Source organism: Ictalurus furcatus, chromosome 9 (assembly GCF_023375685.1).
Source record: "Ictalurus furcatus strain D&B chromosome 9, Billie_1.0, whole genome shotgun sequence".
NCBI lineage: Eukaryota > Metazoa > Chordata > Actinopteri > Siluriformes > Ictaluridae > Ictalurus > Ictalurus furcatus.
In genome coordinates, this window is record NC_071263.1 from 12,371,121 (window position 1) to 12,515,299 (window position 144,179).

Sequence of the window (144,179 nt, forward strand, 5' to 3'; positions counted from 1 at the left end):
AATAGAGCAAGATTAATAACACGGCATTTCAAGCCTGAAATGAGTAAATATGTCTATGAATAGGATTAATAATCTTATATTTCTTTAAAAACAATATAAAAAAAGAGAAATATTAGTTAGAATTGCCTACATACATTTTCCTTGCTAATATATCTTTTATTGTTGTTGTTGCAGTAAACAACAAAGCACATGGAGGGAAATCAAAACAAGTCACAAGAACAGTACTCGTTGTGCTTTGAACCAATGTACTGAGAGGGGGAAAAGATAACAGGGAAGAACATGCAAAACTCTAACTTTAACCCAACCTCAGGACAGATTATTTTGGTTTCAGTAAATTGTACTAAATTGTACTAATGTGCTTATAAATTGTACTTCATACAAGATATAGTAATTTTGTGCATTTACTTAGACAGTGGAAAGAGAAGTGTATCGACACTATTTTATGGATACCCATATTTTGACAGTTTGAAAAGTCTAAAGCTAACAGGTGCAAGCACTCGTAGCCCTGGGCTAGATCAGTGTTTCCATCTTCCTTTAAAAAGGACCTTACATCTATTCTTTGTTTCCATTCCCCCTTTTTGTCAAAATAAATAGCATTGAAAACCTCAAAACCTGAGGCTCCTAACATCTTCCCAACCATGACTCTCTTTTTTCACTTTTCTGTAATGTGTTTTAGCTATCATGCCAGATATTATCTCTCCCTATCCTATCTCTCTCTCTCACAGAGTTCTCTCTCTCTCTCTCTCTCTCTCTCTCTCTCTCTCTCTCTCTCTCCCCCACACATACATACCCTCTCAGAGCTCTCTTCCTGGCTTCTTGCTACCTAAGCTGCCCACATTATCTTCACCCTGCAGGGAAGACTGTATGATTAACCAAACATGCTTGTGAACAGAGGAGCAGAGGGAGCAGCTGTTCTCATTAAAAAAAAATGCAGGCTAGCACGACCTTCCTCAGGCCAGCAGCCATCCTAGGCTTTAATACCTTCATTTCTGATCTGGAGAAACCTGCCCTCCAGCAACTTTGGCTAAGTCATTCCAACAAACTCACTCACACTGTTAAGCCTCTACTTTCCTGACAAACAAGGAAAATAAAAAACACAGATTTAGTGAGGAGGCAAAAAAAAAAATTACACTAATTATTCTACTGTTTACCTGTGAGCTTCATTCCATAGAAACGCAGACAGTCTAAGCTCTCTGTTTTTATTTCTTCAGGAAAAGGAACATGCTCTGTATACAGCAGAAAGTATTCAGGACAACAACATGCTGGCACTGAAACTAAAACAATGAAACAGAAGAGTGCACACTCTTTTAAGCAAAGAACTAGTGAACTACCATCAATCAGTATCTGTCCATCACCAACTAGCAGACTTCCAGAGCGACGTCACACTGATTAATTCACTGCTAAAACAGAAACATTGCCCTGAGATAAGCCCTGGAGTTACATAATGTCAACACAGGATGTAGTATCTCTCCTGTAACCCTAGGAGGGATTGCCGTGCGGGACAGGCAACCTCTGGTTTTCCTCAAACAGATGCTGGACCTGCCGGGTTACTGGGGAGGGGGGTGCAGATGGATTATAGTTTTCACCTTTTGAAACTGACCTCATTAGAACACCTCCTACACACACACACACACACACACACACACACACACACACACACACACACACACACACAAACACACTCAATCAGACACACACAAACAAAAACACATGCACTAAGACACACACACAAGTTGGACAGACACATGCACACACGCACACACAATCAGTCACACACAAAGAAAAACACATGCACAAAGACACACACACACACACACACACACACACTCTTACAGACAGACAGACAGACAGACAAACAGAAAGACACACACACAGACACACACACACACAGACACACACAGCATGTAGTAACAGTGTGTCTTCACTGGTGACCAAGCACTTTGGAGCCATAAGCTCATGTTTTAATATTTCCTAACATTTACTGACATAAAAATGAAACTCTATACTGCATATCCAGTCCCTTTATACAATCTCCATTCCATTTTTTAAAAAAGCACACAATGCTGTAGGTTATTGCTAGTAAAGGGCATGGAAGACATCAGTGACTGTTTGTGCAGGGCAATGTGCTTGCATATTTCACGTTTTCATTACCCCAGCATCACTGGCAATAAATAATATAAGACTATATTTACATTTGAGCACTCTCCTTTGGCAAACTGATAAAACAGATTACTGTGTTATATAAAGCAAGACTGCAGCCCAACCCTAATTATCAGGGAGAAAGTCTGTGTAGTCGTAGCTCCCCTAAATAGATTTACAGAGGACTCCTGACTCTTCATAAGGACCCGCTGTGATTTACTGCAGTAATATCAGGTGAAATGTTGCCAAAGATTTTACATAATTCACTGTACAGCCTCTTCAAATGATCACTGATGTGGCTCATTGGATTATTGGAGAGGGTAGTGTTAATAACCTTCACCGTGCTATCTGTTGCTCATGCCGGTATGAATATGAAACGTACAGAGTCCATTAAAAATGGCTGCTTGGAGAAACAGATTGCAGTGTTAAAGCAAATGTTGTTTGTGCAGCAAGATAGATTCTTGAATAAAAAAGAGCAATAATACGCACTCTATGAAGATTTATCTGCCTTTGGCTGCTTGTTTAACAAGTTGTGAATATTGGTTTGTGGTAAATAAAAACTGTCCCTTTTTTGATCTGTAAAATGCAAGTATGTACACACTCTGGCACTCACACCATAGGCCGATGTCATCATGCGAGATGTTTACTTAAACACCCATTCAGACTGTTTATGGTAGTGAAGATGTTAGAAAAGACCATGGAAGGTTAACCATGGAAGGTTATTGTAAAAATTCTCATAACAAAATTACTTATTATCACTAACATCACTCGTCTCTTGGTGAGAACAGTCTTGTAGACCAAAAGGGTAATATAATGCAACTGGTACTGTAATTCCTGTCATGAACATCTAATCAGTCACTGCAAATGGAAAACAAATTTCAAATGACAGCATGTTACAAACCTACAACTGATTAAGTGTACAATATGTGCTTTTAATTTGCCTTGTTCTCATGGTCAGGCCCGGAGTGGCCATTGGGAGAATCTGGAGAATTTCCGGTGGGCCACTCTGCCCGCTCATAAATTGGGCTGGCAGACTCATCTGCTTTCTCTTCGTTTTTTTCACACACACACAGAAAAACGTATATGTGTTAAGTTACTGTTTGACTGATAACTAAGCTATTTACACTATATTTGAATTTAAATCAGCCCATGACCAGACTGTGCATTGAAAAGTGCCATTTTCTGTTGTCAGAGCATGCATGCTTTCTGTCTCTTTCTCAAACACAAACACGTGTACCCAGGTCGTTGCCATGGAGATATAAACAAACCGAGACCATCATTTAATGCTGTGGTGTGAATTAGCGAGAGTGAGTTAATAGCGGGAAGGATAAAATGGATGGTAAAAATATGCCAGAATGAACGGAAAAAGAAATCCTCATGTCTATAGACAATGCGACAATGCACAGAAACCAGTGCACTGCTTAGGTGGTTGTTGATGATGTAGGGCTTTGCCATTTTCAGTTCTGAGTGTAAACCAAAACCTGAATGGTAGAAGGCCTTTCTTTCTTTCTTTCTTTCTTTCTTTCATATTGATTTTCCGTTTAGTTATTGATGACTGCTTTGCAGTTTTGTACGGAAGCCCTAAGCGGCCATGCATCATTAATTTTTTTCTTTGTTTTTTTCTTGTGATCACGACTTAATTTTCTCATGATCTCGACATAACAAAAGCTGTTTTCTCACAACGTAATTTTATTGTGAGAAAATCTTGCGTTTTGTGAATGGGACTGGTGTTACATGCATGTTGTCATCTTCGCCATCATAAATGTAATAATTGCCCGCTGTAGAGATGGACTTTATCTCTGCATTAAGAGAGAGGGGTGTTCCCTTCTCAATGTCAGACACTAATGTGGAAGTCGTCAATCCTGCAGGGATGATGTATTTTTGTAGGCTACCCCAGAAGTTAGCATCACCCTGGTTCCCTTGACAAAAAGCCAAGAGGATTTTTTTCCTTTAGCTTTTGGATTATTGCAGAAAATCAGCTCTGTGACCAACAGACCGGGATGGCTGTGGCTCAGGTGGTAGAGCGGGTTGTCCACTAATCGTAGGGTTGGCGGTTCGATTCCTGGCCCACATGACTCCATATGCCGAAGTGTCCTTGGGCAAGACACTGAACCCCAAGTTGCTCCCAATGGCAAGTTAGTGCCTTGCATGGCAGCTCTGCTACCATTGGGGTGTGTGTGTGTGTGTGTGTGAATGGGTGAATGAGACACAGTGTAAAGCGCTTTGAATAAAAGCGCTATATAAGTGTGCCATTTACCATTTTAACAAAAGTTTATGATTCTTCCATGTTCCATTCATTAAGATTCATAAGATTTTGAAGCCTAGATACACTCGACAGAAGTAAAAAGATAACGTTAAGCTATAAACAAACTACACCACGGTCGCATGACTTCAACGTCACCACCACTATGCTTCCGACAACTCGTTCAATCTTTATTTAGTAGAGACTTGTTAGTATCTACAGCCTTGGGCGTTAGACCCCCGGGCTGAAAATGGGTCCCACTCCGGCCCTGCTCATGGTTATCATGGTATTTCAGCAATTTCTTATTGGAGTTGCTGGTTGAATTCACAAAAGCATTTAGACTAAACATTGAGATGAATTTATTTTTTACTTATTTTTGTATCGGGTGCATGGTGGCTTAGTGGTTAGCACGTTCGCCTCACACCTCCGGGGTTCAATTCCCGCCGGGGCCATGTGTGCGGAGTTTGCATGTTCTCCCCCGTGCTGTGGGGGTTTCCTCCGGGTACTCCAGTTTCCTCCCACAGTCCAAAGACATGCATGGTAGGCTGATTGGCGTGTCTAAAGTGTCCGTAGTGTATGAATGGGTATGTGAGTATGCCCTGCGATGGACTGGCACCCTGTCCAGGGTGTACCCCGCCTTGTGCCCGATGCTCCCTGGGATTCCCAGGTTCCCCCGCGACCCTGAAGAAGGAGTAAGTGGTAGAAGATGGATGGATGGATGGATGGATTATTTTTGTATCCATTTAGCCTAAACATAACTATGGTAACATATATGGTTCCTTTAAAGCATTTGAGGGTCCTGAGTAAGTACCTTTTGAGAAAGTATTATTCCGTTTTTACTCTTTGAGAAAAATAACAAATCTTTTTTTGGTATATAATTATATTTATTATATTTTGGGGGTCACAGTGGCTTAGTGGTTAGCATGTTTGCCGCGTACCTCCAGGGTTGGGGTTTCGAATCCCACCTCTGCCCTTTGTGCATGGAGTTTGCATGTTCTCCCTGTGCTTCGAGGATTTCCTCTAGATACTCTGGTTTCCACCCCCAGTCCAAAGATATGCACTGTAGGCTGACTGGCATTTCCAAATTGTCCATCGTGTGTGAATGTGCGTGTGATTGTGCCCTGTGGTGGGTTGGCTCTCCGTCCCTGGGATAGGCTCCAGGCTTCCCCCGCGACCCTGTGTAGGAGAAATGGTATGGAAAATGGATGAATATACAAATTTTTGCCACCCAGGCGATGAAAATGTCAGGCCCTTTACTGTTATGTTATTATTGTTATATAAGTGAGATTCAATGTACAAGGTGTCTGGAAAGTCAGGACTCGATGGGAATATGTTGAGCTAATATGTCAGTCATATGTTGAGCAGAATCCACAAAAACATGCTGCAGAAGATTAAGTACCCTATATGTTTACTGACTTATTAGTTCCTGCCTTTTTAGACACCCTGTATTATTAAAAACTTGTTTGTGCCTCCTTTTATAAGTTTTGCTATTTACATGATTTCCTGGTTTTAGAATACATTAATGTACATTTTGAAATTTTATTAGTATGATATATAAAAATATTTTTAATAATGTATTCCGATTTAACATATTCATAAGTCAAAATTGTTGTCAACTTATTATACATACAGTATACAGTATATTACTGATGTAACTGAATATGAATACATTATTCAGATATAATGTATAATGTTCTAAACATGTACAAATACAGGTACAAATACTAATAGGAGACACACTATTATTTTTTTATTTGTTTGCTGAAGCTGAAGAACTGTCAGTATATTTAAATATTTTAATGTAATTATTTGGTAATGTATGTGAAGTTGGAATGATTAGTCATGCTATTGGACTTACATTTGCACCAGTAGTTCATCAGGTAGGCTGTGTTTTTCATGATGTAACTAAGTGTCATGTATCAAGAAACTCTGGACTCCACTTCCCATCAGCCACTGCACTGCACTAGCTGTCACATGACCACCTGCACCTGACTCACGTTTTGTTAATGAGCACTGGTGTGTGTGTGTGTGTGTGTGTGTGTGTGTGTGTGTGTGTATATATATATATAGTCCTTGTCTGCACTATTTGCTTGTCTTTCGTTGTTCTAGACTCTTGTCGTTCGTGTCTCTGTGTTTTGTGTCATGCCACAGTGTTATTCCAAGTTGTCTTAGTGTCTTTGTTTCATAGTATGTTTGTTTCAATAAATGTCATTATCTGCACTTGCTTCTGGCTTAACCTCGATACGTGACAGAACGAAAGACCCTTTATCAGAAGCAGCAGATCACCAAGATGGATGCCTGGTTTGCAGCATATGAGGAGTGGTATAGAGGACTACTGTAGCAGAGAAGAAGGACAGATGAACTACTCACTCAGAATAACCGCATGCTAGGCCTGCCGCAGCCGGACAGACCATGCACCAGGCCACACCCGGTGTTCATAAAGGACTATGCCATGCCACGCCGACAGGAGGGGGAATCTGTGGTCGGGGCTGAGACCAACTCCCACCCTCCCTCCCCTATTATGGCTCTCGTTCAACCTTCATGTTCAGTGGAGGACGTCACTCTGCCTTCATGTTCCGTGAGAGACGTCGCTCCATCTCCTACCGGACTCAAGAATTCCCCACTGTTCAGCTACCTCAAGGTCGCTCTGCCTTCCTGCTCGGCTGTGGACGTCGCTCTGCCTTCCTGCTCGGTTGAGGACGTCGCTCTGCCTTCCTGCTCGGCTGAGGTCGTCGCTCTGCCTTCCTGCTCGGCTGAGGTCGTCGCTCGGCCTTCCTGCTCGGCTGAGGTCGTCGCTCGGCCTTCCTGCTTCGCTAAAGACATCGCTCCTTTTCTTTGCTTCTCTAAGTATGTCACTCCCCCTTCCTGCTCCACGGAGGACATCGTTCCCCCCTCATGCTCCGCGGAGAGTATCGTTCCTCCCTGGGGCCTCGCGGAGAACCTCGCTCCCCCCTGGAGTCTCGCGGAGAACCTCGCTCCCCCCTGGAGCCTCGCGGAGAACCTCGCTCCCCTCTCCTGTCCCGTGGAGGACGTCGCCCCGCTTTCATGCTCTGCCGAGGACGTCGCCCCGCTTTCATGTTCTGGCAAGGACGTCGCCCCGCTTTCATGTTCTGCCGAGGAAGTATCTCTGCCTCCCTGTGCCGTTGTGGAAGCCGCTCGGCCTCCTGGTTTTGCTGGGGACATTTTGCCCAAGGGGCCAGGACCACCAGATGGAGGACGTATAATTTTGGGCGCTCCGGGAGTAGCGCCCTTGGGGGAGGGTTCTGTCATGTATCAAGAAACTCTGGACTCCACTTCCCATCAGCCACTGCACTGCACTAGCTGTCACATGACCACCTGCACCTGACTCACATTTTGTTAATGAGCACTCATGTGTGTGTGTGTGTGTGTGTATATATATATATATATATATATATATATATATATATATATATATATAGTCCTTGTCTGCACTGTTTGCTTGTCTTTCGTTGTCCTAGACTCTTGTCGTTCGTGTCTCGGTGTTTTGTGTCATGCCAGTGTTATTCCAAGTTGTCTTAGTGTCTTTGTTTCATAGTACGTTTGTTTCAATAAATGTCATTATCTGCACTTGCTTCTGGCTCAACATCGATACGTGACACTAAGCTAGCTTAAATGATCGTCACACTACCTTTATACTACGTTATGTTACTTGATCAATTCATGATGAATATTTTACATGGTATTTAAAATGGCATTTTACATGAAACTTATACTTCCTGATATAATACAGTGTGGGAAATAAATATTGGATGCGTCAACATTTGTTTCAGTAAATATCTTTCCAATGAGGCTGTTCACATGAAATTTTCACCAGGCATCAATATTAACGCAAAAAATCCGGAAATTTAAAGAATTCACAACATTGAAGTCCATAAATAAAGTTATGTGTAATAAAATGGAATGACACAGGAAAAAAGTGTTGAACACTCTAACTGAAATTTAGTTAATACTTAGTGGAAAAGCCTTTGTTTGTAATGACAGCTTCATGACACTTCCTGTGTGAAGAAATTAATCGGCTGCAGTATTCAGGTGTGATTTTTGGTCCATTCTTCTACACATATGTCTTTAAATCTTGTTCAATTGGATTCAAGTCAGGTGATTGACTGGGCCATTCTAACACCTTGATTTAATTTTCTTGATTTGCTTTGCTGTATGCTTTGGATCGTTGTCCTGCTGGAAGGTCCACCCACGTCTCATCTTCATCATCCTGGTGGATGGCAGCAGATTCTTCTCAAGAATCTCCTGGTAAAGGGCTCCATTCATTGTTTCTTCAATTATATGAAGTCTGCTAGTACCATGCGATGAAAAAGCAGCCCCACACCATGATGCTTCCACCTCCAAACTTGACTGTTGGTATAGTGTTTTTAGAGTAAAGTGTCATTTCTTCTCCAAACATGGTGTGTAGTACGACAGCCAAAAAGTTCAATTTTGCTCTCATCTGACCAGACTACACTCTCCCAGTATTTCATAGGCTTGTCCAGTTGAGTTGTAGCAAACTTTAAACAAGCTTTGACATGCCTTTTCTTTAGTAATGGAGTCTTGCGGGGTGAGCGTGAGCAGCGGAGTGCATTGCCTATTGTTTTCTCGGTGATGATGGTACCTGCTGCCTCCAAGTGTTTCTGGAGCTCTTTCTGAGTGGTCCTTGGCTCTTGGGCTACTCTTCTGACTATTCTTCTGACTCCCTGGTCAGAAATCTTGTGAGGAACTCCTGTGCGTGGCCGGTTGAATATGGAGTGATGTTGCTTGCACTTGCAGATAATGGCCCCAATGGTGCTTACTGGAGGATTCAGAAGTTTTGAAATACATCTGTATGCGATTCCATCAATATGTTTTGCAACAATAAGGTACCAAAGGTCTTGGAAGAGCTCTTTGCTTTTACTCATCATTAGATGTTTCTTGTATGACACCTTGGTAACGAAAAGCCTTTTTATAGACCATCAATTTACTAACCCAGCTAATATTAATTTGCACAGATAGGAGGTATAATTACTTTCTAACTACTTATGGATTTCACCTGGTTCCTTGTCTTATCTTGTCTTGGAGAACTGCTTTTTCTTAGCATGTTCAACACTTTTTTTTCCTGTGTCATTCCACATTATTGCACATAACTTTATTTATGGACTTTAATGTTGTGAATTCTTTATATTTCCTGATTTCTTGAATTAATACTGATGTCTTGTGAAAATTTCATGTGAATAACCTGATTTAAATATATTTACTGAAAAAAGGTGACGTCTCCATACATCCCACTGTATGTAGTTGTGTTATTGCTGATTCCTGTTACTGAATTTAAAAAATAAATAGTCTTATTTATTATTTTTAGGCTATATTTATTGTTACTGAGTCTTATATTAAGTCTTGGTAGATCTAAAATCATTGGCACGAAAACACTTTTTTAAAGACAAGCTGATCTTGATTTATGATCATTTGTGTCCCACTGTGCAGTTACATTAACCTACATCCCACAGTTTTGCTCAAGTTTCCAGAAGTCTATCTCAATCAAATTATGGTCAGTGCAGGTACATTTACACCTACATCACCTGCTATAAGCAGAAATCAGACTGCAAGCAATCCACAGACTCATGCCTCTCTTAATGTAGCAGGGGCACTGACGTATGAAAGTAGTTCACAACAGTGGCATCTGGCTTTCTTATATATATGGCAGGTACAACCTGTTGCCCTAAATTTCCATCTTCACCACTCTCATTCACACCTACAGTATGGTTGTCACATATACAGTAACCTGAGCTCTGGATCCAGTCTGAGACCCTAGAGCTATGAGGCAGCAATGCTGCCTGGTGAGCCACCGTGCTGTCCAAATTAATGTTTCAGTTGGAATTTTATTTTATACAGTATTGTCTATATTGGTATTCATTTTTCAAATGATTATATATTTATTATTTATCAATATCAATCTAATAACATATAAGTGTAGCTTCTTATGTTCTGCTTGAATGTTGGTTGTTGTATTTCAGCAGGTTATGCAGTAGTGTTTTAAACCTACCCTTCTATTTGTCTCTGCAGAGTGGTGATAGAGTTATGTTACTTTTTTCTTCATAGGTATGTCAGAATTGCCAGTTTATTACATCTCCCACCTTCACACAATTTGTTCATTCCAACAAGTCATACATCTCTTTTACTGCAGTGTGTGTGACATAAATCAGGCAGAACAGCTCTTCTAGCATCAGTTAGTGTTCAACTGAGCAGTGAAATGGGCAAAAATAAGTGGCCTTAGTCACTGACATGATGGTTGGTGCTAGGCTTACCAGTGCCAATATCTTCCTGCTGCCCTGAGCTTTTTATGTACAATTGTTTTAACCATTTCAATCTACCAGCCATTACCAGAGATCATGTGGTGGAGTAAAAGGAGAATATTTACATGCATAAAGGCACACAGACAGACCACAGCTGAACATATTCCATCTGAATTCAACCTTTGGTGTGCAGTATGTAATCTAAGAACCCAATGCTTAACTGATCTCAAATGTTCTTAGCAAGAAACAAGTGTGTGTCCAGTGGAACACTGTGAAGTGTAATAATTGGTCAGTTGAAACCAAGTGTGCCGCACAAGTCCTGAAAAGTGAAGCCAAAACGTCTTGATCACAAACCCCGCCCCTCTCCATGTAATCAAATGGGACATGAGACAAACTAAACAATCAAATTACACTTCAAATACATTTTTTCCAAAGATGGTTTCTGCCATTTTAGGCCATTTTTATAATGCTGATGTAAGTTCAAGTGTTCTTGTTTTAAATGAGTTTGATTTTAGTTAGTTATTTGATGCTATAAGAACAGGGGTGTGACATCATGATAGACAGCTGTGATTGACAGCTTCTTTGAGCAAAGTAGTCACTGAGGCACCAACTGAATATTTTCGGGATTTTCGGGAGGACATCGGAGCTTTAACTTTAATTTCTATATTTCTATATTTCCATAACGGTTTATTTCACACTGACATAATGAGTTGAAAAAGTTCAGGGGCGTGTGCTTGCGAATAATTATGCGTGACTGTGGGCGGGACCTTGATACCACTGCTCCACTTCACTCTCGTTACTGCGCAGACTTGGGCTCTGAGTTCACTACTGTGTAGACTCGGGCTCCAAGATGTCCGCGCCGTATTGGGACAGTGCCGGCTTCGCTTCTCTACAATGGAAGAGGTGAAGGTACATCGTCCATCTTTTTTTACAGTCTATGGTTGAAACCAAGTTCCTTTTGCATCATGCTGATGGAGGAGTGATCATGGAGCCATCCTGTTTGCTCTCAGCACAATGGTGGCAGTGTGATGATGTGGGGAAATTTTCCCCGGTGTACAGAAAAAACCCCACTGAAGAACATATAATGTCTACTCTGTTCCCTACACTATATTGCCAAAAATTTGTGGACACCTGACAAATCACAACCACATGTGCTTGTTGAAAATCCCATTCCAAATGTAATCCCTTCTTTGCTGTTTTAATAACCTCCACTCTTCTGGAAGGCTTTCTACTAGATTTTGGAACATGGCTGTGGGGATTCTTGCTCATTCAACCACAAGAGCATTAGTGAGATTGGTCACTGATGTCAGCATTCCAATTCATCCCAGAGGTGTTCAGTGGGGTTGAGGTCAGGGCTCTGATCTGTCATGCTGGAACAGGTTTGGGCCTCTTCATTCCAGTAAATGGAAATCTTAATGCAAAGATTCTAAACAATGATGTAACATTGTGGGAAAGGCCCACATACGGGTGCGCTTTTCAGGTTTCCACATACTTTTGGCCATGTAATGTAGATTTTGGAGGACATAGAACTGAGATTCGGAGACTGTGTAGGAATCTGAAGCACCTTGTTTTATGTTCCTGGTGCCTTGTGACATGGTGAATTATCATATAGGAAGTACCCAGGTGAAGCTAAACTTGAAGCGATGAAGTTATTAAACATTTATGGTCAGATTCCTGCACACTCCCTGGATCACAGCCATATCCTCCAAAATATAGGTAACAGTGTAGTCATTGTATGTTTATACCAGCAGTTACACATTATAAAACATTATAAATCAGATAGAACAGACAGAAATGCTCTCTGCAGCTGTGTTCCCTCCATGAACATGTCACGTCCTTGAATTCATGTCACTTATGGGAGCATCCATTATTATAAAGGCGATTGTTCATCAGGGCTGTCAGCAGTTATAGGGAAATACTTGTATTTAATCATTTGTTACACAACAATAATTCAAATGCTTTTATTGTTTGTAGTTTGGTTAAACGTGCACAGAACATGTGAACAAATGCTTGCTTAATATACATATATATTTCTTCTGTTTTTATGTATATATCATACTAAATAGTTTTAGATCTTCAAATGAAATACAACATAAAACAAAGGCAACATGAGTAAACACACAATACAGATTCATTTTAATTTTTTTTACTGAAGAAAAAAAAGTTATCCAACACCTATCACCAGTGTGAAAAAGGCACTAAAAACTAATTGCCCCGTTAAACATAAAATCTGGTTGTGCCACCTTTAGCAGCAATAACTGCAACCAAACACTTCTGATAACTGGAGATCAGTCTTTCACTTACTTCTAGGACTAGGACTTATTCCTATGCTGTGAATCATTGTCTTGCTGCATAATCCAGTTCTGCTTGAGTTTCAACTGAAGACTGGACACACCCCTTTAGGATTTTCTGGTAGAGAGCAGAATTCATGTTTCCCTCAATTATTGCAAGTTGCCCAGGCCCTGAAGCACCAAAGCATCCCCACACCATCACACTTCCAACACCATGCTTGACCATAGGTATGATGTTTTTTGTGAAATTCCATATTTGGTTTATGCCAGATGTATATATGATTTATGAATTTTAATCACCTTCTTCCTCATCATTTCTGGAATTTATTTCAATTTTGGTATAGTGTGTTACTGTGTAAGACCTTTTAACCAACTTCATGCTGTTGAAAAAGTTCTATTTAAGTGTTGATTTGATTGAACAGGGTTTGCAGTAATCAGGCCTGGTTGTGTCTAGTCCAGCCGAACCTTATTATGAATGCAGTTTCATAGATTTGGGTAATTAGTAACTACGGGGCAAATACATTTTCACACAGGCCCAGTTGGTACTGGATAACGTTTTTGCTTAAATAAATAACATTATCATTTAAAAACTATTTTGTGTTTACTCAGTTTGCCTTTGTTTTATCTTAGATTTTGTTTTAATTTCTGAAACAATTAAATATGAGATATACACAAAAATAGAACAAAATCAGTTCATACTTTTCATAGCACTGTAATATGTAATATGTAATATGTAATATGTGATGTTTGTGTTGATTTTTCAAAAAATTGTTGAAGGGGCTTAAAAGGCACCAGTTTCGGATTTGAACAGTACATTTGAGTAGTGTAGCATTATATTATAGACATAGAGTCAGTGTTTGACAGAGAAAGTGCTAGGGTGCAGGTTTGAGAGTGGAGCTGGCTCTGACACTACGAAGGCACTGCATCTTCTTTGACACATTAACAGAGCTTCTTTTCAACATCTATCAAAAGCAGGCATTGTGTAAGAGAATGCCATACTTTAGAGTGAGTTCACTTTACTTTTGTGGCTTTATACACATATTTGTGTTGAGCAAAGGCTGACATACACAGACATACCCACAGATATATACACATGCAGCATGAGCCTTACCACTCAGACAGCTGGCTGGTATTAAATTGGATCCCCTAGTCCCAGTGGCAGGGAGGTAAACCTATAATAAGAGTATCCCTGCTGGCTCCAGAACATAAGGAGAAGATGGCCTCTGGCCAAGCCAAGTAGCTCTCTGCCAATTGTACCCCTGAATCATGGCATCTGTTGTTTTTTTTCCCCAAGCCCCCACTAATCAACCATAACATACATCAGTTCTATGCATATATATGTTTGTGCAGACAGTGTACTGAAAATGGCTGGGTCTCACTAACATTACCATAAATGAAGCAAATCTCCCATTGCATGCAGCAGTGTTCTGCAATAGAGCGACCAGCTTAAGTTACAAGCCCACGCGAGTTAGTGTTTGCTTGGGGATTGGTCCAAATTAGAGATTTCCTCTCATCTTTGTCAATTTAAGTGGAATCTTACACCAGTACTGAGAGAATAAAGCATCTAGTGTGGCTGCTGAAATCCAGACCAAGGGCCCGTGTGTGTGTGTGTGTGTGTGTGTGTGTGTGTCTATGTGTGTGGGCAGCTGCCTTTTTATGTTCTGAGTTCATTTTATCACAGATTCCAGTTGTGCCTCCTCAAACTACTTTATAAGTCACATGACTAAAGTTTCACAGTTAGGAAGCATTTTACTTAAGCCAACCGACTTACTGTACAGTACTGTCATTACATGATTTTATTTTAGAAGAAAATTTAAATTTGCCATCATTTGCAGTCATTATAGACTGGGGATTCAAGCCCCAGCCACGCCAAGCTGCCACTGTTGGGCCCTTGGGCAAGGACCTTAACCCTCTCTGCTCCAGGGGTGCCATATGATGGCTGTGACCCCAGCTTCCTAACAAGCTGGGATATGGGATATAAGGGATATGGGATACAAGAAAAAAATTCACTGTGCTGTAATGTATATGTGACAAATAAAGGCTTTTTCTTCTTCTATAATACAGTATCTCTGAGATGAGAGGTGTGAAACTTCTCATCCAGACAGGGCTCTGTAGACCTTGCAGGATAATAAGAGAGCTTAAAAACTTTGCTTTGCTTGTTAGTCTGATTGTTTCCTCACAAAGCTAATTAACTAGCAGAGCCTGAGGGATCCTCTTCATTTACTCGCTCCCTATCTCCCCCTCCCTCGCTCCTTGTCATGTTCGTTTGCTCATTTACTCCCTCACTCTCTACGTTTCTCCTCCAGCACACGCTTCTGTCATCTGGAAATTGATGGAGTAGAGCAGATTGTCTGTTGCTGTCCCAAGGTGCCTTTCCACGGCATGCTAGAAGGCCATCCCAAATTCCTCTTTGCCCCCAGTTTATTACAATAAATCAATATGAGGGGTCAAATACGACCGTTGAGCCAAAGTTTTTCTCGACAGACTGGAGAGCAGCCAGTTTTGCAGGCTTCCTCTCAACCTCCTCAGGCCCCTTCACTTCCTTGCAGAAACCACTATTAATTGAGAAAGAATTGTGATTTGAAGATATTTGTAGCTGCTATTGACATCCCTAGTATTTGCAGAATCTAACAGCTATATGATGCATGATTTGAATCTTAATAATTTTATTTGTTTAGCACTGTATTTTATTTCATATGAAAGTGTGCTAGTTTACTTCACTGCTGACACTGTTTGTTTTAACCACCAGCTACATGCCACCAGCACTGGTACCAACATCATCCAGTGTGTTGTTGATATCCTATTTCTGTCATCAAAATGCCTAAAAAAACAAAAAAAAACCAACCAAATTTAGCAATTTATTTGCTAAAATTGATGATAATTTTGGTGTATATTCCTGAACCAAGTAATAATGACACCAGAGTTTTAACTTTGATTAGCCAGTGCTCAATTTCAAGGATTTTAAACTTCTTCTCATAACAAACCTTCTGAGTTTAGAGATTGTTGACAGTCCCACTCTCCTGGGACAATATGGGCTATAGGCAACATATGGAACAGAAAAGATCTTTCAGATTTGGAAAAGTGAAAGTGAAGATGTTCTAATGAACTGCTTTGAAACCAGTAGCAGCTGTTTCTGACTTGTGTATGGATCCACATGTAACAGATTGTACATTCTCACACATTTCTAAATAATATGACCAAAAAATTCTAAATGTTGCCTTGCTTAGTTACAGTGTTTGCTTTAAAGAAGCAACCCCCCACAAAAAAACTCTAAGATGTAACTTAAATAACAGAAAGCAAAAATTGAAAAACAATTTAGAGTACAAATTCAGCACTGGGAATATCAGGCAAGCATGAGAGAGACACTATGCAATAATGGGAAGGGAGCCAAAGAGTCTTAAAAGTAATATAACAGACACCCCATTCCTGGCCTTTGGGGAGGAATCCAATGCATCTGCATCATTCAGCTAAAAGGTTATTCCAAATCATTCAACTTTTACTTACCATTGATCTCATAATGTATATGGAAGACATCCAGTCATCCATGTTCCCAATAAGTTGGATCATAATGACCTCTGTCCAGTCACATTAACATTTGTACTAGCAGAATGGATGGAGAGGACTGTAAGTCACTATCTAACCTCATCCATATGAGACCAACTGGAACCCTTTACATTTTGTTTATATAACACTTGTGCATCCTTATGGACATTTTTGCCTTTTTAATAAAAAAAAAAAAATCAATAATTTTGTCTGTGTTAATGCAAACAGCATACATTTTGCAAAAGGAGTGTATTTTTATTGGAATTTTAATATTTCACCCTCATTTGCTTTCATAAATCTATTTTAAACTAGGTACACAAAATAGTTACACTCAGGACCTTAAGGACAAAAATGTCCCCACTGAAACCCATTCAAACTGTAATATTTAATCCCTGTGACGTTTAAGCATAAAATCATGCATTCTGTGTTAATAGACTTTTATTTTGCTGACAAGGTTTCAAAACATTGAATTTTTAATTCTTTTTTCTGAAATGTGTACTATTATCTCAGGTTTAGCCTCTGGGGAAAATATACATGGTTTCCATTTTTTTCGGATTCTCCTGTATTATAGAGTACTGCAGACCAACTGAATAAATGATGCAGATATAATTGTGTGGGTGTGTTTGTATGGATATCAGTTTTGTGGTTTGTATGTGTACTGAAAATCTTATGTGTGTATGAACAGTTTGAAAGAAAGAAATGATATTGTACTGGAAATCACAAATCCCACTCCATGTATATGAGTCAAAGAAGGTTACCGAGCTTTGAAGATTTTTGCATTATGTAAAAAAAAAAGAAAAAAGAAAAAGACTGTAATAATCAAAGAAAAAACATTCTGCTTAGCATTTAGTATATGGAAAATAATGACTATTTTTCTTTTTTTTTCTCATAAAAAAAACATCCATAGCATTATGTAAACAAACCAGCATTTAAAGGATTACAATTCTGAAAATGAATGAATGTTTGGTAATTATGATTAGAACTGATGCTGGTTAAAAAATTGGCATCAGTGAAAGTGAAGTATTGTAATATATGTAATATTTTTATGACAAATTTTGGGCATGGAAATTTTTAATAATGCTCATTGTAATAATTTTATACATATGGAATGATTGGAAAGACTTCACAATGACACAAAAGAATGCATGAGTTTATATATATTTTAACGAAGTAGCAAACTAGAAGTAAATCAGAGAACTAGATTACTACTCAGGAAACAAATACCCCTATTAGCAGGGAGGGGTGTCAGTTACCAGTGGAGACAGATGCAAGTGCAGGCATTTTATTTTATTACAGCGAAAAACAATTTGCATCGCCATGCTGTAAATACTATTAATCTTGCCAATTATCTTGCCAATTATTCATTACCAGTTTCCAAATTCAGAGAATGATTACTCAGAGGAGCATGTCACTGGTTGGCTAAAATATTTTAATATTTTGTGAGAAATAATTCAGGAGAGAAAAGCCATCAGAAAAACAAATGACATCTTTTGTTTTAGCTTAGAGCACTGGAATACATTTTAGGCCTTCCTCATATCATGAGGAAAGCAAAATGGTTCATGAACATGGCATGAAGCACACAACAGACATCAGAAGCTTAGAAATGAAACAAAGAATTATAGGCATGTAGTGGTGCTTGAAAGTTTGTGAAATCTTTAGAATTTTCTATATATACCTGAAGCAAGAAGTTCATGTGTGGAAACCCACCAACATCCCAGAGTTGAAGCTGTTGTGTACTGAGGAATGGGCTAACGCCGATGTGCTGGACTGATCAACAGTTACCAGAAATGTTTAATTGCAGTTATTGCTGAAAAGGGGGTCAAACCAGATACTGAAAGCAAAGGTTGACAGGTTCACAAAGGGTTTTGTCTCATTTGTTTAATAGGGTTCTCTTTATCTACTTTTAGGACTTTTGTGAAAATTTTATGATATTTTAAGTTATATTTATTCAGAAATATAGAAAATTCTAAAGGGTTCACAAACCTTCAAGCACCACTGTAAATAGGGACACTAACAACGTGAAACACAAAACAGGTGAGTGTAATCAGAAGACCAATAGCATGTGATATGGTTATGCGATCTGGCGGCAGTCTGTGAAGCTGATGGGAAATGAAGACCAAGGTGGCCATATTGTGAGGTTGAAAGGGGGTTTCACAGCTGAAACTCAGTGCTGACTTCTATTCTATTCTATTCTTTTTATAAATTCAAGATTTATTATTATGCTTCAAAATCTGCCAAACATAATACAAATGATTTAAACAGTGTAAACAACTAAAGAATAGCAATATAATCTGACCTTGTTTGCTTTCATAATTAGAATTACAATTAAAATCACACTTTTTATCAAATAAAGTGGACTAAGTAAAGAGTACCTATTGGAAAAGAAAAAGCCAGTCCATGCCAGTGTGATATATGGGATGGTTAATGAGTTGCTTTTGATGAGAGCAACAGTCAGTTGCAGTTAATCTGAGGCATAAATATAATTGATGTGCATAAAGTTTTAATATCATATGTAATATACTACAGTTATGTTGGAACATATAATATATGATATTTAAAAACCTTTAACATATACTTAGAGAAAAAAATAGGGAAAATAAATCCACCAAAGTAAACAAATGTCAGTAATGATTAGCATGACATAAGTAGCCAATCTGTTAACATGTATGCTAGCCAATACCTACCATTCCCTCATTTTTAGTAGTAGGGTAGACTGTAACCACCAGGCACAGCTGTGCATTGTAGTTAACAGGCTAATTTTCATGCTGGCCCTCAGCTAATAGCGGCAATCCACAGTGATCTGTTTAACAATGCAGCATGATTGCAAAATTAAATGCTGCTCTGTCACAATACCTAAGCTTGGTAGTTAATTATGGTAACAATACAATTTATTTAAAAACATTTATTTATTTATTTAAAATCAAAACAGCTTATTTATGCCTTATGTGTATTTTAGCCTGTTTATTGGAAGAATCTGTTCACGATAATTGACTCACTAAGACTCCAATGTACAGTAGATACAGTGAGGAAAGATTTCGCGGTTGGCTATGTAGCATTTTATAAGAAATACATTTTAGTCAATTGTGCTATTGCAACTGAATTTCTCAGATACAAACTAATTTAAAATACATTGCTATCCACTATCATGAAACTTAGAAAAGTGAGGGGACATGTTTGAATAGGCATGATGGAAGGACGATGTTAGCTGACATTTCCAGCTTACAGTGCTGTGAAAAAGCTTTCTTCTGTTTTTGTATATATCTCATACTAAAATGTTTCAGAAATTAAAACAAAATCTAAGATAAAACAAACAAACAAAAAAGTTATCCAAATACCAACTGGGCCTGTGTGAAAATGTATTTGCCCCTATAATTACTAATTCCCTAAATCTATGAAACTGCATTCATTGATAACATTTATAATGCAGCTCAACTGGACTAAATGCAGCCAGGCCTGATTACTGACAACCCTGTTCTATCAAATCAACACATAAATAGAGCATTTTCATCAACATGAAGTTGGTTAAGAGGTCATACCCAGTAACACACTGTGCCAAAGTTGAAAGAAATTCCAGAAATGATGAAGATGAAGGTGACTGCATGTTCTCCCCGTGCTGCGGGGGTTTACTCCAGGTACTCTAGTTTCCTCCCCCAGTCCAAAGACATGCACGGTAGGCTGATTGGCATGTCCAAAGTGTCCGTAGTGTATGAATGGGTGTGTGAATGTGTACATGAGTGTGCCCTGCTATGGATTGGCACCCCATGCAGGGTGTACCCCGCCTTGTGCCCCATGCTCCCTGGGACAGGCTCTAGGTTCCCCACAACCCAGTAGGATAAGAGGTATAGAAAATGGATGGATGTATGAGGAAGAAGGTGATTGAAATACATCAGTCTGGGAAGGTTTACAAAGCAATTTCAAAGGCTCTGCGACTCAAAAAAAAAAAAAAAAAAAAAAAAAAAACCCACTGTGAGGGCCATTATCTCCAAATGGAAAAACTCGGTACAGTATTCAACCTTCCCAGAAGTGGCTGACCTTCCAAAATTCCTCCAAGAGCACAGCAGCGACTCATCCAGTAAGTCACAAAAGAGCCAAGGACAACATCAAAGGAACTACAGGCCTCTCTTGCATCAATAAAGGTCAATTGCATCAATAAAGGTTCATGACTCCACCATCAGAAAGACACTGGGCAAAAATGGCACCCATGGAAGAGTGGTGAGGCAAAAACCCAGAAGAACATTAAGGCTTGTCTGAATTTTTCCAAAACACACCTTGATGATCCTCAAACCTTTTGGGAGAATGTTCTGTGGATTGATGAGTCGAAAGTGGAACTGTTTGAAAGACAGGGTTCCCATTACATCTCGCAAAATTCAAACACAGAATTCCACAAAAAGAACATCATAGCTACGGTCAGGCATGGTGGTGGCAGTATGATGGTTGGGGATGCTTTGTTGCTTCAGGGCCTGGGCAACTTGCAATAATTGAGGTAAACATGAATTCTGCTCTCTACCAGAAAATCCTAAAAGAGAATATCCGGTCTTCCGTCTGTACGTTGAAACTCAAGCGGAACTGGATTATGCAGCAAGAAAATTATCCAAATCATAGGAGTAAGTCCTAGTCCTAGAAGTAAGTGAAAGACTGATCTCCAGTTATCAGAAGTGTTTGGTTGCAGTTATTGCTACTAAAGGTGGCACAACTGGATTTTAAGTTTAAGGGGCAATTAGTTTTTAGTGCCTTTTTCACACTGGTGATAGGTGTTGGATAACTTTTTTTTGCTTCAATAAAAATGAAATAAATAAAAACTGTATAAAAACTGTGTTGTGTTTACTCATGTTGCCTTTGTTTTATGTTGTATTTCATTTGAAGATCTAAAACTATTTAGTATGAAATATACACAAAAACAGAAGAAATCATAGCACTGTAATTAATGTTTGGTAGTAGTAATGGTTTGAACCCAAATGCCTGTCCAACATGTAGTGTTTGTCAGGTGTTGTAATTAAGGCCCTGTTTGGGAATTAAATATTGGTGCAGAGATTGTCTCCATGCCACAGCAAAAGGATTTAAGCCTAAATGATTGTATCAGATAGAAATCGATGACCATCCATAGTTCCAGATAAGGACCTGATTCAGGAAATCTGATGGACATATTACAGCAAGCCAATCGATTGCACATTTTGGGATGGTTTAGCTAACGTTAGTCTGAATCATGGGGAATTTAAAGGCCTGTATCGCTTTGGTGGCTGACATGATACAGAGTAGTTTTTACACACACACACACACACACACACACACACACACACACACACACACACACACACACACACACACACAAAGAGAGAGAGAGAGAGAGAGAGAGAGAGAGAGAGAGAGAAGGAAGAACATAGCTTTATGGGCAACACATACAATTATTATTTGTTTATAAATAATATATACAATGTCACAGTTGTATAATCTGTATATATGATAATCCTACTATAGAAATGTAATATATCATATCACCTACCAACCAAATGAGTTCCTGAGTAAGAGAAAATGCCTCTAACAATGATGTCTTGCCAAACAGATCTCCCAGCACCAAACTATTCCACCGGAAGCACTTACTGTTATCATTGCCAAACTCTGTTAGCCCATTAGCTTCTCTCCCAACACTCACACACAGAGCCCTGTTCTAATTTCCCACCTCTGTCAAAGTCTTTTCAGCTCTCTCTGAGCTCGCTACATCCCTCTGAGGGTTTTGTCTTGATCTATGTAAAAACAAGTAATTAATTCTCAACATCAATATTCTGCTCATGAGTGCTGGCCAGAGCCAGTTTGTGTGTGTGTGTGTGTGTATGTGTGTGTGTGCGTGGTGCGGGTGTAAAAGCCACAAAGCTTTTATGCTCCTTTTTTTTTTTTTACAACTAAGCTGCAAGCTCTTGTTTATCTCTAGCCTACCACGCTTCAGAAGAAATTCCCTATTGGTAGAAGAACTTTCTCATAGCAATTAATAGGCACTGATGCACTGGGGTAATTATAACACCTAGTGCTGCTGTCACAAGAAAAAAGAGAAGCTGGTTGTTAAAAGAATCACGCTAAAAAACACTCAGATATAAACTATTCAAAATAATTGAATACTTTTCATTATTCCTGTGTGCAAAAACAATTTGCATTACCATGCTGTAAATACTATTAATCTTGCCAATTATAAAACTCGTTACCAGTTTCCAAATTCAGAGGATGATTACTCAGAGGAGCATGTGTCACTGTTTGGCTAAAATATTTAAATATTTTGTGAGAAATAATGCAAGAGGGAAAAAGCCATCAGGAAAACAAATGGTGTCTTTTGTTTTAGCTTAGAGCACTGGAATACATTTTAGGCCTTCCTCATATCATGAGGAAAACAAAATGGTTCTGAAAACACTTGTGGCAGGCATACAGATGTGCTCTCACACACAAACACACACACACACACACACACACACACACACACACACACACACACACGTCTTATTCAGTCCCTCCAGGATTGCGTGATTTTGCGATCACAGAAATGAAGGCAAAATCAAGCAAACTCAGCAAAATTCTGAAATAAAAAAGTCTCATTTACCAACAAACATCCATGTGAAAGACAGTGCAAAACTATTTAATGCAATTACATTTATGCCAATTCAAGTAGTTTTCCTCAAAAAAACACAAAAAACTCCGCAGACTGCATCACAATTGAAAAAAAATTTTAATCAAGCATTTTGGCCACAACAATTACAAAATAAATCCTGTACGGACTGCTTATTCTCCTTGCGAGGACTTCACCTTAACTTCATTAACCAAAATGAAACGTTTGAACTCTTTTAGTATTTTAAATAAAGATTTTCCTCATGGGGACCAGCCAAATGTCCCCACAAAGTCAAAACTGTCAGATATTTCTATCCTTGGGGAGACATTGGAATTGAAAGCTGTGTGGCCATTATTAATTCTTAGTTATCAGAAAAATCAATGATCTATTGTCCATTTCCTTATGTCTCTTAAATTTAAACATGGTTTTGGTGACTTTACATAATAAAAAGTAACCATTATGATTACAGCACACTCCAAATGACCAGCTGACACAATGTGGCTCAGCCCTCAATAGGGTAAATCTCATCAAGAAAACTCCTTCTTTAATTACTGAGACTGAGACAGGGCCACTGACAGGGCTGTAATAAAGAGGATTATAAGTATGCAGAGTCAGCAGCTGTTGCTGTGCACACAGAGACTGATCTATTATGGTAATCTAGGATCAAGTAGTTTATTTAGATCATGAGAGATGTAAAAAAACAAACAACAACAACAAAAAAAAAACAAAAACAAAAAACAGATCTGTTCTCAAATCATGTGTGAAAACAACCTTTACAAAATCATGCATGTATTCTGACTTACTACTAAAGACTGTTATCTTTCTTAATCATTAAACAGACATTAAAGTGTCAATAAGCATTTATTCAGTGGCTCAACACATACTGTATTATATAGCATTTAAAGAAAAGCATGCGAGTCCATAGACTTTTAAGCCTCATTAGTTTAGCAGCAATTTAACCTCTTAAAGCCTTATTATTCTTTTATTAATTTTAAAGAACATTATTTAGTAACTACTATAATGATCATTACATTGTAAACAGGGATAAAATGAACAGGGATATACAGTATTATAGCGTGGATATGAGAAAAAGAACGAAAAGGGTTTGATTTTGGTTTTGGTTTTATTTTGAAACTGAAACAAAAACTAAATTTCTGCTTTTGTGACCATACCTGAAGTGTTTTAATGTTTTCAGTAGTTGCATAAATACCTTCCTGCCCCCTCACCCTCCACTCCCTGGCTAAATTAATGATGAGTCTTTATTGGTCACATATACAGTAGAGTACAGTGAAATTGTTTTCTTCGCATACCCCAGCCTATCAGGAAGCTGGGGTCAGAGCACAGGGTCAGCCATGTTACGGCACCCCTAGAGCAGAGAGGGTTAAGGGCCTTGCTCAAGGGCCCAACAGTGGCAGCTTGGCAGTGCTGGGGCCCGACCTTCCGATCAGTAACCCAAAGCCTTAACCACTAAGCCACCAATTCACTATTTCACTGCCCCAATTAAGTGTATGACTGCTGCTGTGAATGGCTATCTCTCAATAATGGTCAAGTATGTGTAATCTTTCAAACACCATAAATAACGTAGGCCATCATCCGTCTTCTTGCCAGCTTGAGACATAAATATTTTGAAGTGTTACTCAGAAATGTTTTAACTAAGTCATGTCCACTTTAGGTAACAAGACCGCAGTTTTTTATGTAAATAAGTGCACATACCAAGCACAAACCACAGTGCCACAAAAGAACATAAAACAAACACAAAACAGTGGGCCCACATTTGATCTTTTCATTAGCTTTAGTGTAATTCTCACTAAAAATAACTTCATGTGGATCCAACTAGACATACAAAATCACCCCCAGTGTACAGTAAGGTCTTGCTTGCAAATTAGATTTCCTGCAAACCGAAAACTCTCTCTGCTTCACTTTGACAAGTTTATTTGTGCTAATCTCATAAACCTGCCTCTCTTTGCCCCCCCAGGATGCAGCCGTATGCAATGAAACCACCAGCATAAACTCATCTGCTGTGTGATAAAAACAGCTGACATATTAAAAGTTGCACTTCAGCCTGCATGGATGCGGCCCACTGATTTCCTCTAGGAATGTTTTATTGCTGTTCTTCATCACCATCCCTGTCCTGCTGTCTGAAGAGTGGCTTTAATGAGAGACATTGTCGAAAGGTCTAAATGCCTCGCTTAGCCTCCAGTGTTTACTGCCTGCACCAGACACTCCAGATAAAATATGAAAAACAGATGAAGCTTTACTGTACAGCTTTATGTCTCATGCCAAACTGTTGCCATACTAGTGCTCAGGCAGTTTGTTGCACATGAATATACAGGTACCTTTGAAGTTCTGATTCTACAGGAATCTTCATTTTTCATGACCAACATGAAGGCCTCTGTAAACAAATCAATGTAGCCCTTAGGGGCCTTAGGGTAAACACACAGAGTAGAGTAAATCATGCTGGTTTATTTTTTTTACATGTTTTCCAGGGTCTACCTCTACCAGAGAATGTACAGACATGAGAAATGAGGGGGAGGAAACTTGTGTGTGTGTGTGTGTGTGTGTGTGTGTGTGTGTGTGTGTGTGTGTGAATGAACAAACGATAAGGAAAAAGCTAAATCAGAGCAGACATAGAGAGAAGCAGAGATAGACAGGGAGACAGTGAAAGGGAAAGAGACTGTCGAGACTGTCTGGAGCAGCAGGCATTATGTATTCCTCTCCACACCTCCTCACACTCGCTTTATGAATGCTCTTATGATGTGGCATCATTCACATGTGCATGTCATTCCCCACTGGTGAATGGGATCATAATCAGCCCAGGTTTGCTTTTAATAGCGAAGGTGACAATATGCTAATACCTGGTGGGGTGCGCTTCTCAACTTGACACCTCTGTGATTCTGGTTTTTAGCATGGGCAGATGTGCCCAGTGGAGCAGAACTGACGGGGACCACATAACAGGCTTACTCATTAACGAGATGCTGACAAACCACAAGCTCAACAATTAATAGCACTGAATGAACCTTGTAAATGGCAAGATTATGAAGTGGTGAGCTCCAGTAATGGGTTGAAATGGTAAATATATAATAAATGGTCTCTGAATATCCAGGTCTCTGACAGTAATACATTCATACAGGTAGTTGACAGGCTCATCACTTTGATTTTAGTGGAAGGTAACACAGGTGGCTTAATACAACAAGGTGTCAGCATTTTGTAGGAATACACAGGTGGCTGGAAGGAATTTGTGGTGGCATGTCAACTGTGGGAATAAAAAAAAACCCAAAAGTTTTTATTTCCACAGTCAGATGCATATACAGGGCGCCAGGTAAATCAATACTAGAGATCATAAGATCTACCTGGTTTAGCTATTCCTTTACCCTTATTTGACATATATGTGTGGCAGTCTGGAAAATCCAGTCAGATATTGCTATGGCTGAATTCTGGAAAACAGAAAAAATTGACTAAAAAAGTCTTAGTTACATATTGTGTCAGTAGCTGGCACTATGGGAACAACCTCCAGGTGTGACGATGTCTGAAACCTGTATAGACAAATGGCAATTCATTGGAGTATGGTGCAACCCCCCCCCAAGCCTCGTGCCATCTGTGCCTTAAAAGGGACATGTCTGCGTCATCTTACTCAGATTTCTGAAACGGAAGTCACATGCAGTCACAAAGGAGCATGGCATGTCATGCACCATCTCGTTCACTATTCAGGGAACCATGGTTACATACGCAACCAAGACATTCCATTTTGTAGGTTCACTCGAAGCTGAGTCATTTGCTAAAGCTATGGGAACACTGTACCACAGCACCATACTACTGAGTGACTGCCAATTTGTCAGCCCCTGAATATGCATCAACTAAAAAAAGGTGGGGGGGCATGATCAACACCCACTCAAGCAGATAGAACCTGGTGTCATATCAATGTCCAGATTATAAAACCGGATAAAAGTATGCAGAGAGGCCCATCTTGCAGCAACACAAATCTCCTCCAGAGACACCCCTTTACACAGTGCCAGAGACAAAGCAATACCTCTTGTAGAGTGAGCTTGGATACTAAGAGGTGAAGATAACCCATGCACCTCATAAGCAAGAGAAATCACATCCTTAACCCAATGTGACATCCTCTGCTTCGTGGCAGCAAAACTCTACTGCGGCCACCAAAGCAAATGAACAAGTGTCTTACGCCACTGGCTCATGCAGTCAACATAAATCCGCAACTCTCTCACAGGACAAAGACCATGCAATTGCTCACTCTCCTACAAATCAAAAGGCAGAGGAAAGAATGACTGCAACATAATAACCTGAGAGAGAAATGAAGTAGGAGCAACTTTGGGTAGATAGCCTAGCCTCGGACACAACAACACTTTGACTAGGCCAGGAGCAATATCCATACAGGGTGTGCTCACTAACATAGCCTGTAGATCTCGTATCCTTTTAAGAGATATCAGGGCCAATAATAGAACCGTCTTAAGCATCAGAATTCTCTCTGAAGCTGACACAAGTGGCTCAAATGGAGGACCCGTCAAACCATCTAAGACTACTGATAAGTCCCAAGAGGGAACACGAGTAGGAAATACCTCAGCCATCTCATCCCACATACGAAACAGGAAACAAGAGAATGTCTTCCTAAAGAAATGCCATGAACAGGCGAATGTTCAGCAGCAATAGCTGTGACATACACCTTGATATATCAGTGATCAGCGTGTTCTGCAGTCAGGAGATGGTGACTTGGACTTAGTCCTAACACTATTATTAGACAAGATGCATGGGATAGTTCCAGGAATTGAGCAGTGAGTGTTCAATGATACTCTGGATGAGCGGTGTGTACATTGCGGATGATGAGTAATTCCAAGCATCTGACAGTTCTCATATGTTGCAGAATCAAGACGCGGACAGCACCTTAAAGCCCTGAGATGGGATGGTGAGTATCCAATCTCCATTTCAGTTTTATCAGTAAAATGATGCAGAATAAGAGCAGAAAGGAAGCAACTGTCGAAGGCATATTTATGCTGAGAGATATGATGCGAACCACCAGCGATACCACGTTAGCCAGACCCTGACTATCACATGACCAATATACAGCTCATCAAGAGGATGGCAACCCATCCAAACAGTAAGCAGTAAACAATCAACACAACTGATACAGAGAGCATTAACTCACTCACCAGCCGAGCCGGAAGTGGTGGACAGAATGGGGAGAGAGTTCACAGCAGGCTGACAGCCAAACAGGCATCAAACAGCAAGAAAAAACACAAAAGTATCCAATATAGTCCACAACTGAAATGTTGAAGGTGAGGGAATCAAAAATTGAAATAATCCACACAAGGCATGTGCAAAACAGACAAAACAAATAAAGTCCGGCTGCAAAGTGGCAGCTTCTCGCACCAGAAGTGTTGTGGCATCAATTGAGCACCAATATATACCTAACTGAACAAATGGAATTATAACAAATTATTATTTCATCCATCCATCCATTTTCTATACCACTTATCCTACTGGGTCGTGGGGAATCTGGAGCCTATCCCAGGGAACATGGGGCACAAGGCAGGGTACACCCTGTATGGGGTGCCAGTCCATCGCAGGGCACAATCACATACACATTCACATACCCATATACTACGGACACTTTGGCCATGCAAACATGTAAACTCCGCACACACAGAGCCGTGGCAGGAATCCAACCCCAACCCTGGAGGTGTGAGTTGAACATGCTAACCACTAACCACTGGGGTAATTGAATATGTGAATGTACACTTGATTATTTGGGTTGGTTTATAACTTGCCCATGAATGACCTGGAGGCTGTAGAGCATACTGTATATAGGAACATATTGGGGTGGTCAGTGCACCAAGTGGTCTAACATGTGCTCTGGGCAAACTGCATTGATCACGCTTCTCTCTCTATTCCCTGGAGGATTGCACAACAGATCCAAAGCAAAACACAAGTAATTGATCCTGCAGAAACCCATGTGTGCTTCTTTGCACTGCTGACAATGCTGTGGGGTTCTTTTAGAGATAACATGTACCTCTGCTACCCATCTGTCTAACATATAGCTGCACTAAAGCCTGACTCCAAGGCAGACCTTCCCCTGGAGAATCAAGCCTTCAGAAGCTGCAGTATCTGGGGCCTCTTTCTGTTCTTTTCCTCCTCTGTTATTGATCGCATTCCTACTGAGATCCAGATTTTAAGTCATTGCCTTTCAGGAGGCTATGATCAAATGCAGCTACAACCTCCATGCAGATAGAGCTCAATCACCTCACTTTCCAATTTGTTCCATTGTCCTGCTGCAATCAATATGTCAGGAAAAAAGTTATTTCACATTCTAAATACAGCTGTTTCATCTTTGGACAAAATCGAAAAAATGGCTGTCTGAATAACTTTAGCTGAGATAAGTCATTGGTTTAAATGGCAGAACATTTCTTAAGCCATTGCATTTCAGACCACTCAGAACATTTGCATTCTTATGTCATATTTCTGCAACTCACAGTGACTGGAAGGCTGCACATGCAAAATTACAAGCTTCATTGGCCAAGTTATTAATGATTTATAGCACTATCTTGGATGTATTACTGCTGAAACACCCAACCAAATCAAATGGGGAAGCCACACAGCCTCAACAATAGTGTTACATGGCTTTCGAACTTTAAGAAAAAAAAAAATTTATTATACACACTCTGTTTGTAAGCTTTTCCCAAATGTTTTGTTGTACTGTCTTTGACACCAGGGTCAGAGTTAGTGATTTGGGGGCCCTAGGCAAAATATAGAAATGGGGCCCTATTCAAATGCACACATTTACCTTGAATATCTATTCACCACCACTATCCTCAAGTATAGATAATTTGCATTTTTAGGGGGCCCTTGGCTTTTGGGGGTCCAAGCCAGTTGTCTACCTTTGCCTAGTGCTAAGTCTACCCCTGTCTGGCATGGCATGGGCTTCCAGTTGTTCCAGTAACAACAATCCTCACAATGGTCTAAATGTTTCATGTGCATCCTCACAGTGATAGAAAAAAGAGATTTTAATCCAGTGGTGTTCTCTTGTTTATAGCCTGAGGGATTCAAAGGAATTATGGGGACTCCCAGCAGACTCCCAGCATTTCAGTTATAAATGCTTTAAACCTTACTGTATTTGTGCATTTAAGTTCAGCAAGTCAGGAAGCTTTATATCATGTAAAATTTATAATAATAAAAACAAAACAATGATGTTGATGTTGCTTATTGAAAAGCACTAAATGCTCCAATGCTATGCCACTGGGGAAAAAAAAGGTTTTTTGAAAGATACCTTTGGGGACAACAGCAGTTCAAACACACTAGACTATGTACCAAAGTGTCTTCAGTGTCTGAAATGTCTTCAGTGTTTGAGTTGTGTTTGTGCACAGCTTTCATCAATCACCACTCTGGGTCTAACACAAGGAAAAGAGTGTGAAAAGGTTAAAATGGGTCTTGCACATAGGAAAAAAAAGAGCTGTCATTGCATAGTGCTTTAAGCTGTCATCAGCAATCAACTGCTCATCTGTGGGGAAAGCGATGTCTGCCAACTGCCTCATAAAGAGAGAGGAGTCTGCCCGGCAACCAGTCAGATGGAGGTTCCAACCCAACGAGCACCAATTGCAGCAGCATCGGCACCTTGTCCCTGATGCTTTGCCTGATGTGGTCGAGGTATTGCAAGATGTCAGTGGTGGACAACTCTCACTCTCTCTCACTCAATGGATGTCACATCCTTGCATCAAGAGATGTGGATGGAGTACACTGTCTTGCTCATAGGTGAATGTCTGTGTATGGCCTCTAAAGTCTGAGTCCACAAAGAGAGAGAGGTAATTGAGTATTAGCAGTCAGTCCCATCCAAGTTTATCTAAAGGGGCAGGGGGTGGAAAGAGGTGGCCTCCACATACCTTTAGGCACAGTTGAATCTGGAGCACATTAATCTTTTGACATCCAACTGTTAAAGCAGCAGGACATGAGATATTGACATTGATTGTAGTGTTCTGGTATCTCATTTAGATACTCAGATACCAGAGGAAATGTTGGTCATGTGCTAAATCTGGCATACACATGAACAACATACTCTTAATTTCTAACAAACATAGTGGTGAAAAGTCTTCAATTCCTTTGATAATAGTGTTATACAGTGTGCCCTATACACATATACACTCTTAACATATACTCTTAACAAGAGTTTTAGAAACATTTGATTGGGACTAACATATACAATACAATACAACGTTATTACACTTTTGAATGGAATCATCGAAAAAGAGTGGAACTACACTAGTATGAACTAACATCAAAATTACTGTACTGATTACTGTACTGTCTCTGTGATTGTCTTTAACAATTCATTTCTAAAAGTACCAAGAACTGGTTAATTATTCCATGACTTCACAACAGCACTTCTTTCTGCAAAGGCAAAGTGTCATTTCAGAGTTTAACAGGCCACCTTGAAATTTGACACCACAGTCAGAAATAGGATTTGAAGAGTGCTGGCAAAGTATTATACAACACTGTTGCTGAGTTACACCATATTGAAGAGCCTCCAGCTTATAGCATTACCTTTGCAAAAAGATAGAAAGAAATAAGGGAAAAGATCTTTTTTTTTTTATCTCCATGCCTTCTGTGCACAAAAAAAATCTCCTGGGGCTCATTTTTTCTTCTTGCGAGTAACAGTGTATCAATCAAAGCACACTGTAAATGAGACACAGAGGGATGCAAAAGGAAGCTTTTTCGAATTGATCATTGGCTTGTTCAAGGAATTAAGAGCCTGACTAGCTTCATTAACTAAAGCTTCTTGACACAGGCTTCTCTCTTGGAGAACACTGCCAGAGGGCATGATACTTTCCCCCAAAATAAACCCACAAAACCATAACAGGTTTTTTTTTTTTGGTGAATTTATTTGGAGATGTCATGCCTTTCTAAATGCTAGGGGGGAGGAATCTGACCTTTTTTATTGCTGTGGGCGAACTGTCTTCAAAGCATAGGGCTCTCTTTTCCTCTGTCAGTAGTATGCCATACTATTGTATGACTTAAATATGAGAAGACATAAAAATACACATTCCTCAGAGTGTGTCCATTAGTATACTGAGTACTGGACCATGTAAAACTTGTCCAAAGACTTCAAAACCATCGGCACCGGCCTCTCTGAAATCCACTTGCACAGATTGGGAACTAAATCAACTAAATTGATTGTGTACTAAAATATCTTGAGGCGCTGATGTACAACACTGAGTTCTAAAAGGAGGCCCTTACGTGCAGGCAATGCATAATTCAGTTAGTTCCCATCAAACAGGTAAGAATACTGGCAGTAGTGAGGCTTTTCTGAGCCCACGTCTTTGCTTGTTGTGGTTAAGATTTTGCTTCAAAAGTGACATGGCTGGACGAATGAGGTGTTTTGTAGCCAAAGGCAAGATACGGTTCTCTAGAAGTCAAGGAGTTTTTATGTTTTATGTTTCAACCTATTTCTTTTTCTAGCATTTTGGGGGTGTTTTAATATGTCCATGCTTCCACCTTGTGTAATATATAATAATAATAATAATAATAATAATAATAATAATAATAATATATATATATATATATATATATATATATATATATATATATATATATATATATATATATATATATATACAGATATTGCATTTAACTGAAACTTCAGTTTTTAGCAAATTAGTTCCTTACATTGTCTTTTTATCTGAGGTGCACACGTTTGAATTGAAGGTTGCAGCTACAGTGCCCTCCACTAATATTGGCAGCCTTGGTAAATTTGAGGAAAGAAGGCTGTGAAAAAATGTCTTTTTTGTTAAAACTTTTGATCTCTTGTTAAAAGAAATTCACAAAAATACTCTGCTCTCATGAATATCAAACAATTGCAAACAAAACACAGGTTTATCACAAAAATAACTTTGTTAAATATAGGTGTGCAGCAGTTATTGGCACCCTTTTAGTCAATATTTTGTGCTACCTCCCTTTGCCAAGATAACAGCTCTGAGTCTTCTCCTATAATGCCTGATGAGGTTGGAGAATACATGGCAAGGGATCTGAGACCATTCCTCCATACAGAATCTCTCCAGATCCTTCAAACGCTGATGGACTCTACTCTTCAATTCACCCCACAGGTTTTCTATGGGTTTCAAGTCAGGGGACTGGGATGGCTATGGCAGGACCTTAATTTTGTGGTCAGTAAACCATTTTTATGTTGAATTTGATGTATGTTTTGGATCATTGTCCTGCTGGAAGATCCAACCACGACCCATTTTATGCTTTCTGGCAGAGGCAGTCAGGTTTTCATTTAATATCTGTTGATATTTGATAGAGTCCATGATGCTATGTAACCGAACAAAATGTCCAGGTCCTCTGGCAGAAAACAGCCCCAAAACATTAAAGAGCCACCACCATATTTAACCATGGGCATGAGGTACTTCCCATTTGAAGTTCCAGTAGTGTCTAGCAAACTGAAGACACTTGAGTTTGCTTTTGGATGAGAGTAGAGGCTTTTTCTTGCATCCCTGTCCAAATCACTTGTGGTGATGTAGGTGACTTCGGATTGTAGTTTTGGATACTTTCTGAGTCCAAGATGCAACAAACTTCTGCAATTCTCCAACTGTGAACCTTGGAGATTTTTTGGCCACTCGAACCATCCTCTTCACAGTGCACTGAGACAATATGGACACATGTCCAATTCCAGGTTGATTCACAACATTTCCAGTTGACTGGAACGTCTTAATTATTGTTCTGATGGTGGACATGGACATTTTCAATGCTTTTGCTATATTCTTATAGCCACTTACCATTTTGTGAAGCTCAACAACCTTTTGCGGCACATCACAGCTATGTTCCTTGGTATGTCCCATTGTTATGAATGACTAAGGGACCCATTGATATGAATGACTAAGGCCTAGGTGTTACCACATATTTATACCCCTGTGAAACAGGATGTCATGGTTGAACAATTTCCTGTTCCTATTCACCCAGGTATACTACAAGAATTTAAAATATCAATTGTAATATACTTCAAATGTATTTTTCACATATGAATTCATAGGGGTGCCAATAATTGTTGCACACCTATATAATTTTTTTTGATAAACCTGTGTTTTGTTTGCAATTGTTTGATATCCATGAGAGCAGAGTATGTTTGTGAATTTTTTTAACAAGCGATCAAAAGGTTAAACAAAAGGATAATTTTTCACAGCCTTCTTTGCTCATATTTACCAAGGGTGCCAATATTAGTGGAGGGCACTGCAGATGCGAGCAAAGCCAATGAAGTGAAAGGCTCTATAAATATGCTATGTACACATGTCTCCCAGATGCCCACTGGCTAGTAGCCTGTTGTATCCAAGTTTTTTAAAATTTATTTTTACTTACATACTCACCCAGACACTTTCAGCAACTGCTTTATCTGGATCAGGGTATCTGGAGCCCATCCTGAGAAAAGTGGTTGTGAGGTTTGAATACACCCTTGATGGGATGCCAGTCAATTGCACAGTACCATGCACACATACATTCACACACTCATTCACAATCAGGGGCAATTTATTTACAATAAATTCAATTTCCAGCATGTTTTTGGACGTGGGGAAACCAGAGAACCTGGAGGAAATGCACATGAACACAAGGACAACATGTGAAAACCCACATTGACAGTAATCCGAGCTCAGGATCGAAATGTGGACCTGGAGGTGTGAAGCAGCAACATACTAACATTTATTATTTTGAACATTATAGTACATTTTAGGTGCTAGCCATAAAGTAAACATTCATGTTTTGTGTCTTTTTAAATGCAACTAAAAATATTAAAAATAAGCAAAAACAAATAAATGCATGAAACAACACTATGGTCCATGCATCAATATAGATTAATAAGTGTCCTTCTAGAAGCCTGCATATTGTAAAACTTGCTCACATGCTTTGGTGATTAATAAAAGACATAGAAAGACAGGGGCTGCAAATGGGAGAGGTCAGGGGTCAGATTGTAAGTGCAGTTGTAATTTGTACTCTCAGTACTCTCAGACATTTTCTTCCCCAGGCTGCCAATGTGAAAACATTAATTTGTTTAGCAATTCAAGTATTGATCTGTCTGCTCCCACTAGTTGCCTCGTGCTATAAATGGTACACCAAATGCAATTTTTCACTAATACTAATAAATGAATAATAACCCATAAACACAGAAATGTTTATTGCACCACATGTTTAATAAACCACACAATCTTCACAAAAGTAAACACAGCCAACGTAGGACAAGGTGAAAGAAACTTAATTAGGCATCTCTCAGAAACATGAAATTCTTTTATGAGTAGCCTCATACAATATCAAACTCATAAGATCTGTGCAGCGCTACTGTCACTGATGTCACTGGATGTGTTTGTGTGTGTGTGTGTGTGTGTGTGATGTGTGCGTACTGCATTGATATGCAGGATGACAGCGCCTGCCCTCATTACCAGCGGTCCATCACCCTGGGGGATGAGATGCATCCTGACGCCAGGGCTTGATTTTCACCCCATTATCGCCAACAGGGGGTCATTGCCGCTACATTACTGAGAAGGAGGACGAGTGCAGACAGGGTGGGAAGGGTGGCTCACTCTAGGGGACTACAGCGCTCAAAACTGAGGCTTAATGATCTGCATGCTGCTGTAGCACTACTCAGTTCAGCCTGTGTGGCCAGGCTTAATCAATACCACCTGATGAGGTGTCAGGCTGCCAGTGGTGTGCATCAAAATGGAGTATGTTTTTTTCCATCTCTTTTCCTATAATCGATGGAAAGTGTGTGTGTGAAACTAATTGGGCAAAATTACAGGGCATTTATTGATTAATCAAGTAGAAAAATGGTGTGAAGGCATTGAAAGTGAGCCTTGCATAGTTTTTTCATTGGCAAAATAATTCAATACTGTGAGATTACAGAGCAACAAATGAAATCAGGTCTGGAACCCTTGAGATGGTTTTCTGAATAGAGATTAAAATGATTTCTCCTGTAGAAAAGTAGCCAGGATAAACCTCATTGTCAGTTCAATTAAGTAAAAAATTAGGCTTAATCCAAGTCTGGAACACAAGCCCATAATAAGGTGAGTAATACAGATCTTTGTACTTCTCTGCTAAGCAACATTCAGAAGTGATCTTTTAAATCAGTTATTAGTTTGACCAAACCCTTAATGTCTGCTATTATTTTTATATTTATAAAACAAGAGTTGACAACAGTAATGTATAAGTCCTAGTGCAAAATGCCCTATATTTTCAGCTGAGGTGTCTTGACCATACTAAAATACATAACAAGAACTTTGCATGCAAAGCACTATAACTTAAGATATAGAGTGGGGTCCAAAAGTCTGAGAACACTAGTGAAAATTATGGAAGTATAATAATGCCAAATATCCTCAAGGCAAAATGGCATGTTGAATTACTTAAATTGAATAAAAACATATCGCAATAACAAAACTTGAATTTTTCTGCTCTGCAATTTGACACAAATTGAAAAAGAAAAAAAAAAACAAAAAAACAAAATGCAACAATGTCAATGTTTGAATTAGTTTCCTCTGCAATTCATTGGGTTTGTATATTTTGATTGAAAACAAAATTCCAGCATTAAAAATTCAATGCACACATATTCACCTTCCTAAAATATGGTTCCAAAATATTCAGTTGTTAAAAAAAAACTTCTTCTTTATTCGTCAGGTAATATTTCAACACATTATTTTTCATCCTCATGAATTCAGGCTGCAAAAATTCAGGTCTTAAAATTCGGGTCTTAAAATTCGGGTCTTAAAATTCAAGTCTTCACATCTGGGTCTCACAGGAAGAGCAATGTATTGCCGTTACTACTGTAATGTTACTCTGGGCCGGCCGCTAGTGATGGGATTGTGCTGACAAGCCACAAGAGAAGATCAACCTAGCGGACTGGCATAAAGTTGGCTTGCCTTTGGACGTTTGGTATTCGCAAATTAAGGGCCCGTCTCTAAAGTTACATATTGGTATACATGTTTCTAATTTCAGTAGCATTTGAAGGAAATGACTTGGTCATAAAACCAACTGTAAAGTGTTCATCTAGGTGTCATTCTGAAACTAAGAGACAATACCTCTGTGCATAATTTGAGGTCATGAAGATATGGTTTGCCAAGGTTGGAGTGGAATAACTTGACTTGTCTGACGTTAACCCCAAAGAACACCTTTTAGATGAACTGGAAGGCCAAATATGTGCCAGACCTCCTTGCCTGACATCAGTGCTTGACTTCACTAACACTTTTGTGGCTGAATGAGCATATCCACACAGCTACGTTTAAAAATCTAGTGGAAAACCTCCAAAGAAGTGTGTAGATTATTATAACACTCCAGGGGGACTAAATATGGAATAGATGTTCAAAAAACACATAAAGGTGTCATGGTAACGTGTCCACCAAACTTTTGACCATAAAGGGTATGATAAATTTTTATAAATTAAGAAGAATGGTTGAAAGGAGTTCTATGCAAAAATACGGTACAAGAACTGGTATTTTCTAAAAGAAGTGCAATACATATACAGTAAATGGGCCTTTAGCTAATAGCATGCTTTGTAGTGTTCTCACCTTTTTTATTTTAAGTGTAATGGCTGCAAATAGGACAAATAATTCTTAAATTTTTGTATCATGTGCATATCTTTAATTGAAAGGTTTTGGAAATATGGTAGAATAATTTGTTTCAATATTTATGGAGACCATGATATATAGCTTGCACTTTAGTAAGCGCCCACAGCTTTAACCGAGCAGAACACTATCCCCTCTATTCCTTCTTTGCAAAATTGATGTGGCCTGCTGCATTGCCTTGACCAGTCTGGAATAACTCCTTCAGACAGTATGAATGGTGTTAAACAGGACGGCAGTTAAGACGAAGAATAGTGAGACCAAAATCTACAGTCTGGTTCAAGACCGCTCTCATGGGAGGGTTGTGTAATGCCACTTAGAATTTATTTCTACTGCCCCAGTGTGCATTTCCACATGTGGCACTCCCAAGAGCCATGCACAATCCCGGTGTGTAGCCCAAATAGCTGGTAACGGCAGTTGGGAAAACGATTGCACATCCATAAGCTCCTGCTCCACATCAGGAAGCATTCACATTTTCCTGCCCTTAAAGCACATTTCAAGTTGTTATGTAAAAAATAACAAGATTAATGAGATGTGAATCAACCCTCCTGCCTTCTCACACCATAGTCCTTTTTAATGGCTTGGTTATCCTCAAAAACCCTCTGTGACAGGATGAGAGCCATTATAGAGCCCTTCAAGTCTTTTCATTGGTTACTAAAGCCCACATAAGAAATGCCCAAATATAAAGGGAAACGTTTTTCCAGCATGCATCAAGCTAGTGGGCAGCAGATTAATTCTAATCTATAGTAGGATTAATAGCATCCAGACATTTCTGGAAATTTGAAGATCATTAAAGCTGCCCAGGTGATTAGAGATGAGAACCTCATGAGAGGCCTATAACTTTCTTAACGTAATTTGCTTAAGTAGGTTGCTTTAACGGGGCAACAGCATGTTAACTGCAAGATCATATAATAGCTTTAAGAGGGTTGTCCTGATTGCTTGAAAGGGCTCATCAGGGACTCTTGCTTTCAGAAGTAGTGCCAGTTAAACAAGTGACACATCCTTCCTGCCTTTCCATTTGTCTTTTATAGTACTGCACAGATGAACAGTTCCAAAGAGAATGGCATTTTAAATGTAGAGTCAATTTATAAACAAGATAATCTTACATGCTGGCTGGGTTCCTATCTGTTATGAGATGAGTAGTAATGTGACCTGGATAGATGAGCCAGTGTTTAGTTAATCCAGATTATACTGCAACATTATTGAATTCTCGAATCTGATTGGTTGTAAGGTGCTGATTAATTTTCAATTACAGCACAGCTCTGACAGTAGTTCTGCCTATAATTCAAATTATGCTTAGGTATATATTAATGTGCTAAATCTAATACATTGTCCTTTCTGTAGTAAGAACTCATTCACAGGGATATACACAATGCAAAATCTAGATAAAAGTTGCTATTTAACAAAGAAAAACATGTAATTGTTATGATATGGTGAAGGTTTCCATAAAGAGATGCTTGTTTTTTTTGCTTTCTGGTTTCTTTGTAACACAACAAGCTGTGCTTTCTGTCTTGGTAAGTTCAAGAGAAAGAAAAAACAAATAAGAGTTATAATGTAACTGATGACAAGAACTAACTTTTCTTGTAGCCACTACCACAATATTAAATGTAACTAACAGATAAAGCTCATGATATTCCGTTAATTAATAAATTAAAAATGGTTATAATTGGCAAATTGCTGTGGTATTAGAGGAATAAAATACCCCCATTATGAATAATTTTTCTATGACAGCGTGTCTCATTGTCCTTTATTCCTTACTATGGTATGCAACTATTTAGCATATCCAGTGTAATTGATAAGGTGGCACAGTGGGTGGCATTGGTATGTCATAGCATTGGGGTCCCAGGTTTGATCCTGAGCTCAGGTTAACTTATGTGTAGAAATTTGCATGTTTTTCATGTGGGGTTTCTCAGGGTTCTTTGGTTTCTTCCCACCTCCTAAACACCTCATTCACAGATTGGAGTCCCATCTTTGTTCCTGGGAACCACCACAACCATGACCGGGATAAGTAGTTACTGAGTCTGTGAGTCAGTCCATACAGGATTTTGATAAGTATTCATTTTTGATTGTTACGGCCAAAAATGCTTGATTTTTCTGCGGCTTTTCTCAAAATTTGCAATTCAACTTGCAGAATGTTTTGTGCTTTTTTCAGAAATCTACTTGAATTGACAAATCTACAATTTCATGAAATTGTTTTGTCTTTTGCAGTGATGTTTTTGGTAAATGAGACCTTTTAGCTGTACTCATGTTTGCCATACATGTATCGAAGAGGGCACTGGCTGAATGTGCATTGAGATGACATCATATGATGAATCTTGGTCCAAAACTGCAGAAAATCGGCTCCTACAAATATTGCGAAGTTTGCTTGATTTTGCATTCATTTCTGTGATCGCAGAATTGTGAAATCCTGGAGGTGAGTGATTGAGTTTGGGTGTTTAGAAGTGTTTTGTAAAAGGTAAAAGCTTCTCTTGAAAATCTATCACTCCTCTGCAGAGAGGTTGTAGAAGTGAAGGATTCCTGTAAAAGCACCAACTTTTATGGTGTATTTCATTCCCCTGAAGATGAATTATTTTACAGGGTCTCTCCCATTGTCTTGAGTTTATTAAGCTGGTTTATATCTTCTTAGTCAATACATAATGATGCATTGGCCCTTGAAGAAATTCGTTCACACTTTGGAGGGCACCCAGGAATTCCAGGTTTTTAAAAGGCCTTAATAAATCTGGTTTGCTTGACATTGTACAGTTCAGGCATGATTGGCTAACCTCTTAGTAATGTTTGTGAGAACAGAGCAAAGCACAAACAATCTGACTGATGCTATTACTAATTTTGCTTGATGTCAGTGAGATGGATTAATTGGTGAAAGTCAACAGGGATAAGCATTAATAAGTATCATGACATTTCCCTTAAAACATGTTGTTTTTTTCCACATGCAGGAGTAGTGCTACGTACAAGACTGGCCTGGCTTATCAGTAGTACCATGTCTGCTGTAGCAGTGCTGAATCCCTGATCAGGGCTTTTTTTTTATGTGACTAACTCTGTTAGGTAGCCTGTAGCAATGCATGCTCTGCAAATTTATATATGCTATGTGAAAGTAGGGCATTTTGCGAGACAGAGACACAAGTGGCAGACCTGGTTTTACAACCTGTTTGGGATTTAGCTAGTACACCATGACTAACACCCCTGCTGGATCACATATGCTGCTGAATTTTAAACTCTGCCATTATCTGAGAGGCACTAGTTCCGCAAGACCTGTGGACAAATGCCATCTGTTACAAACAAAAAAAAAAGAAGAGAGAAAATGGGTTCAGCATTCAGAATGTAGGTATGACATATAGCATCTGCCTCCAGACGACCAATTATATTTTATTCGGGTACTTAAAGTTTGTGGGCAAGAGCAGGATATTGGCTGTAATGCATGCACATACAGCCAGGAGCAGTGGGGGCCGGTCTGAGCTCAACTCATCCCAGGAGGCCTACAGGAAAAGGGGGGGGGGGGGGGGGGTTAAGAAGGCAACTTGGTATAGAGACGTACCCACATGCATTCATCTTTTCTAATTCATGCCAATTATTCACTCAGACAGACGGAGGTTCTGACAGTTCGTTTCTCATTCGGCAGATGCCTGGCACATATGCAAAGCTTTAATATTCTGTATTATCACAGGAGTGGACCTGTCCATCAGACAGCATTAGCCTGTATATATCTACATACAAACGGATGACAAATTAAAGGAAAAAGCAACACAGTGTTATAGTATGGTCTTAAGCCACATTACTGTTCTTGCAGTTGAGCAGTCTTTGTTACTGAAGCTTCTGCCATTCAGCCCCAATAATGATTCTCTTTCAAAGACACTTAGATCTTTTCCTCTTGCTATCTTCATCCAAAATCAAGATCAGTTGAGCCTTTTCAGCATTTTTGTACATGCCAAAGAGTATGGTAGAATGCTAAGTGTGCTGTACAGTACATCTGTCTGGAAGTCTTTGCACTCATTATGTTTCTCAACTCATTTATTCAGGTACAGATGATGAACAAAATAAGTGAAATAAGTAACAATACTGTATATTAATATCAAGGATGTAAAAAGAAGCAGGATCACCATTTGTCTTTAATCCTTCTTGGACTGCTGTCATGGAAATCCTGATTTGCTTCTGTTGGGCTACTGGACCATACATCAAGAAGAAAATCTTGCAGTTCTTTGAGGGATGAACTAAGTCAATATCTGCTTTGCATTCTGAGCTCAAGAACTTCCCATAAAGGATCAATGATGTTTAGATCTGGTGACTGGGGAGGCAATGGAAGGCACTTGACTTAATTCTGGTGTTTATCAAACCACTTGTGTAATTTTAACAGTCTGTATGGAGGTATTATGATCTTGGAATATGGGAATATGGGAGTGTTTGAAGCATAGGGTGCACCTGGTCATGTAAAATTACCTCAGATTTTTTTTGGCTGTTATACAACCATGCATAATGCATCACTGGACCACTGTACTTAACAGTTGGCAGTAGACATTGTGGGCAAAAAGCATCCTTGGTTTCCTCTTGAACATAAATCCATCCAGATGCTTTGAATTGATGCTTTGATGTTGCTTTGAAATCTCACATATCGAAGTGCTAATTGTCAGACCTCTTTCATAGCTGATACTTTTAATGTGGTGTTTTCATTATTTTGTCCAACCATTGTACACAGGCGAGTATCTGCACACATACATGTAGTCACACATCAAGCATAACCGAGGCCTAAGAGGGAACTCACATTTGTATTGAAAAAACTAACAAGTCTTTGCCTTTTCCCCAACCGACCTGTGTTGAAAACGTAGCTTTCTAAACAGAAGCCTGAAAAGAAGAAGAAAGCAAGATCCGTTCCTATGCAATATAACATATTATGTTCTCGTCGTAGGCATATTTGAAGCTAAATTAATATTACAGGTCTAGAAACACTTCTGCAAACTGTACATTTAAGAAAATGCTCATTTGAGTTACACTTGTATAATTTAGATGTATAATTTGTAGCTCATGAATCCAAAAGACATGTTCATAGTCTGCACATGAAAATCTCCTTTAGCAGTAACAGTTTTGCACCCATTACAACAGTGTCAAATAGGCATAATTTCTGATGGAAGAATGCATACTGTAATCCAAAAGCATGGTCATGTGAGGTTGATTTGCTCACAGGGTGATTAATTTCAAATTTCATTGCTCAATTAATTTAATGAGTCTGCGTGTTATGTTTTATAGTTCACAGGCAATGAAGTTGGAAAAAAATATATACATCAGTAAGAAAACAAGGCATTGTTGCTTGTGCACTAGAAAACTGACAGTCAGTGAGGTTCTTGTGAAAAATAGAGTAATACTGACTTTGCACGCTTGATGTCTGGTGGATGGTAAAGTTAAGGATACATGCAGTTAGGCGGATTAGATAAGCTAAATTGTCCCTAGGTGTGAATGAGTGTGTGAATGTGTTGGCCCATGTTGCCTTGCAATGAACTGGCATCCCATCCACATTCCAGGGTATTACAGGGTTCCCCAAGTAGGCACTGGATCCACCATGACCAGGATGGAGCAGCTACTGAAGGTGAAAAAATTAATGAATGAGCAATAAATTTTCAATCAACTTCAGCATTTATTTTATTATTATGATCTCATAAAAAGTAATTTCAATATCGTATTTTAAATGACCATTGATGTGAAACTCAGTGGAATGTAATACATCCTAAAAAAGGGCGGAAAGGAAAACTATTTAGAAGGATTGTAAGAAAGAAGCCTTTCTTGAGGTAAGCCCACAAAACATTCACAAATTTCATAAAGGATCAGTGAAACTACAAGAAGAAAGAAGTCTTCTTTAACAAAGAAAGCCTTTATTTGTTACATTACAGCACTTCACATATCCCAGCTTGTTAGGAAGCTGGGGTCAGAGCATAGGGTCAGCCATGACATGGCAGCTCTGGAGGAGATGGGGTTAAGGGCCTTACTCAAGTTGTAGCTTGGCAGTGCTGGAGCTTGGACTCCTGACCTTCTGGTCAGTAACCCAAAGTCTTTAACTACTGAACCACAAGCCATAGGCATGTTTGGTTAAAAAAAATGGAAACTGCAAACAAGGAAAGGCACCTGATACCCACTGTAAAATGGTGGTGGATCAATAGTGCTTTGGGGACCAAATCTAGGGGCGTCATAAATTTTAGCCCACTAAGATATTTTTGCCCTAAACCTTGTTGTTGCCTCTGTTAGAGGTCGAGACTTGGTTGTAGACAATTTTTCTACAAGACAATGATCACAAACATCAACATCAACGAAGAAATGGTTATGGGACACAAATCTACATGTTTTGCAATGTTGAAAACATGTGGTCTGCAGAAGAAGACTGAGGATGGTCATCCACATAAGTGTGTAAAGATGTGTGAAATTTTCTTCATAGCAGAATAGCCCAACATCCAGCCTTACTAGATGCTCAATGCTGTTAGTACGGTCTAGGTGTTCCATTTTAAAACCACTGCTTTACAGACAAAACACTGTACTACTTAAGAAAACTTAAAAACTTTCAAGCTCTAAAGGTTAACAATAATTTTGGATTTTGTACACCTCACTGTTTAGCATTTTGTTAAGGCTGCATTTATTATATATAGGAAACATCCCATGACTTTTTTTACTGACCTACTTTTAGAGGTTTTGTGCAAGGAATTCAGATACAATACAGTTGGTATATTTTTATTATTATAATTGTTTATTTACAATTCAACTGTGTCATTTTCATAGTTATAGGCACATGTAAAAAACAATGCTGTACATAATAAAAAATAAAGAAATCATACATTACTATGTTAAAAGTTAACAAAATCAAAATTTGGTGTGACAACCCTTTGTTTTTAAAATTTATTTATTTATTTTATTTTAAACCTATCAGTAGTCTCACATACACTTTGGTCAGTTTTATAAGGAAATTGGCTGGTAAGTTTGCCTAATCATCTTGGAGTATGAAATGTATCCTATTAATATGTTACTCCCCCCCCGGACAAACTATTGCTGTAGTTTGATGGACATAGATTGGAAAAATAAGTTGTCTAGTTAAATACTTACACACAGGTTACTGTCACTTTACATTTCATGCTGGGCCTGAAATACAATAAAACAACATGAGCTTCATTTACAGCCACAATCTGAATTCATAATAGCTGGAATCATAAGAATAGTGCCAATTTTATTCATAGTGATCCTGTGTGTGTTGTGTGTTTTAATGTATATCCCATTAGAATAAAAGATTCATGATGTGATTCCTGATCAATAAGGTGTCACTATCACACATTCCTTTATTTCCCTCTTTAAATTCATAAACAGCTCAAACATTCTGAGTCAGTAACAAAAGCAGAGTTCATAAAGCTTGCAATGAGTTGTTTATTCGTAGCGAAACAGTAAACAGTGGAATCGGTCTCAATCCGATTCATGAAGCAGTATGATAATTGTGTTTTCCAATGAGGCACTTAATACCCTGTACACACTTGTACCCATGTTCAACAAGCATTTTCCATGTTTGGAGTTAACATGATGGCTTGTCTAAACAGCCTCCCTCCACAAATCTCTCACTGAACTAAGAAACAGCTTTATAAAAAGGTTTGTTCACCTCAGTGTTATATAACAAAGATTAAAGATTTCTGAAAGATTTATGACATTCTATGGACACTAAGACAGATGTAAAATAATTAAACATTGTGTTCCATAAATAGTATAAATAAACATTTTAACAAGTGATACAGTTGGAATTTCCTTTCACTGCTTACCACTGTTTACCACCTTTGTACATAACCAAGCACCATAAGAAGTCCATTTAACCAAATCATATCACTTAATGAGACATTATTACTGCAATCTATATATGCAAATTAAGGAAACCAAACACACAATTATAGATAACTGGAAATAATAACTTTCTTCTAGTAAATATTGCTGATGATTCAACTCAGTGCTCATACAAATTTCATTTCATTTCATTGCAAACTAAAAATTATCCACTACCCACTGCTTAGAAGGTGGATTAGCCTACGCCATATTACAGTTATCTCCATATGCAAATGAGAAAGATAAGCAATCACTCGTTCCACTGATAACTACAAAGAAAAATAAAGAAAGTTACTGAGCTTGAACAAAGACATTAGTGACTGAAATACAGGAAAGCAAAGGAAAACTGTATAGGTACGTAATGTGATGGTGTGTATGACATTCTAGTCTCATGCATATTAATACATATGGAAGTGAAGACATCCTAATTAAAAACAAGTGAATTTAATTATATATAAAATACAGCGAACTGCATATAAAGTATATTTTCAAATGCATGTACTCAATTAAATCATGCTAAAAATACTCAAATTCATCTCAAATTCTAGCAAGTATACTTTGATTGCACTGTCAATAAAATTGCATTATAGTACACTTTTAAAAAAATTCATTATGTGAAATGTACATTTAGTTTAATTTAAAAAATACATTTGTTATTTACATAGACTTTATGTACATATATGCAAAGTGTATAACAATATAGTAATGTATTTAAGTACATTTTCAGAACACCTTTAGGTGCTGATCCTTGACCTAAACCTTTATGATTTTAATTTGAACCTATACTCTGGAAAAAACAGCACTGATTTAAAATCTTACTCAACAAATTTTGCATAAATATAAGAATAAGGAATTAATTATTAATTTATCTGAGGCAGATCTTTGATTAACCTACACTGGATAATTCATATTGTAAATCAGGGAACTGTATAGAGCATTGTAGATTTAAATGAATTTTAATGAAGGTGAAACATTGTGATTTAAATGCAGAAATTAATTACAACAATAAATGACTTACTAAATAAGCAATTTGAGTAATTTCAATAATTGTAACTCTAATGATTGTAATGTCAATTTTGTTTTGAATTATAATTGCAGTCAACAACATAAATAGTGAGGAAATCATTTGAAGTGGTATTGGCAGTTGCAGGAGTCGAACTGAAAGGTGAGTTAGATAGAGCTGAGAATGTGCGGATGAGAGAGAGGTGAAGGTGGTAGGTAGCAGACCCCATTCATTTTTGATATTTCTAATATCTGTCATACTCTATCTATTGATTATATACATCATACCTGACATAATTATAAAACTATACATTAATCAAACTAAGACATGCCCCAAAACCTTCGGTTTCCTGATCCCTACCCATGCACAACACTGCTTCATGTACTGTATTGAATCAGACATACAGTATATTACTAGTACTGAAAAATACCCCAGGACAATAAAACATACTGTTTTCTTTAGATTGTCATATGTACACTGACAATATATGAACACCTCACAAGATCAGTCCAATCAAAACAGCCACAGTAAACACATAGTTGTGTGTAGGCATCCAAACAGTAGTATCTAGTTGTAGCCACAACAATGTAATTGCCCAGGCTGGATGGAAGAAGCCGTGCTTCAACAAAGACTGTGAATGTTAAAGCAAGAGTATTTCCCTGTATACTAATGGAATATTTTAGGCAAAAACCCCTTCTTCGTTCAAACCAGATGTCAATAATAATATTTTATACCACAGCCCTGGTTGATTCTTGAATCTGAAGGTGTGGATTCAATTTCTATGACAGCACGGCTCTGGCAATATTTCTTGGCTGTAACATAAATTATAGTTTTGTATTAATGTGCTTCTTCTTATATGTTATAATTTCGATAATAACAGATAATTCACAGTGACTCGTATGGTGGGTCTGCAACAAATTCTAAGTCTAAAAATGAATAGATTCTTGAATCTGAATTGATTCTTGAATCTGAAGGTGTGGATTCAATTTCTATGACAGCACGGCTCTGGCAATATTTCTCGGCTGTAACATAAATTATAGTTTTGTATTAATGTGCTTCTTCTTATATGTTATAATTTCGATAATAACAGATAATTCACAGTGACTCGTATGGTGGGTCTGCAACAAATTCTAAGTCTAAAAATGAATAGATTAAGTATTCTGGAAGTGCTTTGTAAAAGTCAGTAAATGTTCCATATCAGGAGTTTTCAGAACAGAGGAGTTTGTGGTTTCTGGTTTCTCTGTAACACTGAGAAGCTTCTGGTGTTTAACAGAGCAAAACATATTATAGTTTGCTTTTTCACCACACTGCTTAAATGATAACATCCTAATCTTTATGCCAATGTTTGCTGAATTTCATTGTCTGCATGTCATCGTAAAAAAAGATTTTTCTTTTCAGATGTTTTAAAATCCTTATGAAGCCTTCAACCATTTGTAGAAGAGCTCTTCTTTCATCCTGTACCCAGCAATGTAATCCTTTAGTACCATATATTAGTATTCTGCTCACATTTTCTCATTACTATCTGAGCCTGTCTGTCCACACTTATTCACCATCACAAGCTTCAGTTTATATTGGCTAGGTCTGCCTACTGTGCTGAGCTTAGCTAGCCTGATCCTGATCTTGCTTTTTGGCACCCATCACTGTTATCCTCCGCTTTAACCTAACAATCATTCTCTCTTGGTGAGTGGTCTCAGAGGGCTCAATTTAGTCTATGGACGCATACCCCATGTTGACTGCTAGCACTGAGTGGCCACATTCAGAGGGATTGTGAAGGCTCATTCAATAGCATCACTTAAAAGGACAGGAAACAAATTGATTACCATAACAGATATAATACTGAATCTATTAGCACGAGTAACAGTGAAACATGGGAATGTGAGCTGTGAGCGCCAGCACCTGTTATCAGCACAAGCAAAAAAGGACTTCCTGCCTGTACTTAAACAGATTCACTGTACATTCACAGTGAAACGATTCACTGTACATGTGAAACTTTGAAAGGAAGTCATATTTGCACCTTATGGATTCCCTGGTTGTTTGCATCCAATATGTATTCATGGAATGTCTATAGATAACCCGAGGCTTGTGGGTGGATTAGCATAAATTAAGCTGGTTGTGAAGCTTTGTAGGCCATCCTTACAGTTCAGGTCTTTCAGATAAGGCAATCATGGTAATAAGACAACATTAATGAGAAGGACTGTCAGCTTAGTGTAGCAGCGCTCTAATGAGCTCAGTTCTGGTGTCAGTCAAATGTATGAGATTGAAGATGAACAAGTATGCCTACAGATGGATAAACAGTACATGCTATATTAGGAAGACATATGAAAGGTCATTTAATCAAGTTTAACCAAACTTCCCACCAAAAGCTTTAGAGCAATCTGCAGAAATGTATCCCAACTTTGTTGCTAATGCCCTCTCTGGCTTCTCCATACACCATATAATCAGTCAGTCTTTTACCACTAATTATTGTCTTTACCCTTTCCCCCGATTAATGCACTACGTGATCTGAGCAAGGCTTTTAATTGGAGGAAAATTAAATCAGCGAAAGATCAGGCACACTGAAAAAGTCCAGTTTCATGTAATTCAGATTAGATATAACTTCTCAAGAGAAGATAGGTTCATTTTGTAACTTCCAAAATTATTTTCAAGGAGTTATCCTTAGTGTGTAGTCGTAGCCATGGGAAAATGTTGCAGCAAGAAAGCAGACCTTATGCCACAGAGCAGAGTCTGAATTCACCTTGCATGGCATCTGCATTGAAGTTTTTGAGCCAATCAACAGACTCATTAGACTTTTCTGAGTTGACCTTAGGCAAAAAGAAACATGTGCCCCTCATCAACCAGAGGTTCAAAATCATTGGCTGCTTTATTGTGACTTGTGAACATGAGCCTTTGGAAGCAGGATTAGCACTGAGACAGGCTGCTTTGTTCCTCTCCACTGTTAGAGCCAAGCTTGGCTGTAAGGCAAAGCAAGCTGCTGTTACTGAAGCCTTAAACAGAAAATCAGCGCCGCTCCCTTGAACAGCAGGAAGTGCCAGATCAAACTCTGACTGAGGTGCTTTCAGCACAAAACCGTGCCAAAACTCAAAACAATTAAGAACAGTGTACTTCTGTCATTATTTGAAATGGTTGTTTCATTCACAGAGTGTTAAGGAAGAACAGATAATGAATGGCTTTTCATTTAAATATAATTGTTGCTTAATAAGTAAAAGTTCAAATGTACATACTACCATTAATTATTGGTAATATATCAAACATATCTGTCATTCTATGTGTCATGGATCCCCTCTTTGCGTTATGGTTCCCATGGCAACATACTCCATGTGCTATGGTAACTATGTGCAGCAGACCTTCCCCTCTGTTCAGAGATGGTTATGGTCCAATTTGATATAGGATTCCTTTCCTAAATGTGTAAATCATTGTTCTCAAAGGAGTATCCCTTGTAGGTAGATGGTTAGGTCATGACCAGAGGAAACATTGTTAACATTTGGTGGTGTCAGTTTAGTGAGCTTGTGTTTTACAGTGTGTTGCATAAATTTTCACCCCACTTTTCCACATTTTGTAGTGTTATAACCAAGGGAACGTCCATAGATCAGATGGGACAAGCTGTTCACAGGACAACCATAGCCCAGACACTTCAAAAATGGAAACACTATGGAAGGGGCAAGCCAAATGAAATCCTATTTGGAGTTTGGCAAAAAAAAGTTTCTCTGGTGCAGTGAAGCATGGTGGTGGTAGCATTATGTTGAGATTTATCATTGCATATGCAAAATAGCATATGTTTATTGGGATCTTAGTAAATCAGGAGCTAAAGACTCTCCATACTTTGACCCAATCCTAGTCTTTAAAGACCTTGTTTTCTCTTTTCTAGACTATTGTGTACTCATCCCCATGCTTTTGAGACTCTTTCTGTACTGCAGAAAGGCTGATGATGCTGAAGATCTGACTGAAAACTGAACTCTGTCATCCTCTTTCTCTTCCAGCCCTACAATTTTAATACTACCTATTTTCATGTCACTAGTAACAGCAATAACTTTCCTTTACATCCACCATACTCCACCAATACCACCTACTCTACTGACTGGTGATGATCAAGTCTCAACATAACACACATATACCCACCCACATCGAGTACTATCCTCATTAGTTGACTGCTTTGAGTCCTGTCAATGGAATGACACCCACCTACATAGTGTCACCCATTCAACCTCACACTCCTACATACTGTGGTCTGTGAATAAAGAGATGGTGGAGCTTAAATTCATCTTGAAGAATCTCTTTAAGAATCTCAGACTCTTCCTTGAACACTTGGTCCTCTGTTAATAATACACTATTATGCTCCTTATGCTCTCTTTTGTTTGATGTCTTAATTGAACTTAAACATTATGATACATTTGTTTCTCCCCTTCATTGTAATTTCATACATTCATCTTCAGTAACCGCTTCATCCTGGTCATATCAACAAATCTGGCACCTAACCTGTAAACGCTTGGTATCAGGTGGAAATACACCCTGGGTTGGACATCAGTCCAAGTCATTTACACCTAGGGACAATTGAGGTGTACCTACAGCAAGTTTTTGGGAGGTGGGAAGAAACCAAAGAACCCAGAGGAAACTCACACAGACACAGGGAAAACATGTGAATTCCAAGGCAGACAGAAATCTGAGCTCAGGATTGAACCATAAATCCTGGATCTGTAAACAGCTGCACCACTATGCTTACATCATTTGATATCTGCATTCTCACCTTCTCATTATATAAAATGGACTTTACTTTGATCCTTTTAATTGGTACGTGTTGCACTTTGTAGCTCTTGGCATTGCACTGGAGTCTCCTATTTTACTTCCTAGTTAGTCACCTTTGATTTAAAGATGGCCCTTATCATAGCTGTGGACTTGTGCTGTATATAGTTAGTCACTTTGGATTAAAAAAATTAAACAAATGCCAAATAAATAAGTAAATGTAAATAGTTTCATGCCGAAGTAAAAACTGTACATGCTCCTAGTTCAGATTCCAAGTAAGTTACCATAAGAGACTCCAGTAATCCTCCTATGTTCTGGGCACGGACGCTCACTGCCATATGAGGTTGGCTGATTGTCTTCACAACCCCATCTGTCATTGGCTTATTATTCTAAAGCTCTCATATACAGTAAATCTAAGCCAACCAAAATGATCCTGCAGCAGGAAAACCTCATTCCATAAAATCCTCTTTCTAGTGTCTTTACTCAGGGACAAAATATGCTTTCCACTAAGAAATGGATAATCTCTCTCTCTCTCTCTCTCTCTCTCACACTCTCTCTCACACACACACACACACACACACACACACCCACACACACTAGCGCTATTGATTTTTAGGGCAGCAGGTGATGGCTAGCAAAGGCAATGGTCTTAAAGCAGATGTCTAATAGAGTTTCATGAGTCTCTCTACTTTATCAAGCCAAGCCAAAGCTGACAGTTCAATGCTGGAGGGCAATTAAAATTAAAGCATGCCTGATTAGAATATCATATTCATCTGGATGGTAATTATGGTGTCTGGTGTGGCATAAATAATTAATTATGCAAAACCAAGGCAGCTGCCACTGGCTAAAGTTAGCTGACTTTCTGTCAGCATCTCACAGGTCTGGAGAGGATAAAGAGATTTGGGGAAATAAGCTCTTTAACTGCTATCTGTGTGCTCTGACAGTGCACTGAGCCATCTAAAAAAACAAAAAAAACAAAAAACCAAAAACAAAACAAAAACAATGGCTGTCTGCCCTTACACAATTTCAGTTGGCATAGTGAGGGCAAGTCTTCCTACAACTGGAATTACATTGGCTATTCAGGCATGAAATATGTAATCTCAATTAACTCTGAGTTTAGTGTTAGAAATATCAAATAAATCTTTAAAAAGGTAAGCAGTAAATATTTTTATTTAAATGTCTCAGCCTGTGTTGCCAAAGTTTAGGGTATTTAGGGTATAAAAATGAACAACAGTTTATTTTCTTGGCACTCAATTTGCTAAAAAATGTCAGAGACAATGATGTTTTCTAGAGCAGTGTGGAGGTAAACTCCTTTCCCTCTCCACCCATCTCTGGATACACCATTAGCCTGATTTATGATGGCACTGAAGCTGAAACACTCAGGGCTAGTGAAATGTCAGAGAGGCACTACAAGCACAGAGATAAGGCAGAGACACTCACCTACCCTGAAAGTCTATTAGGGATTTAGAAGTGCATTAAGAGGGCATGCAAATAGTTCACCTTTGATAATTTGTATATTTTATATACATCTGCTTAAACTACTGTACTACTACTACTACTACTACTACTACTACTACAGTTGCATGTGGGAGCTGAAAGAAGGAGAAAATCAGTAAGCTAATTTGTTAAATTAAAATTTGAATAGACAGATTCTTTCAAAGCTCATATTAAAATCTATCATGCATATAAATGATATACTATTCTCCATGTTGTTATTAACAAGTCCTTGTCAAAAACACTCTCAGCCACACATATTAGCATCATGCTGTTACACACTTGCACAGCCCCAGGCTGAATCCCATATCGGCCCCTATTAGACATAACATATGGAGTAGGAATCATTATTTCATGCCCTATGTAAGGCACTTATATAAGAAGCAGAGAACCATTTGAGAATCAGTTTCAGCTTATGTGTGGTAATGAAATGCAGACACTTATGTAACGAAAGGAAGGCTACTCTATTTCACTGGGGAATTATATGGGAGCAGAAAAAATTAGAACAGGAACATAGGGACCTCAATATAATTTAGCATGTTTATCAGACCCTAGAATACTTTTTTAAAAAGCCTCATCATGGCTTGAGCTTTGGTAAGCTGTACCCTTATTTATGTATGTAAAAACTGTGTTACAATAAATCTACTAATAAACACCAGCTAATTTTGGTTGACCTTGATTATGTTGGGTAAACATTTCTGACTGCAGGGTTCACTGGGGTCGGTTAAGTCTCCTTGGGCTTATAGCACAAACATGGTTGTGACTGGACTTGACAGTGTCTGCTTTCTTGAAGCTTTTGGAACAGCCCAGTTAGACTGGACTAAAATCTTTTGCTTGATCTTTTGCTAATCAAAATTTGGAGGAATGCCATACAGTCAAGTCACTTTCAGCCTTTCAGCTTTTCGTGCAAGTCTAGGACGAAAACTCCATAAAAATACAGACATCATTAAATATATGTAAAAGGTAGGTTAGGGTTGAGTGGAGTAAACATGCCCATCATACACTGCAGAAAGGAAGCAGAGTTATTAGTTATAAGAGTTATTGATGGAGGGGGTCATGGTGTATTAGTGGTTAGCACGTTTGCCTTTCACCTCCATGGTTGGGGGGTTCGATTGCCACCTCCACCCTGTGTGCATGGAGTTTGCATGTTGTCCACATGCTTCGGGAGTTTCCTCCGGGTACTCCAGTTTCCTCTCCCAGTCCAAAAACATGCACTGTAGGCTGATTGGCATTTCCAAATTGTTTATAGTGTGTGAATGGGTGTGTGAGTGTGTGTGTAATTGTGCCCTGCTATGGGTTGGCACCCCATCCAGGTTGTCCCCTGCCTTGTGCCCCAAGTCCCCTGGGATAGGCTCCAGGCTCCTCGCAACCCTTTGTAGGATAAGCGGTACAGAAAATGGATAGATGGATAGGTGGATGGAGTTATTGATGGGTGTATGGTTTTGAAACATTTAGTAATTTGCATCAGGTCTGGCAGAAACTTCAAATTGTTCTGTTGTCAGGAACAATAGTGTCTTGGATTTTAAGACTTTGGAACTGAACCAAAGATTCTGAATTCAAATCCCAGCTACCTCTGTTTGATCCTTGCATAAAGTCCTTGCTTAACTCTATTGTCAGTCAATTGTGTAAATGTAAATAATGATCATCATGCTCAATAACAAACTGTTTCCTATAGACTGAACAATGTCATCCAGGCCAATTTGTCTGCAAATGTTAACATCCATCAGCTTAACTGAGTTGCATTGACTTTTAGTTGTCACATGATAAAGTTTCATGAATGCAGTGAAAATGTCATGCTGTAACCTAAGTGCATTTCAGTAGTATGGGATTATATCAGATACTTAATTATTACTAAGGAGCATTGGTCTTGAAAAACAGATAGAAAAGTTTAGCATATTTGTTATTATAATTATGCAGCAAAGTTCAAATGAACCAGCGGGACTAGAAACTTGTGGTCTACTGTCAGGAGGCATATATGGACACAGATGCAGGTAAACAAAAGCTTTATTAAGCAAGCTGGCAAACAGATCCAAAAAGTGACACAAAAAAGATCAGTGAACACGCAAATGTCAGGGGATGTACAAACAACATATACTGGGCTAGGCAAAGAGCACAGATCAAACGAGAAGTGACTATGACTAACTGGTAATGACAGGCACAAAAACACTGACTGTTACTTCGCAATGAACATAGAAACATGAGGGCTTATATACAAAGACAAATCAAGGGGCAAACTGAAAACATGTGAAACTAATTATGATAAACTAGGAAGACAACCAGTGACAAGACATGGGCAGAGACAAGACATGAACCAAAACAAAATGCACATGGCAAAGTAAACAAACACTAGACAACACAGATGTATTCGCCATAACACTGAGAACTGTGATGTCTGCTGAGAAGCCCCTTCCCCCCCAAAACAAGGTGGTCCTACACCCCTGGGTAAAATAAGATGTCCACAAGATTCCCAGCATTCTGAGGCAGGCATTGTCCAGAATGCCCACTTTTTCCAGAGGAGTTGGGGAGCAGGCATATGACAGATTTGCAGATGTCCTCTCCAAGGTTTGATGGCAATGCAGGGGTGGACATGGAAGGCCAACTTGTCGGCAGCTGACGTAAGCTTGGCTTGGAAGGCCATGCCATCAGCCTCTAACTTGAGCTTGGTGTGGGAGACAGTCCCGTCGGCCACTAACCATGTTCGGCCAAATGGGTTCGGCCAACATGCAGGCTTTTACCCCCACCCCTAAAAATTATTAGGGGAGGCTGGGCAGTCAGAACACCCATTTCAGGAGGCTAACAAACTTGGGTGTGTTTTCCAGGCTTGGGTGTCTTTGGGTGACCAGGTTCTTAGCCCATTGGCATGCTCAGCCACTGAGCCGGGACAACATCAACCTCAGCCATTCACTCTCCTTGGGCTTAGAGTCCACCAGGCTTTCAAAATAAAATTGGCACCATAGGAGGAATCCATCTGGAGGGAATTCAGTACCCTTGTAGGAACTCAGTGTGTCCATGAGCATCACAATATTAATATTTGTGATATTTGGTAACTCTAGCTAAACTTTCTTCTACTGACCACCGTAGGTCCTGGGGCAGAGCTTTGGGAACAAATGTGGGAATTGGGACTAGTTCAAGAAGTTAAATTAAAATGTTGAACCCATCTACTTGCCCAAAGCTTGTTGCAGTAACAATGAACTTACAAAAGCAAACCAGATGATACTCATGATACAGATAAAATGGTTGACTGATTTCAAAATATTGCAATAAATCTTCTTGTTATATTGTGTGTTTGTGCACCTCAGATTTAACTGGATTTTTCCTAGATTTGGTATGGTATACAGGTACATCTATTATGTAATGAGAATTATTGTAACTGAAATATGAAACATTTTGGAATTTTATTGAAGCCGGAGTATGGGATTTTGGATATCCAAAAATGTATGGATTTGTTCATATGCCTGGAATTTGTATTACTGTTAATTATAATACTGCATTAATGCACCAAAAGTCTTGTTGTTTACTTGTGCGTATTCTCTGTACACTGCTTTGTGATTATGCTCCAACAAGCTTTGCTGGCTTTTACTCTGACTGATGCTATGCCCGAGGAACTGCCCTGACATGTAGTGAATATAAACGAAGGATGTTGTGGTTGTTGTTATGGCACATTGCACCTCTTGAATGCATAATGATAAGCTTAGGTAATCGTCTCAATGTATGCATGCTATTCTGAGCCTCAAGGTTTTTTTTTTGTTTATACAGGGAGAGATGAATTGGTACACACCATTTTTGATAATCTCTCGCTGTGGGAGGTTTGTGAATACATACCTCTGGAGGCTGTAGCAGTGGGATACTTGCTCATCCAAGATTCATTTCATCAGCAGCATTAGTCAAGCAAAGGAATTTGGAAAAAATGAGAGAAGAAGAAAGATATTACATGAATCGAGATACAACCTGAGTAAAAACTTCAGCAAGTTTCAGAAAATTATATTATGTTAAAGCATAAAGAGAAATGAAACAATCTTTAAAAAAAATCCATAAATAAACAGATGGGCACTAATAAAGAGACTTAGTTGCACCATTTATTATAAGATTATTATAAGATTATTATAAGCCATGTAAGTCCATTTTCAGGATGAAAATGATCTGCAGCATAAGTAGTCTATCATTAAACATAATGGTGAAATAATTTGGATATAATTTGATCAGAACTGGGTCTGTTCAGAGTATTGGGTTAAAACAGTGCCCTAATGTGACATGGGAGGGGACAGCACTATGAAATTCCATCCCTTATGAGATGAAATTGTCCTTGTAAACAGCCATAGACATTAAACATTCACAGTTATGTGTTACACACTTACAAAACAAGACTGGAGAAAAAGCAACTTTGGCTTGATTTTTTTTCTAGCAACTTCAGAAAGCAAAGCAAAAAAACCCACAAGAAAAACCCAACTATGCTTCCATCAAAAAGAACTGGCAGTTGTGGTAGAACGTCTGGGTTGCACATGTAACCCTGTTCCCTGAGAAGGGAACGAGATGTTGCGTGAACTTCACGTTGTGGAGAGTGGCCTCGCACATAGGCGGTATCTAAAGCTTGTGTAACATCAAGCCTAATTATAGGCCTGCCGTGATGTGGCAATTAAATGTGTCGGGTGATATAAAAACAGCACCTGTGAACTGCGCTGTCAGCCTCTATTATCTGAAGAGAAGATGTAATTCACAGGCATGCCACAGTTTGACAAAGCTATGCAATGTCTCATTCCCTTCTCAGGGAACAGGGTAGCATGCATAACCCAGACGTTCATTTCAAAGGGAACTCAACGTTGCATGAGCTTCATGGAGTGATAATGAGAATACCCACTCTGTTATATTGAGCACATGGCCTGTTCAAAATATCCGAGCCCAAGGCTCACTGCAAGACACTCGAGCCCAGGGTGAAATGTATATCCAGGCTATAATATTGAATGAATGTGTGTAGCGTAAACCACCCCACTGCAGCACACACATCCTGTAAGGATACCCCTTTGGACAAAGCCTTCAAGGAGGCGACCCCCCTAGTGGAATGTAACCCTTATGCCCAGAGGCATAACGAGAATGGGTGCCTCATAAGCGATAAAAATTGTTTCCACTATCCAATTAGAGATGCGCTGCTTCGACACAGCATCACCTCCACTGTTGCCACCAAAGCAGACCAGCAGCTGCTCTGACTTACACCACTGGCCATAGTGGTGGACGTAAATACAGAGAGCCCTTACGGGACACAGTACAAGTTCTTTTGTTCCGGTGTGAGGAACAGAGGAGGGGAGACAGCCTGCAACACTACCAGCTAGGCAGCAGATGTAGGCACTTTAGGAATGTAATCTGGCCTAGGCTATAGGAAGGCCTTGGCTAATCCAGGGGCAAAATCAGGAAGGGGTAACAGAGAGAGCTTGTAGTTCTCCTACTCTTGAGAGATGTCAGGGCCAGTAGAAGAGCTACCTTTAGAGTCAGAAGCTTCTCTGATTATGACTCTAAAGGCTCAAATGGGACACCTGACAGACCTTCCAGGACCACAGAAAGGTCCCAGGAAGGTATGCATGGTCTGCAGATGGGCCTCAGTCGCCTGACACCATGCATATACCTGTTATTAGGTTAGAAGATGTTGCCCCACAAAGGCTCCATCAATATAGAAGTGGCTGGCCAAAATATTGCCCATGGAGACCCTTATTGTATAAGGAGCCAACCCTGCTGAGAAACATCCTTGTAAGGACTTCAGGACTGTAGCTATTGTGCAGCTTACTGGGTCTAGCTAACATTCCTCACAGCACAAGACAAAAAGTCACCACTTGAGTGCATACAGTTTTCTTGTAGATGGTGCTCTAGCATTCAACACGGTCTCTACAACCTCAGTTGCGAACCCAGAATCTATGAGCTGGTGCCCCTCGGTGCCCCTCGGGGCATTCAGTTTCCATAGTTCCATCCGAGGGTGATAAATCAGCCTTCCGGCTTGACACAGTAGATCCCTGTGGCTGGGAATCTCCCAAGGAATGGCATCTAGCAGGGATATTATTTCTGAGAACCATATTTGAGCTGGCCAATAAGATGCTACTAGCAACAGACTTAGACGGTCTTGGCAAACTCTCGCTAGAACTTGTGGGGGCAGAGTGATCGGGGGAAAAGCATACAGATGTGACCTCGGCCACGTGTGCACCATGGCGTCCAGCCCCAATAGTGCAGGAGGAGTGAGGGTGAACCACAGCAGGCAGTGTGTTGTCTCCTCAGAGGAAAACACATCCACTTGGCTGAACCTCTGCCATATGGACTCCCCAGTTCTGGATGAAGCCTCCAATTCCCAAGCCTCAGCCCCTGCCTCGAAAGGATGTCTGCCCCCACATTCTGGTTGCCTGGAATGTACATTGCACTCACTGACAAAAACTTTCACTCTGTCCAGAGAAGAATTAGTTGTGCCTGCCTGAACAGGAGGTACGAATGTAACCCTCCTTGGTGGTTGATATATGAGACCACTCCTGTGTTGTTTATTACAGCTAACACATGGTGAACTCTGAAGTGTGGAAGAAAGAATTTCAGTGCTAGAAAAAAGGCCCACATCTCTAGGCGATTTATATGCCACTCCAGAGATCGTGAGCTGGACAGCTGTCTAAGACCGCGTCCAAGCCCATGAGGGAGGGATCTATCATTGCCGTCTTGTGATAAGGATATGCCCCTAGAGGGTGACTTGAGACTAGAAACCAGGGACTCCTCCAAATTCCCAGAGCACATAGGCATCACTGCATGACACTGATTACTCTCAGATGTTTCGTCCTCGGACAAAACCCTCGACTTTTCAGCCAACGCTGATATGGTCACATGTGCAATAGGCCCAATGGTATGACATTGGCAGCTGCTGCCATAAGCCCCAACAGTCTCTCATAGAGACTGGAGGGGATGCCCAGATCCAGCTTTATCTTGCTCAGTTTTGATAGAATTGACCCTACGCATGTTCGGGATAGAAACGCCATTATCGTAGTAGAATCCCATATAACCCCTAGAAATGTTGTCCTCTGCACTGGGAAAGCATACTTTTCTTGAGGTTCAACCTGAGCCCCAATCTCTTCATGTGGGTCAGAACAATATCTCAATGTTGAATGGCCAGTTCCCTGGATTGTGCTAGAATTAACCAGTCATCCTGGTAGTTTAGTACACGGATGCCCTGGAGTCACAAGGGAGACAGAATGGTATCCATGCACTTTGTGAAGTTGCGAGCAGATAAAGCTAACCCAAAGGGAAGAACCCAATATTGGTACATGTTGCCTCCAAACACGAATCTCAGGAACTTCCTGTGATGTGGTGATATTTCTATGTGGAAATATGCATCTTTTAGATCTATCCTCATAAACCAGTCCTCAAACTGAATCTGTGGAACAATAAGTCTGAGCGTCAGCATCTTCGACCTGTATGTCTGAAGAGTGCAGTTCAGTTGATGCAGCTCTAAAATTGGCCGCATACTCACATCTTTTTTGTGGACCAGGAAATAATGGCTGTAAAAACCTCCCTCCCTCAGGGAATGGGGTACATTCTCTATGGCCCCTTTGTCCAAAAGGGATCTTACTTCCTCACTCGCCTTCTGTGCCTCGCAAGCACTAGTGCTGGGCAAATTCGACATTATGTGGAAGGAACTGACTGAACGCCAGCGTATGTTGGGCTCACTCAGCAGGTCTACTTGGTAGCTACAGCACTGCCATTGTGTACCTTGCCCACCAATGCTGAGGTGCCCTTACATGGCTTGGATGGCAAAGCTGGCCCCCATAAATTACCTGCCATCAATGTAAAGAGGTAGCTCGCAAATGCCTCCTCCACCTTTAGCATAGCTAAATAGCCATACTGTTCATTCCCCATGATGGCCAAATAATCTGACATCGTGGTATTTTCTGCGGTGTGAGGGAGATTTATTTTCACTTGGGAGAAAGCGCTCGTTTGTTACGTTACGGTACCTGAGATGGAAGCAAGTGCAGGTAAGAATGGCTCTGAATTGCGAGAATCAGGCAGGAAGCGTAGTCACAAGACAGGCTGTGGTTGGATGATCAGACGAAATGGCAATACTAGGCTTGGGCAGAGAATCGTAGTCAGTAAAGAAAGCACAAAATCCAAAACCGGGCTAACGAACACGAAAACTAAGGCTTGGTCAATGACAGACATAAGGCTGCTGAGCGTTTACTTCGCAAGTTAATACTGCTCTAATTGTTACCTAAATACCTTGTGTGTGTGTGTGTGTGTGTGTGCGCATGTGTTTGGATGCAGGTGTCCATGATCAGAACCCGGGAGAATGCGAGCGTGTGCGTTTATGGGAAGTGTAGTCCTCGTCGGCCATGTTTGTGGTTTGTGTTGCATTCTGGGAGTTGTAGCCACTGGTTCGCGGCGACGTGACATCGTCCAGCCTGCTACGAGCCACTTACTCTTCCAGGGCCAGTCTAGATTTAGTTTAGTAGTTAAATGCCTTAGTAATCACTTCAAGCAGCTCTTTATATGCATAAGAGCTGCTCTCCATTTTTGGTGCAATGGCTCCCCCTTCTGGCTCCTCAGAGTTTTTTTGGCTTTCTATAGCGGATGGAGGAGTTGCGATGCAAGCTCCAATATCCGGCAGAGAGCTAGACCTGGAAGACAGAGCAAGCAATAGAGCAGTGCCCATCTCTGGCTCCTCTTCCAGATCCATACGAGATCCGCAGCCGACCCAGATCCGCAAGGCTCTGAAACCCAACTCCCTGAAGATAATAAGGCTGACGGCATGGTTCAAAGGTGCCATTTTTATGTCATGTGACTTAATTGCCATGTCAGCTGATCACGGCAGAATTATAAATAGGCATGATGTTACACAAGCTTCAGATACCAGTCACACATGAGGGCACTTCCCAGAGCGTGAAGCTCACGCAACGTTGAGATCCCTTTGAAAGGGAACAATATATTTGCAAATATTAATCCTCATGTCTTTATCATGGAGGTACTTGTACAACAGCACCAAATTACATTTCTTGAACCAAATATTTAACATGTTGCTGTAAATAAAACATAAATATGATCACAGACCTACACCACATTCAAGGCATTTCAAGGGCACTTTATGGGAGCACCTGTCAGTACTGACAACCAGGCCCTTCCTTTGGATGTGGTGCCAGTTGAGGCTGCTCACAGCGTTGAAGCTTATGAATGGGCTTCATAACAGATACCTTGTTGGTGGCTTGCATGATCTGGCAGAGAACTGCATGGGTTTTTTCTTCCAGTAGCTCCCTGCAGGGGGCAAAACCTGTCCCCCAGCCACCTCTGCCAAAAACAAGCTGCCCGCACATAGTCAAACCTGAATTGGGGACTGCCAGATCACTAGAGGAGAAGTGGTATGAAGAGGTGGCTGGATGTACTGCAGTGTCATCGAGAGCACGGCAGACATGGTCAAGCATACAGCTTAGATCTGGCCAACTGTGCACCGGTGCATCTGATCCCACCCTGTTTGTGAGCCACATTAGACATTGAGTTGTGAACATCCATGCTGCTGTAGGTGCCAGTCCCTGGGTACAAGGTAGCTCATCCTCTATCTGGGTTACAACAGCTTGATAGGTAGGTGGCTCTTAAGCATATAAGTTGTGCATCTGCCCACTTCCAGAGCTTATTTGCCCCATTGGCAGTTGATGTAAAATATCACCATGGTGTTGTCAGTTCACATCAATAAATGTGACCCCTTTAGAGATAGATCTTCCTTTCATTCTCAGGTTTTTCCACATACCCTCCTCAGCCTTTCTGGGAGTCATCCATTGTAATAACTTCCCTCTTCACAGGGGGAACACAAATGGCTATGTCTTGTTAAAGAAAACGTACACTGAACCAATGCCTCAATGTGTGGGAATCTTTCTGATTTATGGACTCAAAACAATTGTGTTTGTTCACTGTTCACATTACATTTGTTACATGTAGTATACAAAACAGCACATGTAAGTTTCTTAGATCCAGAACAGGGAAGACAAAAAAAAAAAAAAGAAAAAAAAAACCTGGCCAAACAATGAGGATCATGTAATATCTTTTTTACTGTTTTTTTCTGGTAGTGACTGCACATCTGCAGGCAGTATAGCCAGTATTCTGACCCCTGTCTTTGATGGTCTTTGATGTTTTTATAGGGCTGTCACTAAATTCGAGGCAGCTGTAGCTGTACTAATCTCATGCAAGTTCTGCATTTCATTCTACTGTTGCATTGCTGTTAACCTGCATTTGGCTTCTGCATGCTGTGAGGGTCTCAACTCTTCTTTCCAATACAGAAAATTCACTCACTCTTCCTCTTCCAGGGGGGATGAGCAGCCAAGCCTTTTGCCCATCTTTGTCCCTGCTGCAAAAATGCATGAAGGAGCTTACCACTTTCTTCCTTGAAGGCTTAGCAGCCATGTTTACTGTTCACTTCACTCCTTGCTGTGACAACTCATTGTTTGAGGAAGGTAATGAATATTCAGCAGTATTTCTTTCTTGTTGATAGTGAAACATGCTATGTATTGCACTATCAACATTATGCTATAGAAAGGACATGGCTCTGTGATTGCTTGTTTTAGATCCTCCAGGTCTAAAAATGTGGGTACTGGTTATGTCGATCATCCAACACAATTGGGAACCAGCAGAACAAACAGTTCAACATCTTGCCTTGAAATATAAGAAGCTGGGAAAGATGAAAATATAAGTTCAACAATTTACAACAGGATAGTCTGTAGCTACAGCACCAACACTGCAACCTTCCAGCAAGAAAAGGCCATGTGTCTAACAACAGTTAAATGTGGTGCATATAGTAAAGAAATTAGAATTTCAAGAAATGCTTCTCTTGGAAGGTGTGGGGCAATACACAATCATAATTAAAGCTTATAGCAAGAACATAGTATGCACTATCTGACATTTTGAAGCCACTTCCTCGACTTCTTGCCAATCAAGAACGGAAAAATTATAAAAAAGATAAATGTGACATAGCAGTCATGGTCACAGGGTGATGACTATGAAAGTTGTTCTTGGCAAAGAACCAGCTCATTGAAAGACTCCACTAGTTCTGAAGGAAACCAGCCTGGCAGTTCAGAGCATAAGGAAGTACCCCTTATTCTGTTTTATTTCATAGTTTCATACACTTTTGCATACATGATGCTTTTGGACAGTTATTGTATAAAAGACACCAAGTATAAGATCTCTTTTTACACAGCTTCCTTCTTCTTGTATGCAGAAAGTATATATTCAGAGCCATGCATAGATCTATCATATCTGGGGATGTAAGGAGGACATAAATCAAGACTGGTTCATGTGAAAAAGGAGATTTGCTTTGAGCCTTTCAAATGAAAGCCTTTATGCAGACAAATGACTGACAGTTATAATAGCAGAGCTCTTGCAGAACGAGCCGAATGGAAGCAGGCAGCAAGCCAGCTCAGATTGAAGCACCCCCCTGCTCACCTCCAAAAAAAAACAAACAAAGAAAAAAACCACAAGACCCCCACCTAAAAAAAGCCTGGCTCCTTCTATTTTGCGACACTAGAAAAAAAAATAGAATCCCTTTCTGTTTGCTCTTGCTAATTGTTGGGTGTCTAACATTTAATCGTTTTGGTAGCTTTAAAGTTACAAAAAAGGGGGGCGGAGAATCTGTCTGCTATCAAGATTACACATTTTTGAGATGACTACAAATTCTCTCAAGGTAAGCTGGGGTGGAGTTAAACAGAGAAGTAAAATAAGCTTCTTTTAATTCTGTCTAGTATATAGTACTGCTGAAAATAATGATTGCTGGGAAATGTGGCCATAATTTTTGTAATTGCAAAAGCTACTAATAATCAATTGATTGCTTTTTGCTTTGTTCTGCTGGATCTAAAGAGGAATTAGAATGAATTGTTTTTAACATTGAACTCCAATAGTTTCAATGGAGAACCCCACAACAGCGAGTTTCATTTACAGAAAATGTTCTGAGGAGTTTGTAATGTATGTACCAGAAGCAGAAAGGGACAATGTGTTGCCAAGACAAAATCTGTTACATATTACTGGTGTTATTGTGGAGTCTCTGGCTTTTGTGTTAATTTTATATAATATTATACAAAATTAAATATGATGCTATTATCTATGGTTCTGTACAATCCAGATTCCACTGGCATGACATCTTCACTTGAAAATGCACTGTTGCACTGTATTTCATCAAAATAATATGTATACACACTGATTAAAAAGTGGATCCATCATTGTGAATCTAGGTCCTGAACTTAACATGTGACTTGCCAAGACTGTGAGTATACCAAGGGCAAGTCCCATCAACCTTTCCCATGGAGATGTTTGGTAGTTCATCAACAACAGTCTAATGCTTCCATTGCTAATAGCTCAGATGTCCCTTTGGAACAGAAGAGATCCCACCCAAGAATACTTCCATCTGCTGCCTAATGGGGGACATCAGACCTTTTTCAAGGGTTCTTGGGTAGGATAATGGAAAGTGGTTATCTTTATAGTAACTGTTATAGTAACTGTTACAGTGTTACAGTAAAATCCCTTGTGCTGTTATGGGTTCCCTTGTAAAAGTTGGAGTTTATTATTTATTCATAGATGTTCAATAACTTAAAGTAAAAGTAAAATAATAAAAAAGTAAACGTAAATATAAACAGATAAATAGTGTCACATTCTTTCATAAATAAAAATGTTAGTGTTGGCAATTTGCTGATATAAGAGGAATAAAACACACTGGGACATGCTGTTATTGGAAAAGAGTCAATTTTGTTGATTTAATGTCCTCTCATTGTGTTTCTTGGGCCTTAGTGATACATTCTTTTGCATTTTAGCTGAAATCTGGAACATCCACACCGGCAGATCTGCCAACTAACCACCATTCCTGTCACTACAGCTGACAGTATCAGACAGCCTACTGGACTTGTGCCACATTGTCCTCTCTCTCTCTCTCTCTCTCTCTCTCTCTCTGTGAGTGAGTGAGTGAGTGAGTGAGTGTGTGTGTGTGTGTGTGCATACAGAGTTAGAAGGGCCACTGTAACCACTGAATTGAACTGATATTGGAGCAGATCCACTCAGTAAGCCTGAAGCCCAGATGGCCCTGGTTCTACCTTCCTGCTGTATGCATCTGCTAGGTTACTAAGTACACACACACACACATACACACACAAATGAACCATAGGGAGAGAAAACTACGGTGATTCATTATAAACAAAACAGTAGAGATAATTGGACACATGTGAAAGCAATTGATATTGGTATCTTGTATGTTTTTCTCTTCATGCTGAGACTCATCTAGTGAAGTGGATTCCCTGAGTGGGATGTTGTTGCAGGAGCAGGATGAGAAGGATTAGGCATGGTGTGATACTTAACAAATCAATAATTTGGCTATTAAGCTTAGTGTTTAGATGTTTACCTGTGTGCTTAACAAAGAAGAACTATCATACCTATCTATAGAACAGAAGCTGAAATAAAGATGATAAAGTTCCATTAAATAATTGAGGGTACTAATGTTTTAATGCATACTGTACTCTGCACAGGTGGCTTAGTGGTTAGCACGTCCACCTCACACCTCCAGGGCTGGGGATTCGATTCCCGCCGCGGCCCTGTGTGTGCAGAGTTTAGCATTTAAGCATTAGAGTTTGTTAGAGCGTTAGAGTTTGTGCACCATGCTCCCTGGGATAGGCTCCAGGTTCCCCACGACCCAGTAGGATAAGCAGTGTAAAAAAATGGATGGATGGATGTACATCAGTGCACAACCTCTTGCTCATTTGTGGCTGAAGGGGCACAAATCCTCACAGACACATTCCAAAATCTAGTGGAAAGTCTGTTTTAGAAGCAAAGGGGAACAACTCACTGCACTGTGTCCCAAACATCCTCCATACATAGGGGACTATGTTTGCCACACCATGTCGGTCGTGTTTTCGTCAGTAGATGTTCGTGGATGTCCACTTCTCGGTTGGGCTGCAACACTTCCAATCTTATTGAATTTGTTAATAAGTTTGGCAACAGTGTTGTGTGTGATGTGCTCGCCATGTTTCTTGTTAAAGTCCATCACAACCTTGCGACAGCTTCCTGAGCCAGCCATGAGAATGATTTCAATACACTCTTCTTTTGGCAAAGGCATTCTTAAAGGCTATCTGTCATAATGGCCATGGTTTTGGAATGGGATGTTCAATACTAGGCTTCCACATATTTGCATTTTCAAACTGTTTACGTTGGATATTAGGATTCAGGCAGAAGTACTGAGAAATTATGCTGAAGTGAAAGTATAGATAATGTGCTAAATGCTTGTTAAACACAATTAAAAGTGGAATATCTATCCAAAAAAAATTACTTAAATATTAAAAATTAAAATTAAATGTATTTGTATTAAATGTATTTTCAAATTAGACTGAGTTCATGCCTTCTAGGAAGGCAGTTTTTATCTGCCTTAGAATTTATACTCTTAAAAATATAGGTTCTTTAATGGTTCTTTACAGCATCATAGGTTCTGCAAATAACCTTTTTCTTGTCAAGAACCATTTTTCATTGTATAAGGTTCTTGAGTTGAGCTATGTGGTTCTTTGGAGATTAAAAAAAAAAAAAGTTATTTATGGTTCATTATAGGTTCTTCATAGCAGTGTATTGATTCTTGAAGGTATCATCCCTTAAAAGTTTAAAGTGAACCCTATAAGGTTTTTTGTGGGAAAGGAAAAGGTTCTCCTGGCATCACTCATGAACACCTTACTTTGGTTCCTTAAAACACTAACTAAGGGTTTGTTTTAGTTTTTTATTTATTAATTTATTTATTTTTGAGAATTTTTAATAACATGGTTCCTTGTGGCACTGCTGTGAAGAACCATTTCTGGGCTCTTTAAAGTACCAGTTAATAGATTATTCTCTATAGGACTCAAGAGTAAAATATTCTTTGTGCAGCTTAAAAGGGTTTTCCTTTGGTGTCACGTTGAAAAACCCTGCTAATCGGAACCTTTATTTTTAAGTGTAACATACTGAAAAATCCTCAAGTTCAACAATGCAGTCTGTTGGCTTATACTGTACATATTCAAACACACGGATACAGATGGCTATAGTATAGATTCATTGTGTAGCATAAGATTATTGCAGATGACAAATTGGCATGATTTTTAAGTTGTTTATATTGATGAACTGGATTTGATGTTAAACTGAGCCTATTAGATTGATGCATAATGTACAGACATTGGCTAAGAGAAGAGACTATTGTGGGTTGTAACTAGTAATTTGAAGGTTTAAATATTACTTTGAAATCTTTTTTCAAGAAAAGAATAAATATGTAAAATAATACAACGTTCTATAAGTATAGTAACAAAGTACTATTCAACTGTTGTCCACCCATGAAAAGAAATAACTAAAGATTACACCCTCTTTCTTCAGACCTCACTCCAATACCCTTCAAAGATCTTAATTCTCATAATCACTGGCAAAACAGGACATATTGCTTTGCCATCTGCCATTTTATTATGCCACCCTGCATTCGTATTAGCCTACTGCTGTTTTCTCCTTGTAAGCTTGCACTTCTCTTCAAAATGATTGACAGGCATGCAAAGATAGCTCCGTGTGCTCATGGTTGCATAATGCAATTTTTGTTGTTGATGTTGTTGTTGATAATTATAGAGCTTAATACAAGTTTCTCAGAGCATCTACTTTACTCGTAAAAAAAAGTCAAACTAAGTGTTTAAATATATGCATAACAGCTTAATACTGCTTAAATGTGCTAATCATATCCACAAATCCATGAAAAAAGAAAAATTGTAACAAATGGTGTCAACATTACATCATCCTTAGCTGTCTCGTCAATGTCGTGTGTTCTAGTGTGTATGTGGATGACATGGGTCTGGATGGGCTCTGATCTCCAGTTCTTTAATGAGCCAGTGGCCCTCTGTCACACTGCTGCTGGGAGGGAGAAGATAAGCTCAGCCACTGTTCTCTGCTCTTGCTGAAACACTAGTGGGCCGCTAAGCCTTGGCACAGCTGGGGGCCACGCTGTACCCCTCAACAAAGCACTCTTCCCTCTGCTGGGGAAGTGTCTTATTACGTGGAGGAAGGCAGCCAGGAATGGGAGGTGTTAAAGAATAACAAGCAAGATGCCAGTAGTGGCTGGTGCCATTTATGAACATTGGAGAGAGAGAGAGAGAGAGAGTGAGAGAGAGAGAGAGAGAGAGAGAGAGAGAGAGAGAGAGAGAGAGAGAGGAATGGATAAATAGGTTTCAGCTACTCTCATCTCCATAAATCACTTCTCCAGCTCCACCAAAATAAACCCATATTAGAGACTGTTCTCTTTTTCCTCTTTATTCTTCCATAGAATTTGCAGTTTGGATTGGAGAAGAAAAACAGTTTGGATGCAGAAGGCACAACAGGATTTGCATAGCAGATCTGTTGTGCAGAAGAAGTGGGGAGGCCACTTCTTTTCTTTAACAGGTTAACCCTATGAATCTGCACCTTTGCTTCTTTTGCAATAAATCATCTGGCTGCTGCTTGTCCAGATGAGTACATTGTTGCCAATCAAGGAAACAAGTATTTGGCACTTCAGCCTTTTAATCAGTTACTTGTTCTGTTATTATGAAATTAGATTCATATCAGAAGATGAGTTAAGTGGGAACTGTACAGTAGGGGCCATATTCAAAGTATTCAGAACAATTCAAATTAAACAGTTTTTTTTTTTACCCAAATGCTGGGTTGAACCTTTTGGGTCATTTAATTGGGTTATTTTCTCAGTCTTGGGCAGTTTTGTGTAACCCAACCACTGGGTTAGCTGCTAGGTCATTTTTACTGACAGTTGAATCAATGCAACCCTCCCCCATCCCAGCCCAGCTCCTTGGGTCAAATCAATTCAACGCGGACTGTTTGAATTTGCCTCAGGTGAGCAAACCTAATGAACACAGATAAGTTAGCGTTCATTACTATTTAGCGTTAATGCTGCTGAAAATGCCTGGCCGAGTTTGTGATATTTAGGCAGGGAGCTCTTGAGAATGTATTCATTGGAAAACAGTAACTGATTGAGTGATAATTAACTTTACCTATCGCAATGGCTTAAAAAGTTAGCATCATGTACTGCTTCCTCACTGTTGGGGTTACACTACTAGTGTCATGTGTTTATGTTGGCTGTGAAATATGGACTGAGGTTATTCTATAACTCTCTGGGTCTGTATCTTATCTGAGGCTCTGAGTTAGGGTTAGCTAGCTGGATGCTGTCACCAATCACAGTAGGGATGAGTGATGCTAACCTAAATGCTCAGCTGACTTGATAACATTACTTTAGGATACAGCTTGCGATAATGTTACCTTTTTGAAACTAAAAGATAATGTAGCATTACAGCTGTTCACCATGGTATAAATACAAAGAGTGGGTTAACTTTAACTACATTTAGCAAGTGTTTTGGACAAGGCAAGCTGTAGTAATTAGCATTAGGAGGGTGGGTTAGCATCATGTTTCTTCATGTATTCGGTGCAGACAGTCAGTAGATAATGGAACTTAGCCAGCTCAGTAATATCGAGGCCAAAAAGAAATCTAAAATGTTTTTGTACTGACCTGATAATGTAGAAGTCATACAATAAAAAAAATCTATAACAAAGTTTGTACAAAAAATATAGGGTGCCTAAAACTTTTGCACAGTACTGTATATGTTTCCTTATCTCCTTATGCACTAAGGATTAGTGCATGTATTCATTTATCATTATGAAAACATTAGTTAAGTATCAATATAAAGTGTTTTAACTGTAAATAATTAGTATCCCATATAAAGCTAATTATAATTCCTTATTTCATGCCATATTTATATACTTAATATCTTCCATTAATAGCTTTCCATATCTTTGTTGTATTTACATTGCAAAAGAAAAGGTGATGTGGTAAACAGTCGACTGTCCCAACTTTTTTGGAGTGTGACAATTGACTGTTTACCACTGTGTAACATCACCTTTCTTTTAATAACACTTATTAAGTGTCTGGGACACCAGTTGGTTAGGGTTAGGTTTAGGATTAGTCTAGCAAGTGGAATTTTGCCCCATTCATCCATTATGCATTTCTCCAGCTGCACAACTGTACGGGGCCTTCGTTGCTTTATTTTGCGCTTCATAATGCACCACACATTCTGAACTGGAGACAGGTCAGGACTGCAGGCAGGCCATGGTAGCACCTGCATTCTCTACATACGCAACCATGTGCTTGTAATCCGGGCAGAATATGGTTTGGTGTTGTCCTGCTATGAATGGCAGCATATGTTGCTCCAAAATGTGTACATATCTTTCTGCATTAATGGTGCCCTCACAGATGTGCAAGTTACCCTGACACACCCCCATACCATGACAGATGCTGGCTTTTGGACCTGACGCTGATAACAGCTTGGATGGTCCTTTTCCTCTTTGGCCCGGAGAACACAACGGCTGTTTTGTCCAAAAACTATTTGAACTGTTGACTCGTCGGACCACAAAACACGATTCCACTGTGCTACTGTCCATCTCAGCTGAGACCGAGCCCAGAGAAGTCGGCGGCGCTTCTGGACAGTGTTGATGTATGGCTTCTGCTTTGTATAGTAAAGCCTTATCTTCCATCTGTGGATGCAGCAGCGAATGGCATTTACTTTCAAGGGTTTACCAAAGAATTCCCGAGCCCATGTCAGGATATCCATTACAGACTCATTGAGGTTTTTAAGACAGTGGGGTTTGACGGATTGTAGATCACGTACATTCAGAAGTGGTTTTCAGCCTTGCTCTTTACGCACAGAGATTTGACCAGATTCCTTGAATCTTTAAATTATATTGTGCACTGTAGAAGGTGAAATGCCCAAAATCCTACCAATTTGTCTTTGGGGAATGTTGTTCTCAAAGTGTTGGATTATTCCCTGACGCATCTGTTGGCAGATTGGCGAGCCTTGACTCATCCTTGCTCTTGAAGGACTAGGGATTTTTTGGAGGCTCCTTATATACTATGATTAGACGATTGCCTCACCTGTTTCACATCAACTTATTTCAACTTGTCACATCTCTATTAGTCCTAAATTGTACCTGTACCAACTTTTTTGGAATGTGTTGCATGTATCACTTTGAAAATAAATGTTTATCTTCAAAAAACTATGCAGTTGATTAGGTAAAACATCAAATACCTTGTCTTTATATGTTTTTGTTTAAATACAAGTTAAAGTACACTTACAAATCACTCCTCTTTGTTTTTATTAGCGTTTTCCATATTGTCCCATCATTTTCAGAATTGGGATTGTAGATCATAATTCATTAGATAGTTCCTCTTAAAACCTATTTACAGATGGTGCTATATACACAGACATTTTTATTCTAATTTTGCCCTAAATATCTTCAACTTATTTTTATTTTTTATCATCTTGCTGCAGGTGAATGAAGATCAAGGATCAGGGTAGAAGTTGAAATCCTGTGTTGTAGCACCAAAAGGCTATGGGTATAAACATTATCAATGCTCACTGGCTTCACCTCAGGAAATGTCTCACTAGTAAATAAAGGATGACCCAGTGGAGGGAGTGCTGCATTCGTTAGACAGCACACTGTTGCCTATTACCCAACGCTGGCTGTGTTTGACAGTCCATTGCATCATGTGATATTGCCTTTGATTGGCATATCTTTAGAAGTTTATCGTCCGATTTCCACAACATTCTAAGATATTTTGTGCGCAGTTTAGCACATGGCAAAATCCTCTGTTATGATCATAGAGACTCGGAGCATATTGCCTTTTAATTTCCTGTCATTAGAGTGTTATTTCTGAAAATCTCCTCTGAAAATGAGGTCTCCTCCCATCTGGAACCATTAGTCAAGTGACATGAGATGTTCTAGCAATGCATAATTTGCACAAGATGCTCTGGCAAAACCCCGTTGCAAGAGTGGGGCAATGGATAAACTCAGGCACAACTTAACAGCTTGCTATCGGTTATGTGAACTGTAGAAAAGAAATGGAGGAAACATCTTTAGTTGATAGATAGTTGTAGCAACCTTGGAACAACACTCCTTCATGTTCCTATAAAAATATTTATTGATTAATCTGGTCAGTTTTAATTCCCCCATTGCTAACAAACACTGAATTAGAAATGTTGGTATTGTTATAGTGTGACCCTATTGTGAATGGCTTTTTGAATATTTTGGATCACATTGATCAGTTTCATTTAATAATGTTCAGGAAATTCTTCATCACTGTTGTGGTAAAGGCAATTCTGGGAGCAAGGCAGGGACACAGCTTGGATGGGATGAAAGAGCTATAAGGCACCAACACTACCTGCTGAGCCAATGTGCTGCTCACATCTGTTAGTTGCACTACTTAATTGCTACTTTATTTCAGCATATGGTCTGCTGATGTTCACATGACTGGCCACAACATCAGGAAAAAGAAACAAATTCAAGCATTTCATGCCTCTATCTAGGCCCTTGGATGTGCTAGATCAGATTGAGATCTGGGAATTTGGAGGCCAAATCAACATCTTGAACTTTGTCATGTTCCTAAAACAATTCATGAACAACTTTTGCAGTATGGCAAGGCATTATAGGAAATACCATTAGGAAATACCACTACCATGAAAGGGTTTAATTGGTCTGCAACAATGTTTAGGTAGGTGGTACGTATCAAAGTAACATCCACATGCCTGGACCCAAGGTTTCCCAGCAGAATATTTCACAGTAAATCAGACTGCCCCTGTTGGCTTCCCATAGTGCATCTTGGTGCCATCTCTTTCCCAGCTGTCCATATGATGTAAAAAAAAAAAAAGTAATTCATCAGACCAGACCACCATCTTCCATTGCTCTATGGTTCAGTTCACTCATGTGCCCATTGTAGGAGCTTTCGGCAGTGGCCAGGGGTCAGCATGGGCACTCTGACCAGTCTGCAGCTACACAGCCCCAGACACAGCAAGCTGCTATGCACTGTGTGTTCTGACACCTTTCTATCATAGCCAGCAGTAACCTTTACAGCAATTTGTGCTACAGTAGCTGTTCTGTGGGATCGGACCAGACGGTTTAGCCTTCACTCCCCACGTGCATCACTAAGCCTTGGGTGCTCATGACCCTGTCGTTGGTTCAGCAGTTGTCCTTCCTGGACTACTTTTGGTAGGTACTAACCAGTGCATACCGGGAACACCCCACAAGACCTGCCGTTTTGGAGTTGCTCTGACCCAGTCGTCTAGCCACCACAATTTGGCCCTTGTCAAGGTTGCTCAGATGCTTATGCTTGCCCATTTTTCCTGCTTACAACACATCATTTGAGAACTGACTGTTCACATGCTGCCTAATATATCCCACCCTTTGACAGGTACCATTGTAATGAGATAATCAATGTTAATCCCTTCACCTGTCCGTGCTTTTAATGCTACGGCTCATTGCTGTATTTGAGTGAATGATACTGAACAAAAGAGCAAAGTCCAAGTGAATGATGTTCTAGTAATTTTAACAGGAAATCCAATATATAATAATTAAAACTAGGTTCTTAGAACAGCAACGCCTGACCTGAGAAGTGTTGCATGCTGGTCGGAGTCTTGTACCTGGCACAAAATTTAAATGTCCCCTTTCATATTGTAGCTCTCTCTCACTCACACACACACACATTATTTATATATATATATATATATATATATATATATATATATATATATATATATATATATATATATACACACATACATACACACACACACACACACATATATACATACAACTGAAAAAACCCAGCAATATCATGTCATGATTTTCCAGTGCTGCAATATACAATAAATCCCATCTCTGGTCTATTCACCTATTGCCTTCTCCTGCTCAATTTAGCTCCCTTCTCTTGCAATGCATATTGATGCTTTATGAAAGAAAGAAAGAGAGAGAGAAAAGGGAAGGAAAGGGGAGGATTGGACTGTGCACTGAGGCCTGCACAACAAATGGAATCAAAGTTGCATGCTTACTGCTCCAGTGAACTGGGATCAATAGATTCACAACACAATCCTCCTGCTAGGGATGGGGGTGGTGGGCTGGTTGGGGGGTAAATAAGTGTCTGTGTGCAGGAACCTTGCTTCTCCCCTTTCCACTGATGGTCTGTTTTGAATACCCATTGTGAGGACAGCGCAGGGGAGTGAGGTGAAGAGCTTGTACTGCCTGAGCGGTGCAAAAGTTCCTCTCTGCTCCAGTGGCTTTCGGCAATGCCAGCAGGGGAGCTGCAAATTTAGTAGCCAGACATCTATCTATCTATCTGTCTGCTTGCCTGTATGTCTGTCTGTCTTTGGAAAAATTACAACTTTCAATCAAGAACAAAACCATGCAATATGAAATAATGCTGTTCAGTTATGAGAGCGGTGATGCACCACAGTGAGATCAGTGAGAAGAGAAATGAACAACAGGGCCCTTTCATGCTCTGACAGTTATTATTTCAAATAACAGCACTGAATTCATACTGATCCTAATCCTCTCTCCATTTGTGTGTGTACACTTCTTGTGGGTGAAATGCTGTATATGGGCAGATGGTGGCACTCTAGTAATTGCAATCCTGTCCTCTGAATGGGACCACAGGGCAACTCAGAACCCATTCAGTGGCTGGCAATAAGCACTGTCCACCCATAGCTTTCTAAGAAAGTACAATTGAATAAATAAATAGCAAATACATAAAGAGAATACATATACCATAGACTACATACATACAATATAAAGCTTTAAAGACTACTGTTCTAGACCTGAATTCATTTGGTTAATATGTGATCAGAATCCCAAACAATATTATAGATGATACAACACATCACGCACATGGACAAGTGACTAAATCATAAGAGTCATAATGTCTGGAGTTCAGCAGAGGCAGTGAGCATTACTAACCCTCAGTAATACCACCAGTCACGCAATTAAGCCTTTATTTATATGCAGTGTAAACACACAGATTGTAATTTCTTCAATCAAGCACTCTATTAGCCTTCAGGAAGGACTATGAATATTGATCACAATCCAAAATCACATGTTTATTATTTGAGTTCTTTTAGCAAAATGGTGAAATATAGCTTTAACGCACATACAATTCAATAACTGCTTTATCCTGGTCAGGGTCACAGTGGATACAGAATCTTGTTTATCAGTATTCCGACCTTAAAATAATACTTACAAAAAATAGATTAAGGGCCATCACTTGCCCCTAGAAGCATTTCATTCATCAGTAGCAGCATTAGGATTCCTTAGTATTCCTTTAAGGACTCTTGTGCTTAATGCTAATATGAGGAGAGAGTCTGATATTAAAGGGTAAAGTGCTTGGCATGCAGTGCTCTTTCAGGCTCCTCAAAGGACAGAAGTGGGATTTGCCTTGTCAGTGACAGGTGCACTTATCTGTTTTAGCACCAGAGCCTCAGCCACAGAGGGAGCTAATGAACCCCTTCGATCTATTAGCTTAGCTTCGACTGAAACGCATGCATTATTTACACAGGCAAAGCTGCACTTCACTGACACTGACATACTCCTATGACAGCTCTACACACGTGCATGAACTCTCTTTCACTCTCTCTCTCTCTCTCTCTCTCTCTCTCTCTCACACACACACCAGAAAATATAATGGCAGCATGACAGGCTGAAAGGAGAGGTTGATTTAATGTAATTTGAATACATTTTTCTAAGACAATGTCTGAGATTTTAAAAGGCTTCACCCACTCATTAGTGCTGAAAAGTTGAGAAGATTTTGTTGTTCTTTCAGGGCCTTGTTTGTGCTGTCAGAAGGCAGTAGATTTATTCACGCTGTCCTCTCGCTTGTTTGTTTGAGACAGTGAAGTTCTGCAGCCGACGGCAGCCACATCTGTCTGTTTATGCTACTCCTGGTGATTGTCCTTCCCTATGGAGGAAAAAACAGTTGGACATATGCTTGTCTAATGTTATCTGCTTAATCCGACAGGACCTCATATAGAATTAATCCTAAAAATGTAAGGTTTAAGGTTATGTCAAGTTAATGGTTCTTTGGTTAGAATTTGGGCTTTAATGGTTGCAGTGAAACTATTGGAATGATTTGTCTGCTCTTTGACACATCTGTCATTAATGCCCATATACACAAAACGTTCAATCAATTTATTCTAATTGGCCTGTTAAGACAGAGTTAGCTATAAATATGCAACATTCTGTCATGGCAAATAACCTGATGATTGTTTGATACAAGTATATTACAGAAAGCCATCATACAGTAGAGTGGTTAAACAGGCCTGTTGTACATGTCATTGGATCCTCTGTAGCTACCCCTGCTTTCCCATTTATCCCTGCAAAGCAGTCCATACAAGATTTCACTGAGGTTTTTGTGATTGTTGTGACCAAAAATGCTTGATTTTGCTGCAGCTTTCTTCAAAATTTGCGATGCATTTGGCATAGTATTTTGTGTGTTTTTTTTTCAGAAAACTACTTGAATTGGCAAAATTACAATTATACTGAATTGTTTTGCACTGTCTTTCACAGTGATAATTGTTTGTAAATGAAACCTTTTAGCTGTACTTATGTTTGACACATGTGAATCAAAGAAGGCTTTGGCTGAATACACACTGTGATGTCACATGACATATCTTGGCCCGAAGCTGCAGAAAATCTGCAGTAATTTTGAAAAATTGAATACTGCAGAGTTTGCTTGAATTTGTGTTAATTTCTGCAATCACAAAATCATTAAATCCTGGAAAGACTGGTAAAGGTGAGACTACAGAACCTCCTCTGTTAGCAAATACTGTATGGTAAGTACAGTTATGGCAAAGTTAGCTATAAATGCAAAATGCTAATGCACCAAATGACACGGATTTGTTGCTGTAGATCAAATAGTTTGTCAATATATGGCCTTACCCTAATGTTCACAATACTTGTCCAGGAGAAACACAGCTAGTAGTGCTACCATGCAAGATTTATAATTGAGTTCTAGAGAAGTAAACTGCAAAGAGTAGCAAACCATAAGCCTTCTTAGCATGATATAGATACACACCTGAGTGCTCCAGAACACCAACCTGTCAACAGTTCAGCTTTTATAGAGGTAGGCACACTTCTCGATGATTATCTAATCTTGTGCATTCATTAGTAACACCTGGCTACTAATTACTCTAATTACTAATTACTTCTAATGATTTGGGAAGTAGGAAGGGTGTACTTATTTTCTCCCACCTGATTTCTGAATGATGGTTTACTTTTTTTGGGAAAAAAAAAAATACTATCATATTGAAATCTGTTGTGGGTTTTTTAAAATTTTTTTTTTTAACCCATGACTGTACTTGCTTCATCATGTATCATTGTGTTTCCCAGATATTTTCAAGTTGTTTGTATTAACAATAAAGAAATTATCCAAAGCACCTTTAATAACTGATTTCAGGTTGATTATATACAGTATATATGATGGTTAATTTGCTTGCAGATTAAAACAATAATCTATTACAAGTGTACCATAATCATTATCCATAGTTATAACCACTTGTCAGGCTTATGGCTTATTTTGTGTTCATGAATACTGTAATACTGTGAGAGCAACTTTTACCAACAGATTTGTTTTTACTGACATTTACCTCTTCTGCTTTGGGTTTGACAGCACTGACGTGAACCCGTGGACAACCTGAACCTCATGCTAACCCTCTCAGCTCAGCTGCAGAAAGCCTTTTCATCATCCCCGTATTGAGTAAAGATCATCTTCTGCTTGTGTTTGCCTTTCATTAACTTTCATTCCCTTTCAGGTTTATTGAACACTGGCTCACTTTAAATAAAACACTCGGCTCAACACAAACCCATATTTACACCACCACATATCTTGCCCCAAAACAAACATCAGCTAAGCTCCATGGTGATGACTACAAGACCATCATATAATTAGTGATGAGCGTACAAATGCTTACTTCTGTGACCCATTGAGAAGAGGGAAATTCTCAATGTCCTGTAGCATTGCAGGCCTGTTCATCACCATTTAGAGAATTAGAGATTAGACAATTCTAACAAATCATTGTTGATTTGGTTTAATGGTTCTGTATATTACCATATATTATATAACTCTATAATATTCAGAGGATGCATTGTAGAAAATTCTGCTACCATCATGTGATTTGATTGGCTGGCCAAATCTTAACACCTGTGGCTTCTTACTAATTAAGCCATAGTCTCAGTGTTTGGATATAAGAAGCCATCTCTCCTTGATTAAAATATGGCTTGTGTAGAATTATTGAGTGGTTGATAATGTAAGTTTCTTTTGCTCGTGTTTAAGTAGCCTATGATGTGTTTGATATTTTGTATGCTTTGAATTCTAGCTATGTTTAGTTTTCTTTGATCCTACTTATTTATTGAATTTGTTAAAGCTCACTTCAGATATAAGATTTAAGGCATGCTAACATGTTTGTATTACTGTTTCTATTTGTTTATAGTTTAATTAGAAACCAACTACCAGCACTTGTCATCAGTGGGAAATGTCTATTCCTACATGTTGAAATAAACTGAGGAAAAAAGACAGGTGACAGATTTTATTTACTTATTTTTATTTTTAAATGGACCCACCTATCTGGTAGCAACAATCAAATCAGCTTAATTCTTTTTTTTTTTTTTTTTTTTTACATGCATCATGTGACCTCATCACAATATGCATTCAATCAAGCCCTCTTCAATTCACATGCGCTTTAACATGAGTAGAGCTAAAAGGTCTCATTTACCAAACATCTCATGTGATTGCAACTTCACAAATTCAAGTAATTTTCTGGGGGGGAGCAAAAGCTTTGTGTTTGAACTTTTGTCATCACATGGGTATATTTAACTTATTCAGGTATGAGTTAAGTGTGTGGTGTGGGTACATGCAGTATGTTCTTGTATATGAACATATCTAACAGGGAATGAGATGCTAACAAATGCATATTTAGAATGTTTTGTAATGTCTATAGCTGGATACCAGCTGGATTTCAAGAACCTTCAAATTAACTGTTCCTCAGTGGTGGAATGAACTTCCAACCTCAATCCGGACCACAGAATCTGTCACAGTCTTCAGGAAACACCTAAAGCCCCACCCTTCTGTGAACACCTAACCAACCCATTTAAAAAAACAAAAACCGAACAACAACAACAAAAAACTTTGGTACTTACACCTCTAGTCTGCACACTTTGCTTCTTCTGGAACTCAGTTAATGGATCTTGTATGGTAGCACTACTTGTATTGTTCTCTACTTGATATTGCTTTGCTTGTATTTTTTTTCATTTGTAAGTCACTTTGGATAAAAGCATTTGCTAAATGAATAAATATAAATGTAAAAAAAAACAATGGTTTCAATTATTGGTCAACCATACTGCTATATCATCAAAGCCAATATTTGGCATGGTTTTTATTTTATTTTTTTTTAATTATCAGCATCCACCAGTAAATCTTCCTTTTTGGCTGATATCTGACAAAAGCATTCTTCCCTATTCTGACTAAAAAAATGACTACTTGGACATATGCATGCTGTGAATGTCACATGACATGTACTATATTGGCCCAAATCTTGAACAATTGCAAGCTCCTCCGAATACTGTGGAGTTTGCTTGATTTTGTGTTAATTTCTGCGATCACAAAATTTAAATCCTGGAGGGACTGGTAAAGGTGAGACTACAGAACCTTCTGTTATGGCAAAGCTAGTTATAAATGCAAAATACTACCACACCAAATGACTTGATTTGTTGCTGCAGATCCAAATAATTGATCAATTTATGGCCTTATCCTAATGTTCACTTGTTAATTTCCTCCTCTGTAAGTTGCTTTGGATGAAAGCGTCTGCTAAATGAATAAATGTAAATATAAATGTTTACAATACTTGTCCAGGAGAAACATTGCCAATTTACACCAGATTTTTTTTCATTTATTTTGTTTTTTCCTCACAACCGTTGTTTTTTTCTGGATAAAGGTGTTTCATTTTAAATAGAAAAAATACAGATAACTACTAACAGGGATTCCAGATTATTTTTTCGCTTTTACATATCCACAATATTTGCAAACAAAAATAGGAAAAATATATGGTTGATGCAATTTCATTTATTTCTATTTGCTATATCTATTTTTAGTATGTGATACTTTAATAGCTTGCTTGCTAGTGTTGTAATGTCATTATTTTAATTTGACAGTCATTTTACTCTCTACAGTAATTGTTATTGGGTTATTCAGTACTCTTACTTCTGAAGATTTGTTGAATTAGAGAGCAAATAGCAGTTTTATTACATAATAGACAAACCATATTAATACATAAAAATAAAAACAATACAAGGAGCAGTTCTGTAGAGACACACCACCATAGTCCTGCATGTTCCATAAACCTGCTCTAAAGAGATAATTGTTCAAATCAGCAAAAAAGCAGAACAGTAAAATACTGTTTTTTTTTTTTTTTTGAAGCTTAGAAAGGAGTTTGTACAGTTTTCTCATCACAACAAGGGGTCTTTTTAAACATTTCAGCAGGGAAGCTACATTATCTTTGAATTATTTATCTGACTGATCCTCAAATGGCTCTGAATTTAGATTTGTTTAAGACTTCAGGCTAGTCTTGGGCAAGGTGCACTTTGCAGCTGGATTAAGAAGCAACAATCAGCCATGCCAAAAAACACAATAACAAAGTTGATTGTTTGTTTGTGCCTTCAATTATACAACAATAAGGTCTTCCTGGATAAATTTAAAATACAGATAGTGTGAAAGGAAAGTGTTATTTGTGGCTTTATATACAAACATACTCATTTCCACTAGACACAGATGCACAATGAATGTTAAATTAATAACATACCATGTTGCAGACTTCCTGTTGAAATTGCTCAACTCCCTAGACCATACGCCAGACCATCAGTCGAGATTAGTCTTTCGTACTTTAAAACATTCCACAACATTACAGCAAGATTAAATAAAGATCTTTGCTGTATACTGAGATGAAAGCAGTGGGAGGAAGATCAAAGCTAAAGACCTAGGGCATTTGTATTAAATGTTGTACTAGAATGAACAATCATAATTATTGCACCACAAAGTATTCTTCAAAAGGTATTGTGTAAGGGGATGTGTGCATTCCAGAAGAAGTTCATACTGTGACAGTATGCATGTCTGGTGAGATTATCATGTTTAAGAGAGCTGTCTTAAAAAGATTTGTTTGTATGTGAGTGTGTGTGGGAGGGCATTTAAGACACTGCTGAATAAGAGGTCAGTGTTAGATATATTTGTAAAAAAGCTGGCTTAAAATGTAGCTCTAAGTCTTTGCGCAGGGAGAATACTGTAGGCTAAAAGCTACATTAGTCAAAGTCAGTAGGGCCAAATTATTCATTACCTTATATAAACAAACAATTGCTGTGTGTGGGCCAGTTCATTTCTCCACCTCCATAACTCTCTTCTTATCTCTATAACTTCTCCTCTCTTTCTTACTCCCTAGCATATGTGGATGCATGCATATAAAGACACACACACATTATCTCATGTTGAATAGTTAAGAAGAGGAACAGAGACGGTAACTACATCAGTGCATGTGATGACTGGTCTCTGGGAAGCCTTCTTCTATGGCGCTCTCATATCTCTGGGCTTATGGGTTTCAATCAATACTCAGTCCCTATGGTCGCCTCTGGCAAACTGTTTGAAAAGTCAGCAATGCATGAAATGGCCATTATTAAATTACTGAGGCATACACATTTAGAACACTATTGCATTAAGGAAATCAAACTCACCAATCAGCGGAGGGAGGCATTAATATCTTTAGATCATTCTGGGTCCTGATTATAGATCAGGTGAGATGAGATCCATTGAGTAATTCCTGTTGTTTGGTGTAACATTTCACGACAGGATGCTCCAGCACGAAAGGTTTGACCCCAGTGCATTACTGATAAGAGGACTGTCTAAGCATGAGATGTATAATAATCTTCCCAAAATGTATCAATTTCACTTGCATTCTACCAAACTAAATTTAGAGAATACTAACAGAGTGGTTTGGTGAGTGCCACAAAGCCACAAAATCTGCTTGACGTAGCTTTGGAATAATTCATTAGCATTTGATACAGTATTAGATCAGCTTAGCCTGTTCCCTGTATGGGTTACCACTTCCAACTCTGAATCAAACAAAGATGCCAGTAGAAATGATTCACTGCACTGGCCCATTTATAGAGTTTTTAGTTTTTTTTCCCCCTTTTGGATATATTTGCGAAAAGATTTCTAACAAACGTTTAGAAGCTTGTGTTCTTGATGCATGCTTCTTTCAAATCTCAGTTGACATACAGTTGTTCTTAGGTGCCCTTGGTGTATACTGAGTGTTTTGTGAGGATTGCTTTTTTTTTTTTTTTTCCAAAATAAAAACACTACTTGGAATAACAGACATTCTCTGTTTCATTTGAAATGAGCACCTCACTTCAACTCCTAATTTTGCATCTGGCCAGGCAGAGCACAGCAGCTAACCCCTGGGTTAGAGTTCAGAGTGTGGAAAACCCATAACCTCCATTTCCACAATAAAATGACTAAATTGGGGAATATTGTACAAACAACAACATAAGGCATCAGAAGTTGGAATGATAAAAGTAACCCCATATTAACCACCCTTCCCTTTTAGAGTCATGACTGAATCAAAAGGAAATTCTGCAGTGCATGGACTGTGTCTGTTTCATTTTGAATGGATCTGAGGTGCAGCAAGCTACTATGAAGCACAAAACAATAGCAACAACAACAACTTAAAAAACAAAACAAAAAAAAACAATTGGTTAATACACCATTAAAGGAATAGTTTTAACATTTTGCCTTTTTTTTTTTATTTACAACACTTTTACAGCAGATAAATTTAGGGATCCTAAACAACAAACATGTTGTTTAACATTGTTTAAACCTTGTTCATCATTTTCACCATCCTGTCTTTTATTGTTTATCATTCATACCACAAATGGTAGTCATGTATGTAAAAATTATTCTATAGAAATGGATAACTGCCTGCCTTGGTGAGAATCCCAATACTAGCAGCACAGACTTCCTGGAGTGACATACTGTGCAGAGGGGTCAAGCGTCAGCTGTGGATGGGTGGGAGGTGGGTTGAACCAGCAGGGAACACGTGATGATTCTCACTTGTGTTTGATTACCACCAATTACTTATGTGTGTTTCTTTGTGCTTTTAGTGAATGCCATAACAGAGACGGCAGAGTTTACACACAACACATACAGAGTCTGAGTTGAGTTTGAACTTGAACGAGATGAAAGCTGAATGAGATTAAAGCTGTGAGATGTTGAGCCAGCATTTTGTTTCTGTTGAGTTATAAAACGCATGCTGAAAAGCACTGACGAAGAATCAATGGAGCCCTGAAAGGGCATCAGAAATCCTCTTGTCTCCCGAGTCCACCTTCTCGACTACACATGCCAGAGTTCTATACATCCTTTAACTAATCCCCATGAGGAGGAGACACTTCACATACTGTAGAGTGGCATGTAATGGTAGGGGCTGGGCCTCCAACCTATCTATGTATAAGCCACAGTAATGATGTCCCACACCCAGCATCTCCTGAGTAAGGGATCACTCTGTGTCTTTCCTATGTGGCAGGTGAACACTTGATCTAAGGATAGAAAGGCTGCCGTCCAGCCTAAAAAGCACCATATGACACATGCTGGGCACAGCAACAATGCTCTGCATTGGTGATATGGTAACATAACCTTACACAGAAATCCCAGGGTCAACCACAAGGTCATTCCAAGGTGGGATAAAAGGTGTTGATGGTGTTGATTGGAAATGTCACTGCATTCAGGAGTTTCCTGGACTGTGTGACCTAACTGTGGATGCCAAATCTCCCAGTTTTTTTGGGATAGCAGATGTACTTGAAGAGGAGGTCACCAGTGTGTTCTGACCACTAGAGAAAGCAAAAATATAATTCTCAGAGACACTAATTTCAGTTTGGCATCTTGCATAGGCTCATAAGGAGGGGCCTGGAGGGTAACCAGCACAAGGGGAAAATCCCATGCCAGGTTCTTTATGAATGTTGGTGGATGGGAGTACTGCACCCCTTTCAGAAATGCCATCATATGTTTATGAGGGTTTAATAATTGTGGGGTGAATAACAGTTGTTTGATGTGTTCTGATGTCATACTGGGGGGAAGGGGGATTTGTTCCCCTTTGTGCTCCATGGAAACACTGCTCTCCAGCTAGTAAGGGAAGCATCCATGGCTCTCTCTCTCTCTCATATGGGGCACTCATACCAAGTGTACCTCTTTTGTTAAAAAACAGTTTTGCATCTCCAGAAAGCTAGAGCCTGTACCAGCCATAGGATGAAACCCACTTCTAAAAAAACTTGTAATTTCAGCAAGCCTAGGGAGTGCCATGATGTGACTGCCCTCAGTAATCCTAGCATCCTCAACAGGAGCCAGTACTATACATAGCAACCTGTATGAATCTGATTGCCAAACATAATAATGTCTGCCACACGTTAGTTCACAGAGAAGAGGGTGGATGTATCCCAATTGGCATGCAGCTTGGTGGGGGAACATAAAAGACAGTCTTTCAAGTATTATCTTGATACCACTGGCCATGAGGAGAGAAAGGCCACTCACATAACTCTTGAAAATACCAGTGGCACTATCTATAGATCAAAGGGTAGAACTTTGAATTGAAATGTCTCTCCTTGGAAGGCAAACATCTGTGTTTTAGGGAAATGGGGACATGAAAATGGGTGTTGTGCAGGTCCATGGCCATGAAATAATCTTGGAGTTGGCATAGATTACATAGGATAACCTTAGCATACAGAAAGGGAAGGCCTTTAGGAACTAATTCAGCTTTGATGTGAAATGCCATGTGGAGGTTCCACTTGGCCATGTTGGATTTGTGAGCCTGAAATCTGGACTTCCTCTTCAAAAAGAACCACAACACTTGAAGCTAGTTGACACTACAGTGATTACAATGTATAAACTACATTGCATAAAATAAAACAAATACATAAAACACCCACCAAAGCAGATGTTTAACACAAACACAAAACTTGCACAGCAATGTAAAGAAATGCATTAAAAAATGTATGCCTGGAGGGGGATTGATTTCCAAAATGGAGATGCTCTCAATTTTATGTGGCTTTCACAACATGTGAGATGGTATTGATAGATCTTATCTTTCAGTAGCGGCTGCACAGTGGAGACACAGGGAACCCTGTAAGTGAAAATCTGGTTTCCATCTCTTAAGATGAATGGAAAAAATATATAAATATGTACCAAGTGCTATAGTTTCTACATGATCCTGACTGAAATTATTTCTGTATACAAAATAGTTGGGTGCATGCTGTGGTTACAGTCTTGAAAAAATTTTCAGATGTGATGGGGGTAAATGATCTACTATAGGCATGCCCTGTATTCACCTGTTTCTTAGAGACGGAGCAGACTGTCTACTGGATCGAATTAGTAAACCTGGCTTACACATAGTAATTTGCAATCTGCAAATTAACCTATTTCTGTGTCTAAGGAGCATTGCAACAGATGTATTTTCTTCGTGATAAAGATTCTGTGTTTGGATTAGGCTTCGAAATGATGAGTGACGTGAACTTGGCCTCAATCCAAGTCTTCTTCGGAGAGTAGACAGAAAATGTATGCTGTGAGTGACCTCTTATTCAGTGTAAACCAGTCCTATTTAATAAATAAATTAATAAAATAAATAAATAAATAAATAAATAAATAAATAAATAAATACTGAAAGTCTCTTGTCAGGTCTGACTCTTGATGTCCTCCAAACTGCACCACAGATAGTTAGCTCTTAGAAAATGATTAATTGACAGTGCCTAAAGAAATTTTGCCAGGCATCTGTCTTGCCAAAATGCTTCAGCTGTATTATACACAGTGTGACTTGTTAGAGCTTAAAAGTAAGGAAAGTCTTGCAGAATATTTCTAGAGGATGTACAGAAGCCCAATAAACAGCAATAAAGGTACAATATCAATGCCTACACATGTAGCACTGCATTTGTGTTAAACATGACCACTAACTACTAAGAAGAAGTAGGTGCAAGAGCTGCCATCTTGGTGTCTCTATGATACAATGCTATGTACTGCATCTCCAAAAAATGGTTCCTGTATATAGATGAGTGAAGCCCCAGGGTACAGTAGAGATCAACAACCCCTGCTGGCACATATGGACCGATCCAAATTTATTGAGTCTCTAGAAATCATCTCAGCTGAAAAATGCCAGCTTGGGATTCAGCTGAGGAGGGGAACGGCTGGCGTCCATCCAGTCTGAGAGAGTGTTGAGTAGAGGAGGCAATGGCATGCAGTGTGCATGATGGATGTGCCTTGGCTCCCCTGCGGAGCGGCCAGCATGGTAGACAGATGCGCGATTGTCTCAGGACGAGTAGGCAGAGAAGAAAAGACTGGCAGCACCATCAGAGGGTTCTTCTGCCTGCACTGGTTCACCTCCTCCAATCCTCAACTCCCTGCCCTACTGCTGTTTTGTCCATAGGAATCAGGCATGCAAACACACATGTGCTGCTGCAATCAGATAAAATAATAAAGCTCCTCCAGTGTGTGACTAGGAGCAGGAAAATAGAGTTGGGGAGTTGATGGCTTCTAGAAAGTCCCAGAATGATCTCATTGTAGAGATGCTGGCTAAGCTTTATACTTCATTCTTCACGGTAATGCCATGGAAAGCAAAGTGAGCAGAGGAGTAATCTCATTGAGAAGCGAGACAAGGATTTCCTCACACAAACATAGGCAGTTAAGCCCTGTGTCTAGTAGACATGCTGGGGATTGCAATGGCAATGAAATGAATCTCAAATTTTGTTTGTAGGCCACACCACAGACACTGTGTAATGATTAAGCCCAGGAATAATGATATAATGACAGCACTGGTACCAGCAAGTAACATATGCTTTCTAAAAGAAATAACATATGGAAGGTACACAAGCTTGTGCATTATTAATGAAAAAGACTTTTAACTGCCTCACTCAATAATTCATCTTCATGAAGACTTGTGTCAACTTGTGCAGTTGGACAACTCATGAATTCCAAATAAATCAGGCAAGAAAACCAATGTTTGAAACAAACAAAAACAAAAACAAACAGACATATCAAAGACAATCATTCTGAATACCACATATTTCTTACCGTACTGATAGTACACTTTACGTTTCATCTTCACACTCTGTAGCTTGCTTAATTGTGGTTAAAATTGACCTCATTAGTATTAATTAGGATGTTTACAGAAGTCAAATAACTATGACAAGAATCTGATTTAATGATTTAGTCCTGTCTTGGTTTAATCAAATATAAAGCTAATCAATTTTATATTGTTCATCATGTTCATCAATTACATAACACATGCAGGACTGTGTAAAAAACTCATTAATTTGTCAAAATGGTCAAAAACACAGCAATGTTACAATGTAAACAAAACAAGTGCAGCAACATGTTTGGGATTTTAAAACGTAGTGTGCACTTGACACACACTACACTACCAGTAAAAAAGACAAATCTGAATAATTTTATTAATTTCTACTACACTGTAAAAATGTCCTGAAGGGTAGAAAAAAAATTAACATTAAAATTGTAAATATTTTTTTATATAAACAAGTAAATTCTGCATAAATGTAAAAGTACAGGTTTCGCATAATTGTTTATTGGCTGCCTCAACAACTGCCCTAACAGGAGTTTTCAAAATTTTTGCATTCAAGGACCCTTTTACTGTAAAAAAAAAACAAAAACCAAAAACACAGATTTCCTCAGTTCAAATTTATTTAAAAAACATAATGGCACATATAGATTAAGTTGAGAAGTAATTCTTCAGGATTATGACTTTATTACAAACAAGCTCAGAGCAGAATGCCAGAGTAACCTGTGGTTTCAGAACCCATATGCAAATTGTAAAATGTGACGGTATTCGCAATATATCTCGTGGTAATCTTGAAGTAACAGGATTTTGTTCCAAAATTGTTACGCAGTTGTATCCAATCCTTAAAAACATTAAATAAATAGCATCAAAAACATACCCAGCAAATAACCAACAGTAAAACTACTTAGATCTTAGTTTTTCCTACATCAACAATCAGCTTTATCCTGGCTCATTCAGAAAATTTACCAACAGTATTATAATGTTAAAGGCTAAGAAAAGGAGTCTGGACTCATTCATGGTAAAGCTTGGTAAAGGAAGACAAGAGAACAATTTGGAATACCAATTCTTCAAAGAGCTTGAGTGTGGTAGCATTGCAACTCATTGTATGAGGGGCCAGATATGTAGGCTGGTAACATTATATTAATTAATGTGGGCAAGTCAGTATTTGAATTATGGCTTGTTCAGACATAAACATTTAATTTCACTCTTCAATTTTCACATGAACCGTCCTCCTATGTTATCCTCCTCCTGATGGATTTTAGACAAGCGTTGTAGCAACGCTTGCGCTCTGAATTTTCATTCAGAATTTTCTCACACTACCATTTTTGGTAACTCAGTTACTGATGAGCTTTCCGTTCTCAACTCTTGACCAAATACTTTTACAAATACGTTTACAATGTGCTATTTTTGTCTGCACCAAAATTGGGCCAAAAATGCATTTACTGTGTATGCCAGTGAGATGAAATGACTCTATAAACATTTTTGTGGGTCTGAAAAGGCACTGAAGCTCAGGAGAAAACTAAAGTATGCCTTATGTCATCGTATAGACTGGGCTTCTATAGCTTAGGCTATATAGATGAAATTTAACACAAAATATAGGTTTGCCCCTATTTCCTAAAGTGGGTCTAACCCCAAAGCTGTTCAACCCTGAGCTAGCAATGCTTGCATGGTCAGGTCCATTTAATCTCCCCATGGAAATGTGGAGAGAGGCCTGCTGTAGCGGTTACTTCAGAGCTAATCAGACCAATCCCATTTACTGTGTGCTAAGAGAAGCAGCGAGAGTGTACTACCATACAGAGGCTTCCTGCATTCACTGTGTTCACTTACAATGCACAATTTTGTAAATGAGACCCTCATTGTATTATACACATTTATCCAGATCAATGCTGTGCATGTTCCACAGTCAAGCCTAATGTGATGAAGAGACAGATTAAGGCATTTAACCCCCACCTGTCCTCATGCACAGACCAGCAGTTAAAAGTCTAGTATCTGTTCTGTTCATATTGACCCAGCCTCCAGGGCTTAAATATCAGCTCAAATATCTTCACACACATTAGATTTAATACTCTGTTCTTGTGTGGAAGGTTTAAACTAATATTTAAGATTAATTGCCTGTCATTAATGCTGACTTTATTGTCAAATATGAATCTATACAGGACTGGATATCTGAACAGACTTAATAAAGGAAATAGCATGACTGTAGCTGTATCAAAATGACTTACTTCAATTGCATTATTACTGCTGCAGACACATATTTAAAATAGGAAAACAGGCTGTACAAACAGGATCATTGATATGGGTAAAAAAAATGAAAATCTTTTTTTCTTGAATTTATTACAACCACCAGCTATATGGCAGAAAAGTGCATGGTAATAACGTTAATTTGTTTTCAGATAACATTTGCCAGCTGCATGCTGGGCTGAACAGCTAATGACTTGAACACATAAACTGGCAAACAAACCAACAGAGTGTAAAACAACATGGATGACTTACAAGCATGCTATTCTTCCCAGGGAGCTGAGGCTACTGTGGCTAATTTCATTATGACAGGCTACACAGATCAAGTTAGTTGTATAAAAAGTGCATTTTGTGTATGTTTATGATGAAATAACTTAAAAGTAGACTTCTATGTTAGAAGACAAAGAAAGACATGCAAAATTTTATTACCTATTAAATCAACAATCACCATCCATGAACCATATAGACTGAACCTACCAGTTTTTTCTAGCAGTAGATACAGTTCTATATACTTCTGTATCTAAAACATCAAAGTTAGACACAAAACCTCTGATCATGACATGACCTCCTCAATGTAAATCATCCCTTGACTGACCATCTGACAGAAATCTGACCATCTGAAAGAAGTCCATTCTGAATACTTTCAGGCTGTGTGCTTCTTTTATTATCTCATTCTTCCAGTTTTTATTTTCAGTGAGGGTCCACAGAATCCCTGATAATTTGATTGTGGGAGCCACTGCAGACACGTCTCTGGTCAGCGAACTGGTCACTCCAAACAAGCTCCTATTTCACCGTTGCAGAGCAATTTCATCATCCTGAGAGAAACTTGACAGATGCTTTCCTTCATATTTCATCGACAACTTCTTTTTGGAGTGTCTGGTATAAATAATAAGCACTAGTTTTAGTTCAAGGTGAGTTGGAGAAAAAATGTTATGATTTCTGCTCACCACAGCTACTAGTTTTCCATTTCTTAGGTAGCTTTGACAAGACAACACACCTGAGGCACTTCTTATTCAAACAAAAAATATTACAGAGCACTGTATCATCAAATAGAACCTGGGCATATTGGCTTATTGAATTGTGGTGAAATTTCTTCATGACACATGATCTAATATGCCCATGGGAATAAATGGATCATGGATATCCATCAGAAAAAGACTGACCGAGAATGACAGAGAATGAGTGCTGAGTACATGATCATCATCAGTGTCCAGTAAGTGCTCTTTATATTGAAAACCACTTGATGCTTCTAGACTCTGCACAATTTTATTGGAAACTCAATTCATTGAGGTTGTGTGAAACCTAATTGTATCTAAAAGTAAACTAAATTTTGAATTCTGCTTGAGATTATATTGTTGACTACGAACAAATTGCTGTAGTTCATCTAAATTTGTATGAAGTTGACAACTTGAAAAGCTTGTACCTCCAAGAAGCCCAGGGAAATCAACAGAAGCTGACACTGCACATGTTCACCAGGCTGAATCTGACTGTCAAGCATAATAATGTCTGGCACAGACTGAGGCTACATTTCTCTATTTAGCCTCATTCTCAAACTAGCCTCATGCTGATGAATTGTGTGGCCTGCTTTGGTGTTAGGGAGCTGTTTTCTGAGTACCATTATGCTTGCAAGAATGGTGGACGTGTTCCGAATGACCTGGTCCTTGGTAGGGGTACATAGGAGCCAGTTTGTCCAAGGATGGTAGTATCTCCTTGCCACTGGTTATCAGGGATGACAAGGCTGCTTGCATACATCTTGAAACCTAGAGAGAGGCCAAATCATATCACTTTGAATTGGAATGCTTTTTGTAGAACACAAACCTTAGCAGCATCTGTGTTCTGGGGCATTGGGGACATGGAGGCATCACACAGCTCTAACAGTCAGAATCAGTCTTGATTTTTGCATGGCTTGAACTACATCTGACAACTTTTGAATACAAAAAAGAGGGCCTTAAGAACCAGTACAACCCTGCTACATATACAGGGTGTCCCAAAAGTCTCCATACATAGGACACATTAACACTTTTTTCCACTTTGTCGTCCAAATTTTTTCATGTTTAGTTTATATATATATATATATATATATATATATATATATATATATATATATATATATATATATATATATATACACACAGTATCTCACAGAAGTGAGTACACCCCTCACATTTTTGTAAATATTTGATTATATCTTTTAATGTGACAAGACTGAAGAAATGACACTTTGCTACAATGTAAAGTAGTGAGTGTACAGCTTGTGTAACAGTGTAAAGTTGCTGTCCCCTCAAAATAACTCAACACACAGCCAGTATTGTCTAAACCGCTGGCAACAAAAGTGAGTACACCCCTAAGTGAAAATGTCCAAATTGGGCCCGAAGTGTCAATATTTTGTGTGGCCACTATTATTTTCCAGCACTGCCTTAACCCTCTTGGGCAAGGAGTTCTCTAGAGCTTCACAGGTTGCCACTGGAGTCCTATTCCACTCCTCCATGATGACATCACAGAGCTGGTGGATGTTAGAGACCTTGTGCTCCTCCACCTTCCGTTTGAGGATGCCCCACAGATGCTCAATAGGGTTTAGGTCTGGAGACATGCTTGGCCAGTCCATCACCTTCACCGTCAGCTTCTTCAGCAAGGTAGTGGTCGTCTTGGAGGTGTGTTTGGGGTCATTATCATGTTGGAATACATGCTGGGATCATGCTCTGCTTCAGTATGTCACAGTACATGTTGGCATTCATGGTTCCCTCAATGAAATGTAGCTCCCCAGTGCCGGCAGCATTCATGCAGCTCCAGACCATGACACTCCCACCACCATGCTTGACTGTAGGCAAGACACACTTGTCTTTGTACTCCTCACCTGGTTGCCGCCACACACACTTGACACCATCTGAACCAAATAAGTTTATCTTGGTCTCATCAGACCAAAGGACATGATTCCAGTAATCCATGTCCTTAGTCTGCTTGTCTTCAGCAAACTGTTTGCGGGCTTTCTTGTGCATCATCTTTAGAAGAGGCTTCCTTCTGGGACGACAGCCATGCAGACCAATTTGATGCAGTGTGCGACGTATGGTCTGAGCACTGACAGGCTGACCCCCCACCCCTTCAACCTCTGCAGCAATGTTGGCAGCACTCATATGTCTATTTCCCAAAGACAACCTCTGGATATGACGCTGAGCATGTGCACCCAACTTCTTTGGTCGACCATGGCGAGGCCTGTTCTGAGTGGAACCTGTCCTGTTAAACTGCTGTATGGTCTTGGCCACTGTGCTGCAGCTCAGTGTCAGGGTCTTGGCAGTCTTCTTATAGCCTAGGACATCTTTATATAGAGCAACAATTCTTTTTTTCAGATCCTCAGAGAGTTCTGTGCTATGAGGTGCCACATTGAACTTCCAGTGACCAGTATGAGGGAGTGTGAGAGCGATGACACCAAGTTTAACACACCTGCTCTCCATTCACACCTGAGACCTTGTAACACTAACAAGTCACATGACACTGGGGAGGGAAAATGGCTAATTGGGACCAAATTGGACATTTTCACTTAGGGGTGTACTCACTTTTGTTGCCAGCGGTTTAGACATCAATGGCTGTGTGTTGAGTTATTTTGAGGGGACAGCAAATTTACACTGTTACACAAGCTGTATACTCACTACTTTACATTGTAGCAAAGTGTCATTTCTTCAGTGTTGTCACATGAAAAGATATAATCAAATATTTACAAAAATTTGAGGGGTGTACTCACTTTTGTAAGATACTGTGTGTGTGTGTGTGTGTGTGTGTGTGTGTGTATATATATATATATATATATATATATATATATATATATATATATATATATATATATATATATATATATATATATATATATATATATATATATATATATATTTAGTTTTTTCAGATAGCCTTTAAGAATGCCTTTGACAAAAGATGAATGCATTGAAATCATTCTCATGGCTGGATCAGGAAGCTGTCATAAGGTTGTGATTGACATGCAATTACATGCATCACACCAGATGAGTTAACACGAGTTCATCATGAGTGGGAGAAATGACTCTGTGCGAGTTTACAAAGAAATGGCGTAGTGGAATTTTTTTGTAGATAAATTTGCAATAAATAAATAAATTACATTTAGCTAAAGTGTTAATTTTGCTAAAAAGTATTAATGTATGGAGACTTTTGGGAAACCCTATAGAATTGGATGTAACCACCATCTTCTTCCTTCCAAGGTAGTAAATTGGAAGTAAAACCTCTTGTTTTTAACTGTGAAGTCTACAAAACATCTCAATTAAGAGTAAGTTTTGTTATTTTGTGATGTTGTGGTCTGATATCAATGAGGCCCCTAACCCCAAAAAGATAGACCTATGATACAGTGATCAGGATCCACAGATCCAATATAGTCACTACTGAATGAGTGATGTTTTTAGCTGTAAAGAATCCTGTCACCAGGAGCTGCCCTTTAGGAGTGTGCTCTATGGGGCTGTAACATGGATTAAAGGCATTTCCACAAGAGGCACTTACAGTGAGGGAAAAAAGTATTTGATCCCCTGCTGATTTTGTACGTTTGCCCACTGACGAAGAAATGATCATTCTATAATTTTAATGGTAGATTTATTTGAACAGTGAGAGACACAATAACAACAAAAAAAATCCAGAAAAACACGTCAAAAATGTTATAAATTGATTTGCATTTTAATGAGGGAAATAAGTATTTGACCCCTCTGCAAAACATGACTTAGTACTTGGTGGCAAAACCCTTGTTGACAATCACAGAGGTCAGACGTTTCTTGTAGTTGGCCACCAGGTTTGCACACATCTCAGGAGGGATTTTGTCCCACTCCACTTTGCAGATCTTCTCCAAGTCATTAAGGTTTCGAGGCTGACATTTGGCAACTCGAACCTTCAGCTCCCTCCACAGATTTTCTATGGGATTAAGGTCTGGAGACTGGCTAGGTCACTCCAGGACCTTAATGTGCTTCTTCTTGAGCCACTCCTTTGTTGCCTTGGCCGTGTGTTTTGGGTCATTGTCATGCTGGAATACCCATCCACAACCCATTTTCAATGCCCTGGCTGAGGGAAGGAGTTCTCACCCAAGATTTGATGGTACATGGCCCCGTCCATCGTCCCTTTGATGCGGTGAAGTTGTCCTGTCCCCTTAGCAGAAAAACACCCCCAAAGCATAATGTTTCCACCTCCATGTTTGACGGTGGGGATGGTGTTCTTGGGGTCATAGGCAGCATTCCTCCTCCTCCAAACACGACGAGTTGAGTTGATGCCAAAGAGCTCCATTTTGGTCTCATCTGACCACCCAGTTGTCCTCTGAATCATTCAGATGTTCATTGGCAAACTTCAGACGGGCATGTATATGTGCTTTCTTGAGCAGGGGGACCTTACGGGCGCTGCAGGATTTCAGTCCTTCACGGCGTAGTGTGTTACCAATTGTTTTCTTGGTGACTATGGTCCCAGCTGCCTTGAGATCATTGACAAGATCCTCCCGTGTAGTTCTGGGCTGATTCCTCACTGTTCTCATGATCATTGCAACTCCACGAGGTGAGATCTTGCATGGAGCCCCAGGCCGAGGGAGATTGACAGTTCTTTTGTGTTTCTTCCATTTGCGAATAATCGCACCAACTGTTGTCACCTTCTCACCAAGCTGCTTGGCAATGGTCTTGTAGCCCATTCCAGACTTGTGTAGGTCTACAATCTTGTCCCTGACATCCTTGGAGAGCTCTTTGGTCTTGGCCATGGTGGAGAGTTTGGAATCTGATTGATTGATTGCTTCTGTGGACAGATGTCTTTTATACAGGTAACAAGCTGAGATTAGGAGCACTCCCTTTAATAGTGTGCTCCTAATCTCAGCTCGTTACCTGTATAAAAGACACCTGGGAGCCAGAAATCTTTCTGATTGAGAGGGGGTCAAATACTTATTTCCCTCATTAAAATGCAAATCAATTTATAACATTTTTGACATGCGTTTTTCTGGATTTTCTTGTTGTTATTCTGTCTCTCACTGTTCAAATAAATCTACCATTAAAATTATAGACTGATCATTTCTTTGTCAGTGGGCAAACGTACAAAATCAGCAGGGGATCAAATACTTTTTTCCCTCACTGTAAGTCAAGTGGGATTTTTTTTTTCCTCCCAGATTTTTTCCCTAATTTTAGTCATGGCCAATGTGTAGCCCACCCATCTGTCAGGTCTTCCCTATCATATCATAGGACAGCTACCAACCTGGAAGGTAAAGGCTATCACATGCTTCCTGTGAGACATGTGAAGCAGCCAACTGCATCTTTTCAGACTGCTCATGATGTATCACAGGGTGACATAATACACACAGATGAAAGCACTATCTGCTCCCTTGTGCAAGGCAGACAAGGCTAATATGAGCACTGGAACATTGAACTGGATTGTGGTGTCCTAAAATTGTCCTAAAAGGTCTGATTGACCATACTAGTTTTGTAATTCTAAAATCCACACTTTCCTGACCAGGGCTTCTCTCAGGCCCTAAAAGCAACTGCAGCACCCAGAGCAGATTATATAGGGTTAATTTGCACACTTCTGTCAGAGCAGACTGTGCTAACCACACTTGGTGTGCATGAACATGGGAGATAGTCACCCCATTTCATGGCCTAGGTGCACCACTGTTAGGAGTGAGGTGTCAATCAGCTGTACATTGCTCCTGTGTTAACAATAAGAGAGCTAATGTGTGGCCAGTGCATGCTATACTCAGTGCAATATTGTAAGTAAAACATTATCAGTGTGTTTGAATTCAGCACTCTGGCAGCAAACATCTGGTTGTAGTGCTTAGCTTAGTGAGAGCAGCCATAATGAGATACAGACATCAGTGGCAGGCATTTGGCCCAGCCTGACCTGCTCATGAGCCATCATATTAAATAGAACATGTGACACATAGTTCATATGTGTTTGAGCTGTCCAAATCCCCTTTAAAACTCAACAAAATCCTAGCTTCAACTGTAGTCACAAGCTGCTAAGCATATATCCATATGGCACACTTGTAGTCTGATTTGTGTATAAGGCAAGAAAGATAAAGGAAAAGATGACAGTTGTACTTGTTCCAAATACTGTCGTATGTCACTTTAAAAGATTCTGGCATGCATGCGGAGAATTGGTGAAACACAATTAAATTAGTCAGACTACTGTTGAGGAAAACAGTAAACATTTTGGCCAGAATTTTCTCAGGGGTTGAGGGAGGACATAAGGAACACCTATAAAAGATGGAATCACCCCACCTCACCACCAAAACTCCTTAAGGATAGGGCTTAAGACTTTCAGCACAGCGTCTTCCACAGTGCTGAGGCAATAGATAAGGAAACGCATGACCTGCAGCCCTTCAAAACTGCCAATACTCTGTGCTGCACAGTCATAGATTTAATCCAACAATCCTCTGGTTACCCTAGAGATACTGCAACAGTCTACTGCAGTTACATGACTGATCAATCACACATAACTGTACATTCCCAAATGTTATTTGTGTGTGTACAATCTACTATATCTCTCCATGTCACCTAATAATATCACAATGATTTGTTTGTTCAACTGCTAATCTTTCCTTGTCTAATAAAGTACTACTGTATATCCAAGCAGGTGAAAGGGCATTGCTCATTTCAACCAGATGTACCCATTAATTTACACAAATTACTTATTATTCATTGATTAATAAACAGGACTCACTCTAAAGTCCTTATGGAATCACAGTAAGAGGTGGAACAGCTCATAAGTCCTTTTAAGGTTATTATGGCTACAATTTATGCTGGCAGAAGACCCGCTTGTCATGAGTTCCAAAACTCATTTCATTTGTAGGAGACAAATAAAAAACAAAATACATTATTCATTGGATTAAGCTCTTCCTCTGCAGAAAGTAATTTTATAAAAACATTGTTTATGTTACCTTGCCATACTGATCTCCCCTGGCACACATATGCAATCCAATTAGTTGGCAGAGTGAAACATTATTGATTTCTGGTACAATAGGAGAGAGAGCGGGAAGGGGGAGGGGGGTAGTATGATAAATTGCTAAGGCCAGTTATCTGTTCATTGTCTGCCTTTGTGACCATGTTAATGTAAGGTACATGCACCAGATAACATGTTAATTAATGTATTCAAATATTAGTATACAGTCTACCCTTTTTCATCGCAGCATAATATTAGACTAGGCTGTGTTACATAAACCGTACTGCATTATTCTTTAAAATTCATATAAATCAGATCCACTAACAGAACCTATAAAGAAACATTGCAGTAAAGAACTCAATGAATATTCATACATATAAACAAAAGCTGACCCTGTGCCAGAATCACTTTAATTTTGGCTTTCATCTATGACACAATTAGATTGAAGGTATAAATAGGCTGGGGATGTTTGCATGAATTACTTCATGCTTAAAACAATTGCTTAGAATTGTGCAACACAGCTCTGTTTTTGCTGGAGCAAAGATGCACAAGCCCCAAACACTATTCCATCCCACAATCCTTCCCTGCTTTGTCGCATTCTGTCACTAGTAACATTCTTTTCTCTTCCATAATCTCATGGTCAAGTATAAATCCATTATGCTGAGAAATTCCAAGGGTAAAACTATTGATTCTAAACAAATATAATTAATCTAGAACACAATTATGACAGCCCAGCTTCTCTAGCCTTTCTGGTTTTGGTCTGGGACTTTTAAATCAGAAGCCTCCATTCGCAGATACATGCAGGCAATAAACCAATCCAATTACCCAGATAAATAAGACTAATCACTGCTACCAAAAATTTGAATATGAGGTTTAGGAGTGGGTCGATAAGCATTATCGTTTCGCCCCCCCGTGCAACTTTACAGCATAATTTCAGATAACACAAGAAGAGAAAAGGGAGCAAATTGAACAGATAAATAGTTCAACACTAGACATTAACATATGGATGGTAGGGTGCCTGTGATAAGAGGGAGACATTTCATTAGGTAGGAGAAACATTCCATTAAAAGGGTTCTGCAGGCATGCAATTTCCATAACTCATTCACCACACTTGCCACAGAAAGGTATGTCTTCCATTGTGTAACAGGAATTTCAAAAGCATCATTAGAGCATGAGGAAGCTCTGACAAAAGAGATGACTTGTGTGTAAGGATGAATGTAGAAGAGGAGTGTTAAAGGTTTCTATTATACTTGAACAGTTCATTTTCAAGTCAGGTCAGTTGTAATTATAGGTACTTCTCATCACAGTAAATATCCAAAGGATGTCAGTTGCTTAGTAGCACAGAAATTATATTAACATTTTTATGCACTTTTACTGCTACTCAATCAAAGAGCTATTTATGTGACATCTACACGTCACATATGAAATGCAATTCAATGAGCAGAAATGTGAATTTTGACCATGAGATTTATTTATTTATTGCAGCAATGCAAATTTCAAGTCAGATGCATCTTTCAAGCCAGTGTGTGAGAACATTCAGAGTGTTCAGGATCTGACATTTAACAGTTCTTAATGCTAAAGGCATATTGGAAGTGCATCACATTTACATTCCTGAAGTTGACCTTGGACACAGCTCTGAGAAAACAGACAAGGTGACTAAATCAGAGAACCAAATGCTTCTATCACTAACCACTGCCTGAGCAGAGTTATGTAGGACTAAACATACATGCAATCCAATTAGTTGGTAGAGTGAAACATTATTGATTTCTGGGGAAAAAGAATGGAAACACTGAATAACAGTAGGAGGACAAGAACTACAAAGAGAGGGAGAGAGAAGGAGAGTGGTCCTGATCTGCATTTATAATGTGAGAAGTGGTAGCTCAACTGTTAAGGTGTTGGACTCCTGATTAGAAGGTTGTGAGATCAAATCCCAGTGCTGCCAAGCATCCACTGTTGGGCCCTTGAGCAAGGCCCTTAACTCTCAACTGCTCAGTTGTGAGATAACTGTAAGTCGCTCTGGATAAGGGTGTCTGCCAAATGCTGTAATATAATGTAACTATCTAAATATATAAGCTATATGGGCCAGGGAAGATTAATGTATCAAATTATGCGAGTACATTCTGCCAGCTGAGGATGTGAACATAATAATGGAGTAGCCAGTGTAAAGAATAAACATAGTGGTTTATTCTTTAACATTCATAAATCATGTCCACTGCTGGAGGTGGATTTGAGGAACACGTCCATCATTATCAAGAGACTAAAGCAGAGATATGTCAGGACGAAACTGATAGATGACTGGCAAGTAGTTAATGTGAGTTGTATAAATATTCTAATATAGAATTAACACCAATATAAAGAGACACATTAATGAAAATTGCTAAGTGCAGTTGCTGAAACTAATTAGATAATTAGCAGTTTAAAATGGTACATTGCTTGCTACTTAGCACAAAGCCTCAAAAGTCATACTTCCTCTCAGGGTGAAGGAAAAGCATTTTGCAAAACAGAAGCACTTAAATGTATCCCTTTCATAAGCTATTTTGCTTGACATTATATAATAACTTATTCCAGTAATACAGGCAAGCCATTCAAAATGTTGATGTGACACAGATTTGATTAAAATTCCTAAATGATCTCAATATTTTTTTTTTTACTGATGACAGCTGTAACTGCCACAAAATGCTGTTCCCTATTAAAAGCATCCAATGTACATGAAAAAGATTGCAAATATATGACAATAAAGATGCAAGACAATTGCTTAACGTAGTGTCGAGGCATACTTTAATTGGTTACGAATGAGCTATTGCCTAATCGGCAGAGCCAAACTGAATTTGCAGATGAATTTATAAGAGCACTTAGACTCCAATTTTATTGGAGGTTTAATGATGCCAATCGATGGAGGCTGTATATCCGAAAGCCAAACACATGTTTTCATTCTCCTTTTGCTTAATGACTGTATGCAGCAATCACACTATTTAATCAAAGGTGACATCCCTGGCATTGAGGTGCCCACAATCTCTGAGGCACAGATCAGAGAGTTTGGATGTCTAGGATGCATACCTATCCATCTGCTATTCTGATCTAAACCATCACTAATGAACCTGTGTAATTGGTCTGGTGAAAGAGTGAAAGAGGATCTTACTGTATATCAGCTTGTCTCCATCTCATTTCACCTTGTGTTGCTACACAATCTATTCTCCACAAGACAGTTCTCTCACAGCCACCATTTGAGGACTATGTATGTTCCAGACACAAGCCAGTTCAAAGTATGACATGTTTAAACTTTGGTCAGCCATGGTGGTGTTTCTGAAGGTCACTTAAATGGTCTGAACAAAAGACACTCAACTGCTAAGTATTTCGGTCAACACCACACATCCCCTACATCACATACAGGATAAACAGAGAAGCACCTTCAGTAACAGACTGATACACCAGTGCTGTATTAAGGAGCATCATGTCAGGTCATTCTTATCCACAGCAATTAGACTGTATAATGAGTCACCGTACTGTGTCAACAGTATTGACCTCCCATTGTCCAGACAGAACCAGGACTAGATTTGCACTATTATTATAATACTTTTTTTCTATTAGTAGTACTTGTTTACACTTATTCTTTGTATTGAGACAAGGGGACAAGCTCCCCCTCAGTAAATTTCAATTTGATTTTCTCCATCTTTCAAGCACCAGTATATTCTATGTCTTTTCTTCTATGGGTGTTAAAACAAGTATTTATCAATTGGCGAGTACTAAGCTCAAAGAGCTATTGACAACAAAAATCTTTATTGAAAAATCAGTCCCAACATGTATACTAGTGGTTTAACATAATTAATGCCATTAACCGTTAATCAAGAAGTAGCCATGGCATATAATGGAAGGTTTTTATTTTATTATTATTTTTTTTTAAAAATAAATATAAATATAAATATAAATATAAATATAAATGTGAGCCTAACCACTGTGTCCTGGAGAGAGGAGGAGAGAAGGAAAAAAAAAAAAAAAAAAAGGGCTATGGTACTATTAAGTAACTATTTAATTCATAAATTATAACAAATAGCAATTTGCAAAACATAACTTTATTCAACTCATAAACTTGTACTAATTCACTCTTCTGCATAATTGTTCTGAGCCAGATACCCTGCAGACATTTCAGGAAAGCTTTCTATCTAATGTGAAAGTAAACTAGGGAAGTATAGGAAACATGTGTAGTGAAAGTACATTTTAATTGTTTTTATTGAATTAAATTATTTTAGAGCCCCAAGCAGAGATATGCTGCCCTGTGCAAAGAGCATGGACTATGTGAGCTATGGACTGGCAGCTTTATAAATAAAAGCATATTTTTTTTGTGTGTGAGAATTTTGGGCCAGTTTATACAGAAATATGGTAGTGTTCAGGTTGTGCTACTGGAGCAAACCACTCATGAACAACAACACTCATAAACAACAACAACAACGTTATATTTGCAAATTAACATTAACATTGTCATTGTACTGTGCCCTTTACAAGTATGTAAGAATTAAAGTAAAAAATCTACCACTTGTGGGACTTTGTTGCATTCTGCAGTATTCCAGTCCAAATGAGTACATCTAGTTTCAACCAGATGCACTGTCAGTCTTTCAGGCGGTCACGATGGAGAGGCGGAGATGGATACAAGTGCAGATTAGATTTAATGAAACAACAAACAATACACGAAACAGTAACTATAGAACTGGAGGCAAAACTCTAACGCAAAGAATAACCATAATCACAAAAACAGAAATAACAGCAAAGAAAGACAATCGCAAGACAAAAAAGCACTGCAAACTGTTACTATACATACACATAGTGCTAGTTAACAAGCATGAGATTCAGGTGCAGGTGGTCATGTGGTCATGTGGTCATATGACACTGATGGCATGTGGTGCAGTGGCTGCTGGGAATTGTAGTCCGGAGCTGCTTCCGGCATAAAAAAAAGAATACTGCACCTACTCTTCATATCTGTTTGTATTTGTTTATGATGCTGTTCAATCTGAGTAGTTTATTCATATTTGATCACATTCCTAACGTATAACATGCTGAAATACAATTTGACATGTTTTTTCACACTTCATTTATTTTCACATTTTACTCAACTAATCACATGTGAATAACAGTGCATGTGATTTTTCCATAAAGGAATATGATACATGTGGTTCATTGAGAATAAAAGGAAATGTCATTTCATACACAGCAGCAAACACAAACACATTGTGGTAGGTCTCAGTGTGGAGTAATTCTAAAGCAAAAGCTCTAATAATATCTAATAATGATGAAATTATAAACTATAGCATCAGGTGTGCCTTAATATGTCATATATTATTAATAAAAGAAAGAAAGCTAAAAACATCTTTATACCTCAAATTCAATTTAATCTCGACAGCCTTTTCAGGGGACAAAATGCTAAGATAAATGCATGTGCCTTTTGTTTTATGAATACTCTGCATAAAAGGTCCTAATTATGCAGGGATAATAAGGAGAAGAACTTAATGAAAAGATAAATCATATGTACCAAGTGGGGAGAATGTTTAATATTTCATGAGAGGTACACTCAGACACATGGCCTCATGGTCCTGGCACACACAAAGAGCAGAGATGTTCTGCTGAATAATCACAATCTACTTCTAATGAAGAAAAACAGAAGCAGTCTGCCTTCTTTTGTGAATAATTAGCAGAGAAGATACTGTTCACCATTTCATTTTATATCATTGTCAGTCAATCTCAGACACATATTGAGGCCTTGTGGTACTCGAGGTAAACCTTACCCCAATCAGCAGCCTAATTTGACTGAGATGATAGATACTTTGTATGAGTTTGTCAGTTTGATACTTAAATACAGTCAGCAATTTTCATCTATTTATATTATATACTGATCAGTCATAACATCAAACTCACCTGCCTAATATTATGTAGGTCCCCCTTGTGCCGCCAAAACAGCTCTGACCCGTCGAGGCATGGACTCCACAAGACCTCTAAAGGTGTGCTGTGGTATCTGGCAGCAATACGATAGCAGCAGATCCTTTAAGTCCTGTAAATTGTGAGGTGGGGCCTCCACGGATGAGACTTGTTTGCCCAGCACATCGCACAGATGCTTGATCAGATTGAGAACTGGGGAATTTGGAGGCCAAGTCAACACCTTAAACTCTTTGTGATGTTCCTCAAACCATTCCTGAACAATTTTTGCAGTGTGGCAGAGCACATTATCCTGCTGAAAGAGGCCATTGCCATTAGAGAATACCATTGCCATGAAGGGGTGTACATAGTCTGCAATGTTTAGGTAGGTGGTACGAGTCAAAGTAACATCCACATGAATGCCAGGACCCAAGTTTTACCAGCAGAACATTGCCCAGCGCATCACACTACCTCCGCCAGCTTGCGTTCTTCCTATAGTGCATCCTGGTGCCATCTCTTCCCCAGATAAGCCACACACACATATCCGGCTATCCACAGGATGTAAAAGAAACCATGGTTCATTAGACCAAGCCACCTTCTTCCATTTCTCTATGGTCCAGTTCTGATGCTTACGTACCCACTGTAGGTGCTTTCAGTGGTGGACAGGGGTCAGCATGGGTATGCTGACCGGTCTGCGGGTACGCAGCCCCATACGCAGCAAGCTGCGATGCACTGTGTTCTGACACCTTTCTATGATAGCAATTTTTGCTACAGTAACTCTTCTGTGGGATCGGACGATCAATTATGTAATATTGCTTAATATGCAAAATAGTATACTGTTAGCGTTATCACTATTTATCTTTAATGGCAGCATTTTCTTACATGCTTTCTGATTCATTGCTAGTTCATTTTTAGCTATAACAAAGTATGGCTAATAGTACATTAAGATTTGTAATGGAACTGTCCTTTAACAGAACACAAATATATTTTTGGGTACTTCTATAATAAAAACAGCATGATCTATGCACAAGAACTAATTTTTATAAGGAAGGCTTATAAAGAGCACCCCATCCTGGTAAATTAACTCTACTATTAACTGGGACTCATATTTCACACCTCACTGCAAAGTGAGTTTCCTTTTGAACACAGGAGGTCACGGCATGTCTGTGTGCACGAGACACCACATGCATTCTATTCATAAATATATCATCGTTTCTCATTTGTGAGATAAGAGAGAGCTGGTGGTAATTACACAGCGCTGTCAGCTCTGGGAAGATTTCAGAAAAAAAAGGATCCAAGTGCTGATGTATTGCAGGAGGAGAGAGGACAGAAAGTGACACTGGCTGAGAAAGACAGAAGAAATAAAATCTCTTATTTCTGTTATCTGCACCCTGGTGTCTTTCACATGGGAAATTAAGATGTGCAAATGAAATATTAATGCATTCTTTATTTTTGAGATTTACATTAATCTTTCTCTCTCTCTCTCTCTCTCTCTCTCTCTCTCTCTCTCTCTCTCTCCTCATCTGGAAGATTTGAAAGCTTTGCTTGCTGCTCTGATTATGTTTGCTTCACTAACTTTTAAAGTGTAAAGTGCAGTTAAAGCACAAGGTTGACGAATAGAAGACTGATACATACACGGACATGACACCGGGTCTCACACTACACCATTCAACGGTGTCTAATTCAGCCAAGGTGACACAGAGTGAGAGAGATGAGTAGGGTTATGTGAAGTCAAGAGGCTATCAGTCATGTCACAAGACTGGGGATTGCATGCTTGTACAGGTCTTTGATGGCTAAGCAGTGCTTACGGCTTGCTTAATTGCTTTAAGTTAGCTTTAATTGCTTTGAATTTTCCCATCTCATGCACACGTTAATTCTAAAAAGACTAATATCTAATCAGATATTTTCTATTCAGATTCTTAAACCACATTTGTGTCACAGTCATGTTAATAACGGATACTGTTGATAATTGATAGTGTGGCTAAAATGAAGACATTGAGGTGATCAGGTAATTTAACCTTGCTATTCTAAAAGCCCTTTTGGAAATGAAAATTTTAGACATGTTCCTGGATTAGGGCAGCAAGGTGATGCAGCAGGTCATAGCCCCAGGTTCCTCAGTTCAATACTGAGCTTGTGTAACTATTTGTTTCTGTCCATGTTCTCCTGGGTTTCTTTTGGGTTTACTGGTTTCCTCCCAGTGTTCAAAAACATGCCGGTAGGCAGATTGGCAATGTTCAATTGCACCTAGGTGTGAATGAGTGCATGAATGTGTGCATGTGATGAACTGTTGCCCTATCCAGGGTGAATTCTCATATCCAGTCTTCCTGGGATAGGATATAGATAAACCACAACCCTGACCATTACTGAAGACAAATCAGTCAATGAATGGTCCTGGATTAACACTTCTTTGTTGTTGCAGGAACAACATTTCTGTTAACCAATCACCACCATCTTATAATATGATGTCATCATTCCTTGTATCCTTCTCACTTCTGGGCCACTTGTAACATAAATGTCAATTTTGGAAATATTAAACCATATACTAATTGTCCATATTAAGCATGCATATAAGCACACTTGGTAGTTAATATTAGCTGAGACCTTTAAACTAGCCCCCTAAGAGCCCTATGTTTCAGAGGGGTAAAGCATTATATAGTGCCTAATTTCTGTTCATAACAAATGCAACAACAGCTTTAATTAATTATTCAATATATTCAAATTGCACCTCTTTCCTCACTGATTTATGACTCAGATTACTTTATATTGGTAGATACAGTAGGTAGCCTGCTGACCTAGCAGCTGAAGAGTTGGGAGAACTAGGAGGTACACTCTGAGGACCGGAGATGCTGCTGATTGGTTGGATCCATTTGCAAGGTAAAGGTTTTAATATAAATCAGAGCAAATGAAGTAAAATCACAATCTAAAATCAGAACAAGGAGTTAGGCAAGGGTAATAACAACACTAAGTATAATAAACAGGCCAAAGAGATACACAAAGGAGTAAACTGGTAAGCAAAGCAGGTGTATAAAAGGCAATCATCAATAAGGCTCAGAAATTATTTAACATGGTGTTTGGCAAGATTTTGCACAAATATATACACATGAGCTGTTTAAATAGACCAAGTTCTAGCTTCACCTTCAACCTCTGCTGGTGGGGAAGCAATTTGTCCTGAGTTCATGTTAATATAAACATACTGTGTTGTCCATCACAGAGTGTGTATATGTGTTAAGTATTAATTTGAATACCAAAAAGATTTGAGCGTCACTCATTCAACAAAGAATTGTACCTGATGCATTCAAGACCAATCCTGGCTAAGCTCAATATTACTCCATCTTAAAGCCGCAATGTGTTACTGCCTTCAGCTACAGTGACACCTCAGTACCTCAGGTCTGATTGAACAGGAAACTTGACAACTCTTTCTTCTTCTATTTTCTACTTTTTCTTCTTCTCTTGTGTGGTCTGGATCACATTTTGTTCCAAATGTGACCCAGACCATAAGCAAATGGAATTGTTAAAGGGTTGAATGAATTATAATCATTGCTGCTGTTTGAGATTAAGATACTGTTAAATAATTTAACTTTAATCAGGGCTACATTAAAGAACCCTTGATTAATATATAAACGAGTTGAATACTGGGTGGAATGTAATGCTGATCTGATAACTAAAGGACAAATTTTCACTCATGACAAATAAGAAATTCATGAGCACATTTCCAAAGATAATACAAAATCCACATGAGACCTTGACGCCTACACTCTGTCTATGAGATACGCCTGAGATCCAGCTGCATTATTTCTACCTTCAGGTAAAGCTAAACTGGAAGAACAGGGGAAAATTGATCCACAATCTAGCCCCAGGAATATCGCTCACTCTCTCTCTCGTCTCTCTTTCTCTCTCTTATTATGGAGTCTGAGCTACCGGGCTCCATAATCCTTGAAGGTTTAGCAGGGAAGTCATGTGATTGGTTAGACATTACATCAGGATGATGTAATACTCAGAGGACTGGCTAGTGTGGCAGCACGGTGAGGAGAGGCAAGGAGAAAGAAAGAGAGAGGACTTTACTGAGGGGAGTGTGTGTGTGCGTGTGTGCGTGTGTGTGTGAGTGAGAGAGAGAGAGAGAGAGAGAGAGAGAAATCTGTCAGGTTTTAATCCCAATCCACACAACAGTGCTTTGGTAGAATACAGAAAAGGGCTGAGCTATTTTCCACGAGCCCACAATGAGCCATGAAGATAAAAACTGTAACTGTCACCTGCCCCCAAACACTGTTGTGTTCACTGATGCTGTTTCTTTGGAGCTGTAGCTGAATATGCCAAGATGAGAAAAAATAACCATAATGAACATAATAAGCTCAGCAACTTGGGGTTTGAGATCACTCTGGTTTCAAATTACAGTGCATCACTGGTACAATGGTCTATATCTTTATGCAATAAAGACACCTTCTGTTCACTGTCTCGATCTCCAGTTTTGTCTAGAGTCATTTTATATGCATGAATAAGGCTGAGATGCATGATTAAGGCTGAAACATTTTCATGGATATTGCAAGTTGTTAATTCAATCATGCAAACTAAAACAATTTCACGGTTTGCACAATGGTACCTTTTAATACTGCCACTACTACTACTACTACCACTACTACTACTACTACTAATAATAATAATATAATTTAATATAATGCAGTTAATATAATGCAAAATGCAATTGGCCAGAGGACATCATTGCAATTAATCATTAATTCAAATGACTAAATGTGTCCTGATTTTCCAAACAAGCTGCTTATGAAATATCAAAGAAGAGACATTGCCATAGGTGTTTAATTATTATAGCATGCATAAATGAAAGGCGCAATAATGATACTTATTTACAGCGATGGATAAAACTCAAATAGGATCTGGCTATAAAGTTGTGCCTGAAGGAATGAATAAGAAAAAAAGAGATCATGCTAATGCTTAAGTGCATAAGAAACAAATGCACACCATAAATGAGGGAAAAAAAAGACAACATAAGAAATAAAGCTGACTAAAATAAAGAATCTATTTAGGCCAGAGGATTTATTAGTCTTAAAGCTATTATTCATGATGTACAAACTGCAAATAAATGGAAGGGGCATAAAATAGCCAGAGGAAAGCCATGCAAAACAACAAGATGTTTATCATAATACAACACTGGATACCACAATATTTTATCATTTGATAGTTTGAATTATGCCCCATGAGTGATTTATCTGGTACCAAAAACAAATTTGTTCTGTTCATCTTTTGAGGCCAATCACCAAACAAATGCTCACATCATTGTCATTTATCAGGAATGGGGGTTGTGGGGGTGATGGGAAGTGTAGCTGAGCATGAAAGCTATTTGCAATATTGTGTGGTGTGGTGCAAAACTCCATCCTCAGGCTGTTGTACAATGGTGTTCTCATGTGACCAGGGCTTGGAGTGGCAGCTCAAATCTGAAATCTGGCAGTCAAAAAAAAAGGAGAGTGAAATGACAACTTGATAAAAGCGGAATGACTTCTCGGCTGTATTTTGCCGAGAGCAAGGTAAAAGGCATGGAGTATTCTGAGTGCTGAATGTATGAATATCAGAGCGAACGAGAGAGAGGGTAAGGCAGGGGGTATGTCTGTTCATGAAATTTTGTCTGTGTGGTGATGCCTGTGTTTGTCTGGGTCAGGGTTACTTGAACACCACGGTCCACATTTGTCTGCATTCAACCAATCTCCGTCTACATGTATATGTGTGTGTATGTGTGTGTGTACAATATGTGACCATGAAGGAGAGGCCAGTGGGTTCAGACATGCTGTATGCTTTAGTGGAGCTTGACATGATTCTCCTCTCCTCTTGCAGCTGTTTCTACACATCCACAAACATGACATTGAAGAGCATGAATTAAAATGAACATCACTAATTCCACTCTCTTACACTCCTGCTGTCTCTGAAAAGCCGCACTGTTGATGCCGCTTTTTCGAATATTCCTGCTCATCTATCAGATGACAACCTCATTTCTTCGGCTCTCAGGTAAAGTGCCATGAGGCTCTATGATATTTACCCATTAATAATAATGAGCATATCGAACGATGGATTAAATTGTAAGGTGGTGTGGGGGGATTTGCTTATGAGTACGCTCTACACCATTACTTATCTAATAAGCCTTAGAAAGCAACAAACATTAGCACTGGTGAAAGAGTTAGCATTCACCTCTCGGGCTCTCTGAGGGGTGAATGAGCTCATCTAGCATGTACGAGTATGCAAATACGAGCAGTTACTGTCTGGGTGCTGCTTAATTCTCCATTATTCTCTAGATAGAAGTCCAATCAAGTTGACTTTGAAATAGATTGTGGGTGATTAGGCAGGATTGTCGGGTGGGATGTCTGATGCAAGGGCCTCTCTCTTTTTTTTTCTCTCTCTCTTTCTCAGTCTCAGTCTCACTCTCTTCCTCTCTCTCTCTTTGTCTTATTTGTAACTGCAGCAGCTGCTTAAAGAATCTGCCAGCACTGATCCATTTAATTAATTCTCAGACAAGCATTACTGATTTGCTAAATCAGTAAGAATGACACACAAGGGGTGGGATGTTTGGACACACGCACACACACACACACACACACACACACCACAGTCACTTTTGCATGTCTGTACATCTGACCCCAACTTGCAGTACCAGAATTGGCCATGTGAGGAGAATGTACACACAATTTTCACATACATATGCAAGTCCTTTGCTTATACACCCACACCTTGTGCCAGAAAAACACATTGTCTTTACAAGTATGATGCAGATGCAACACTGATTAATTCATCAGCATGTCTGCACACTTTCTAGTATATTCAGGACCTAGACCTGTATGTACACATACATCAACATAACTAGTGATGGAAAGACGCAAATCATAGATCAACAATATGTGCTGGGACAGTCTGTTTTTTTATTTTCTTTTTATCCATATGCACTTCCCTGAACAGAATTGCCATGATTAAAACTGATTCATGGTACTGCCAAGGTGAATTTTATTGATTATAAAAGAGAGAACAATTTAACACCAGACCTTTGACATTTTATGTGATCATTTATTATTCTGTTCTCTTTTCCTATAACGGCTAGGACAATAAACCCTATATATCAAACAAATCACCAAAGGTTTGGAAAGACCAGATACTGATAGTACATCAACCTGACCCACATTTCCTTCCCATATTCACAGTAGTGCACAGCTAGATATTCTAATTATCTTTGCTGAGATGTCCAGGCATTTGCAGTTCTCACACTGCATTATGTGTTGACATGGTATGAACCAAACCAGTCTCAGGGGCTTTTATACAGCACTGGCTCCCAACCTAATGACAGTGCCATAGTGATGACAGAAGTGCATACAGGAGCACTCCTAAAATAACACTGGCCTTATCAGCAACATCGTCATCAGTATAGGCCACTCTATAGGAGTAGTATGTAAGTGCTCCCGGCTGTTGCAGGTGCATTGTGGATGCGCTCTCTTCCACTAGCGTGGTCATATCAGGAGCAGTGAAGTTTTTCTGGCTTGATTAACCATTTGTTTGCTTTTGTTGTGCCACTATAGTGCAAGGCTTTTGGTTTCCAAAAGTTTAAGTCAGGGTGGTGTAAAGGATTATTTCAGTGGAGTGACTTGGGGTCTCTCAGGTCACCTGAGGTGTTTATCTGCTGCCATGAAGGGAAAATCTGTGTGCTATGAATAGGATGACTAATTACAATCATATGTCAAAGGAAATACAGTTTGCATCCTGTGTCTCTTGACTCGGACAGGAAAAGTTAAAGACAGGGCTCTCGCCAATGTCCCAGCAGGACTGAATGCAACACAATCCAAGATGCACTTAATCACGATTGCAGGCAAACAACTCTCCATCATCAAGACAGAAAAGAAAAGAGAATTTGGATATTAAGTGGCTGTAGTACAGGAGAAACTGGAATGGGAAGGCTTACACAGCAATAAAATATAGGAAGTTAATTATTAATGAGTGTGTCATTTAGGACTCAGGTAGTGAGAACATCAGTTGTCCCAGGTGGCACAAAAGATGCGCATGCCTCAGAGTGAGTGCCCGGTGTAGAAACTCACTTGTAAGCAGGCAAAGCATTTTCTCACACAGACATGCACCCATACACAGTACTGAATGCTTATTCTGCATCCTGCAAATTTAAACAGGCCTGTAATTAGAGGGTTTAGAAAACTTGAAAGATAACATTTATTCAAAATCACACAGTCTGTATAATGCCTTGCATAACTATTCAGCCCCTTGAATTTTTCCACATTTTTATAACACCACAATTTGGAATTCAAATGGATTGAATTGAGATTTTATGTCACTGATCTGCATTTACATGAACATATACTTAATTTGGGTGACTCTTATTTTTATCCAAACCCACCTACAACTGAGACAGGATACACCTGAGCAGGTCCAGTATAAGGGTTTTGATCTACACAGCATGGTCCATGGGTTGTCAACTGTTGGACCATGGTCTGGATGAGGACCGAGTACTTGGTACTTGAAAAAATATTCCAGCAGCGACAGTAAACATGTGAAAAAACTGTCCATAATTCAGTGGCTAGGTTTCTCAACATGAACCAGAACCATGAACCTTCTGTAACAGATCTGTTGTTGTGGTTTATCCAATAGTGCCTAAGACATTAGAACAGAAAGGGGAGACTTTTCATGGACATTCATAAGTTTATTTTTAATTACCTTCTCTGGTCTGATTAGCAAACTGACAACAGGGCTTGTTTTAAAAAAAAGTCAACAACAATTAATGTTTGCCTTGCATCTCCAGGGTTGGGGGTTCAATTCCACCTTCTGCTCTGTGTGTGAGGAGTTTGCATGTTCTTCCTGTGCTTTGGGGGTTTCCTCTGGGTATTCAGGTTTCCTCCCCCAGTCCAAAGACATTCACTGAAGGCTGACTGGCATGTCCAAATTGCCCATAGTGTGTTAATGTGTGTTCAATTGTGCCCTGTGATAGGTTGGCATCCTGTCCAGGGTGTCCCCTGCCTCATTCTCTGAGTCCCCTGGAATAGGCTCCAGGCTCCCTGTGACCCTGTGTAGGATAAGTGGTACAGAAAATGTATGGATTCATGAATAGACTGGGAAGCACCACTACAAAACAAAACTTCAAATTGTCTTTAAAAAGATAACTGTTCCCACCATTCAGTCATGTTAGATTTTCCAGACCTTTGTAAGTAAGGAGTTTTATATAACTGGACTTTTACAAGTTGTATTTGAATGCCCCTGACATGGTCTATAAAGTGGACAGTAAAAATATTTTCAAATGTCTTTTCAAATAAAAAGACTAAAAATTGTTTAGTGTGAAACAGTACATCGAGTAACTTAGACAAGCTGAAAGTGTTTTTGTTTGCTGTTATAAAATACTGTATATGTTGCATAATTCAAATTGTAAGCTGTGGCCCTGTTCTTCCTCTCTTGTAATTAATGACTTCATCAGATAGCTACTGGCTGGCAGGTGGCAGCTGTGTGATGGTGGTGCATCTCAGTGCCAGAGTTAAACAACATTCCAGCCAGGTTTAAATGGCTGGCTCCTCATTCAGCACATGTAAATAAGGGTCGAAACACAAGGCCCGATGACATATGCTTAGCGACTCTTCATTTGCTTCCTCTGCAAAATTATGGGTCAGGAGAGCTCTTGTGCATGTGGGCCTGTGTGTGAGGCAGTGAGCCAGGGAGAGGAGCTTCTTATTTGTATATGAATGCAGCGGTATATGGGCTGACAGGCTATGTGGGGGAGGAGAGGAGCTTGGGGGAGAGGAGAAGGGGGCATCTGATAGGGACATCAGTTTTCTCAGACATTAACTCTCCCCCTGTACCTGAGAGAGAGAAATAATCATGCACCATGAAATGGAAACGCAGCAAGGATCTGGAGGAGTGGAAACACCAGGCTGTCCAAGGAAATGAAAGCTATTTTTAAAAGCCTTGGTTATGACTCTGATGTGCGTGTGTGCAAACGTGTTAGAGTGTAAAAAGTGGGGGATGAAATGTCTCACTTACTTGTGCTATTGCAAAGGAGTCCCACTTCCCTTTCTTGAACTGCGCCACTCCGAATACAGTCGATGACATTGTCCCACTGGCTGTGCTTTTTGTCACTGGTCTCATAGAAGGACTTCCTCAGAGCACCATGTTAAAGTACATTCTGTCTAGTTCCTGCAAAAATACTCTCAATCACTAGCTGGGGCAATAAAGAGAGGGGTTATTGTAGCAAAACCTGAGGCTCAAATACATATACTGCTCCTATCAGGTGCAGTTTCATTCATTCATTCATCTTCACTAACAACTATATCCCGATCAGGGGCAGTGTATCCGGAACCTGTCCCAGGAACACAGGGTGCGAGGCGGGAATACACCTGGCCAGTCTATCACAGATCAGGTGCAGTTTGTAATGTTTAAAAGTGCTTCTAAACTAGACATCATGATATCTTAGAAAAGGCTGTGGTCTGTAATATTGCCATGAAATGGATAGATTCTTCAGGCTTTTGTTTAAATTTTTCTGGCCTGGATTTGGTCTTGACCTCCAAACCAAGACCATATAATTTTCTCTAAAAGGCAGCTTATGAGGTATACAGTACATCCGGAAAGTATTCACAGTGCTTCTCTTTTTCCACATTTTGTTATGTTACAGCCTTATTCCAAAATGGATTAAATTAATTATTTTCCTCAAAATTCTACAATCAATACCCCATAATGACAACGTGAAAGAAGTTTGTTTGAAATCTTTGCAAATTTATTAAAAATAAAAAACGAAAAAATTTACATAAGTATTCACAGCCTTTGCTCAATACTTTGTTGAAGCACCTTTGGCACCAATTACTGCCTGAAGTCTTTTTGAGTATGATGCTATAAGCTTGGCACACCTATTTTTGGGCAGTTTCTCCAATTCTTCTTTGCAGGACCTCTCAAGCTCCATCAGGTTGGATGGGGAGCGTCGGTGCACAGCCATTTTCAGATCTCTCCAGAGATGTTCAATCAGGTTCAAGTCTGGGCTCTGGCTGGGCCACTCAAGGACATTCACAGAGTTGTCCTGTAGCCACTCCTTTGTTATCTTGGCTGTGTGCTTAGGGTCGGTGTCCTGTTGGAAGATGAACCTTCGCCCCAGTCTGAGGTCCAGAGTGCTCTGGAGCAGGTTTTCAACAAGGATGTCTCTGTACATTGCTGCATTCATCTTTCCCTCGATGCTGACTAGTCTCCCAGTTCCTGCCTCTGAAAATCATCCCCACAGCATGATGCTGCCACCGCCATGCTTCACTGTAGGGATGGTATTGGCCAGGTGATGACTGGTGCCTGGTTTCCTCCAGACATGACGCTTGCCATTCAGGCCAAAGAGTTTAATCTTTGTCTTGGTCTTGGTCTGAGATTCCTTCAGGTGCCTTTTGGCAAACTCCAGGTCGGCTGTCATGTGCCTTTTACTGAGGAATGGCTTCCCTGTGGCCACTCTACCATACAGGCCTGATTGGTGGAGTGCTGCAGAGATGGTTGTTCTTCTGGAAGGTTCTCCTCTCTCCACAGAGACACGCTGGAGCTCAGTCAGAGTGACCATCAGGTTTTTGGTCACCTCCCTGACTAAGGCCCTTCTCCCCTGATCGCTCAGTTTGGCCGGACGGCCAGCTCTAAGAAGACTCCTGGTGGCTCCAAACTTCTTCCATTTACGGATGATGGAGGCCACTGTGCTCATTGGGACCTTCAATGCTGCAGAAATGTTTCTGTACCCTTCCCCAGATCTGTGCCTCGATACAATCCTGTCTCGGAGGTCTACAGACATGCTGGAACACCTCAAGGATGGCTATTCTGATTATTTGCACTGTTTCCTCATTCCCAGTCAGAGACAGTTGAACATGTCTGCCACATCAGTATTAGCTGAGAACTGTATGGTTTCCACTGAAGATACACTACACAGTCATCAGTTCATGCATGATATACCCTGCACCATAATGTACAATACAAACCTATCATTTTGTACTAGGCTTGCCATAAATGCTATGTCTCATAAGGAGCAAATCTTGAGCAGTAGGCACTCTGATCCTAAACATGCTCTCCCAGCATTTCCTATTGCTGCCCTCCAACATATGTTCTGCTTATACAACCCAAGGCACGACCATTGCTCAGATGTTTAACGGTGACTACAAATCTTAGCTAAGCATTTACATGCTGTGTGGCTTTGTTCCACACAAACTTGTACAGTGCTCATGCAAATCGGTGCAGTCAAACAACAAAGGCATGCTGTCCAGGCTAAATTGCAGAGTTAAGTGGATATATGCTTATAAATGTGATATATGTGTGGCTCTTCCACATAACCCTTGGTAAACAAAGAAGAAAACAAACGCTGCTGCAGGAGCATCAGGCTTCAGGCAGTTCAGCGCTTGACTACATGCTCTGGAACACAGCCTGCATTTAAGGCTATCATATATATCATGGCATCCAAACAAGCTAAAAGTATTGAACACACAAGCTTAATGTGAATAGCAGGCTCATGTCTGCTAATGCACTTAAAGTAGGACACTGCTCACAAAGCTCATTTGTCAAAGAAACATGCAGCTGGCCAAGCCTAAGAAGGGACCTGGCCTTCCTGACCTGGCCTTTAACTAGTCCATCCCTCAGACCAGAAACCAAGAAAACAGATTAGATCTGGCCAAAATTGCAAAGAATTTAAAATTAGTCATTCTGACTCAAGATCAATTTCTCTCATGGGGACCTGCTGGCTTAAGTGTCACAGGGTCAAGCTGAAATCTAATTCTGGATTAGTAGTGCTAATATAAAACTCATTGTGGAAACAGACTTAGACACTGGACATTGCAAAATCTGCATGAATCTTCTCATTGATATAAAAGAGTGTGATCATAGCCTTGACAAAGTGTTAATAAGCTATGTGAAAGCTCTGCTTACCAGAACAACATCAAGCCACTGACTCAGCGCATATATTTATTGCTCATCAATGCATCATATTGGTGTTGGTAGTTGGATGCCATCCACCAGGTTTTTCACAAGCAAATGCTCACTACAAGATATATTACACCCGTGCTATGGTTTAGTCACACCCACATATCCAGGTCCTCATTGTTTTGAGATTCCTGGGGGAGACACAGAGCATCTACATACACTGAGCTCAGACTGTGAATCTTTGTCTTGGCTGCGTTTGAGCTGCTGGAGATGATGCTCAAACAGCTGCCAGCACCAAAATTTTTCACCTCCTCTTACAGGCCAGTGACTATGTGAGCTACCTTTGCATGTTCACTTTATGATTAATATTACAAATGTGCTATGGAATCATCTGTGACTTGTACAATGACATGAGTACATATATCTCCCCATATTTCAGTGAGTGTAGGTACAGTTTACACACAGCAGTGCTTTTCTCGATTACACTTCAATATGAATTTCAAAAAACAAACAACAACAAAAAAACTGTAGTCGTGCTTATGGTTCACTGAAAGCCACTGAGTCAATTTACTGTAACCAAAGAAGACAATTAGAATACCATGAAATTACTATTTTCAGGGATATAAAAAGGAGAGCAATGTCTATGAATGAAACTCCTCATGGAGTCCATCAACTATAGAAGAAGTACTATCATTCAAGTTAACTTGGGTACATAATTAGAAAAATGAAGCAATATATAACAAATAGATTTGTTAGATTGAAGCGAAAACATTCATGAATATCTGTGTCATTTCCCCTGTCGACTGATAGGCTCTGTGTGACGACTGATAAAGAACTGGGCAGAAGCATGAAATTTGTAATTTATTCCTAAATGTGTTTTTCATTGGCAACATTGAGCACTCTTATCTGTTGTCGCGCCACATTTCAGTCTCTTTTCATAGTGTTATTAGCGAAATGCAAAACTCCCCCTCTCTCTTATTCAAGCGTAGAGTTAAAATAAAAGGCATTTTAATGTGAACATGCAGCATAGCCATACTGGCTGCACATCACTAATGGTTTCATAATTTCAGAATAATAGCACAGCATCATCTGGAGATTGCGCTGCGCTTCTTATATGTAACTCTTCTCCACATGAACTGTTTTGTTTGACTTAGGACTCCGGTGGTTATAGTGTTGCAAAGACCATCAGGAAGAAAGTTTATATGTGAGGCGACTCAGGTAAAAAGCTGTGGGATTAACTGTGGCTGAATTCAGCCTAAACATGACGAAAAAATCAGTAATATACTTTGACCTAGAAAATAGAAATGTATTTTACAAAAATGATGTGGAAATGTTTTATTTGGGTTACATTCTATCCTTGACTTGGTGTCTGCCAGTAAAGATCATATTTTGGCAAGGAGCCATTTTAACAAACACAGCAGTGAATTTAGTCAATCTACATAAAGTGTAAGTTCCTCATTATTTGATCAAGTTTTACAAAATAAAATGGAAATAAGTCCAAGGGATACAGTTTGTGATCAGATACCAGCTGTCAGAATGTCCGCAGTGCTCCTGCGCCATCACATCAAAACAGAGATGGGCACTCACAGACTCTCTATAGATGACAGCAGATAAAGTTTTTTTTTCAAATGGCTTAATAAGAAGTCAATAGAACAGAACTGACTGAATGTATCAGCAATTAAATAAATGTTGTTCCCTTTCCAAGGGAATTCTATGTTGCATCACCCTTGATACTTTGGGAATTCCCTTTGGTGAAAACAATGTCTGAATACGTGTGAAATCATACCAACCAAATTGGCCTGCCTCAGTCAGGTGACGAAGTAGAAAAGCGTCACGAAGACTATATAAAGCACCCACAAACTATGTCATTCAGCTTGTCATACTGTTTGTACAAAAAAAGGAGAAACTATGAGCAATAGGGGTTTCAGACGTTGTGTCCCACCATGCTCCCATTTTCTCAGGGAGGATGATGGGCACATTTTCTATGTTAAATGTTTGGGAGCAGAGCACGCTAAGCAAGTCCTTGAGGGGGCTGTCTGTGTGCACTGTGAGAAATTCTCCCTTAAAAAAACTCCAGGCTTGGCTGGCTCTCTTCTCGAGTGACAGGAGCTGGGCATCTGTGCCTCATTTTTTGGGACTGGCCGCTGTTGAGGCAGCCTGCTGGCTCAAATCATGGGGTTCTCAGATGGATCTGGAGGAAGAGCAAGAGACAGGCGAGTCCCTTTCACTTACTCTTTCCTCCAGTTCAGAGTCTCCAGTCCCAGTGGGAGCTCACAGTACGATTTCTCCCATGGGACTGGTAAATCAGCTTGCTGCCTCCACCTCTGAGGAGATGGAGGAGGAAGCACAACCCATGCGGCTCTCAGAATCCTATAAAGAGCTGTGAGAGGTTGTGACTAGGGCTGTGGAGAAGCTGAAAATAGAATGGCCAGCTGAGGAGGAGGCGCCTTGTGGTAGACTGGATGAGTACTTCCTCACCAGTGGTAAAAAAAATCATCCCCCCAGAAGAAGCTCCCCTTTTTTCTGAGCTCCATGCAGAGGTGTCGAGAGCATTGGAAAAAAACGTGCTCCAGTCAATTTTGAAAAGTATGCTATCATCAGTAAGGGGAAAAACATTTTCCGCAAGTGGAAAAGCATGAGTTTATAGTGCGCTACTGTGGGTTGAAGAGACGCTTCTGGAGTATCTCTCTCCCAGCACGGTAACACACTTAGAGGGGCCAGCCTTGCCTTATGCAGCAGCAGGTCAGGCTTGTAGGGCTTTGCATACTATGACTGTGCTTCAAACTTATCAAGCCGACCTGCTGAAAGAGCTTGCTAGTGGTCAAGTGCTCATGAAGGGGCATCTGTAGCTTATTTTTGTTGGGAATTAAATAGAGAGACAAAGTGTTTTTATCGAATGCCCCTGTTTCTCCTGCTGGCTTGTTCAGCGATGCAGTAAATACTGTCATGGACAGGTTTCAGGAAGTGAAGAAACAGTCAGAGGTATTCAATGAATTCCTCCTTCACCTCTTTGAGCTCCCAAGGGCTTCGAGTAGTTCTTGGCCAACACTGATAGGGAGGAACAGAAAGCTAGTCTGGCTACCCACCTCCCCCACACACAGGCAGGGGGTCCGGAGAGCCACGATCCCAGTTCTCCAGAGGTGCAAGAATGGATCTGAGGACTGTTCTAAGCGCTAGAAGGAGGAAGTAGTTCCAAGGGGCTGGTAAAGTTGGGTATTGGGGACTTTGAGGTTGTGCTTGCTCCCAGGATTTCTGTAAGGCATCATCTATTCAATTCCATATTCTATCCATATTCTTATGTCCCTGTTCAGTGAGCTTGGCAGGGTAATGAACCTATAATATTTTCACTTAAAAAAAGTATCTCTCTCTCTCGAGTCTTCCAGGGTGCTCATTATGCATGCAGTTTCAGTGTGTTATGCTCAGTTATTGTTTGAGTATTGATTTATCATGATAAGATCTGAAAATTGCATATTCTCACATCTGTTAGATCCTGCCACTGAGGTGCGGGGGCTCCGAGAAATTTCACTGGCAGACTGGGGGTGTAGGTACTTATCGACTGACTGTGTAGTTGCTGTTTAAGTGGTCACATGCTTATAAAGGGGCAAAAGGGATGAGGGAAGGTAGCTGACTTAGATTGTGTTATTTAAACTGTGCTATCTTACGTGCGGTTTCTGGATGTTTTATCCAGATGGTTTTAAAGTTTTAAAGTCACTTTTCTAACATCAACATCGCCCCCCCCACTCCTCAGTCGAGGCTGTTGGGGTGGATATGAGTCTATAATATCATATTTAGGGGGAAAGTCCCTACCACAGGAAGCCGAATTTTAGGTCACCTGAGGGGTCCTAAACGTAAAGGGCGGGGTTGATCTTGAGGGGTCATCTAGCCCAAGGCTTCTGGGTGGGCCTATTGGAGTTTAGCTGAGCTTAGATTGTGTTACCTGAAACCGCTCATCATACTTGTGGTTTCAGTACGTTACATACATTCTATCGTATTGTACATTAAGTTCAAGTACTGATTTGTTACAATAAGATCTCAATGTTGCACACACACCCCTCCTTCAGTCGAGTCTGTTAGGGCTGGTACGAACACATTGTATTTCTGAGGAAATATCTCTTCTAATATCTAAAAATATTGTTGAAGACAGATATCCTAGCGAGGTAAGTGCTGAGGCCTGGGGAATGGAGTGGTTGAGGCCAAGCCTCTTTCCCAATAGCTCTGTTATCAGAACAGGGGGTTCGTCAAAACCAGTAACGTCTACTGCTGGTAGCTGTGTTTTGACCAACTCCAAGTATGGTTTTCAGACATCATAGCCCTGTCGAGACAGTGTAGGCTATAAGTCTGGCCCCTGTGGGGCTATCAACTCCTAGGCATCTCTCAACCGACGTTGGGAGAACGTTTTCAATTCTAGAGCTTTATCCACAAGGAAGTGTACTCTCTAATACATGTCTATTCTTTTGTGGTATAAAGATTGCCAGTAGAACCAGTAACTGAAGTGCCGGGATTCTACAGGGGCGCATTCAAGCAGACTTAGGTGGTTACACTTCTAAGGCATTACCTGAGGGTATGCTGTAAGACGAGACATTCTATGTTTGTTCAAGAAGTTTTTTGTGCATTTATACTTCACAGACATTTTTTGACAGACATGGTTTAGTATGACATAGCGTGTATTCTTGTTCCCAAAGCGTCAAGCGTGATGCAACGTTGAGTTCCCTTGGCAAGGGAACGTCTGGGTTACCCTGTTCCCTGAGAAGGGAACGAGACGTTGTGTCTCGTTGGCCATACTTTGACATGCCTGCAAATTGCATCTTCCTTCAAACAAGTCGAAGCTGACAAACATAGTTTGTGGGTGCCTTATATAGTCTTTGTGATGCGTTTCTACCTCATCACCTGACCGAGGCAGGCCAATCTGATTGGCATGATTTCACACGTATTCAGACAACGTTTCCGCCAATAGCCATTCCCAAAGCGTCAAGCATGACACAACGTCTTGTCCTCTTCTTGGGGAACAGGGTTACACCCAGACGTTTTTCTATAAAGTTATAAATTTTGAGGTTGTGGTGTTGTCTTTCAGTGGTATTGGAATTGAAACTTTAAATGCATTTTTTCCCTTTTCACTCATGGTAGTAACCAGATTTGCTATAAAATGCTAGAACATTACTTCCCAGTTGAGGTACATGCAAAAAAGAAACACATTTCAAGATCAGTTTTCATAACTACAGTATGTAGTAGAAAATGTTTTAAAAGATGACACCATGTGAAGGGTTTTCACAAGCCTCCACAAGCAAGCCAGTGTTGTTGGCATAGTTTTTGTTTATATAGATTTTGTAAATTGCTGTATCACCAGCAAGCTTCTTGTGAAACATTCTTTAACACATAGCTTGATGTAGACTGAAACTATCTGTGGCAGTGAGACATGATCAAGGGGGTAATCCTCCCTAATAGGTAAGATGAGAGCAGAAACTCAACTGGTGGGAAGGGGGCTGCTGTGGTCTGAGATAGAGTGAGGTCTGAGATTTCATTTCACACACACACACACACACACACACACACACACACACACACACACACACACACACCCTATGACCCTTTGTATGTTTATACACACAGAGCCAGCGAGCAAAAAAGCCTTCTCATCTCCTAGTCCAATTCCTAGCTGCCACTCAACTTCAAAGTCCTAGGGTGTGCTGGATTTCTTAACCCCAAAATATAGAGCGTCTTGTGCAGAGGGGACAGAGCTAGCAGTGTGCTGCACTTGTGATTAACCCATGTACTAGCATTGCTCTCCACAGCCAGACAGATCCTCTTTCTCAGGGCTTGGCCCTGTAAGGCGAGCCAGCACCCATTGCCCACTTCAAAGTCCTCTGCTTACCAGGAATGTCAGTTTCAGAAATCCAGGGAGGGGTGGTGGGACAGAGATCTAGTCTGTGCTGTGTATATGATGGTGTCCAAGTGAGTATGTATGTGTATGTGTATATTAAACAAGACATACCTAATTATTAGTATGTGAAAAGAGGAAAGACTTGGGAAAGGGGGATGACTGAAAAATTGCATGCTTCTGTATATCCATCTCTAGACCACAGGACATTGCCTCTCTTGGCCCTAACATAGTTAACCGACTACAGTCCACTGCAAATTCTTTATCTAATTTGGCTGCAGAACACAGGACATTGTGTTAGTTTGCCCGATGTTTGAACCACTTATTTCTCACTAGTAACAGACAGTGTTCAGGGGTTAGAAGCTTACATTAGTGCGCCTTGCCACAAGTCAGCCTCAAGCTTATCTTCTACCATAGACTGTTATCAGCTCTTATATGAGAATGGACCTGACTGCAAGCCTTTATGTTTGACTTATGGTTCCTTGCAATGGGAAGGATCATACAAATAACAAGCATTTTATTTAAAAAAAATCCTTGATGATTCTTTATAGTGTTTATAGAAAACCTAAACTAAAATCGGCCAATCATTTGGCAGTAGTGCAATGCTTAAAATTATGCAGATACAAGTGATGAGCTTCAGTTAATGTTCACATCAAACATCAGAAAGGAGAAATGTTTGACTCAATGACTTTGAATATAGCAATGTAGTATGGATGTTGGTCCTATACATGCTGGTTTAATTATTTCATAAACTGCTGATCTCCTGGGATTTTCACACAAAACTAGTGTTTATACAGAATTGCTGGAGAAACCAAAGACGTAAGAAGTAAGTAGCAGTTCTACAAGCAAAAATGCCACGATGATGAGAATGACCAGACTGGGCCAAGCTGACAGGAAGTCTATGATAGCGCAAATAACCACTCTTTTCAACCGTGGTGAGCAGAAAAGCATCTCAGAATACACAACACATTGAACCTTAAGACAGATTGGCTATAAGAGCAGAAGACCACATTAGGGTTCACTCCTGTCAGCCAGGAACAGGAATCTGAGGGCACAGGTTCACTGAAATCTCACTAATTAGCAGGTGTATAGGTGTTCCTAAAGTGTACAGGGGATTAGTGAATGTGTATATATCTGAGCCAAAATAATTTCCTAAGGTGGCTAAAGAATCATGAAGAATCACAAAATGGAGCTTTTTAACTGAGCTTTTTCTTAACAGAGCATTTGCAGAACTTCCAGAAATTATCTGCATGCTGCATGAGCACATTAGGTCACTCTGTTTTTCACACCATGGAGTCTAAATCTATCTCATGCACACTATGAACCCTTCTGTAAATTACAAACCTGCACTAAAGCTGTGAGTAGTGCTAATTAACAAATGTTACTAGTGCTGTGTTCTGCAAAAAAAGGCCTCCAAACTTGCACAGCATGGTGGACCTCTGAGTTACCAAACCCAGTGTGAGAGCGAAAAGAGACAGGTGCTTTCATTCTCTCTCTCAGTTTCTCTCTCTCTCTAGCTGTTTAGCTGTTTCTGCATGTCTCGCCTCTATCCTAATGCTCACATATGACTATACTTTAAATGGTCTCTGCTCTGCTAGAGAATAGTGCTGCACTCAGAATGAGATCTAAGACTCATCTCTGATCAAACTTCTTTGATGAAAAGTTTCATGATTATGTTATGATAAGATATAAAGGACCCATTAAATCTAAAGGACTTTACCAAATCCGACAGGACTAAAGAATGAATATCAGAAGTGAATGGTTCATTCTAGATTCAGTAGTGGTTAATTAGAATGTAATAAGATCCACTGATAATGTTGGTCACACTCTTGATCTAATACTAACATTTGGATTGAATATAGAAAATATAGTCATATTTCCACAGTATGAAGCTATTTCAGATCATTATCTCATCTCATTTAAAATGTGTTTTAGTCATAATATATGCACCTTGCAAAGCTGCTATGTCAAATGTACATTCATGTCAGCTACTGCACACTGTTCAGTTTTATCAATAATCTCCCAGAGATATCAACTATGATGGGATCACTGCTTGAGCCCACAGAACGTCATCAGGCAACTGAATACTTAGAGTCAATGTTCCCCTACACGCTAGTTAATGAAGTGCCACTTAAAAGAAAAATAATTTGGAGAAAAAAATAGCACCCTGGTATAATGATCACGTTAAATCAGACCACTTGAAAATTAGAACATAAATGTCGTCAAAGAAAATGGGGATTATTTCAAAAAGCACTGAGATCCTCCTGAACTACATAAAATCTCTTAGTGCTGCTAGTACAATGTATCTCTCCATAGTAATAGAAAATAACAAAAAATAATCTAGATTCTTATTTACAACCCCAATTCCAAAAAAGTTGGGACACTATGTAAAATCCTAATAAAAACAAAGAGGAGTGATTTGTAAATGTACTTTGACTTGTATTTAAACAAAAAATGTAGAAAGACAAGGTGTTTAATGTGTCACCTAATCATAGCATAGCATTACATAGTTTTTTTGAAGATAAACGTTTATTTTAAAATTGATGCACGCAACACATTCCAAAAAAGTTGAGACAATTTAGGCAATTTAGGACTAATAGAGATGTGACAAGTTGAAATAAAAAGGAGATGTGAAACAAATGAGGCAATAATCTAATCATAGTATATAAGGAGCCTCCAAAAAAAGGCCTAGTCCTTCAAGAGCAAGGGTGGGTCAAGGCTCGCCAAATATGCTAACAGATGTGTCAGTGAATAATCCAACACTTTGAGAACAACATTCCCCAAAATCGGTAGGATTTTGGGTATTTCACCTACAGTGCACAATATAATTAAAAAATTCAAGGAATCCGGTCAAATCTCGGTGCGTAAAGGGTAAGGCCAAAAACCACTTCTGAATGCGCATGATCTCCGATCCCTCAGACATCAGTGTCTTAAAAGCCATCATAAGTCTGTAATGGATATCCTGACAGGGGCTCGGGAGTACTTTGGTAAACCTTTGTCAGTCAAGACCATTCGCCGCTGCATCCACAGATGCAAGTTAAGGCTTTACTCTGCAAAGAAGAAGCCATACATCAAGACTGTCCAGAAGCGCTGCTGACTTCTCTCAGCTCGGTCTCATCTGAGATGGACAGTAGCACAGTGGAATCATGTTTTGTGGTCCGACAAGCCAACATTTCAAATAGTTTTTAGACAAAACAGCCATTGTGTTCTCTGGGCCAAAGAGAAAAAGGACCATCCAAGCTTTTATCAGCGTCAGGTCCAAAAGCCAGCGTCTATCATGGTATGGGGGTGTGTCAGTGCCCATGGCATGGGTAACTTGCACATCTGTGAGGGCACCATTAATGCAGAAAGATATGTAAACATTTTGGAGCAACATATGCTGCCATTCATAGCAGGACAACGTCAAACCACATTCTGCCTGGATTACAAGCGCATGGTTGCATAAGCAGAGTGCGGGTGCTAGCATGGCCTGCCTGCAGTCCTGAATTGTCTCCGATTGAGAATGTGTGGTGCATTATGAAGCGCAAAATAAGGCAATGAAGGCCTTGAACAATTGCGCAGCTGAAGAAATGCATAATGGATGAATGGGGGAAAAGTCCACTTGCTAAATTTAACCAACTTGTGTCTTCAGTACCCAAACACTTAATAAGTGTGATTAAAATAAAAGGTGATGTTACACAGTAGTAAACAGTCAACTTAACTTTTGTGGAGAGTGTTGCAGTCATCAGATTTGAAATTAGTGTAAAACATCAGATAATGTGTTAATAAAGTGTTTTCTATATAGTACATGGTGAATTGAATTTTCAAATGACTCCTTTTTTTTTTTTTTTTTTTTTTTTTACATTTTCCATACTGTCCCAACTTTTTCAAATTGGGGTTGTTATACTGTAGCAAAATGGACTATGAATAAGACCACCACAGAAGCATGCACACCATCAATATGTAGTAGTGCTGACATCATGGATTATTTCAATGGTAAAATTTAAAAGATCAGGAAAAAAAAAAATCATACTTCCAATTAGTGCTGTCTAATCATCTCTGTGTTACCTTCATGGCTCTCCCTTTTAGTTATGCCATAATACCTTGTCTTGCCAGAGTCCCTGCTTGCATACTGCACACAATGTACATTGTCCTTAACCATTACCTGACAAGGAGCACACCTAATAATCTCTCTCTCTTTATGATTCTCATTGTCTACAATGGTCTATAGTAAGGTTGGCTAAAATGAAACCTAACATTTCTCATATAGTGATATTGTGATAGGTGTAAGGTGGATTCAGGTCCTCCAGAGGAGCTTGGTATATCTAATTCTGCTAAAGCCATGATAGCATCCGCTACCATTATAACTAGGAGACTTGTAATCATTAAATAGGATGACAAACTCCTTCCTATATTTGATCAGTGGATCACAGATCTTATGCATTATTTGACATTGCAAAAACCTGGTCACTTTAGAAAAGGTTGTGCTGCTAAATTTGTATACCATCTGGCAGCATGTTTTCAAGGTAATAGGTAAGATGGACTCTCTTGATATCTTGATCTGTTAAATACTTTTTTCTTTTCATGTTTTCATTCTTTTAAATCTGATGCATAACTTCAGTTTTTTTTTCTTTTTTTAAAAAAATTAAATTTCTTCTTTGATTTTGTATATCTATGTATTAATTACATATAACTAAGCTCTTTAATATACTTTGTATATGTTATAAAAATGGTGCAGGATTTTTTCCTTTCTTTTTTTCTTCTTTTTTCCCTTCTGTTTCCTTAATATTCCCTTAATGTTTACCTTAATCAATATTAAGTTTATTCACTACATTCAAAACAGATGACCTTTGCGATTACTGATTTAATTTCTGATATAATTGATTAAAGTTTTTCTGTGATACTTACTTAAAAGTATCACAATTAGAGAGAAAGCACAGAGCAGTGCTAAAGTGGTTATTATTATTATTATTATTATTATTATTATTATTATTATTATTACACATCCACATTTCCACTTTAAAAATAAGCATGCATCATCATTTCACATTTGAAATAATTATTCATAATTATTCTAGAAGACAAAATGGTTTCATCAAATAACATTTAGCTGTACTACCTAAATATAAAATCTGCACTTATCACTGTTACTAAAATGGCAACTCTCTACACATTTTATGAATTAAAAAAAAAAAACAAAAAACAAAACAATAATCCTGTTAGCTGATGTAAGCTACCACTGAAGACAACAGTGGTTGAAGTGTGCTAAGGCAATGCAATTGATTGTCATTCAGTTAATTAGTCGATTAACTTGTAAGCCCAAAAATTTCAACCCAGTTAGCACCCAAGCTATAAGAAACTGTAAGATGTGTTGGGACCAGATAACATGGGCTAAGTGTTGGGTTGTGTGGAACACACACACACACACACACCCCTTCTTCGGAGTTCTAATCAGAGACACTTCCTATTTACACTTGCAATCACACCACACAAAAAAGAGACTGTTTGAGCACAATGTCTTTGCGAAGTATATACTCAGTTGCTTTTGTTTCTCTCATAACCAAGCCGTTCTAACAGTTGATATTCTGGTTTTGGACTTTGTTTATTCTGTTGACCGTGATTCTCTGCCTAGCCTAGTGTATGCATGTTTGCCTGATCGTATGACCATTGCCTTCTTATTACAAATTAGGTTAAAGGAGACAAAGCTGTGAATTTATTCTCAGAGTATGCTGTTGTGAGGGAGGCCTCCAAAACAGATTCTGCTTCATCTGGCACCATCTTTGATTTTGGCCAGCTGTAGTAAGCCATAGCACCATGTATTTCATGTAGCAAGTTTGAAGAGAACACTGAACTGTGTATATTGGGCCTAAGCTGGAAAATCCTTTGCCTATTAAATCCAGTGCCATTGCTTAAACCCATACTTAGTTTTATGTAAAAGAGACAATGAGCTGCTGCTGCTCAGCAACCTGAACCAGGCAGAGGAAATGCTCTGAGCCCCTCAAAAAAAAACAAACCACTGAGCTAAAATATTTTCCCCTCCTCCCGAAAGACTATCTCCACTACTGTTTAAAGGTGAAGTTCCCTGAGCTAAGCCAAAGTCATGCATGCACAGTCTGGCTTGTCTTCTGTAATCCATCACTAAGTCAAAAGACCGGGATGCAAAAGTTGAATATGCAGTGATATTATTAAGAAAGCTCACAAATGAAATCTTGTGAAATACTTGAAAAACTGGGTTGTTTAATAAACATGTGAACTGTAGTCTCTGTCAGTAACATGGAATATGTCTGAAGCATTTTTAACAATAGAATCATAATCTGTCAGTTGTGCACTGAATTGCTTGCAGTCATATGTTCCAGACTCAGATGACTCTTAATTGTGGATCAATTTGTTATGGTTCAAAGGCTTCAACATGATAACAACCCAAAAATGAATCTCATAAAACTCATAACTGTTGCATTTAAAATACTACAGAATTCCAATAGGAAGTCAAATGCTTGTAAAACTACATGTAAAAACTCTATTAAAGAAACAAGTCTGTCCATTTACACCAGTTTCTAACTGCAAATAATAAACTCCTTGCCCACTGCAATTCACATTTGCAGTCTTGTAGCCATAAATAACATGAAAAGTGTGCTGAAAATGATGATGGGTCTTGGATCAGTATGCCATGTAATATTCTGCTCTCTCTCCACAGAGCTACACTACACCCTGGCTTCATGGTTTGGCAAGGGTCAGTTAAAATGGAACTAAACAAAGCTGCTCTGGCTTCAAATCAATACTTCCTAACTGCCTGAGGGAGCTAAGCAAAACTGTATGAGTGTGGCATTTTGAGTTGCCTGTGTGAGACTTGACCTGTTGAAAAACAGAAGCAGAGGAATGATAAAGTTTCCAGGAAGTCATAATGCCATGGCTCTCCTGTGAGTTCTGAACCACTGAACACAACTTGGTGGGGTTGCATTGCTTGTCAGATATATGTGTCAAAAATATCAATAATAAAGCAGCAAAGAACTGTGATCTATAAAAGTTTGCTACCAATTAACACCTTAAACACATTGGCTACATCCACATGTGACCGTGGATTTAGATTTACCACCAGGAACACATTTAAAGGATTCTTTAAATTTACATTTATTCAGTAATTAATCTGATAAGTGATTTGACTATAGTGTTGCTAACAAGTTTTACATCTGACAATACGGCAGTGGGGAAACTTATGAGCTCCTGCACCGCACAATACCTTCAATTTCCAGGAGTTGAAACTCCCAACATTTTAGATGAACACACTGGATGGTGTGAAATCTACCAAGCAAACCCAAGAGCGGACTTCTCTCCCTCACTTCTCACAGAACATTGCGTAGTGTGTGTGCGCGTACCTAGCCTCTTCACTTGTACCTAACATCGCTACTTACTGACACCTCTAGGACAACTTAGGCAATAGCAGCTTTTCTAACTTAGGCAATAATGAGACCATTTACCACTTAGTTACACACATTACAAGTGTTACAGGCCTCAAGCATGAGTAACCTGTGGACAGATATTGTGTCCTGTTTTGTACAGGAAAATCAGACACAGGAGATGTTAATTGTGATTGCTCAGCGGGCTGTTTCCTGTCTGAGAAGCGGAAGCATCGTGCAGCCCTACTAGCGCTCACATAAATGAACACTTCCCCTTGTGGCATGATCAAGCAATTACACCCTCAACAATACTACTCAAATCCATTGCAAAAATACATTCAAATTGTTCCTTTTATATAGGCCAATACACAAAACAACTTAACAATTGTGACAATACATTTGTAGGCATCACACACTCCCCAACAAAAAATAAAATGGCTCCTGACATTTTACCTTTAAACTCTCACTCAACATCACTGAAAACATTCGTAACTCAAAGTGCCTTTCTTTAGCCTCTTAACCTATGTAGATAGGCCTGTTATGAAATACTGGAATGGTGTAAGGGTGTGGAGCATAGGAAGATGGAACATGATATGACACTGGAAAAGGGTTAGGTGTCAGGTGATATGGTTGCATGCCCCAAAGTGCCATGTTTGGTGTTTCATAAACGTCTGCACTATTGACTACTGAATGTAGAGAAGGCTGACCTAATGTATTGTAAGTAAACAGTGTTGCTGGCCGCCTATCACTGGTGGACCTTCTGAGTGTGTGTTCATCAGGGTGAGGGGTCAGGTCAGGCCCAACTTGTGACTCTTCTGGATGGAACTGCTCAGCTTCACTTTCACTCCCCATGGCCGGTACATGGCTGATCTCTGACTCTTTCTCTTTTGCAGGTCCACCCTCTTCACTGTCACTGTTAGGTTCAACATTTTGATGTCTACCACCCTGTTCTGGTTCGGTCTCTCTTTGTTCTCTTGTTACTTTTGTGAATGTCTTTCCCATGTGCTTTGTTCCTCTGTCCCTCACATGTTTTCCATAGATAACTGTTCGACTGGACGCAGCAGGAGCTGAATTCCTGAAGGGAACACAGGTAGGTTCACAGGTAGGTGTAACATTCTTTCCGTTTCCACTTCTCAGGTTATATCTTACTTCATAGTAGGTGGAGCTTTCATCATCATCTGAACCAGTCTCACTGTTTGGTAGCAGTTCCACTTCTCTGTGAGCTGTTTTTGGTCTTTTCCTCTTCTCTGGTGATGTCTTAGTCTCTTTTTCTGCCGCCGGTAGGTCAACAGGGAGGTCATTGACGAGATGCAACAGATTGTGATGCAAGACTCCTGATTTGCTGCCATCCATCTCAGAAGACACCCTGTAGACTGGACTGTCATTGATCTGTTCTTTCAAAACAAATATAGTGTTTTCCCAATATGACCTTAACTTTCCAGGACCACCCCTTTCACTCAAGTTTTGTACCAGCACTCAATCTCCTGGTTGCAACACTACTCCTTTTGTGTGTTGATCATAGTATTTCTTACCCCGAGCGTTCGACTTTTTGCTGTTTTCTGATGCTATCCGGTAAGCTTTGGTCATCCGTTCTGCCCACTTCTCAGCATTCCCCCTTGCTGTCTGTGGTAGCTCACTGGTTGTCATCCTGAATAGCAGATCTATAGGTAAACATGGATGTCGGCCAAAAAGCAGGAAGAAAGGTGAGTATCCAGTTGCTTCATGGCCTGTACAATTGTATGCATGGATAATCTGAGAAAGATAATCCTTCCACCTTTCCTTTTGTTTCTCACCTAGGGTCCTCAGCATCTGCAGCACAGTGCGGTTGAACCTCTCAGCTGGATTACCCTGGGGGTGATAGGGGGTTGTCCATGAGTGTCCCACTCTGCTCAGTTGTTGTAGTGTCCAAAAGAGTTCGTTCCCAAACTCGCGCCCTTGGTCGTGGTGCAGCTTTGATGGGTAGCCGAACCTGGGAATGTAATCGTTGAAAATCTTCTCCGCTGCTGTTTTCCCACTCTTATTGCGGGTTGGGTAGGCCTGTGCATACCTAGTAAAGTGGTCTACCACAACTAGGATGTATTGGTAGCCTCCTCTGCTTGGTTCTAGGTGTAAGTAATTTATGGAGATGAACTCCATGGGCGAACTTGTGGTTATACTAGACATTGGGGCTCATGTATTTGTCACTGGCTTCTTTTGTTTTATGCATGGGCACTGTCTGGTGACATAAGCTTCGATCTCTCGCCTCATGTAGGGCCAATAGAACCTTTGCCTTGCCAAAATGAGGACCCTTTCTGCTCCGACATGGCCCATGTTATCATGTAGATTCTTGAGAACTAGTGGCTTAAAGGCAACAAGTAAGACTAGCTGACGTCTCTCTGCTGTCTTACGGTAGAGAACCCCATCTTCAATGTGAAACTTTGTCCATTCATGCATCATTTTCCTGGCACTGCCCCTTACACTGTGTTTCATTTCATCTGTGAGTGTTTTGTTTGACTCTTTCATTTTCAAAATCTCACCTATCACTGGGTCTGTTCTCTGAGCTTTTTCTAGTTCAGCCAAATCAATGGGCAGCACAACTTCTCTGCTGCTTGGTTCAAGTTGGTCACCCTGTGTTAGATTCAAGGCATCAACCCAGGCAACATCTCCATGCTTGCCTGCTCCACAGCCTTCCCATATGGCAGTGACAGCTTCTCTGGGGAGTTCCTTTGTGCACTCAGTGACATATCTGTTGATGTCGAGGGGGCATCTTGAAAGCATATCTGCATCAACATTTACTTTGCCGGGTCGGTAACGTATGTCAAATCTAAAATCTGATAGTTCTCCCACCCACCTGTAGCCAACTGCATTCAACTTAGCAGTACTCATGACATACGTCAAGGGATTATTGTCCGTGTAGATGGTAAAATGTGGGGCGTAAAACAAGTAATCCCTGAATTTCTCTCAGACTGCCCACTTTAGGGCGAGAAACTCTAGTTTGCCTGAGTGGAACCTGTTATTCTGTTCAGCTGGTGTAAGGGTCCTTGAGCCAATTACTCTCAGCTTCCCACCCTGACTCTGGTAAAGGACAGCTCCAAGTCCTTTATCGTACGCATCCGTGTGGAGCACAAAAGGAAGCTAGAAGTCTGGATAAGTGAGGACAGGGGGGTTCACCAGCATGTCAATCAACTTACACAGTGTCTCCTGATGTTTCTCAGTCCATTCAACTGGGGTTTTAGATGGAAACTGTGCACCCTTTCCTCTCTGTCCCCCATGTCTCCCATGAGGCTTGTCTTCCTTGTTTCTCTTTGGTTGCAGGAGTTCGTAGATGGGTGTTGCCAGTTTAGAGAAATCTTGGACATATGAACGGTAGTAACTCAAAAAGCCCATGACTCCCCGCACATCTCCAACAGTGGCAGGTGCTTCATTCTTCAGAGCGTACACTGACTCCAGGTCCTTGGGATCAATGCGCATACACTCGGCTGAAACCAAACGACCAACATATCTCACTTCTTGTTTAAACAGGTCACATTTTGTTGGCCTGAGTTTGACTCCATGATTCTGTAGGGCTCTCAGGACCTTCCTCAGCCCTTCAACATGATCCTTGAATGTTCTGGCATAGCACAGTATACCATCCAAATGTGGAATATAACACTCATCTCGAAGGGGAGCAAGCATTTCTTCCATACTGTGTTGAAACGCAGCGGGTGCACATGTTAGTCCAAAGGGGATTCGCACCCACTCGTAAAGACCCCAGGGGGTGATGAATGCAGTCAATTGGCGCGACCTCTCTGCAATGAACCCCTGGTGGTACGCCTTCCTTTGGTCCAGGATGGAGAACCAGCTGTACCCACCTAAAATATCTGTGAGATCTTGGATTCTCGGCAAAGGGTGTCGGTCTGGAACAGTGCGTTGATTCAAGAGACGATAATCAATACAGAGTCTGAGTGTCCCATCTTTCTTCCGCACACAGACTACTGGTGCGGAGTAAGGAGATTTGGACTTCACAATCCACCCTCTAACCAGAAGATCCTCAATGTACTCCTTTACCTCTTTGTAAAGGGGTTTTGGGATAGAAGTATATGATTGCTGAATTGGAGTATTGTCCTTGAGGGTAATGGACATTTCCAGGCCAGGTATACACCCTATGTCATTGTTGTCTCGTGCGAATGCCCTAGACTCTTCCCTCAACATTTTCTTTACAATCTTCTGCTGATCCTCAGTTAAGTGGTTAACATCAACTGGCGGGTCCCATTCCTGTGCCACTCTCCCCGTTTGTCCTGCTGACTTTCAGGGTGTTCGTCCCTGTTGCCCTCCTGAGCAACGCTTGTCCCAGTCTGGTTCAGCTCATCAGTCGGTATAATTCTGGATATTGGCTCAATGCTCCCAAGGGCAGTCTTATAGAACAAGGTCATGTCGTGTTTGGTGTGGTTGCCAATGGGGACTCTTACAAAAGGGCCTCTAGCCTGACAAATCTCTAGAAGGCTGTCGCCGATATCCAGTTGTTGTATCTGTGGGTTACTCTCACTGGGTTCAAAGAGCACAAGTGGGTTGGATATGTCAAGTGTGGATGGTATTTTACATTTAATGTGTCTGACCTGACCAGCTGGAATGACCACATCCTGCAGTCCCACTTTCTGCCGAGTGTGGCTGACATCAGTACTGGAGACTTTTGCATGGACAAAGTTGACTAACGAAGTGGCTTTGTCATCCTGTAGGTTCATGGCACCACGAAGAAGACTCACAATGGTTGGTATGAGATCTGTGCTCTCCTTTGTTCCCAGTCTCAGCTGTTCAACCGCATTAAAACCAATCAGGGGGCAGTCCATAGGCACACTACTCACCGGGAAGGGCACTTGTATGGCTAGGTTTGGGTCGCTGTTGTTTGGAAAACTCACCATCACTCCCACCCAACCATCATATAGCAACGGTTGACCATTTACAGCTAGCACACTGAGAGTCTTTTGTCCTATAAGTTCAGCCAATGGTCGCAGCTTGTGGTCAGGAAGGTAAGTCTTTTCCCACTGGCAGTCTAGAAGGCTTACTTGGGCACCAGAGTCCAACAAACAGTCCACCACATAGCTGTGAATATAGCACTTTATTTTACATTTCTTTCCCACTAGCTGAGCCACTCTTTCATTAGCTTCAGTCTCTTTGTTTGTTAATGGGGGAGTCACACAGCTGGTTTTTACATGGGCGGGTTCATCTGTTTGCATCTCTAGCTTTGTGGGGTACTGCTGTCTGCTACTGCTTAGTGAGTGAGCGTCAGCAGAGGGCTGAATAATGTTCGTTGTTTGACCCCGTTTGAGACATCCTACTGCCCTGTGACCTGCCTCCCCACATGTGAAACAATGGTTGCAAGAGCTAGCGTCCCTTTCAACACAGTTAGGGAAGCCATACTGTTTTGCTGTTTGTTTGACCTTTTGCTTGGTATGGATACATTGACAAGTTTGTTCGGGCGTCTTGAGGGCTGTGAGACACTCCACAATTTTAGTCAGAGCATCAACCTTCGCACTCAATTCCTCTATGGTTTTATTTTTATTCTTTGCTTTGTAATCAGGTAGTTCCTCACTGTCTTTATCAGGCTCAAGTTGAGCACTGTGAGCATGGGTTACCTTCTGTCATGGACAATGTCCCAGTCTTCGCTGTCTCTCACTCTCCTCACTAGACACTATGTTAACTTGTCTTATCAGTGCTTCATCTGAAACAGTGTAATCAGACAGGAGAGGCTTGAGTTCATTGCGAATGTCACTGTACTTGGGGAGAAGGCCCTGATGGATGGTGCGCAGAAACACATTCTGGATTGTGCGGTGCTCATACTCAATGTCCATACTATCCTGTCTGGATGCAAACATGACTTTCTGTTTCAGTCCTATCATTCTGAAGAGAAACTGCTGGGGACTCTCATGCTCATGTTGCTTGGTGCTCATTAGCTCCTGAAATAACTCACTACCGCTGTTTTCACTAAGATGAGAACGCATGAAGCTTTTAAGCTCAGAGAGGGTCAAGTCGTCCTTGTTAATCAACATATCCTTGTCTAACTGTCCTGGTTTGATGATGTGGAGCACACCTTGGATGACCTCCCCCTCTGTATGGCCTGCCTTGAGTCCCTCATCAATCTGCTTGCATATTCCATGGTAGCTGATGTCTTTGCTTGATGCAATTGCTTGATTGTGCCACAAGGGGAGGTGTTCATTTGTGTGGGTGCTAGTAGGGCTGTGCGATGCTTCCACTTCTCAGACAGAGAACAGCTTGTTGAGCAATCACAAGTAACATGTCTTGTGTCTGATTTTCCTGTGGCCATGAAGGGATGCACAGATGGTCAGCAAAAAATACTCAAATATGCTGTGGCAATCAAGCAATGATTGATTGGTATCAACGGTCCAATATGTGGCAAACATTCCCCACACCATCACACCACCTCCACCAGCCTGGTCTGTTGACACAAGGCAAGCTGAGTCCATGGATTCATGCTGTTGCCACCAAATTTTGACCCTACCATGTGTGTCTCAACAGAATTCCAGATTCATCAGACCAGGATAAGTTTTTATTGAACTGTCTAGTTTTGGTGAGCCTGTGCCCAGTGCAGTTTTTATGCATTTTTATACACCCAATTTTATGCATTGCACTGCTGCCACATGAATGGCTTATAAGATAATTGCATGAATGTGTAGCTGTACAAGTGTTTCAAATAAAGTGCTCAGTGAGTGTGCATTAAAGTTCTTTGGGAAAACGCTGTATGAAATCTGATTGAACCATTCTCATTCGTGTTGCATGGCCATGTTGTGAATATGTATCCTAACTAGGACTATATACGAATGGGACTCAGGTCTGATTTGAAAAGATCAGTCCTGAACAAAAAAAGTCCTGTGTCACATTAAAGCAGAAAAGAGCATGTGAGTCACTTCAACCTGGTAATGTGAAAGTAATGTGAAAGTAGCCTTTGACAATCAACATAATTCATATCGTTTACATAGTTGATTTAATAAAATGCTTGTCTAATGCATTATTTGTTCCCTTTCAATGGGAACTCCACGTTGTGTTAGCTGAATACTGCAGGAAGCGCCCTCGCGCGTGACCAGTATCTGAAGCTTGTGTAACATCATGCCTATTTATAAGCCTTCCATAGTCAGGTGACGTGTATAACGACACCTGTGACCCGCGCCATCAGCCTTATTACCTTCAGCGAGACTGCATGTCGGTTGTTTGTGGAAGGCTCCCGAAAAGACTACTCTCTATTTCATTTCCTCTCTCTTTTCCAAAAAACAACAAAAAAGAAAAATCTCTTTTCTTTTCTGTCTCTTTAAAAAAATGGAGAAAAGTATGAGTGAGAGAATTCAGGAAGTGTGTTACGCCTTGCTCCCATTTCATCACGGGGAGGACTGCACACTTTCTGTGTGAAGTGTCTAGAGTTGAGCATGCCATGGCAGCCCTCGAGAGGTCTGACTGTGCGCACTGTGAATGCTTTACAATTAGGCAGCTCCGCTCGCAACTTGCTCTCTTCTCAGACGAAGCGAGTTGGGTTTCAGAGTCTTGTGGATCTGTTGAGGGACATATTAGGGGACATGAGGTTGTTAGGGCAGTTGGCCGCCAGTACTATTGTAGGGCCTCCACTAGCCACGGCTGTCCCTAGTTTTCAGTGTTCTCTGGTCAGCGTGCTGTCACAGGGCAGTGAAAATTTGAGGTGTGTTCACCACCGAAATCAGCACAGAGCAGAGCCCGACGTTAGTGCAGGAAGTAAGACCCCTCTTGGACAAAGGGACCATAGAACATATACCCCATTCCCTGAGGGAGGGAGGTTTTTTACAGCCGTTATTTCCTGGTCGGCAAAATAGAGAGGAGTATGCGGCCAATTTTAGATCTGTCATCTGAAGTGTACTCTTCGGACATACAGGTTCAAGATGCTGACGCCCAAACTTATCATTCCACAGATTCAGTTTGAGGACTGGTTTGTGACAATAGATCTAAAGGGTGCATATTTCCACATAGAAATATTGCCCAGTCACAGGAAGTTCCTGAGGTTTGCGTTTGGAGGCAACGCATACCAATATCGGGTTTTTCCCTTCACGCTAGTTTTATCCCCTCGCACCTTCACAAAGTGCATGGATGTCATTCTGGGTCCATTGTAACTTCAGGGCATCTATGTACTAAACTATCTGGACAACTGGTTAATTCTAGCATGATCCAGGGAACTGGCAGTTCAACATCGAGATGTTGTTCTCACCTACATGAAAAGCTTGGGGCTCAGGTTGAAGCGCAGAAAATTATGCTTTCTCCAGTGCAGTGGACAACTTTTCTAGGGGTTATATAGGATTCTACTATGATGAGGGCGCTTCTATCCCCAACACGCACAGGGTCAATCCTATCAACATTGAGCAAGATAAAAGCTGGATCTTGGCATCCCCTCCAGTCTCTATAGGAGACTGTTGGAGCTTTGGCAGCAGCAGCCAACGTCATACCATTGGGCCTATTGCACAAGAGACCGTTTCAGTGGTGGCTGAAAAGTTGGGGGTTTCATCTGAGGATGAAACCTCTGAGAGTAATCAGTGTCACGCGGCGATGCTTATGTGCTCTGAGAATTTGGAAGTGTCCCCGGTCTCTGGCTTTGGGTCACTCTCTAGGGGTGTCTCCTTATTGGAAGACGGTAATGACAGACACCTCCCTCACAGGCTAGGGCAAGGTCTTAGACGGCTGTTCAGCTCACGGTCTCTGGAGCGGCCCTCATCTGGAGTGGCATATAAATTGCCTAGAAATACAGGCCATATTTCTAGCACTGAAATTCTTTCTTTCTCAATTGAGAGGTCACCATGTGTTGACAGACAACACAGCAGTGGTCTCATATATCGACCACCAGGGAGGATATATGGCCAAGGTTTGGCCAAGCGGAAGTGGATGTGTTCACCTCTGAGGAGACAACACAGTGCCCGCTGTCGTGCGCCTTCACTCCTCCCGCATCATTAGGGCTGGACGCCATGTTGCACATGTGGCTGAGGTCAGATCTATATGCTTTTCTCCCGATCGTTCTACTCACACAAGTTCTAGTGAGAGTTCGCCAAGACTGTCCACATCTGTTGCTAGTAGCACCTTATTGGCCAGCTCGTATATGGTTCTCAGAGATAATATCCCTGCTAGACGGCACTCCTTCAGAGATTCCCATCCACAAGTATCTACTGTCTCAACCCGGAGGGCTGATTTATCACCCTCGGCCGGAACTATGGAAACTTTCATGGCCAGCCACATCCCTATTGATGGAGCCTCTGTGGGGCAACATCCTCTAACTTTGAGGGTTATGCGTGGTATCAGGCGGCTGAGGCACATCTGCAGACCATGCATACCTTCCTGGGACCTTTCTTTGGTCCTGTAAGGTCTGTCAGGTGCCACAATTGAGCCCTTAGAGTCAGCCTCTGCGAAGCTTCTGACTCTAAAGGTAGCTCTTCTGCTGGCCGTGACATCTCTCAAGAAAGTAGGAGATCTACAGCTCTCTGTTGCCCCTTCCTGCCTTGACTTTACTCCTGGATTAGCCAAGGCCTTCCTGTATCCTATGCCGGATTATATTCCTAAAGTGCCTACATCTGCTGCCCAGCCAGTAGTGTTGCAGGCTTCCTGCCCTCCTCTGTTCCTCCGTTCCATACCGGAACAAGATAAATTGCACCGACTGTGTCCAGTAAGGGCTCTCTGTACTTATGTCCACCGCTCCAGCCAGTGGCGTAAGTCAGAGCAGCTGCTGGTCAGCTTTGGCAGTGACAGTAGAGGTGATGCTGTGTCTAAGCAGCGCATCGCTAATTGGATAGTGGAAGCAATCTCTGTCACTTATGAGGTGCGGGGTCTCGCTATGCCTCTGGGCATAAGAGTCCATTCCACTATGGCAGTCACCTCCTCGAACGCTTTGTCCAAAGGGGTATCCTTACAGGACATGTGTGCTGTGGCCAGGTGGTCTACGCCGCACACATTAATTCAATTTTACAGCCTGGATATACATTCCAGCCCGGGCTCGAGTGTCTTGCACTGACCCTTGGGCTCAGATCTGTTTGAACAGGTCGTACCCTCAGTATGATGGAGTGGGTATTCTCATTCCCACAGTGTTCAGCTAACGCAATGTGGCATTCCCTTTGAAAGGGAACGTCTGGATTACGCATGTAACCCTGTTCCCTGAGAAGGGAATGAGATGTTGTATAGCTTTGTCATACCGGGACATGCCTGTGAATTGTGTCTTCGCTTCAGATAATAGAGGCTGACAGCATGGTTCACAAGTGTCGTTTATATATCACGCGATGCATTTAATTGCCATGTCACCTGATCACGGTAGGCATGATGTTACACAAGCCTCAGATACCAGTCATTTGCGAGGGCGCTTCGCGCAGCATTTAGCTAATGTGACGTCTCGCTCCCTTCTCAGGGAACAGGGTTACATGTGTAACCCAGACATTTTGTGTGTGCTTTCTTAGATACTTGGGGTGCCTCATCTTGCCCCATCCTCTCCTTCTTAATAACATTTTCTTAGCATACCATTTACCTCTGGAGCATGTAGATGGTGGTGTTATGGTGGTGAAAGCTAGTGTTTTCAACTGAACCATCATCCCAGCTGTTTCAGCCCCCAATACAGGATGAAAGCAGCACCAGAGGGTGAAAATACCATTCCAAAAACATTTTACCTTAAAGCTGAAATCACTGCAGTATGTTTCTAACAAGGCTTTGAAACCATCTAAAATACAGGGTGTATAATTAAGGAGACTAAGATTTACTTCAGTTACTTCAATAGATAGCCTGTTATACTTTACTTAGAGAACTGTTTGGCATTGTGATTGTTCCAATAGCAGCCTACAATTATTTCAACAGCTTTTCACTTAGCCTGACTCGTAAATGTTCTTCTTTTCAATTTCTTTATCATTTCATCCTTGCAGATCTTCTGAAAGACTTTTCCATTGTATTTGTTCAAATGCTACTAAAAAGAAGCCCCAGGAAATTTCTATTCCAGACCTGCTATTATCACATCAAATCTGTTAGGCCCATGCACACCTTAGCCTCCATTACAATCTGCTCCCTGTAATTAATAACTTTTTAAATCATTCAACCAAAAGCAATTAAGTAATAAAGGCTGGTCTGTTCAATAGTACAAATCATGGTTCTTTATTAGACAGCTGCTTGAGGAGTGGACATTAACAGTATCTGACAGTGACCAAAATGAAGATGCTAATAGGGCGAGGTATTTGAACTTGTCAATCACAGTTGCCTTTTTTTCTCCTTCATTTTATTGCAAATAGGTCTGGTTGAAAGACTGGACAAATAGAATAAATAGAAATAGTAATCTATGAGGTCATTTACATTTTCAATATAAATCATCAAGTTTCCTTTAAAAACAAACTGAGGTAGAGGAGAAGGAAATACTTTAGAATATGTTGTTTATAAAATCTCATAATAGTAACTCACACACAGTGAGTACTGTGTCAGGGGCCAGAATTGTTGGGAAATTTGTATACATCATACACCATCTTGGATAATTCAAAGGTCATCACGCCCCAACTTCAGTCATGAAAGAAGTGCGCCTATGTAGTGAGAAATGTGAGCCAGCAAATAATGAGAGACAGTTAAAACATGAGAGAATAAACAAACAAGAGCAAGAGAGAGAAAAAAGTCTGATATGGTAACACTTTCCAGTAACGATATACGAATTGACAGTAATTAAATATTCAGTAAGGAATAACTCATCAGAAAGTAATGAGTTAATAATCAGAGACAAACGAGTAAGTCATACATTAACAATTAGAAGGGCAAATTGCTCATCATTAACTGAGACATGCACCAGTGTTTGAAATGAAAGTAATTAAAGCATTGCTTGATATGCAAGTTATCTGGAATTAAATGTGCTAATAAGAATGTTGCCATTGTTTTTGTTTATGTTACACAATATACATTATAGCACACCATAAGCTGAGTTCCTTATGAGGGGATATATTATCCTAATGTCTTCATATAAATTAGTTAATATGATTGTGCCAACTCAATGCTTTCCTCTTGGATGCAAATTCACTTTAAAATATTTAATATTTCTTTTAAATTATCAAGATATGATGTAAAGTGGTGAACTATTCAGCCTTTGTTATTGATTAATTAGTACAAGTTAACCACAAAATTATTATAATTTTTTTGGTCCCACAAGTACAGCAATAAAACAGTAAGATTATAAGATTATAATAAAAATGACAATTGAGCTGTTATTTTGTCATGTGCTATTTTCTTTCAGCTATTTGCTTATTTTGTAGCAGTATGTTTTTATAATAAAAGAATTTCTCAACAAGGTATGGATAGTTTACTATAAAAATTTTCTTGCTGAACAAGTAAGGTATTTTATTTGGTCTTTAATTTGTTGGGAAGCTATTGAATGACATGATAATCAGCTGATTTATTATGGATTTTGTATTGTTGCTAAGTGGTTTAGTTAGAAAACTTAGGATAGCAGGCTAGTGACTAGTGCGAGGTCTTGGTGAATTTCTGAGTATTTTTTTGTATTTCAAACCTCTTTATATTGAGTAAGACTGAGTAATTTGAGCAATCTGTTAGCCTAATCTCTCATTATACTGTGGTCTGGGTTTTAGCTAGTGTGCTAACACTATCTGACTCATGCCAACCTTTATAAAAAAAAAAAAAAATAGATAACAAAATACAAGTTGAACACAGTTCAGGGGAATAAAAAGCATTATGTTTTGTTCTCTACACTATGATTTAGCTAGCTAGCAGTCTGAGTCCTGGAGGTATGCAAAGCCTCAGGGGAAATCCTCTACATTCAACCTGTTGTCAGTCCCTGAGCAGCGTTCTGTGAGACAACAGAGGAGCAAATCTTTTTCCTTCACCTGGGGCTCATATTTCAGCTAGCTAGCTCAATAACATTATAGGCTATGTTCAGACTGAGCACAGTTATTTAGTGTGCATTATGCACTTTGGGACACAGCCTTGACTTCTTTGAATATGTATTACTTGACACACTCAGCTGTGAGATTAATATGCGTAATGGACAAGGGTGCAGCACAACCCCCATTATGAAATGTTCTTCTGCATGTAGATCATAATAGCATTCAGAGATGGTAAAATTCCAAAATCTTACATCTATAGCTTTAGAATTTGTTTGTGTGGCATAGCTACTATTAATGTACAAATCTCTTGTCTATATTACAGAGCTAAATCCTTGGGTTGTAGTGATACCTGGCTACATGCATCACAATGTGTGTAGTGGCTTGGACGGGAAAGGACAAAGCAGCTTGAGGCATGTGGAGCTCATTGGACTGGCCAGCAAAGGGTCAGTGTGCAGATCAAACATCACATTAGTCTATGTCCATGTTGGACATGCAACAGAGTAGAAGACTAATGTTGCATTTCATAGCAAAAGGTCACTGCTGGAAATAAATGTGAAACACGAACTTGAAGAGCATAGAAAAGCAGGAAGACAGGAAACTTGAAACTCAGAACTGACAGTGATCTGTGGTAGATAAATATTCAGACTTCAATAATTTGGGTCACACCAACACACCCACACACATTTATCAACTAATGTGAGTGAGGAAATTTTTCAGTGACTGGACTAGGTCACCAAAGAGTCAAAATGATTTTCTCAGTCTCTTCTTTCTCAATGCTCTGATACTTGTCCTTGTATGTCATCCTACATGGCACACAACTTTGTAACTACTCACACAACTCAGGTTGCATGGGAAGATTAAGGTTGGGGTTAGGGTGAGGTTAGTGTTTGTGCCTTTTCGTTTCACTTTATTTGTATGGACTAAAAAAATCCAGCTTTAACATCCTCATTTGTTCAAATTTGTATGAATACAATTAAGAAAATAACATTAACTAGAATTAACCTATACAGATGGAAAAAGGTTCTGAATTATGGTTCTCTTTCACCCTCTGAAAAAACCTGTTACAACGCATTTCTCATAACCCTGAAAGAAATGGAACTGAAAGTTATCATATTGTTTAAACACTGTCTATTAAGAGTTAGTGACTTAAGTCCAAAAGTTACATCAATATTTAAACTGGGAAAGTTCCATGCTTTCATTGTTGGGTTACTGTGTCAGTGGGGGCATGGTTGGGAGTCAGCTGTTGATGGAGAAGAGGCGGGTTGAAGATTCTCACCTGTGTCTTATTACCACCAGTATACTTATTTTTGTCTCCTTGTGCTTTCAGGGACTCAACGTAACTGGCAAGAGAGAGCGAGAGCGTGAGAGAGAAAGAGAGAGACAAGAATGAGACATGCAGACTCACAAATAAACAAACACACACACACACCATGGAGTGCGAACTTGAACTTGACATAGTGAAAGCTGCCAGCCCGAG